The sequence below is a fragment of the Culex quinquefasciatus genome, chromosome 2 (assembly GCF_015732765.1).
Source record: "Culex quinquefasciatus strain JHB chromosome 2, VPISU_Cqui_1.0_pri_paternal, whole genome shotgun sequence".
Classification (NCBI taxonomy): domain Eukaryota; kingdom Metazoa; phylum Arthropoda; class Insecta; order Diptera; family Culicidae; genus Culex; species Culex quinquefasciatus.
Genome location: NC_051862.1, coordinates 44054959 through 44195329, shown reverse-complemented (window position 1 = coordinate 44195329; position 140371 = coordinate 44054959). Strand labels below are relative to the sequence as shown.

Genomic DNA, 140371 nt, shown 5'->3' with positions numbered 1-140371 from the left:
AAGTGCTCAGTCGGGGCCAATTTTCCCGTCGTTAAAACACCAGGTGTTAAAAGTTTGCCCAACCTTGCGCTGGCATCGAGAGCTTTTCATTTTGCGTCCGTACTCCTCGGCCTGAGACTTGCTGCGGCGAAGCTGAAATTTTTTTTTTAAAATTAAAATAGTTTAAATATACTTTCACTGGTGTAGAAAAACACTTAAAACGACTAGAAATGCATTTTCCGGCGTTGATTGTCATATTTAGCAAATACTCAAAAAATTCCACAAGAATCTTCTCCCAACAAACCGCTTCTACGTTTAAGAGCTGTCGATTCTCGGAACCGTTTTAGTTCCCATTCCCGCCTCTGCTAACGAATACTCTGAAGTTTGCTCCCGCAGAGAGCAAAGGCAATTTGAATGTTTAATAAATGAAAACGACATACTAAATAAACCAATTCTATCCGGGGCCAGATTTGTGGAAAGCTTTTCTTTTTTTTCGCCCTCTTCATTTTTAGTCTGCACCGTTCGGAATTAGAAAACCTGCAACGGACGTCCAGACCAGGTGGTTGCGCCACTTGTGGCCTCGCAGAATCCGGTCACGGCGAGCGAAAGCAAGGCCTGCAGCACTGACTGGGAATTTCGCTATGCATTAAGATTTTAATAATTGATACATCAATCAGTGGCGGAAAAAATGGAATATTTTTTTTAGTGCGCGGCGGCGACTGAATCCAATCAGCGGCCAAACGAAACAAACGGAAATAAAGCAGCAGAAGTTGTGTTTTTTTTGTCAGAATAATCGTCGCAATAGACTGGAAACGAATCGTCACACTTGTTCACCGGTCGGTTGCGTTCCTTGTTTGCTTTTAATTAACTTCAGAGGACAAATTTTGCGATTCATTGCACAGAAATCTGAAGAACGAAATACCGACCAATGCAAAAGATGAACCTGAAACCCAAGCTTCCCATGCGCCAGTAGGGTAGAGGACCCAGAAATCGCCCACTTTATAGTGGCAATCTAGGAAATTTGATGAGTATTTAATGACAATTTATGGTATTTGGTTCTATATGTTGTAGAACGTTGATAAACTATTTGATTTTAAGTTTCCACAAAGTTTTCATCATTTACATGTTCATTTTTGATAAAATTTTGCGTTTTAATAAAGTGCTGTGAAGAGCCTATTTTCGCCCCCCTGAATCCAATTTTCGCCCATCCTTGGAACCAGTTTTCGCCCACGACAAAAATCAAGAAACAATATGAAATTATGACACAAAGCTAAGCAAATATGGTCTCCTATTGATACACAACATGTTCCCGAAGCTCAATTTCATTGATTTGCACATATTTTGTCGTAAAATAAATTGAAGTTCAAAAAACCCTAGGAGCTTTTTTACAGATGTCCTACTATTTTTTAGGTTCTTTGTATATTCTAACTAAAACCAAAACATGTTCTCACTCTCACTAAAAAAATATGACTAAATCAAAATTTGTGATAGAACTCATGTGTCCCTATTCACCCAAGATAAGAGCACACAGTTACAATTAGCTCCATGGTGTTGTTGATTTTGTTAGGGGAGCTTTAACTCTATGGGCCATTCGCTCCCGAATTGACTCAATATAAAACTTCGAGTACCTCTTAATAAAAATATTAAAGAACATGTGTAACTACTTTCCCATCCTCTGCTTAATTTGTTTTCCTCTGTACCAGTAAACTTTTACTACATTTGAACTAGGTGTACCATATCTTAGCTTAGGTAAATTTTTGAACTGATGTTTATACCAAAACTCCCGTAATGAATGAAACTAATTAAAATGATTATTTAACCTATAAAAATAATCTAGAATGTTCCAAATATATTTTCAAGCACATTTCACTGCGATTAGATAAGTTTTTATGGCAAACGAAAACTGGTTCTAGATAAAATCTGAAAACACAATAATAGATTTCGCCCTGGACGAAAATTGGATCGCATGTTTTTTCATGACCCCAGAAATCGCCCACTTTATTTTATTGATATAACCTTTGGAAAACGTTTAAAACAGGTAAATCACTAGATTTTCATGAAATTCAGACATACAGTGAACTAATGAATTATTCATTTACATAATTTTCGAACAAAATGAGTTGTTTTCCCTCATTAACATTATTACCCACTGTAGTCTAAATTGACAAAAATATGGCGGCTGCAGTAAGGCTTTTTTTTTGAAAAGCTTATAAAAACTTAATAAACAATAGAAATTCATTAGAAAAGTTTCAATTAGTACTAGAAATGAATGAATATGTACACCTGCATAGTAAATTCAACCAAAAAATGGTATAAGTTTGCTAAATACAGATTAAATCCAGTAGGTGGGCCAAAACTGGAGCAGGGCGAAAACTGGGTCCTCTACCCTACCAACGCACACCGCGGGTTTGGTTTGCTAGCTTCGTTACGTGCCTGAACCCATTTGTGTATTGGTATCTTGGTACATCGTACCAGCGCACCACGACACTCTCGGCTCGCCCCATCGGTTTTGTGTCTGGCACTCACCCATGGCATGAACCCAGCGTGCCGTGGTACGCGCCGTGGTATTGAACCCGTTTTGTACCGCCAGCGCGTACCACGGCACGTACCTTGGCTTGTAACGAGTGAAGCACCTTGGCTCATATACCGGGTTCATGCCATGGGTGAGTGCCAGACACAAAACCGATGGGGCGAACCGAGAGTGTCGTGGTGCGCTGGTACGATGAACCAAAATACCCTCGGTTCGTGTGAGTCGGGTACGGGTGTAAACCGAACAAAGCAGGCGCAAAGCAAACCCGAGGGACAAGTGAGCCGCGTGTACCGCACGGCAGACATGCAACAGCTCTAACTCCTCTTTTAGAAGAACTTGTTTGACATTTCACGTAGAAGATACCCAGCATGTTGTGCCAGTGATTAGAATACGCTAATTACTCTTGTCTTTTAGGCTCCCGAAGACCCTGAGAGATTATTTTAAAACCCAACTGAGATATAGGTTAAGAACTCTTAATTGCACTCAAAGAGCTTTTAAGAAGTTCTTCTTGAGGGCTTAAGAGAACATTTACATGAAAATATAGCTAAAATCGGGTTTTCCAATGAACCAATGTTTTCTACACATTATTCAAGCCAAAAACAAGAGATTTTTACCTAGCAACAAGCATAACATTGCTTTAAACGAAAATGCCATCTAGAACAAGCTGAGTGCCGTTAAAAAGAGCTCATAGTGCCGATGCATGTCTGCCGCACGGTGCATGGAAGCTTGCTGAAACCGTTTTTGAAGATTTTTAGCAACTAAACCTGAAATTTGTTTGAGTTTTCCGACTTTAGCGTAAGCTAGGGAGTTATGTTACAGGCATGACCAGTATGACGAAGAACACGATTAGATAAAGAATTGAAAAAAAATAAGCTTAGAAAACCCTCCAAGTTCTTAATCCCTTCCCGCCCAGAGCAAAATCGAGATTTTTTTCGTTTTTATACATTACTCGTAACTGGATCGACCAAATTGGATGAAATTTTAATGGTTATATGAAAACATTCTATATAAACCAATGCAGGTTGAACGAATTTGACTTTATAGTTGTCGGCCACCATTGCTAGTACCAACCACTAGTGTCTTTATCTACAAGGACTTCGCCACCCTGGGCTCCTAAGTGTACGAGAGTATGGCACGGAGCGACGGCGCCGAATACCCATATTTACACAAAGAATTTTAGATGACATGTCAATGCAGGTTGAACCGGTTTGAATAAATGCATGATTGCAGAGAAATTTAATTTTGAAGGCAAAAATAAGTGGTGCTCTGGAGTAACCATGGGCGTTAGAGGGTTAACTGTAACACTATACGTTGCGTTAATGTCCAACTTTCAGAATATCCCGAAGAGTTCGCGGCAAATCTTGGTTCTAACCAATTCTCTCGAAATCTTTAAAAGGACAGGACTAAGGACAGTGGAGATTTTTATGTAAAATTGTCAAGAGATTCGATTCCTGCGATCGGCTTTTCAAAAAGACGTTTACATTTTTTTTTATCAACATCCCACCACACACACAGACATTTGCTCAGATTTTGGTCCTGAGTAAATTTGTATATACGAGCAATTCCAGCCCAAAACAGGATTTTTTTAGGTACTTTTTTCTCGACCCTCTCCGATTTCAATGAAACTTTGTAGACATGTTATCTTAGGCATATATAAACCATTTTTGTATATATGGTGCCAGTAACACTCGATAATGACATTTGAGAAGGGCGTACGTGTTTTCAATATGTTTGTATTTCGTAATTTAAATATTGCTGTATCTCGAAGCCGTTGCATCGTATCAAAAAGTGGTCAAAGACAAACTTGTAGGAAATTTGAAAAAAAATACACTGAAAGAAAAAAAAACACTCCACTTTTATGAGATTTTTTGATTTTTAAGTTTAAAATTTAAATTTGAAGGTGAGCCCACGATTTTTTTTTCGCTCAAATTTTTTGTGAAAATAGCCTAAGATGTTACAAAAAGACTCACAAAAAATGCAGGATGGTATGTCTCTTCTAAAAAAATACAAAAATCATTTACTAAAACTGTTTTTTTGAAAAGTGGTCTAAACGTCAAAATTTTCAAAAGCCGAATACGGGAATCGATTCTCCAGACAATTTTACATAAATGTCTCCATATTGACCGTTGTCCTAAGTCCAATCCTTATGAAGTTACAGCGGTTTTAAAAATAAAAATGTTGAAAAAATAGGTTTTTTGATGGTTTTTGACAATTTCTATAATACGGACTTGATTGCTCCATCCTGTGGGCCGGGACCGTGGTGTAGGAATAAGCGTGATTGCCTCTCACCCAGTCGGCCTGGGTTCGATCCCAGACGGTCCCGGTGGCATTTTTCGAGACGAGATTTGTCTGATCACGCCTTCCGTCGGAAGGGAAGTAAATGTTGGTCCCGGACTAACCTTAAAAAGGTTAGGTCGTTAGCTCAGTCCAGGTGTAGGAGTCGTCTCCCTGGGTCCTGCCTCGGTGGAGTCGCTTGTAGGCAGTTGGACTAACAGTCCAAAGGTCGTCTGTTCGAATCCCGGGGTGGATGGAAGCTAAGGTGTAAAAAGAGGTTTGCAATTGCCTCAACAATCAAGCCTTCGAACACCTAGTTTCGAGTAGGAATCTCGCAATCGAGAACGCCAAGGCAATGCTGTAGAGCGAATAATTTGATTGTCAAAAAGTCGGGAATTCCAAGCTAACTCTTGAAATATTTTAGAATATTTTGTACAATTTTCAAATAAAATTCATTCATTTCTGCTTTAGTGCATAATTTACTTTAAGTTTTAAGGTTCTTTTCACTATTTCAATATATTTGAGAATGAAAAGGTTATTAACACTCTACAACCTAACCCCGCATTTAGACGGGCTTCGATCTGAAAAATCGCCAAAAATCCATTTTCAACCAATTTTTGATCTTTATGAATCATAGGAAAGAAGAATTCTTAAATTTTTAGAAAATGTTAGGGTTGGAAGTTTGACTTGTTTTATGTGACTTTGACAATGTATTTAAAAATGTAATTTGTTGTAATATGTCTGTATTTTTTACTAACATTTCCTATATTTTAATTAAAAAGAAGTATGCAGTTTGCGCATTTTGTTTTACAACTAAAATGATAATGGTGCCATTCTACAGCAGATAATGTGAAAAACAAGCAAAAAAATTAATAAGTTGCTGTAAAAACATGAAAAAAGGTAAGCATAAAGTTATAATGGCAGGTGGTAGAAGAGGCCAAAAACAATTTAAAAAAAAATTAAAATTAAAATACAAAAAATAAAACAAGAAAAACATAAAACAAGAGAAGTAAAGTTTTTCCTACAACAAAAGTTGCTCAAAATGACCTCCTGAACACGGGAAAATAAATATTTTCGAATTAAAAAATAGGGCAGTGAAGGGTTAAAGAAATTAAAATCTTAATAAATATTGGATGTCTTTGACATAGATTCTCATAATATATTTTTATGAATCAAATAATCTTCATTAATTTTTGTTTATCAATCAAGAGTTTAAAGTTAGTGAAAAACTAATATAAAAATAGATCCTAATTTTAAAGATGGCCAGCGTAGAGTAATGATTTTTATTCATTTTGTCGAATTAGTTGAATATTTGATAAAAGATTTCAACATTAGTTTGGTAGTGTTTTTTTTTTTGTAAATATTTTTAATTGTTTCAAGTAAATTCAAGTATTTTTTTTCCAAATGTTGAACTTGAACTTTTTTTGTATATGGGTAAATTACGTTTGGCAGGTTAAGAACTCGGTCCTTATTCCGTCTAACTTGCAGTTTCTTAGTATTTAATCAAATTTACTTGCAAATGTTTTGATAGAAAATTGCTTCGTCACTTCCTTTTTCGCTACTTATTGCTTGATATGGGTTTAAAGCAGTTTTTAGAAGCTGAAATCGAACGCCAAAGTGCTGATATGCCAACATTAGGTGTACGATGGAAATACATGCCGTTCCCCTACTATAGATTAAGCTTGATTTTTAGTCATCGGGAAACTGAAAAATATAGAATAAAATCCTATCGTTGTTCGTTCTAAATGAAATAATTGAAAAACTTTTCTACGTTTTGAAAACATAAAAAAATACTGAAGTGCAACATAAGTGGCAAAACATGGAAACTTATCAAACTGATTTTTTAAATAAAAAAAATAAAACATTTAAATACTGACACCTAGATAAATCAACATTGATTCCAAAATTGAATATCAAAATTCACAAATTAAAATGGGAACTTGGTAAAAAGATTTCTTTTTGCGAATCTCTAGATATATAAGGAATAAGAGTTTAAGCATTCGGCCATTTCGAGTTAAAACGAAGTATCAAAAAAGTATACGTTTGCCAAATTAAAAAATAAACATTGAAATTGGAAGTATTGTTGAGCTTTCGATGATTTTTCAAAGACTAATTTGTAATTTGTAATTTATTGGAAACGATAGCCTGTTAGTATAACACTTTTTATCAGGTTAAGGAAGGACGTTGTGATGATTACTTTAGATCCAAAATAAACGAAACAAATTAACACCTAGATCTAGTTTTGTAAATGACTTCTCAAAGAACTTTTGAATGCTGAATTGAATTTTGAATTGTCTTCCCTGGATCAAAATAATGAGCTTCATTTTGTTTAGCTTGATTTTTAAAATCTACATTTTTTTTTTCGAAGAATAGGCAATATCTACGATTTTTCTTATCAAGAGTTTTTTGTTTGAAATCATTCTTTAGATAACAAATACGTATTTTTTGAAAAGGTAGGGAATTTTAAATTGTTTTTGAGTGGTCACCCTGGACTATAGAGTATTGCCGGCCTTATTGTTTTTGGCCAAATTATATATATTTTTTACAAAGTGTTTTTGGAAAATATTGAAAATGCACAAATCAAAATTTTCAAGTAATCTTATTAGATATCGGATTGAATTTTTAATCAAAAAATACTTTTCTAAACTAAATTTTCAATCGATGATATCTTTTTGATGATCTTTTTGACAATTTCTATATGACAGACTTGAATTTTCAGTCTCGTAAATATTTGTACGGGAAAGCTCGTGCAATTTCCCATAAGAAGGTCTTTGATCACTTTTCGAAATAACTCGTGTTTTTTAAGTTTCATTGAAATCGGAGAGGGTCAAGAAAAAAGTACCTAAAAATCCTGTTTTGGGCTGGAATTGCTCTATAAAATCTTTCAAAAAACCCCTTCCGCAGCCGCTATTCAAAAATTGCAGGGATTTAAAAAAATCAGTTATTACACATTGCGAAAAAAAATAAAACTCGTAAAAGAATTATTTTGTCCTATTTCGAAAATTTCAAAAGGTAAAAAATATTACCAAATTAATGAAATTTGAAAAAAAAACCTTGCAAAAATAGAAACTTTGGAAAAAAATAATTTGTTAACAATGAAATTATTAAAAATGTTTGGGGGCATAAATAAAACCATAAAAAAAAACAACATAATTCTGATGAAAGGTAAGTTATTTTTTAAATTAATGAAAAAGCATTTGTTGTTTCTTCCACCCAAAAGCGGATCATTTCAATAAAAAGGTCTCTCAGTGATTAGTTTCCCGTTTCCAATTTCCTCAAAACTAGTGTCAGCACAAAACGATACCAGTCATTTCCGTCTCCGGCGAAAACACAGTTTATTGAAGCCCGATGTAATCCTTAATTACAGTCAACGTTATTTACGTGCAACGTCCAAAATCCCTTCTATTGAAAACTTTCTCTCTTTACTCTGCCCGAAACTCTTCCCACTCACTCACTCATCCCCCTCCCCGGACGAGTTATCGCTGTCCGAGTAAGCGCCCAGCAGTCCCAACCCACTGACCGGCGTCACAACTGCTGGTGCTGTTGAATCTGTTGCTCGACTTGTGGCCGACTCAGTCACAACCACCGCCGCTGCCGGCACTGGTTTCGGCAGGATTTCCTTGGGCTTTTCCCCCTCCACCGTGGCCGCCACCGGCTTCTTCTTCACGACCAAGTTGCTGAGTGAGCTTTTCCGCACCCCGATGCTGAAGGCAGAGTCCAACTTTTTCACCTTGTTCGGGACGGCAAAGCTTGTGGAGGGTGGAGCAGCAGCAGCAGCAGCTGTCGAAGCGTTACCTCCCGGTACTCCCGGTGGCCGGCCGTCACCGGTCATTGACGAGGAGGACGGTTCCTCTTCTTGCTTGATCTCCTCGATGATTTCCTCGGTGGCGACGCGCTTCAGGCCAACGCCACTGCTTCCACCGGTCGCCGTCGTCGAACGGGATTGGAATTTAATCGTTCTGGAAAGGGAAAAAGAAAAATAATTTAGAAAAAAGAAGCAGCAGTTATGTGGACATGGGAGGGTAACATAAATCAACTTGAGCATGTGGGATGGGAGATGGGTGAGAAGGATGAAAGAATGTTTGCTTTCTAATATCGCGTGTTATCCGGTGGTGGTGGCTTGTAGCGATCAACTATTTCACCAACCAGTAACATGACTTTGTTTGTACGCTGTGGACAGTGAAAGGGAAGGGGGTGTTGGGTTGTTCTGGAATCTTTTCTAGCAGATTGCTGCCGTTCTACGCATAATTGTCCCATGTTCAAAAAAGTGCAACTGAGAAAAACGCGATTGAAATTTTTCGACCGATTTCTGTGTTTCTACGCATAATTGTCTCGTGGGTTTCTATTCGCCCTATGTGTCCCTAATCGCCCCAGTTATCAGTTTATCACCTTTATTTGTGATTATCTTGCTATACAACATGTAAACAAGACATAATTCTTTGTAAAAATCATGATTTCGTGATAGAAAATACTTGGTGGGACAATTATGCGTAGAAGTTTAACGATGGGACAAACAGACTTGGTGTTGTTTTTTTTTTTTTTTTTTTGGGAGGGTGATCCAGCCGCACATCGTTGATGTCGAAACCTCTAAACTGGGCCCTCGTCCTGTCACGTCCGTCAGTAGTCATGTCGTACATTACAACTAGAATCAGATCTGCCAATGAATTAGTACACTTCGACCAAATAAACACTGACGCTGTATGGATCTGACTCTAGAATAAATGCACAGTTGTGTGTTATTCATAAGTCCAAAATGTTCAATTATTCATATAAGTCCAAATATTCATTTGCGGATAACTACCTTACTTGAATTGAATACAAGATTTAAAGCAACCTATCCGAAAGCTACTCTTATCTCAAATCCCCGACATTTTAATTATTAACCAAAAAAAAACGTTTCTTTTAAAACCTGTCTGGCTTCTTTTAAAAAAACAAAAAAAAAATAACTGTTGATATTTTACAAGTCGTGAATTGAAAAAGAGACGACCATTTGTTCGTCAGAATTCCAGTAGATCCTCGATTCGCAACAATGGTCGATACAATCATAATCCGACAACCGTTAGTTCAACAGATCAACGAATTTAGTCCGATATCATTTCACTATTGATTGATCGAGACTCTATGGAAATTTTGACAAATCAGAATGGTTTTTATGCTACTTGAATGAAAATCACCGATTCTGATAGAATTACTAAATTCACTGTTACTAATTTTGTCCCTAAATAACTAAAGGCAAAGTATAAAAAGTTGATATTTATAGTTAAAATCCTAAATTCTACAAACACTATTTTTTAAACCCGCATCCTAACCTGACACCCACATTAAGATAGGGAAAAATCACATATGTAGCGGTTCATTGTACAAATGTGATATTTCCACTATCAGAGAACCTCCTTGTCTCGATGACAGCTTACCGGCCATCGATTAAGCCCTGAGCCTACGCCAAAGTGGGTTCTCGCAGCATGAAGTGGTGTCCATGTGTAAAAATGGAAGCTTCAGCAATATACTGAACACTTCGATTTTAATTCCACATCGAATCAAATCATCCTCTTTGCCAAACAAGCATCAAACCTATGACACTCATTATGACAAAGCCCAGGGACAAACAGACTTGGTGTTGTTTTTAATGAGTTTCCGAACAAAGTACCAGATTTTATGTGTTTTTCTCAAAGTACACATCAAACTAAACTTAAAAATGTCATAAAGTCAAAATCGTCCAAAACTGACATGGGACAATTATGCGTAGAACGGCAGATTGTGCAAGCAAGGATAACATTCCTTTGGGAAATATTAATCGTTAAACATTGCTGAAGCGCAGGATTCCTGGAATGCTTTCTAGTTTCATTAGCTTAGAGTAAGTCGAACTGATTTTGAAAGTGAGCAACTCTCTACGAAATCGGCCGATTTTTTTATATTTTTTGATTTGGCTCAAACTTTGTGGGGGCCTTCCCTATTAGAGATCCTAAATAGGGAGACTGGTCGAAGTGAATTTGACGTACCCAAACAGACACGAGTTTGACGTATCCAAACGAGCATTTGCCTTTACGCCCAGCAAAAATTATCAGTGATGCCAAGCTCAAAACATACGTTGCCAGATCGATTTAGCCAGCTTAGACTATTTAGGGTCTCTATTCCCTATGACTAAGGCTACCAACTGTACGGATTTTTTCCTTACCGTACGGATTTTCGACCCTTTTCGCGGATTTTTAGCAGGCCGGAATTTTAGTACGCAAAATACGAATTTCAATAACCGTAAAAAAAATTAATTGTTTTTTATTTATTTGGCCAAAGCTTTTGCATTTTTATTACGCTGTCAAATCGAATTTAAAGGGATAACTTGGTTAGTTCGCAATTCGCAATTTCGCAATTTTCAGTGTAAGAACGGGCCTTGACCGATCTTATGCACCAGGTTCCCGACGAACACGCACTGCCCTTACACCTACATCTCACCCTTGCTCTGAGTCAGTACGAGCAGCACGCTAGAACACGCTTTGAGTGTTCGTGCCAGGCATGCACACCTTCTTTTCGGTTACGCATTTTAACTCGGCCGGGGGTGGTACATTACGTAGGGTTTGATGTAAGTATAAGCGCCTAACCATTTATAGTGTGCCTATCAACTTTCATTAAAGCAAAAACTGTTTTATTTTAGTTTGAATTCAAAAACTTATTGTTATTTACTGTGTATTGTTTTCTCCTGAAATCTTCCCTATTGTTGAGTCTGTTTATCTGTTGCTATTTCTTTTGTCGCGGTGTTTTGTTACAATTTTTGGTCCTAAGCATGTTATTAAAGTTTACCAAAAATACAATAGTAAAATTTGTGTTAATCCTTTAACCATTCCATAAATTGAGTAAGGGCTCAAACCTCACTTGTTTGAAAAAAAAGGGTGAAGATTGAAAACAATAGACAGTAAAAGGGAATTTATTTTATAAAAATCAAGTGTCAATAGTAAGAGAATGATGAGCGTATTTTGAGAAGCTAGATGTATTAGATGTAAAATTAGACAATAGTTAATAAATAGAGGTACAAAACTAGCTTACATTATAGTAATGATAATTTATAGGGCAGATAAAGATTTATTCAAATAAATAAATTCGCAATAAAATCAAAAAAGATTAGGCGAATGATAAATAGACTTGATATTACTAATACATTAAGAATAAGAATATGTTTAAGGAAAAAAAAAACAAAGCAAAGTTTGTTACAGCAGTATCAATTGATAAAAAAGAGTGGAAAAGCTTTGAGAGATAAGAGAATTAAAAGTTAGTAAAATTAAAATCAAATGTTGGATATTAAATAGAAGAATCAGTGAAGAATTGGGAATCAGTAGAGCAAAATTAAAATAGGAGATAGGTGGTAGCTGAGAATGAAGAGAAACCCCGTTGTGCGATGTTTCAGGTACATCCACAGCAGTTGACTCAACATACTGCGAATCAAAACAATACCGTCTACAATCACAAATTACTTCCCTTTCCCACATTGTCGCGCCCCTTTCTTTTAGCCGTCTCGACTCTGACCCGCGGTGGTCAAAGGTTTACGTTTCCACAGGCCACCAGCTAGGTCATCATGAAAACCAAGCCAACGTGGAGGTAAGAAAATAGGACACTCGCAAGGAACCAGAGCTATACTGTTCTGATCAAGATAATTCGGATGATCTAACAGAACTACGGATGTAGTTAGTTACGCTCCTTCCAGGATGTTCCTTACGTGGACGTCAACCGAAGAGCACGCATAAAGGTCAGTGCCATTGCATGCTCTTAGGTATCAATCCTTGGCCTGCAAAAAAAAAAAAGGGATAACTTGGTTAGTTTTCCAGAAATTCCTTATTTCAGAGTGGATTATCAATAATTGTTCTTTCCAAATTCTTTACAAAACGTAATTATTCAATAAAAGAACCAAAGGCTTTCTAAAGCAAATTATCAAATGTAAAGTTTTTTAACGCTCCTGTAAGCTATTGTGTTGCACAGGTTAATTGGACCTTTTCAATAAAAAATCTAAAAACGTTTTCGTGAAAACACTGAGAATGATATCATTCGTAAAAACCAACTTGACATTCCGTGAACTATTAAAAGTTTAGCAAAAAAAATTGAAGATTTGATTCAGCAAATCACGGTTTATTTTGTGAATATTTTTAAACGTGCAAGTCATGAGCACTCTGATAGCAAAGTGGAATTTGTAAGCTACAAAAACGATACAGTTTTATATTTTTAATTCCCAAATTCTTTATCTTATACCATGGTGTCAAATCGGAAAAATGTAAGGACTTTTGCTCAGCAAGAGTTGGTAGCCGCCTTACCTATAGGGACGTGGCGTTACATCGTGCTGCCATCTGGTTTTTTTAAGTGCAAGAGTGGAAAAGTGCTGAGTCATCGTCTAAAAATAGACGGCGTCCTATCTCGCCCAGCAAAATGAAGTCGATAAAGTAGTCGGTTTCGATGAGAAAAAGTGGAAAACGTGGTCTAAAATTAGCGACGCCATCCCCCTATGACCAAATAAGCTATTTTGTATCATTGGTTCACCCATACAAGCCTCCATACAATTTTGGCAGCTGTTCATACAAAAATGGTATGTAAATATTCAAACAGCTGTAACTTTTGAATGAATTTTCTGATCAATTTGGTGTCTTGAGCAAAGTTGTAGGTATTGATGAGGATTACTGAGAAAAAAATATATACACGGAAAAAATTGATAATTTTTTCATTAACTTTTCAGTTAAAGTTTCCCAAGATACGCAACTTTTGAGCCATAGAGAAATATGGTCAAAAAATCTGAAGTTTTTGAAAAAGGAGCGGTCGTGGCTGACTGGTCACGGTGTTCGCTTTGTAAGCGAATGATCCTGGGTTCGATTCCCATCTGCTCCCAACGAGAAAGTAAAGGAAATATAAATCTTGAAACTCTGAACATGAACGAAAAATCAAAGTCGCTCGAGTCGGAGTTCGATCCCCCGTCCTTTGGATTGGAAGGCAAAAATGCTAACCACTATGCCTTCGCGACTTGGTGAGCTATGACTGGAATTAGGAATACTGTTACTATCAACTATAACTATAAAGCAATGGTGACCGTCCCGACCACCAAGGGAAAGCAGGAGATGGTTGTTGCATCTGCTTACTTTCCTGGTGACCAGGACGATGTTCCACCGCCAGAAGTGGCCGCACTTGTGCGATACTGTAGGGCTATCAATAAACCGTTCCTCATCGGTTGTGACGCGAATGCCCACCATACGATATGGGGAAGCACGGATGTTAACGATAGAGGTGAGCGCCTTCTTGAATACTTGACGTCTAACAACGTCAATGTATGCAATAAGGGCAATGAACCTACTTTTGTTACTGTCGCAAGACAGGAGGTCTTGGACCTCACTCTGTGTAGTGCTGCTTTTGCAGACAAAATAAAAACTGGCATGTCTCTGAAGAAGCTAGTCTATCTGATCACAGACAGATTGTCTTTGACATTGAAGCCAGTCAACTGAAAAGGGAAACGTTTCGTGACCCAAATGACACGGACTGGAACGCCTTTCGAGGTCACCTTTGCCGGTCCAAACAAGACGCTCCTTCACGAATACGAACCCCGAAGAATTGGATACTGCAGCGAATACTCTTCAACGCAGGATCACGGCAGCCTACCAGGCAAGCTGCCCTAAGAAGGTGAGGGAAATCTGTCGGGACGTACCGTGGTGGAGCGAAAGCCTGAGCAGTCTCCGCAAGGAGGCTAGAAGGCTTTTCAACAGAGCTAAGCTCACTTCCGAATGGGATGCCTACAAAGCAGCCCTAACGAAGTATAACGCGGAGTTGAGGAGAGCCAAAAACTAGCCTGGCTAATTTCTGTGAGGACATAAGCTCGATGTCTGAAGCAACCCGACTCCAAAGGCGTTGTCAAAAGACCATTCCAACGGTCTAGGACAGGTGAGAGACGAGCAAGGCACTCTCACTGTCACAAACAAGGAAACACTGCAAGTACTCATGAGTACGCACTTTCCAGAATCAACTGAAAGAGAGGAGGATGCAGCTAGTACCCGGACTGCAGATGGCGTATGGTGTCGACCATCAAGAGAGTCAGTCCACCTAGCCCGTCGAATGTTCAACCAGTCTTCAATCAGATGGGCCCTCGGCACATTTGAACCACTGAAGGCTGCAGGACCCGACGGCATCCTTCCAATCTTTCTCCAAAAAGCAGCCGACACCATAATGGCTGAGTTGATCAACTTACTTCGAGCCAGCTTCACCCTGGGCTACATCCCTCGAAGCTGGCGTAAAGTTATGGTGATCTTCATACCTAAGGCCGGCAAAAGTGACCCCACGATGCCAAAAGCCTTCAGACCCATAAGTCTGACAGTGACGCTGCTCAAGCTTATGGAGAAAATCACGGATAACCACATCCGGGCGGAGTTCTTGAAGGACTTCCCTTTGCATAAACACCAATATGCATACCAAGCGGGCAAATCGACCGAAACTGCCCTACACACGCTAGTGTCACGTATCGAGAACGCACTGAAATATAAAGAATCTGCACTTTGTGCTTTTCTTGATATTCAGGGTGCCTTCGATAACACTTCGTACACAGCCATCAATGAAGCGCTCCGGTCGAGGAACGTCGATGGAACAACTGCGAGCTGGATTCATGCTATGCTTACGAGCAGAGAGATTTCAGCATCGCTAGGAGACACATCTATCACAATAACAGCAGCCAAAGGCTGTCCGCAAGGGAGTACTCTCTCCTTTGCTTTGGCTGCTGGTGGTAGATAGTCTTCTAAGAAAACTTACACTACTCGGCTACGAAGTCATTGGATATGCTGACGACGTAGTCTTAATCATCCGGGGGAAGTACGACGGAACGTTATCGGACCGTCTACAGTCAGCTCTAAACTGCACCATGTCGTGGTGTGAGCAGGAAGGGCTGACAATAAACCCCAACAAAACCGTGATAATCCCGTTTACTAACAGGAGGAAACACGACCTTAGGCCGCCTACCTTGAAAGGAACCCAAATGACCTTCAGTTCTGAGGTCAAATATTTAGGAGTAATCCTTGACAAAAAGCTGAACTGGAATGCACATCTGGACTATGCGGTAAAGAAGGCAACTACTGCTATCTGGGCGTGCAACAAAATGCTCGGCAAAACCTGGGGCCTTAAACCGAAACTTGCATTCTGGTCTTACACCACCATCGCTCGACCTAGGGTAACCTATGCGTCGACCGTTTGGTGGCCGAAGACTGAACAGAAGACATGTCAGTCGAAGCTGACCAAGCTCCAACGACTGGCATGTCTCTCTGTAACGAGTGCAATGAAAACAACCCCTACCGCGGCCATGGAAGCCATGCTATGCATTCTGCCTTTACATTTACATGTGAAGCAGGAGACAGCGCTTGGCGCTCTACGACTACAACGGTGTAACAACTGGGTGGAAGGAGATGGAACGGGTCACTCGCGGATCGTGAAGGCTTTTGACATTTCCCCCCTTGCAACTTCAGTCTCGGACTGCATGGAGGTGAGGCCCAACATGGACATTCCATATGAGGTGATTGAAACATATCGCCAAATGTGGAGTAATGGAGGACCTACACTTTCAGAAGGAACTATTCGTTTCTTTACGGATGGTTCAAAAATGGGCATTTCTACTGGAGCTGGAGTCTTCGGTCCTCGAACCAGGGAAACCATATCTATGGGAAAGTGGCCTACCGTTTTTCAAGCAGAAGTGTATGCCATACACATCTGTGCGAGGACGTGTATTATGAGAAATTATAGACACGCAAAAATCGGTATTTTCTCGGATAGCCAAGCTGCACTATTGGCATTAAAATCCTCTAAATGCGAATCCAAACTTGTTTGGGAGTGCGTCGCTTCCCTAAGGGAACTTGCTTCTCGGCATAACAGAGTGATGCTGTTTTGGGTCCCAGGGCACTGCGGCATTGAAGGCAACGAAATGGCTGATGAACTTGCCAGACAAGGCTCATCAAACATCTTCGTGGGTCCCGAGCCGTTCCTTGGAATCTCAAAATGTGCCGTGAAGCAAGAAATAACTAATTGGGGACAATCGCAAATCGCTTCAATCTGGGGCGAGATGCGAGGATTGAGACAAGCTAAAACTTTTATCACTCCAAGTCCTTCAATTGCCAGGAAACTTCTTGGCTTAAACCGTAGGGAACTACGAATACTCGCAGGGCTTCTAACAGGACATTGTCCTGCCAGATATCACCTGCACAAAATCGGCAGGTGGCCTAACAACCTCTGTCGTTTTTGTTTAACTGAGCTGGAAAGCTCGGCACATTTACTCTGCTTCTGCGGAGCACTTGTGTCTCGAAGGCTGCGGTTCTTTGGATCGCACCTTCTTACGCCGTACGATGTATGGTACCAAGAAGGTCATACAGTTCATCGACTGTATTGCGCCGGATTGGGATAAACCATGTCTGCAAAATAACCCCTCGTCTTCCGTTCCAATGGATACGAGTAATTTGTAGTATGGACAGTAACCAGGGTACATCACAAAAGATAGCCTTCTCAGGTGGTCGCAGTGAACTTAACCCAATGCCCATTGGGCAACAAAAAAAACTATAAACGCGCTGGGTCCTTGTCCATTTGACAAGGGTTCGGAAGTTCTAAATAACGTTTGAATCCTATTGGTCCAAACGTTCTTCAGGGCGGGGCTTGTCGATAAAGCTGAAGTACCTCGCGCTCGGCTAGCCAGCGTAGAAATGGGTCACCGAAGCTCGGCAGAGCTAACACCTTACAAATAGGGAGATGGCGTCGCTATTTTTAGACCACGTTTTCCACTTTTTCTCATCGAAACCGACTACTTTATCGACTTCATTTTGCTGGGCGAGATAGGACGCCGTCTATTTTTAGACGATGACTCAGCACTTTTCCACTCTTGCGCTTTAAAAAACCAGATGGCAGCACGATGTAACGCCACGTCCCTATGCCTATGCGAGTTATTTGCATGTATAGAATGTAGATCAAAAAATACATGGAAACAACTCAATTTGTAAAAAGCGACCGCGTGGTCCCGTTTGGTTGATTACACACACACACACACACACACACACACACACACACACACAAAATCTGAAGTTTTTGAAAAAAACAGTGGTTTTTGGAAAGAATCGAAATTTTATACAAACAAAATTTGCCATAGTTTTTTATTTAAAATTGAATTTGCAATCAAAAAGTACTAGACAGATGTTTTGGGGCTCCGTTTTCAAAATATAGCAACTGAAAGTTTGATTTTAGCGAAATATTTGCAGGTTTTCGATTTTTAAAAATAGTGACCATGAGTGACCATATTTGAAAATATTTTTTAAGCTTATACAAAAAGAAACAGAAAAATTGATGCTTTTTGCAAGCTTTTTTAAATTTTTTGGAGTTTTTTTAAATACTGAAATTTTCACAAAATACCGTGTGTTTCGAAAATACTCTAATTTTCAAAATTTACAACATGGCTATCAAACAAAACTAAACTCAAATTGTGTATGCTTTAAATCATACAACATTTTGCGTCAATTGTTGCCCATATAACATATTGCATATTTAAAAAAAAAAAAACATTTTTTTTACTGTTACGTCAGGAAACAGCATTGTAGCAAATTTTTCAAAAAAAATCAAAATTTTAATAAAAATGATAGTCTTACCAACTGAAAACATGTCTGGGATCCATAAAAAATGTTTAAAATTTTTGTGAAATCCCATTGTACAGCACCGCAAAATGTTTTTTTTCGGTGAAAAAAAAATTTCTTCTCTGCTTGGATATTTCAAAAATTAATGATTGCACAGCAACTGTGCAAGTGTAAAATGCATTTTAAAACACTTGTTTCATTCAAATGTTAATACCATGGCCTGTAATCAAATTTTTTTTTATTACTAACAAATCAATGTTATTTTCGAAAAGATCGGAAAATTTCCCGAATGTTTCATATCTTAACATTGAAAATCGGACCATTGGTTGATGAGATATCGACATTAGAAAATGGAGAGTTGCTTGGGTGAGACTTGAAAAAAAAATCAATTTTCCTGTAACTTTTTCTGTTATACGCTGTACCTCAGCTACCAGTGGTACAATTTTCAATATTTCTTAAACGGAGTTGTAGAAAATTTTTTTTTATGTTAAAGTCCAAATATTTTTTTCGACTTTTTTCAACGTTTTTCAAAAAAAAAAATTTTTCAAGTTGGCTGCCAAATAAATTTTGAGCAACTTTTGTGTTATAGCTGAAAAGATGGCGTTTGTTGATATTTGTCCACAAATTCGAATTTTCAAAAATAATTGTTACGCGCAATTCTTTTATTTTTTTTGGTGATTTTTTAATTTTTTCAAGCTACCAAATTTCTATGGATAATTATATGGACAAACTAATGATGCAAAATCGCTTCTTTGGGCATACCGAAGGCACCAAAAAAGTTTCAGCCGATTTCAAAAAATACAAAAATTAAAATTAATTAAAAAAAGACCGATTTCTTAGAGAACTGCTCTACTGTTAAACGCATGTAAACGAACAGAATTCTAATCAATCCTTAATTAATGGATCATTCAAAGAGATTTTTGTCTGTTTATCTGTGCTTCCATGCTTATTCAGACGTTCCTTTCGATGGACGTCCTAACCTAACTGATGTCCAATGTTCACATCGAAAGCAACAGTTACGATTTTATTTTTCTCTTTCACGTTAAAATGCAGTGCAGCAAAACCCAGAAGCAAAAGCATTATGCATATTTAACAAAACTCGTAGGCAGCTGCAGAGGCAAACCGGCAAAGCACGATTCCGTAATATTTCGTTCGATTTGCTTGCTGCTTGCGAACAACAAAAGCAGTAGGTAGGAACCGTATCGGTTTGCTGGAGAGGGGTGTTTCTCCGGGGGGGTGGGGGCGAAATTTGTTACACCAGGAAGTGGAAGAAAATTAAATTTCTAACGTCTGCAGACGGCATTGCCGGTAATGTGCGGGAACATAACCTGAATGAATATATGCAACAGACGGATTTTATGATGCTTTTGAAGCCGTTGTGGAATAGGAATTGAAGTTGTGAACAGCACGATAATAGTTGGAAAAGAATCGTTCAAACATAGTTTGCATTACTTAAGGGAAAAACATCTCTGGAAATATATTTGGTGAGTTAAAATTCTACCGAAAAAAACTATAAAAAAAAATAGCGATCGAGGAACAACATTTAACGAACCAATCACTATAAAGTCCGCAGTAGAAAATGAAAGTGCTTAGTATTTACAAAGGCTTTATATTTGTTTTTGTAGAATGTTATAATGTCCAGCCTTTTTTGTTAAATGTTGACTCAGAATTGTTCAAACTTGTTTATATTTTTTTCATTTTATTTGCCAAATTTAGTCAACCATTTACAATTATTCCGATAATTTAACTGCACATGCGCTAAAAATTCGAGCAAATGCAATCGATAAGGTAGAATTTACCTGCGTGCAACAGGTGACTGCTCGAAATAAAAAACAATATTCTTCGTAGCCGAGTGGGCTAAGGCCGCATATCATTTAGTGCAGGTTGAATTAAACTCTGAGTTCAAATCCCAATGCTAACTGTTTTTTTTTTGCTTGCTTTCAAAAGCATAAATCAATGTTGTTTTCTAAATTAATAACAATCAATTTTAGGTTTTCATCACCAATTGAAAAGCTCAAGTTGATTTCAACGATCATACCATTCCGAAAACCCCAGAAAATCATCACTCACTTGATATACTCCTCATCCTGCCTCTCCAGCCGCTCCTCTCGCTCCCGAATCGACTCGCTCGGATCGTACTGCTGCAGCATGGTGTCATAGTCCACGTCCTGCTGGCGCCGGTTCAAATCCCGCAGCTCCTCCAGCGACTCCAGCAGCTCGATCTCGTTCCGCGACTGCTGCGTCCGGTTTTCCAGCAGCTTCATCGGGTTGGTGGCCTCCTCCTCGCGGGCTTCCTCCTCCTCCCGTCGGGCCTGCTCCTCCGCCAGCTTCAGCGCCATAAAGTTGCGAGTCGCGCCGGCTTCGATCTCGTAGTCGGTGTTGCGCGGGTCTGTTTTGAAGGAAATCTCCTGCAAGCAGCGCGTACACTTGATGTAGAACCGGTAGATCCGGATGCCGAGGTAGTCCTCGTTCTCGACGTCCTCCTTGCGGGCGTTGAACTTTTTGCCCTTGTAGATGTACTCGCCGCACGTTACGCACCGCATGTTGAACGGGGCCATCAGCCGGACCGTGTACTGGCGATTCTTCGGTAGCTTGACCCGCGGGATCTTGGACGGATCGAAATCCGGCGGGTAGTATTTCTACAAGGGATTTGACGGAATTAGAACAATAAACTCTATAAGGATGAAGCTGTTTCGACTACTTACGTTTAAAACTTTACGTTCAGACATTTTATTGGCTTATTTTCTGCAAAAATTGCCTAGATTCTAATGAAGACTTGTTGACCAACACTCAAAACGATTCAAAATCTGATTATTTTGGAGCGGAGAGCAAAACAAAACAAACCTCTGTCAAACTCGTCAAAATCTGGGACGGGACGGCTGGATAGAGTCTTCTTATTGAGTGTTTACGTTTGTATTCTTCTTCTGTTTTTTGCAAGAAAATTCGTGTTCGAAAACAAATATCAAGCAATCTGTGATTCAGATAGCTTGACAATTCAAATTTTCTTGATGATGTTTTTCAACTCAGTGCTCAAGCACGCGGATGACTTTTTCTTTGGTTGAAATGTTGTTTAGTTTTTCCTCGCAGATTTTTTTGAATTTGGCTGTTAAAATTTGCGGTTAGACGTGGGTGGAGAATCCTAAGTTTATGTTCCATTATTTTACGGTGGATCCGTTCATAAGGAGCTGCCGGATACAAATCACTAGAAATGGTTGGCAAATCAAAGATGACTCGAGGTAAATGATAAGATACGCTCACGACGAGTCAAAAAATGTTCACTTCTTCAACTTTTAATGTGTTTTTTGTATGAATGGTTTTAAATTATCATTTGGATTTGAAAAATGCAATATGATTTAAATGCGTTTTCTTACTTCAATCTAAAAAAATCCTAAAAAGCCTGCAAGTCTTTTTTTAAATGGGACGCAAAGAAAGTAAATAAATCTTTCCCAGTTCCCCAAAGAGGAGCACACTTGAAGAGCATCGGGGCCGACATTTACAAAGCGAATTCAGCGGCAATTTTTACTCAACTATTGTTGTTAGTGCGAAAGTTAACATTCCATAGGTCGCACGACCTAAGGCGTCAGAATCGAAAGAAATGACTGGCAAAAATTCAAATTTGTAGCAATTCGTTCACTTCAAAGAGCAAAAGTTTGTTTTTCAATTTGTGGAAACGTGTTGAAATGAAAAAGTGCGAAAAAATCAAATAGGCTAAACTGCGGCCATTTTTTTGTTTGCTTTATAAATTCAGTTCTACGATGTTGTTCGGTCACGCCACATTTTAATTTCACGGGAAGCACGGGTTTAATATTGTTCAATCTAGATGACATTTTTATGTAACGCGCAAAAAAATAACAATAAAATGGGCAAAAGAATCGTCAGTTCATGAAATGTATAATAATTGTTTTTTTTTTTAAATAAAAGGCTGATAAGTCAACATTCGGTGTACGATACAAATAAATGCCTTTCAATTGAAAATATTTTAATCAGTCTATTAATGCAATCTACAATTATTATCCGCGCACCACCAAACCGAAGTGCGCATCTCTTCTGTTGCGCAAAAAATCTGTTGCGCCTTACAACAATTGAGTGGTTTGCCGTAAGCGTGTACATCAGCCCGTGGCGCAACAGGCTTTGACAGGTTGCGCTCGTATTTTGATTTTTGTCTGCCTTCACAATATTTGTGAAATTGATTTGAAATTGTTTTATTTTTTTCAACTCAAATTACAATACTTCTCATTTTCTCCTCATAAGAAAGGGCTGGTTTAGGTTGACAGAAGCGGCCATGTTGAAAGTGGTTTAGTTTGACAATAGGTTTTTTTCTCTTTGTTTATCCCATCCCAGGTCAAAATATTGACTGCTCGAATTCTGGCTGCGTACTTACTACCCAGTCGTGACGACGCAACAAAAATCAGGCTAAAGTCGGGCAGATATTTCTGTTCCATTTTGACAGAATGGTTCTGAGATGTTTTTTAAAGCTTGCCTGCACTGAAAACCCAACCATGGTAGTTGCTACCATATTGTAGGGTTAAATTGAGAACACGCACCGACGTATTTTTGCTAAAAACATTCTGTGCTTGGATTGACTGATTAACCAGTCAGTTTTACTATGTCGAGAGCGGTATGGTAATTTTAACCCAGGGTGGCCACCAGATTTCGATTTTCAATTTCCCGGTTTTTTCCCGGTTTTCTCCCGAGCCCAGAAGGAATTTTCCAAAATGTTTTTAAACCAAATTACAATGTTTTTTATGCTAACGTTACTACCAACATACTTTTTGAACGCATACATTTGGTTCAAAGTTTGAATTCCTCAAGAAATTGAAAGCTTTCTTGAGTAAAAAGTAAGTAAGTTGTAAACGAAGCCGTTTTTATCTGTTTCCAATCCAAACATCTAATTTCCATAATGATTGGGATTTTTCATCATCATACATGTAGATTTTAAAAACTCAAAATAAAAAATCGTTTAATTTTTTAAAATGAGATCGATTATTACTACAATTTATTAATTTTGTAGAAAAGATCTGCAAAAATAAATTGTTATCAACATTTTTGTAAATGCTCGTGAATTCGTTAGTTGCCACGAAAAATCAGGGAGCAAAAAAATATTTTTTCAAAAAACATTAAAATTTCAATTGAAATTTAAGTGCAATCAGCTGAAATCAATATAAAATCCCTTGCGTTTAGAATCATTTTTAAGCATGTTTGGGTTGATTTAATAATCTTTTAATTTTTAAAATTTTACACCCTTAGTTTTTTTTTTTTTTTTTGAAATTTTTGTTACCGTCAAATCTTACATTTTTTGAAGAATTTTGAATGGTTGCAAAACAAATAAACTCATTTTACACTAGTTTAATTGTTTTGCAACCATTAGATTTAAATTTTGTAAATAGTTTTTTTTAAGTTGTAGCTATTTTCAATTGAAAAATTATCTATTAAATGGTTGAGAAATTTTTTTTCTGCTTTCTTTTTTGAATATTTTTGATCCATTCTTTTGTTGCTGAGATACAAGCCAAGAAAAATATTTAAAATAGTGTATTTTGTGTGACAATTTGAAAGAAATGTCTGATCTTTGAATGTTGAGAGATATTTACTGTAATGTTGTTTTCGTACCATGAGATCCATAATTTCCACTTACAAAAAATCCTAATTTTTATTTGGTTCTATCCCATTCCCCAGAATCCCATTCCCCAGAATTCCATTCCCCACAATGCCATTCCCCAGAATGACCCATTCCCCAGAATCCCACTCCCCAGAATGATCCATTCCCTAGAATGATCCATTTCCCAGAAATATTTAGGACCTTATTATAATGCCATTTAGTATAGCGCCGTTTGGCATAAGCCTTCTCGACTTGTGAGAACTGCTGACACTATTTTTTTATTTTCATTCTTTAAGAAGGGAAAATTCTCTTTACTAGGGATAACTGCTAAAGGAAATTCAACTTGTGTCAGCATTCCGCAGTTATCACAAGTCAACAGAGTTTTCCCTTTTTTAAAGAAGGGAAAATTCTACTTCAAAGGGAAAATAAAACTTTTGGCAGACAGTCAAGAGAATTGTCCCCTCTTTAAAGAAGGCAAAATTTTACTTTAAAGGGAAAATTAAACTTTTGTCAGCAATACTGAAAGGTAAGTGAGTTTTCCCTTCTTTAAAAAAGGGAAAATTCAACTTTTAAGACATATCAAGAGAGTTTTCCTTTTTTTAAAAAAGGAAAAATTTAACTTTTGTCAGCAGTTATCACAATAAAGGCGAAATCTAAATACTTCACACTAGAGCGTCCAATTTCCCGTCCCGGGAAAAAAAATCTCGAGAATTCCCGGGATTTCCCGTAAAAATTTATTTCCCGTTTCCCGGGAAATTTATAAATTTCCCGGGAATTCCCGAAATTCAAGCGGAAGTATACATTTTCTTATTTTTTGGATATATATATTTTTTAAATGCTCAAGAAAAAATTAAGAAACTCAATTTAATACCAAGATTTATTTCTGATATTAGTATTAGTTTCTGAAGCAACTGCAAATAGACCTTGCTTAATGAAAATAAACTTTTACAATTCAGGTAAACTTTTTAAAAAATAATTGGATACAGAATAAAGAATGCGAATAGTTTACGTTTTTGTTTACTTCAATTCGTTCAAAAAAAAAAAGACAATTTAAAGTAAAAGAATTATGGAGCATGGGTGCAAGAAAGGGTGTTAGAAGGTTTAACATGAAAAAAAATCGAAGAGCGGTAGTGGGATGATGAAAATTTATCGTATAATTTAAATCATGTTTTCATTCCATTAAAAAACTTTCAACAGAAGTCATTTATAAACCTGAAAACCAAGTGGAACAAAAAACCTTAAAAAATCATTGAAAAACTACTTTGTATTGTTTAAGAGGTGCCCGAAAAATGCAAATATGGTTTAAAAACTTGCTTCAAATATTTGAAAACATGAGTTGTTTGAAGTAAAACAAACACGAGAAGTTTGATTTTTAAAGAAAAACTTAAAAGCTTAAACCATTTTGTTTCAAGAGCTGAAATCAGTATAACTTAGGTTAGAAAATTTATTTTTTAAGGAAATAAAAATTCTGAATGATTTTATTCGTTTCAACTTAATGTGTCAAACCCTCGTCAAACCATACTCTCTCAAACTACATAGGCAAGTTATAAAGAAATTTCAAGATTGTGGAGTATGGATTCATTTTATTTACTGTCCAAACACTTTGATGAAAAAATACTTTTCAACTAAAAATACAAAAGATCATTTTTTGATTTATTGTACGATTTGAGCTTATAAAATTAGAAAAATATACATTTTCTTGTAGTTGTATGAATTTTTGCATGCAGTCAAGCTATTAGTTGATCATTATACTTATTTTAACCATCAAAGTCGCTGTCCTATTCCATTTTGATGCAAAATATGATTCAGAATAAAGATTAGAGCGTTTTTCAATGAATTTAAAATTTCCCGGGAATTCCCTGGATTTCCCGGGAAATTGGTTGAAAACTTCCCGTTTCCCGGGAAATTGGTAACCCCGGGAAATTGGACACTCTTTAATTCAAATACATAAAATTTCTAAAGGAATGCAAATTATAGATTTATCATTCAAATATTTTTTAAACATTTTCTGATTGGTCAAAAACAATTCGCCCGTAATTCATTGCACCTTAAGCATGGTTGTTATTTTTTTGCTTCAAAGCAATTTGTTAATTTTTTTTCTCTCAAATATTTTGCTTGGGACAAATTGCCGCCATTGCGGGATTGTCCTCGGGACTCCCTGAGACCGCTCGTGGTACCCCCAGGTGTACATGTCCCCAGGTTGAGAATCGCTGGTAGAGGAAACATTTCGTTTTATTAAAAAAAAAATTGCCAATTAAAAATACAATAGGATACAACAGAAAAAAACATCCATAACCAAGAAGAATAAGTCTATTACACAAATTCAAACATAGTTTTCGCGAATTCTTCCTTTAGAATAACAGGAATAATATTCTAATTGAGAAAAGAACATATTGAACTCATTAAAGAGGCTTTTGTAAAATTTTTACTAAACTTAAAATATTTTCCCGGTTTGTCAGTCGAATTCCCGAGTTTTTCCCGGTTTTCTCCCGGTGAATAAAAATCCCGGTTTTTTCCCGGTTTTTTCCCGAGGTGGCCACCCTGTAACCCTCGATTATGGAGAGAATGATAATGATTTCGTATTAGCTACCATGCAATTTTGTGGAAGCATGGTACATTTTACCATATTTGCGTTTACTTTCACCAAAAAGCCACAGTTATTTTAATAAGCAGCCTTTTTAGCAAATTTTCTTAAAACTACCATGGTCGGGCTTTCAGTGTGAGATCAGATCCCCATTGTTTAACTGATTTCGGTAGATGCGTGGTAGATTTTCTAAAAAAATATTATGAATTATATTTCGTTAGCATTCGTCAAAATTCTACCAAATCATTGAACACACAAAAACATAATATGTATTTTTTTCACAGTTCGACAAGGATTCGGAATAGCCCGGATAGTTCAATGCCTCTGTGCATTGAAGCATTGAAGCTTGCTGGTTTTCCTATCTAGTTAGAATTTCCTTTCAGGATATCTCAACGAAAAAACACAACGCGTGTTACGAGAATTCAACTTTATTTCCCACAGTAATCACCCTTATTCTCGACCACCTTCTGCCACCGGTTGAACAGCATTCGAATGCCGCGCAGATAAAACGGCGCCGTCTGTTCCTTGCACACTTTTGCCACCCACTCGTACACCTGGCCCGGGCTCGCAAAGTACAGATTCTGGAAGCCATACAGCAACGACTGGAACAGGTGATAATCGGTAGGGTCGATGTCGGGCGAGTGGTCCGGATGGCGCAACAGTTCCCAGCCGATACCGGAGAGGATGGCTTTGAGTTGCTGGCGCGCAGTTGGTTCCGTTATGCCGTACTGGAAAATTACCTGGTTGGGGACCTTTTGCCGTGCCGATTGCATCGCTTTGGTGAAGCGAGAGAATTGGGCTTGGTATCGATCCGGAACGGCGGCTTGCTGCGGCTCAAGTAGTTCATGGAAGATTAGACCGCGTTGGTCCCACCACACGCACAGAAGGGCCTTTTTTGGTTCTGGCAGTACTTTGGTTTCCTCGGCGTGTTGGCCGGGGGCCCCATTGCCGTAATAAACCCACCGTTCGCTGCACATAATCATGCTACTAAAAGAACTGCTGTTCTTGTACCGCGCCAACAGTGCGCGACAGAAATTGAAACGATTCTTCAACATCGAGGTGGGCAATTCTTGCGGAACCCATCTCCCATATTTCAGCATCAATCCCATCAAGCCGGTTCGCAGCCGAACGGAATCGAAATGAACGCCGACCTGTTCCGAAAGCTCCTGAACGCTGATGGTTGCATTCTCGTCTATCAAATTCTTGATGCTGGCTTGAACCGAATCACTGCACGCCACGTCCCCTTGCACAAACTGAGCGTACCACGTGGCCACCATGACCTGCGTCAAACCGGTATGTTCGCCAAACTTGTTCCGTAGCAACCAATACGCTTTTTTCGGGTGATGCTTCTGTCGGAAGAATAGCAGCGCACATTGCTTCAGGTGAGTCTCCTCCGGATTTTGCGGAAGGTTCTCACCACACAGCAGCAGTTGGTGAAGGTCAAACAGAATCCCTGGAACGGCTTCTCCGCAAACTTCACACTTTTTGCCCCGTCGTGGTGTGTTGTGAGCCAACTCCACGTGGGTTACCAAATCATCTTCGGACTGAAAGGTTTCGTTGCACTGTGTGCAAGTGTTCACCGGATAGTTACAGTTGTCCTGCCTCTGGTGATGCACCAGTGACGACTCCGTTAGGAACTGCCTGTTGCAAGGGCCGCACGTGTATGTATCAGGAACAGTCTTAAATAAAAGAACGTTTTTCAAACAAATGAATCTTCAGTCACAGCCAAAATCCTACCTTATTCGGCGTAAACTTCTTGTTTAGTATCCGTGGACTTAGTGTGCCGGAGATGCCCTCGCATCTGTCACATTTTACCTCTTGTCTCATTTGGGACATAATCGGGGCCCGACAGCTTACGCACTTATTCAGGACCTTTTCGTGCGCAACTTCCTGCAAATGCAGGTTCAGCTCAAACTGACTCTGGAAGAAAGCTTTACACATGAGACAACCGTACTTGAACTGAATCCGTTGCTTTTTGGCTGCCGGTAGCAGTTCCACTTCTTCGGAGGGTTCCTTTTTGACGTTTACTGAAAGTATTAACTCTACCGCTGGCACATCTTCGTCGTCAGGAACTTCCTGTTTGATTTTCACTGGCATTTCCTCTAAATTTGGTTCTATCTTAATCTTCACCTCTGGCTCAACATCCTCGTCGTCCACCTCAATCGTTTCAAATTCGTTCTCTTCGACCTCGCAACCTGAGTGACCCTTCTCTGCCACCACCTCAGCTATGGGGATACCAACATCAGCGTCTAAAACGCATGTTTCCTGCTCATCCTGCGGTTCTTCCTTGATAACGACCTGCTCCGCACTAAACAGACCACTATCAAACGCAGGAGGAGACTCAACAGCCGTCGGTTCCGGTTCCGGTGGTGCGCACTGCTCGAAAATCACCACCGTCTTGGACATCTTACGCAGCATCCGTTCGTACGCCCGGGAATTCTCGTTGATTTGCTCGCAAAACCGGTGCGTAATGTCGAGCTGGACGACGCACGCCTCGCAAAAGTAACTCTCCTGGGTGGAGGATTTGATGAACTGGCGCACGCGGAAGTACTTGTACGCCAGGGACTGCAGCGTCAGTGTCTGCTCCAGGCAGTACTTCCGGTTGAACATGCTCTCGACCGGTTTGTACTGGAGGCACAGCTGGCAGCAGGACACTTCGGTCCAGGTGTAATCGCTGGAAGAAATGATGTTTTTTTTAAACATACTGATTAATTTAATCTAATCTAATCTAATCGAACACAAGCGCAGCAACAAAGTCAATTAAGATATTGCATTGATTTTTTTTAGTGGAATACGCATTTCATAAGAAGAGGGTCAAGAAAAGTTTCAAATGGTATGCATCGGGAACTAAAAAATCAAACGGAGATCGAAAATACAAAATTCTTAAATTCTTTAATTTTTAAATTCTTAAATTATTTAATTCTTAAATTTTAATCATAAAATCCTGAAATTCTGAAATTTTTAAAATCTAAAATTCTTAAATTCCTTAATTTTTAAAATCATAAATTCTTAAATACCTAAATTCCTGAATTCTTAAATTCTAAAATTCCTAAATTCGTAAATTCTTAAATTTTTAAATTCTGAAATTCTTTAATTCTTAATTTCTCAATTCTTAAATTCTTACATTTTGAAATTCTCTAATTCTTCAATTATTCAATTCTTTAAATCTTAAAATCTTAATTTCTTTCACATTTCAAAAAATAACTGTCATAGTTCAAGTTGTTTTTATGAGATAGTAAACCTTTCTAAAAACAAAGCTCTCGGTACATTTTATTGTGTTGATTAAGGTAAAACGAGACGCTAGTTTGAATAAGAATTCTATTGTAATTGTAATTGATTGTTTATTTGTGACGAGAGCCTGTTCGTTTACAACTTTTTATCAGGTTAAGGAGGTAACTTTAACCCCTTCCCGCCCAGACCAAAATCAAGATTTTTTACGTTTTTTCCACATTACTCGTAATTGGATCAACCAAATCGGACGAAATTTTAATGGTTTTTAGTTAACATTCTATATTAACTAATGCAGGTTGAAGCAGCTTGAAAAAATGAATGGTTGCAGAGAAATTTAATTTTGAATCCAAAAATTAGTGGTGCTCTGGAGTAACCATGGGCGTTAGAGGGTTAAGATAAACAACGGAAAAAATAAACCAACCAAATAGTATTGTATTGTATACTAATTATTTTTCTAATGCAACAACTGGTTCCGCGTTCGAACCGGTTGTTTCGTTTGGAACGTAATTAATATACAATGCAAATCGAATTCATGTTCAGAATTCGACTTGAACCAACTAGGTCATAGCTGGAGATTGCAGTTCCGCGAGCTGTGGCTGGATTTCTGGCAACGGTGACAATACGCTTTGTTCCTCTGGTGTTAACAGTGAAAAGGTCCCGGATTATTACGGTGCCTCGATCGAAGTACAACAGGTACAGCGTGTGCGTAGACACTCCGCGACTTACACGAGATACAGCGTCGGTTCGCGGTACATGCTGCCCCGGCCGGGCTGCTGGTGCGGCGGAAAGTGCAGATTGCAAACGTGCTTCCCGTTGATCGCAACATCCGACAGTTGCTGGCCGGTTCCGCCGAAAATCGCCGCGCGCCAGCTTGCCCGCAGCTGGGAATCGTCGGGGACGCAAGCCCCCATCCGAACCGTCCGGTTAGTGCACCCGGGCACCACGCAACCGACCATGGCTTCTCACGGAACTTGGGATTGATCGGGAAAATTCACTGCCGTTCGCGATGGCAACAAAACAAACACAGAACGAAGCTGTCAAAAGTTTTGATGGTTTTGATTCGAAGGTGGAATTTTTCGAGCAGCGAGTACGCAGCCAAACTGCTCGAATGCATGGTCAAAAGCCATTTTGAAAAACTACCTCCCCTTTTGAAGCGTAAACAAATCAATGAAAAGTGCAAGTGACAGCAAAATAAAAACAATGTGAAAGTTTGGGAGTAAAATTACTTATTTTTTCGTGTTATACCTCTAAAAAAATGCCCTTTTGCGTGGTGGAAACGAAAGCCGGCGACGACCAGGACACGGTGCGCATCGTTCCGTCTGGGTGGACCGTGGATAACTTTGTTTACTGGCCACCGGCGGACGGGTATCGGTTGTCAACAAACGAAAGCTTAGTTCCGGATCGAAACCGGTGGCGCAAATTGGAGTGTAAAATAGTCTGCCGCGCGCCGACCTACGACGCGGCCCGATCGGTGGGCCAAGCGTTTGGACTGGATCTTAGCAATGGGAACTTAGCTGAGGATCGTAACTGGAAGGAGCCGGAGGTGAAATTTGGATTGTATTGCATACAAAATCTTTGTTTACTGAATAATCTTCCTCCAACAGCTCAACGACCCTCTTCAGCAGTTGGCTATGCCAACCGTCCGCGCAGGCATCAAATTCGAGCGCGAGTGCATGCTGGACGACGTCCCGGTGGTACCCGCCGCCGGCGACCTACTTCTTGATCCCGGCCAGGCGTCCATCTTTATCACCCGCGAAGAATTCAACGCCCTCCAGACCCGTCTCGATTCGATCGAAGCAAAACTGGACCGCCAAAGCGTGCTTCTGGAGCGCGTCCTAACGCACGTAACCAGCAGCACCATCGCTACGGAAAGAACCGGCGCCTTATCCCTCCACCCTCGACAAGAACCGCCCCCGCTGCAGCTGGAGGACTTTACCGAGTTCGAACAGATGGGCCGCATCGGCACGGACGAGCAGCTGCGGGAACTCGAACGGAAGCTCGCCGACAAGGCCTACGAGGCAAAGTTCATCCGCTACTGCCGGACCATCTACCACCTCACCGGCAAGCGCGAAGGCTACCCCTTCTTCAAGACGCTGCTCCGCGAAATGCTAAACCCGACGATCCTGTCCACCTACTCGTGGAAGGGCAACAGCCGCAACGCGGTCAACGAGAGTTTCAGCGAAAGCTTTCCGAACTTTATACGCTTCGTTTGGCGCGTCACGCTCGCGGCCGATTATCAGTTTACCAGCGAGGACAACGCGCGCTCGTTTAGCTCCTTCCTGCGCATGAAAAATACCGAAATCAAGCGATTTTCCGATGTTGACCGGGCACGACGGGCGAGCTTCACCAGGAAGAAGCGCAGGAGAAAGAACAATGACAGTGGCGGGCGCACGCCGGAAGCAATGGACGCTGAGGAAGGGGGCCGGGAGCGGAATTTGCCGCCCAACTCGGTTGATTCCGGCGAGGAAGACGCGTTCGAGTTTGTGAGCAGCAACCGGGAGGCGGCGGAGTACTCGGATGAGTAGCGGTGGAAGGAGTGGTCTCGATTTGGTTGAATGTAAGTTATTTGAATAAACCGTACAAACATTTTAAAGATAAATTATAGATTGCGAGAGAAGCTATATATAGAGAAACGTCCTTTGTTGAAAATTACCCATCTTTCATCAAGATAACGCCAAAATTTTTAATGGAGCACCGGATTCGAGTGGTAGAAATGACAGTTCTCCCATAAGAAATACATTTTAGAAAAAAAAACAAGAAGTGTTCGAATGGAATTGCTCCATTGCTGATTTACTTGCGCAATTCTTATTCATCTGCTCATAGAACCAAATAATTCGGATTGGTATATTAGGTTCTAATCAAGTCTTAGAAATACTTGTTCTGCAAACAAAGTAATGAGTACATGAGTCTACATTTTATTTTATTTTTAAATTTTGTAAATTTTGAATTGTATGAAACTTTTCCATGCATTTCCTATGTCAAAAGAAGCATTAGAACTTTTTCGAAAAAAAGCATAGATGCATGGATTTTTTTTAATTTGGCTTTTTATCACTAAAAGTTGAATTCCCAAATACGTCTTTTTTATTTTTGAATTAGAATTTATCGGTCATTAAAGACATCTTTTGCGCTAGAGTTAAAGATGGTGCCGGAGTAATGAATTTTTGAAAAAATATAAAAATATTGCCAAACAAAAAATTTTAAATCATTATGAACATAATAACGAAATATAAAAATTTGGCCCAACATTTGAAAATATTCAAAAATACGTGTACCTTTTATGTTACCCTTAATTCTGAAAAATCAAAATATTTTTTAATGGAAAGAGCAGAAAATATTCGGAACACCCACAAACTCGAAACACTTTTGTGATAATTTGTCGACAGCATACCAAATGCATCTTTTCTGTCGACCCCACTAATTTTAGGATATTTATTTAGTCATTGCTTGCTTGCTATTTCACAAGTGAAAGAAAAACTTTTTTAAACAAAAAAACTGCTTTTTATCCAGAGCAGCAAAACACTGCAGAGCAGTTCTCTAGGATTTCGGTCATTCGATTTTTTTTGTATTTTTTAATCCGACTGAAACTTTTTTGGTGCCTTCGGTATGCCCAAAGAAGCCATTTTGCATCATTAGTTTGTCCATATAATTTTCCATACAAATTTGGCAGCTGTCCATACAAAAATGATGTATGAAAATTCAATCTTTTGAAGGAATTTTTTGATCGATTTGGTGTCTTCGGCAAAGTTGTAGGTATGGATACGGACTACACTAGAAAAAAATAATACACGGTAAAAAAAATTTGGTGATTTTTTTATTTAACTTTTTGTCACTAAAACTTGATTTACAAAAAAACACTATTTTTAATTTTTTTTATTTTTTGATATGTTTTAGAGGACATAAAATGCCAACTTTTCAGAAATTTCAGGTTGTGCAAAAATCATTGACCGAGTTATGAATTTTTAATCAATACTGATTTTTCAAAAATCGAAATTTTGGTCGTAAAATTTTCAACTTCATTTTCGATGTAAAATTAAATTTGCAATCAAAAGTACTTTAGTGAAATTTTGATAAAGTGCACCGTTTTCAAGTTATAGCCATATTTAAGTGACTTTTTTGAAAATAGTCGCAGTTTTCATTTTTAAAATTAGTGCACATGTTTGCCCAGTTTTGAAAAAATATTTTGAAAAGCTGAGAAAATTCTCTATATTTTGCTTATTCGGACTTTGTTGATACGACCTTTAGTTGCTGAGATATTGCAATGCAAAGGTTTAAAAACAGGAAAATTGATGATTTCTAAGTCTCACCCAAACAACCCACCATTTTCTATCGTCAATATCTTAGCAACTAATGGTCCGATTTTCAATGTTAATATATGAAACATTTGTAAAATTTTCCGATCTTTTCGAAAAAAATATTTTCAAAATTTTCAAATCAAGACTAACATTTCAAAAAGGCCAAACATTCAATATTACGCCCTTTTAAAATGTTAGTCTTGATTTGAAAATTTTGAAAATATTTTTTCGAAAATATCGGAAAATTTCACAATTGTTTCATATATTAACATTGAAAATCGGACCATTAGTTGCTGAGATATTGACGATAGAAAATGGGTTGTTTGGGTGAAACTTAGCATCAATTTTCCTGTTTTTAAACTTTTGCATTGCAATATCTCAGCAACTAAATCGTATCAACAAAGTCCGAATAAGCAAAATATAGAGAATTTTCTCAGCTTTTCAAAAATATTTTTCAAAACTGGGCAAACATGCACTAATTTAAAAATAAAAACTGCGACTATTTTCAAAAAAGTCTTAAATATGGCTATTTGAAAACGTGCACTTTACTAAAATCACTGTACATTGCAAATTTGATTTTACATCGAAAAATGAAGTTGAAAAATTTACGACCAAAATTTCGATTTTGAAAAATCAGTATTGATTAAAAATTCATAACTCGGTCAATGATTTTTGCACAACCTGAAATTTCTGAAAAGTTGGCATTTTATGTCCTCTAAAACTATCAAAAAAAAAATTAAAAATAGTGTTTTTTTAAATCAAGTTTTAGTGATAAAAGTTAAATAAAAAATCACCAAATTTTTTATGTATTATTTTTCCAGTGTAGTCATATCCTACAACTCCGAAGACACCAAATCGATCAAAAATTCCTTCAAATACAGATTTTAATTTTCATACATCATTTTTGTATGGACAGCTGCCAAATTTGTATGGAAAATTATATGGACAAACTAATGATGCAAAATGGCTTCTTTGGGCATACCGAAGGCACCAAAAAAGTTTCAGTCGGATTAAAAAATACAAAAATTAAAATTGAAGAAAAAAGACCGATTTCGTAGAGAATTGCTCTGCATCCATTTTGCATGTTCCATGATGGAGCACCCGCAGTCGAGCAGTTTTTGACAGTTCGCTCCACAAGAAATACATTGTAGAAAAAAGCAAAATCTGCTCGAATGGAAATGCTCCATTGTGGTACATGAAATATATTCTAAATAGATTGTGAAAGATTTGACATGTTTTTGAATGACAAATTGATTAACTTAGAAAATTGTTTGGGTTATAACAAATATGTTGAAAGAATGTTTGTCTAATAACGTTCGTATAAAATAAGTGGTAAAATATAAAGTGTTTTTTCAAACTGGATTTTCATAAAAAAAATTGACAACTCGATAGTGGGGCATTTCCATTCGAGCAGTTTTTGCTTTTTTCTACAATGTATTTCTTGTGGAGCAAACTGTCAAAAACTGCTCGACTGCGGGGGCTCCATTCGCGATTGATTAAAAAATTATATCAAAATTTACAAAATTTTAAAGGATGCTTAATAAAACATCATCTCAATGAATTCATAGATATTTTTAAATTAATTGAAAGAATAAAAACTGTAGTCATGTGAAAAGAGTTCTTTGATAATCATATAATCATGAAAAATACAATTTAAAATTTTGTTGTCATAACCTTTTGTCATCACCAGGCCAAGGATTGATACCTAAGAGCATGCAATGGTACTGATCTTGTTGCGTGCTATTCGGTTGACGTCCAGGTAAGGAACATCCTGGAAGAAGCGCAACTAACTACATCCGTAGTTCTGTTAGATCATCCGAATTATCTTGATCAGAACAGTATAGCTCTGGTTCCTTGCGAGTGTCCTATTTTCTTACCTCCACGTTGGCTTGGTTTTCATGATGACCTAGCTGGTGGCCTGTGGAAACGGATAGTAAACCTTTGACCACCGCGGGTCAGAGTCGAGACGGCTAAAAGAAAGGGGCACGAAAATGTGGGAAAGGGAAGTAATTTGTAATTGTAGACGGTATTGTTTCGATTCGCAGTATGTTGAGTCAACTGCTGTGGATGTACCTGAAACATAGCACAACGGGTTTTCTCTTGTCTTCATTCTCAGCTACCAACTATTTCCTGTTTTTATTTTGCTCTATTAATTCTCACTTCTTCACTGATTCTTCTATTTAATATCAATCATTTGATTTTGATTTTACTAACTTTTGATTCTCTTTTCTCTCAAAGCTTTTCCACTCTTTTTTACCAATTGATACTGCTGTAACAAACTTTGTTTTTTTTTTTCCTTAAAAATATACTCATGTCTATAATGGACTACTAGTAGAACAATATGTAAGTAATTTGAGATCAAAATAATCTGTTGTGTAAATTTTATGAGACTTCTCCCTTAGGGTGGCCGTCTTACCCCCATCTCCCCTATCAGCAAATTGGACGTAGTTAGGAGCGAGTTCCCTTTATAGAGTTATCTAAGCCCAAACTCACGCACACTAGCACCCCATTTGTTTTTGCTGGCGGGTACAAAATTTAACCTCAATCTTTTCGTGTACGTACACACAATACATGTGCACGTAGATAACTCTATGGCATTCATACATAAGCAAATTTTACAAATCATCTCAATTTCTCATTTTGAAAGTTCATTAGGTACCGTAAACCGGGGTGACTTTGATAGGATTTCAATTTGTTTTTAGAATATTTTCCAACTGGAAAGATTTTTCTCAAGATTATTATTTTTAAAACATGTACTGGGGTAGGCCACACAAAGTCCATGCACTATTTCGGAAAAAAAGTTTTTTCAATAATGTTTAGAAAAATAGTTACGTTAAAAATTCTTAGTTTGAATTCCGGGGTGACTTTGATAGTCATAGTTTTTCTTGTTAAAATCATATTTAAGATGTTCAAACTTTATTTGTACGTTAAATGTACCATCACTAAAGTAGCTGATATAGTATTTAAGAAAAAAATCAATGTCTATATTTAGTTAACTAAGTGTATAAGCTTTTAAGCAAAATACATATAAATTTTAGGTAAAATTGTTAAAAAGTTTGAATTTTGCCTGAAATTTGTTAAAACTAGTTTTGTTTATAAAATTATCGATTGATATTGCATTTTATACTGAATTCGAAGCACGAATCACAAGTTTTCACATTTTACATGAAATATGTTAAACTGAAATTGCCTATAAATTTGGAGAGTTTTTATAATTGTTTTTCAAAAACACATATTATTTATTTTTTACAAACTTTTTTAATCTTCTCCTAGTGGAAAATTGTCCAAAGAATCCGAAAATGCATTCCGTTTTCCGATTAGAAATCATGTTCATTGAGAAAATCATGACACTTTGAGAAATTTAAGATAATGACTTTCATCAACATTTTTTAACTATAGTTAACTAACTTTTAAAACTTTTCAAAAATTTATGAAAAGTTCTTCTTGAGGTACTTTGAACACTTCTCTACCACGGTCAGTATGTTTCTCAACCATTCCTTATGTATTTCAATTGTACTCGTCATTTTGCGGAAAAATCGCAAACCTATCAAAGTCACCCCGTTTTACGGTACTTATCTTTGAGGGACGGGTGCAGTAGAAAAAAGTAAGCATTCAGTAGTATATATTTCATACATTTATGCAGGGTTGTTACGGAAAAGTCGAAAAAAAATCCGCGCCAGATCCGCGCCGACCCTAAAACCCAATCCGCGCGAAATCCGCGCCATATAAAAAAAATCGCGACAAACAGAAGAGAGTAACATAATGAATGAAATTTCAAACGAATAAAGAATAATACAGAAAGCATTTGGATCAATACCGTTGATCAGTTGTGGATTCATATCCCACCTGCACCAAGTGGAACCTTTTTTGCCAGTTCTGAAACAATACACTCAAACCCCGATGGTTTGACACCAACTGTTGTCAAACGAACGGGGTCACTTTTTAGTTTGACACCCCTTTTACACGGAGTTCACACACACTACCAAACGTTTGTTTTGATAGTGTGCGTGAGCGCCGTGTAAAAAGTGAAACTTTTTAGTTTGACTTTGACCAACCAACGGGGTACAAACTAAAAAAGTGTCCAACGAAAAAGTTACCAACCACCTGGGGTTGAGTGTATTAGCATTTTTTGTAACACTTAAAGTATCGTTGCTTTAAAAACAAATTCAGGAAAAAAATTAAATTCAAACATTTAAAAAATTTAAAACCATAAAATAAATTACCAAATAATAAAATCAAGGGATTTTGTACTTGATAATTCTCGCCAAAATTTAACTCTGGAAAATCGAAACACGAAATTTTTATTATTTTTATTTATTTTAATAATTTAATATTTTAAGAATTTAATAATTTAATAATTTAATAATATGATAATTTAATAATTAAATAATTAAATAATTAAATAATTTAATAATTTAATAATTTAATAATTTAATAATTTAATAATTTAATAATTTAATAATTTAATAATTTAATAATTTAATAATTTAATAATTCAATAATTCAATAATTCAATAATTTAATAATTAAATAATTTTATAATTTTATAATTTAATAATTTAATAATTTAATAATTTAATAATTTAATAATTTAATAATTTAATAATTTAATAATTTAATAATTTAATAATTTAATAATTTAATAATTTAATAATTTAATAATTTAATAATTTAATAATTTAATAATTTAATAATTTAATAATTTAATAATTTAATAATTTAATAATTTAATAATTTAATAATTTAATAATTTAATAATTTAATAATTTAATAATTTAATAATTTAATAATTTAATAATTTAATAATTTAATAATTTAATAATTTAATAATTTAATAATTTAATAATTTAATAATTTAATAATTTAATAATTTAATAATTTAATAATTTAATAATTTAATAATTTAATAATTTAATAATTTAATAATTTAATAATTTAATAATTTAATAATTTAATAATTTAATAATTTAATAATTTAATAATTTAATAATTTAATAATTTAATAATTTAATAATTTAATAATTTAATAATTTAATAATTTAATAATTTAATAATTTAATAATTTAATAATTTAATAATTTAATAATTTAATAATTTAATAATTTAATAATTTAATAATTTAATAATTTAATAATTTAATAATTTAATAATTTAATAATTTAATAATTTAATAATTTAATAATTTAATAATTTAATAATTTAATAATTTTATAATTTTATAATTTAATAATTTTATAATTTAATAATTTAATAATTTAATAATTTAATGATTTAATAATTTAATAATTTAATAATTAAATCATTAAATAATTAAATAATTAAATAATTTAATAATTTAATAATTTAATAATTCAATAATTTAATAATTTTATAATTTAATAATTTAATAATTTAATTATTTAATAATTTAATAATTTAATAATTTAATAATTTAATAATTTAATAATTTAATAATTTAATAATTTAATAATTTAATAATTTAATAATTTAATAATTTAATAATTTATTAATTTATTAATATAATAATTTAATAATTTATTAATTTAATAATTTATTAATTTATTAATTTAATAATTTAACAATTAAATAACTTAAGAACTTTCTTAAAAAATAAAAATCAATTGTAATATTTTCGTAATTTTTCAATTTAATAATTCGTACTCTGTTACGTTTTTTGAGCCTGTAAGTTTTGGCAAATTTAAATAATAAATTCTATTTTTTTATTATTTGAATATGTAAATTCTGAAATTTTAAAGCAAGGGTCCTGATTGCTCAAAATCAACTACTCCATTCGCGAACACAAATAGCAGACGACGCAATACTGCCCTGATGAATTCCTACCGTTTGTCACTTTCACACCATTCGCTTCCGAACACTCTCTATTCTACTCTCCTTCTCTCTCTGATCGGCTCAGTCTCCGAACGGCTCCGGCAGGCCGATCGTCTCCGATCACTCTTAACTGAAAACATTTTTTCTCTGATGCAATGCGTTATACTCATTGATTTGGGTTGCTTAAAATCAATGTTATCAATTAAATTTTGCATTTATTTTGATTTAATAACATTATAGACACCATTCAAAGAAATTTCCACCAAGAAAAAATGGAATTGGTGGCAAACTGAGGGCGTGGAGACAAAAAGACTGCCGCTCTGGCATTTTGTGAGAATGGCTCTTCGCTGAGAATGGTAGTGTGTAAGTGTCCTCGACCGACGGAGTAGGCAAATATTTTCACGATGTATTTGTTCGCTGAGTGAACAGTTCGGGCCACTCACTGGCTGTTTGCGAGTATCATTCGCTCATGAATGCTAGCGGGTTGGAATAGGCGACGAATGGATAGGCAATGAGTGAGTGGTTTCTGTTCATTGAACCGAAAATCAGGACCCTTGTTTCAAAGTGTTGAATTCTAGATTTTCTATTTTTTTAATTTTGAAATTACATTTCGCTTTTAGACTGAGATTTCAACAGATTGCTAAGTGGATTTCGTCATGTTGTGATAATTGGGAGTAGAATCAATTCTACCTGAATCAGAGTGGCAACAGAATTTTTCATTTTTTCAATAAACCAAAAATTTGAAAATTTAAATTTTTATATTGAAAAAACTTAGAAAATCTTAAAAGTTTCATAGCTTCAATTTTTTTAAATTATGTAATTTTCGAATTTTGTTATTTTGATTTTAATAAAAAATTTATTAATACGAGTTGTTAAGCAGATGTTTTAAAAATAATAAGTTTTAACGTTATGTTTAATTTATATCACAAATCTCAATGCATTTAAAAAAATCGCTCCTTGAAGATTATTTCGAAGTTTCATATTAAGAAAAAAAAATCAATAATTTTTAGAAGAAAATTTTCTTCATTAACAACTTCTTAGAAATTGATGTTTTTGCACTCAACGAAAAAGATTGAACTTATTTAATTCTTAATAATATTTTCCTTTGTAATTTGAAAGAAATTCTATCGTTCTCAATTATTTTTTTAAATCAAAATTGCTATCCGCGCGAAATCCGCGCCTGAGCAAAATTAGCCAGCAAATCCGCGCCAGATCCGCGCAATTCGCGCCATCCGCGCCATCCGCGCGATTCGCGCCCTCCGTAACAACCCTGTTTATGGCACATCACTCTATATTCTACAAAATTCCGTCGGCCGCGTTCCCCACCAGTAGATGCGCGTGCCACTGCTGCACGTGCTGCTTCAGCGTGGAGTACTTTGCAAAGCGCTTGTGGCAGGTAAAGCACTGGTGCGTTGGTTTGGGGCTACCTTCCTCGTTACTCTTTTTCCGTGGGGGAGGAGGAGGAGGAGGTGCAGGAGATGATCCGGCTTCTTGATCCGTAGCGTGCGCTATCCGGTAATGGCGCACGAGCTTGTAACTGAAATGGTGGTGGAGGTGACGTTAGTTTTTTTTTTAATTTGTGAAGATTCGTCATTTTACTAACAGTTTTGTGAATGGTTTTGCACAAATGTTGCAATTGTAGATTTGCTTGTCCGATTCGTTGGCCGTTGGGTTAGGATCGTATGATGGCGTTGTAGCTTTATCTTGGTTATCCGTGTTCGGATTGTTCGCAAGCTCTGCAGAATGCAGCGATCGGCAATGTTTCTTCAGGTCATATCTAGAAAATAATTTAAGATATAAGTAGTAGAAGATGTGATTTTTTGAGTTTCACTTACGCCCGCGCAAATTTGCTTCCACAGTACTCGCAGTGGTGCTTTTTCTCTCCGTGAACACTGTTCATGTGACTCCTGAGGGTTCGCTTGTTGGCTAGCTTAGCGTTACACAACGAACAAATCTGCCATTGTCCCGCATTTGATTGTCCATTGTTTGTCTCTGATTGAGGCTTGCAAATCTGACTGTGAACATCCAAGTCTTGTTTGCTGGCGAAACAACGATTGCATGTCTCGCATCTATTTATGTCCACAAGACTTGCAGTTGATTCCACTACTTCCTGATCAACATCGTCAAACACCTCGATCTTGAAGTCTCCAACAGATATCTGCGTAATCAACCCTTCGCTAACATCAACTTGATCAACCAGCGATTCATCTTCCTCCTCCGAAATCGTCTCCGCTTGCATCTGATCCTCACCACTAAGTTCCTCCCCCTCAATCACCAGCACATGATCCCGAATGCTCGACCGCAAATTCTCGATAATCAGACCAGTCTCTTCGTAGAACCATTCATCGCTGGCCTTTATCCCTCGACCTCCATGCCCCCGCCCAATCCAGTCCTGGGCCTTGCAGCAGCACAGTCTAAAGTCCACCATCAGCTGGATCATCTTCCAGCAGGGCGTGCAGATATCAAAGTCGTCCTCCACGTTCAACTCAACGCCGGCAACGCTCTGCATCGTTTGTTGGAACTCCACTGCGTTGGCGCCTGCACTGCTGTAATGGTAGAACTGGCCACCCGGTGGGCGTTCGCGCAGGCAGAGGGCACAGTACGGCGGGTCGACTGCTTCGACCAGCACCGGGCCATCTGGAAGGTTAATCTGGGTTGACGACGGGTTTCCGTCCGGAATGTATACAAGGGGTGGGTTCATCGCTTGTGGCTATGAAATCTTGAATAAGAACTTCTACTTCAGTTTACAATTTCAATTAAATGAATGATTATGAACTTTTACCTTTAAGTTCAGATCATCTGAGAATTACGTTAAGAATCTCACTTGTTTCAGCACAGAACTTGGTTCATCATCTCGTAAACAAAATTAAAATTCACTCACAATTCTGTTTTGACACAAAAAAGCTTGGTGAAAGTTATGCACCGATAGGAGACAAAATCAACAAAACATGGTTCAGTGTTGCCAAAATGGCGTAAACTGTTAGCCCGATCTCACGCACACTAGCGTGCTATATAGAACATGCTGCCCGGTACAAAATTCTGGATTTTTTTTTTTTGAAAGGTCCAAAAAACCAAATTTTCAGTTTTTGCTTTTTGGGTGTTTTTGAAACCGCCTTGAGTCAGAGATATTAAAAAAAAACACCCAAAAAGCAAAAACTGAAAATTTGGTTTATTGGACCTTTATGCCCGGTATCATCACCAATTGGGTACTACCCTATGTCAATTTTTATGTACAACGGTTAAAAAACACGATTAAAAACCATTTCTGGTCACTTTTTTCCATTTTCATGCAAAAAAAAAAAATTAACAAGACAACATTTTTTCGATGGATTAACTATGGTCCCCTTGGAACGAGGTTAATTTTTCAAAATTGATTGAAAAATCCATTTTAAACTCTTTGTGGTCGTACAAAAGGTTATTGTACTCAGAAAAAAAAGCTTTATCGCTGTAAACAATAATAACAGCAATCTAAGCTTCATTTTGGGACCCAATTCTAAAATATGATCATCAATCATCAAATAAACTCTTCTTTTGTTTTAATTTAAAATAAATCAAAAATTAATCCTGGGCTTCAACTTGAAAACGATGCACTTTATCAAAATTTCACAAAAGCTAAGTGCAAATCATCAGATCAAAAATTGGATTTTTTTATAAGGAAAAGATAGACTAAATTTGATACAAATCCAAAAATGCCATTAAAAGTCAAATTTGAAATCGTGGAAAATTGCTCACATATTTTTATACAGATTTGCAAAATAATTATTGTGACTCATGTTTGGGTGTACCAATTTCATCCAATAAATTAAAAAAAAAATAATTGTAGGTATTAAAAAAGTAGGTTCACCCATACAAGTCACCATACAATTTTGGCATCTGTCCATACAAAAATGGCTCCCAAGTATTCCAAAATCTGTAACATTTCAAGGAATTTACTGATCTTTGGCAAAGTTGTAGGTATGGATGAACCCTGTTAAAAAAATAGGCACAAAGAAAAAAAATCTTGCCGAATTTTTGATTACCTTTTTTCACAAAAAATCAATTCACCAAAATGGGTATATTTGATTTCACCCACATTTTAGGACGTGCGACAAAAGGTCGAAATACATAAGGTCAAATGGACAAAAGGTCGAATGCCAAAAGGTCGAAAGACAAGGTCGAATAGACAAAAGGTCGAAAGTGGACAAAAGGTCGAATGGACAAAAGATCAAATGTGAAAAAAAATTAAACAAATAGTTATAATGATAAACTTCTATATAAATCTTGTTGAATTTTTTTCTTACAAACAAATCTGACCAGGCTTCACTGAACACCAAGATCAGGTGCGCCGTGGTGCGGTTTTCGTGTCACTCTAGAACCCAAACCGAGCTGTTTATTGTCACACCATAGCAACTGTACCGAAAGCACCTTGGTACACCACCGGTGCACCCAACTGTATACCAAGATGCAACTCAACAGAATAGGGACGTGGCGTTACATCGTGCTGCCACCTGTTTTTTTTAAGCGCAAGTGTGGAAAAGTGCTGAGTCATCGTCTAAAAATAGACGGCGTCCTATCTCGCCCAGCAAAATGAAGTCGATAAAGTAGTCGGTTTCGATGAGAAAAAGTGGAAAACGTGGTCTAAAAATAGCGACGCCATCCCCCTATAGGGGGATGGCGTCGCTATTTTTAGACCACGTTTTCCACGACGCCATCCCCCTATAGCGACGTCGCTATTTTTAGACCACGTTTTCCACTTTTTCTCATCGAAACCGACTACTTTATCGACTTCATTTTGCTGGGCGAGATAGGACGCCGTCTATTTTTAGACGATGACTCAGCACTTTTCCACTCTTGCGCTTAAAAAAACCAGGTGGCAGCACGATGTAACGCCACGTCCCTATGGTTGATCCAAGTAAACCGGAGGCGACATTGTTTTGATTGAGGTTTGTTAGCCATCATTCACATCTTCGGGGTGGCCTGGCGGTTGTGATCTCCGTCTTTTAATCACGAGGTTCCTGGTTCAATCCTGACATAAATATTTTAGAGGTTTTTTTTCTTCAATTTTTATTATCAAAATTAGTGATTACATACATTTAAAAAAACTTCTTCGAACCTGCGACGCTCTAGTCAAAGGGTTAAAAAATTGAATGGATTTTTGTAGTGGAATAGAGAAAACGTTCTGTATTATGCAGGCAGAAAATGCCTATTTCAGGATTATATGCACTAGAAGTTAGAGTTTATATTTCATGACACTACGATATTCTATTCCTAAAGAATTATTCTGAATAAATAAAAACATTCAAAAAATATAATAATAACTGTCGAGATTCGAACCAAGAACCTTTAAAATACTAATGCAGTGCCTTTGACAACCACACCATTAAGAAGTGTTGATTTCAGCTGGCTTGCTAGGCATCAAGAGTTCTAAACTTCTCCCGTGTGGTAGGCGCAGAAACCAAGTCAGTTTTGTGTACCCGATCCACACCGCCGTCACACCAAACTTTGGTTTCGGTGCACCGATCAAGCTACCGAGCTGTGTCGGGTTTTTTTCGTGACGAGAAATGGTGCGCATAGAAAAACCGGTATCATAGCAAACCGTTGTCGCACCCGTCAAAAGGAAAGTCTGAATCTGACTTTCTTTCTGTGAGGTTATCCTTGGTTTATCCATCCATTCAGTAACGATCTTTTTTTAAATAAACAGAATAACTTCCGAACCAGTTTTTGAGAAGATTTCCATTCTTTCAAACATGAGCTGTTCTTTTAAAAAAGTTCGACTTCTAAAATATTTTGTAAGTTTATTTTTATTTAAAAAAACAATCTATTCTTGACTTTTTTTTAAGGTGAGGAAGGCAAAACAACCTTTTCTTATTTGTCGTAATATTTTTGTGAGTTTTTTCAATTTTTTCAAACATTAGCAGTTCTTTGAAAAAAAGTTCGACTTCTGAAATGTTTTGGCAGTTTGCTTTTGTTTAAAAAAAAAAACAACATACAACTTTCCATAGCTGCTTTTTAATATTTGCGTATTCAGACTTACATTATTAGTTTTGTAATATTTTTTTTATTTCGACCATATGTCTTTCGACCTTTTTCTTACATTTTCATTGGGTCATATACAAATTCTGAAATTTGTATGACCCTATCTCACCCCCAGACCCAATGTCACCCCTGATGACGGTACCATTTTTTTTTGGTATGAAAAGATGCCAAAATTGTATGGAGATTAGTATGGGTGAACCAATGATGGCTTCTTTGGTCATAGGAAAGGCACCCACAAAGTTTGAGCCAAATCAACAAATACAAAAAATAAAAATGGCCGAAATCTGCCGTTCACTTATAAAAAATGTTAGAAATTGAAATTATAAATGGAAATAAACATTTATTATTCAGGTTTGGATCAGAATTTATCTTTTTTAACTATTCAAAGAAAATAATATTGTATGTTTTTTTAATATATATTTAAGTTTAACACAAAAAGATTGTTTTTTTTCCATATTATTTTTAATCTTTGAAAAAAAATTACCAGATCCTAGCTCTCTTCCAAATCACTTCAAAACGAATGACCAAACGAAGCATGACGACCGTAAAAAAAATGCAGCAAATTTTTAATGGAGTTCATGGAAATTGTTTTATTATTATCATTACATTTATCTAAGTAGGCGGAGGTCAAATATTGGTGAAATATCTGTTACAGTCTGTTAAGGCATATTCAGAAGAAATTTTATGAATATCAACATTTTCAACAAATTTTCTCAAAAATTCTGCAAAATCGAAAAAAACATCGTCAAAAAAAAGTTGCTCTTGACCCACCGACAGAATATTTGGGTTCACCCTGCAAATGGTCCTGAAAGAGTCCGCATTTTATGGTGCCAAACGTCAGACTTGTCGATTTGTTTTATCTCTATGTTTTCGTAAAAACACCGTATTAATCCAACGAAATATTTGAGGCAAATTTCTTTTCTCTGTCAATAATTATGTACGTCCATAATATTATCTGGAGTTTTTTTTTAAGGACCAATAAACCAAATTTTCAGTTTTTCTTTTAGGGTGTTTTTAATACCCCTGACTCAAGGCGGTTTAAAAAAACTCAAAGAGCAAAAAAAATAAAATTTGGTTTATTGGACCTGTTTTCAAAAAAATACCGTATATTTTCATTTTATTTTTATTAGTTTTGTTTTACAAGAACATTTTTATCATTTATCGCTTTAAGCATCTTCTAAAATTCAATCTGCAAAAAAATAAAATTAAGGGGAAAAATCAAGAAACGTTTTACAACTACAATGTAAAAATAATGAAATCGCAGTTTGAATTGTAAAAAAAAATCACCAAGAATCAATTCTGCACCGGATGCATTCGCCGCTTATGGTACTGCATCAACGGTCGGTGCGTGAAAGTTTTCCCGCATTCGTCACACTTGAACTGCGAGTCGGATTCCGCGGTGGTAACCACCTGCTTTGCGGAACAACTTGCCACCGGCAGGTTCTGTGCCGTTTTGAGGATCGATGCACCGTGAAGCTTAACACGATGCTGCGTCAACCAAGACCCCCGCCGAAACCGCATTCCACACTCGCCGCAGGCATGTTTGGCCTCTCCGTGGACCGCTATCATGTGGTCCGCCAGGGCTCGCTTACTCTTCAGGTCGTAGTTGCATATGGGACACTTTTGCGGTTCCTTGGCGCACTGCATCTCGTGGATGTACCGGTTGACGTTTCCGACGAAGCTCCGGTTGCACCGTTTGCGGCATTTGTATGGGGATTTGCCTGGAAATTACGAGTTTTTCAAAAGTGATTCTCGATTTTTTTTTTATTTGCACTTACCGTCATGTTTGTTCATGTGAGTTTTAAGCAGGGCAGGATATCTGAACGAAACTGAGCAAATAGGGCACTTGTGTTTAAAGTGAACTGCATCGTCCTCTCCTCTGCACTGAACAAAGTGCGTTTTCATCCCTTGCACGCTGTCGAATGTCCGGTTACACTTGCTGCACTCGGAGATTTCGAACGGAAAATCATTCGTATCAACCGAGCCCTCAGCTTCGTCGGATGATCTAATCTAAGTACTGAAGTCTATTTCGTCGTCGTCATCCTCCTCGATCAGAATTTCACCTTCAACCATGTCGGAAACCATTTCCTGCGTGAAATCCAGATATTCCGGTTCGGCCTCTCCATCCGATGTTTCGATTTTAACATCGATGTATTGCGAGGGAAATTCATCCAAGCTTGCATCAGACTCCTCCAGATGATCCACGGCCTCCACCTTGACAGCCACCGACAGGTTCCTGATCAGCTCCGCGTGAGTCGCCACGGCAACGCGGACATTCTCAATCACCTGGGCGGTCCGTCCGGCGAGCCACTTGTCGTCGCTTTTAACTCCCTGTCCGAACTGCCTCAGCTTCACGTTGGCCTCCAAACAGCACGCCCGAAAGTCCTGCAGCAACTGGACCAACTTGAGGCATGACTTGCACGTGTAGAAATCATCCAGTTCAAGCTGGACCCCGAGAACGGCATTCATTGTATTGCGAAACTTGGAGTTGGTCCCGATGTTGTACCCGAAAAAGCTGCCATCTGAAGGGCTCCGGCGAAGACACAGGGCGCAGAACGTCGAGTTGTCCATTGCAGAACTTCACTAAAATAACAAAAGACATTAGTTAAAACGTGAATAGCATGAATTACTACGTTACCTTGGTTAAAATAAATCGAAAAATATAGTTATTACGAAATTGAACAAAATTTATAATCAAAACAATCAAATAATCCACATGTGTTCACGGGAAATGTTTCATAATTAATAATGTGCACTAGTATGACCGCGCCTTCGGTGTTACGCACACCACCAACGACGTTGCTTTTAACGTAAATCGTACACTCTTGCCAGAAAGTATTCACGTTTGGGGAGTGTGTTCGACAAACATTTACTCAGTTCTAGCACAGAGTGTATTGTGGTATAATGTAAAGTCATATTTCAGCTCTCTTTCTGATTCTGAGGTAAAAATGATAGCGAGTGCTCGTGGATTTCAGTTTAAAAATCAAAAATAAAATTACAGTAGTTTTTCGGTAACTGGGCGTTGTTTAACTGGGTGCTCGATAACTGGGCCGTAGCCCAGTTAAAAAGCAGACAATCGTCAAAAAACAAAAACAATCCGAAATGACCAAGGGGTTAATGGATGCAAAATCATGTTTTATAAATAATAAAAAAACAATCTTTTTTTTTAATTTTAAGTCAAAATTTAAGAAATATGAAAAGTATGCATTGTAAATAAGTTTGAGTAACTTTTATTTTTATATTTCATCAACCCAGTTAACGAGCAGCATTCGGTGAATGGGCTACATTCTCAGCCCAGTTACCGAACAAGTACTGACTCCACCGAGGCAGGACCCAGGGAGACGACTCCTACAACTGGATTGAGCCATCTACCTAACCCTTTAGGTTATACCGGGGCCAACATTTACTTCCCCATCCGACGGAAGGCGTGGTCAGACAAATCTCATCTCGAAAAATGCCACCGGGGCCGTGTCTGTGATCGAACCCAAGCCGACTGGGTGATAGGCAACCACGGTTACCCCTACACCACGGTCCCGGATTTCAGTTGAGTTAAATTATTTTTATCAAAACATAATTCTTATCTTTGAAAGAAAATCATGTCAATGATTTTTTGTTTCGCCATTAGGTTAACCTACACCGTGCCAGGGTGGTCCCAAAAATGGTTATATTCGTTATAAGTTCAAAAACATAACTTCGAACCATTTCAACCGATTTTTGCTGTCTTGGACGCAAATGAAAGGTATTGGCTGGACCAAAGAGCCTATGTCTGAAAATATTTTTATCGGATTTCTTGGACTTGGACTTGGACACGGCGCGCAAAAACGAGAAAATGACGAAAACGAAAAAAACAACTTTTTCCCCTAAAACAGAGAAAATGTGATTTACGAAATGTGGTTTTTGAGCAAATTTACATAAATAGCCATTTTTGCAACCACCCTAGCACGGTGTAGGTAACCCTAATGGCCAAACAGAAAAATATGAGTTAAATTATTTTAGCCAAGGAACCTCCATAAAAGTTTGAGCGCGATCGGAGATCTTTTATTTCGGTTTATGCTCTTTTCAAATGGAATTGCTTGTGTCCCAGAACTCAAATTTGACTTGACCCTTTCAGGCCTGAATTTACAAAAAAATATTTCTAAGCTAATGATGGGAGAATGGTCCAGAGTTCCATACGAAAAGAGAGAATGCTTTAGAGCAATAAAGCATTTAATTTATTTTATTCATACAGTTTACCTACTTTCCAAATAATAAATTAAAATGCTAGGCAAATTCAGAACTGTTTTTTTTTTACATTTTTTATTACAATATTCTTCGATGCACCGATAATGGAATACCCGATTCGAGTGGTAGTTTGACAGTTCGCTCCATAAGAAACACATTGCTTACTACCAATCGCGTCGGGTACTCCATTGATTGCAAATTTCCAGCAAAATTTCTTGAATCCACAAAATTCTAAAAGAATGTTGAAGCCAAAGTTAAAGAACGTTATGCAAAACTACAGTGAATAGAAAAAGTTTTAAAATGATCTTAATTATTTTTTAATCCTTGTGTAGGGAATGAGCAGTGTTAATGTGAAATAAAGGAAGCCGAAAATGATTAGGAAATGGTAAATGCTAAATAATTAAATAAAGTTCGACTTTTTGTTTGGTCAAACCTTCTTTACTCAAATTTGGGTAGAATGCCTAGAAGAATGAGTTGCGTTTCAAAAGAATTACATTAAACTTTTGAATAAGTTGTCGCGTTTCAGCGTGCATGGTTGAATTTTGACAGCTGCTTGCTCGAGAATGACAGTCATTTGACGAACGCGAAAAGAGTAGGATGTGCGCGAGAATTCGAGGTGGATTTTGAAAAAAAAATTGTTTTGTTTTGTTCCGTCACCACATGGCGCAGTTCGGCAGGTTCAGTGTAGTGTAGGAAAAATAATAGAATTGGCGATTTCATCACAAGGACGGCAGATGGAAATCTAGAAGGTGGTATATATGTGTTTTTGTGTCTTCTTGATTGCACCAAAGAAGGTAAGAGAAACGATGGCCAACTGGTTGTAGCATCAGATAAAAAAAAAACAAGCGTTTGGGGTGCCAGAAGATTTTTCAAAGTCTGTAAGGATTAGAGAAAAGTCTGTAAAAAAAATCTTCGCGCTCAAACCGGCGCAGAAGGTTTGAGCGCGAAGAATTGAATTCATTTAAATAAGTCGAGGGAGTCCTGAGATGCTCGGTGCAAACTTTAACTTTACTTGTACACACAATATAAAGCTCTAGAAAAATCAATTTTGATAGTGTGTGGTTCTTAGAAGGAACATAACTGTAATTTTAATGGTTTGTTTATACTAACCGACGTAAAAAAATAAAATAAAAAAAGATGAAAACTGTTAATTATTTTGAAAAAAGAAAAATAAAGAAAAGGGCAATGAATCCATGGCGCAGAAGTGATATGAAAAAAAAAAAAAACAAAGCAAGATCGATGGAATCAGGCAAAGAAGTGATTCGATGAAGCAAACAGTTTTACAAATGAAAACTAGCCAAAAAAAAAAGGGCAAGAACACAAGAAATTACAAGCCAAAAAAGAAACGGCGATTTACTCAAGAAAAACTAGCCAAAAAAGAAAGGGCAAGAACACAAGAAATACAAGCCAAAAAAGAAACGGCAGTTTACTCAAGAAAAACAAGCCAAAAAAGAAAGGGCTATCAAAGAAGAGATTGAATAAAGTGAAGAACAAAGTTACAGAGTAAAGATCAAATCTAAAGTGATTTTATTATAAACACATATGCGCCATGGGTTTTATGACTCTATAAATAATTAGTTATTGAAAAAAGGTAAAGAAGTGTTAAAAAAAAAAAATAAAAAAAAAATAAAAGCAATAGAAGAGGCCTCATATTTGTGCTTATGATTTGTGTTGATGATTGTAATTTCTTGGGAATCTGATTAAATGTGTAAAATTAGTAAAAGTAGTTCAAGAATGGGAATTTTAAAAAGAAATTTCAGTCTATTTCAAGAGCAATGAGTTGAGATGTAATTGGCTTGATACCGTATTGCCTCATATTCGTGCTTATGATTGAGTTTCTAGGAAATCTGAGAAATGTGTGAATTTAATATCAGTATCGCAAAAGTGTAAAGAAAACTATGAAACACGTAGGAAAACAATGAATTTTTATACAATTTATGATAATTAGCATATTTGAAATAATAACAGCTGATTTTTTTTTGTCTTATTTTATTTGAGCGTTACAACACAACAAAACAAAAGAGAAAAAAACATATTAAAGAAATTAAAAAGAGTAGTGGCATGAGGGAGAGGGGGGAATGAGCAGTGTTAATGTGAAATAAAGGAAGCCGAAAATGATTAGGAAATGGTAAATGCTAAATAATTAAATAAAGTTCGACTTTTTGTTTGGTCAAACCTTCTTTACTCAAATTTGGGTAGAATGCCTAGAAGAATGAGTTGCGTTTCAAAAGAATTACATTAAACTTTTGAATGAGTTGTCGCGTTTCAGCGTGCATGGTTGAATTTTGACAGCTGCTTGCTCGAGAATGACAGTCATTTGACGAACGCGAAAAGAGTAGGATGTGCGCGAGAATTCGAGGTGGATTTTGAAAAAAAAAATTGTTTTGTTTTGTTCCGTCACCACACCTTGTAAAATAATTAAAATGTGGATGAAGAAGTTGCATATAACGTGAGATAAAAGAGAAAAAGATTTTGTATATTTTGATTATAAATTAAGTTTTTTCTTCCATTGGTTTCAAACACATTACTGGTTGGAATAAAATTTACTTAGCATTTTCTATGGTTTCATAATTTTCTGGAATTATTGGAAACATCTGTTTCAATTCCGTTGTGAAATTGCTTTTTTCCCTGTCTTTCTCGATCGACGACATCTTTCTCTACCAAAAATTAAAAAAATCGAATAGAAATACTGTTCGATACAAGTGCTACTCTTTAGCATTGGAAAAGTTGAACTTTTAAGTAATTGTAGCGAAATAGTAATTTATGGAACAGTGCTAAAAAAACTAAGTTTGGCAACCGGTTGTTTACAACATCTTTCGCATTTCTAAGAATCACCCTATGAATGGAATTTTTAGTAAAATTGCCATTTGTTTAGGCCAATTCAAATATTTTTCAAAGTTTTTGTTCAAGAGGGGAGGAGGTCAAAAAAATAAAAAAAAAATCTATAAAAATTTAAACAACAAGCTATAGTCTCAACATTTGAAAGAAAAATTGATTTAATAGTAGTTGCAAAAAGAGATTTTTTTCAGTACGAGTCGAGTGGATAAATACGAAGAGTGCTGAAAAAATCAAGTTTTGCATCGAGTTCCATATAACATTTTTTGCAATTCCGAAAAACACCCATTGAGTGAAATTTTAAGTCAAATTTTCTTGTATTTGGCAATAAATCGTTTAAATCAAAAAAATGTTGAAAAGTGTTACATTTCGAAACAAGTGCTAAAAAGTTCAACTTTTCAGCACCCAATTCAGTGCTGTAAAGTGGAACTTTTCAGCATTTATTTTGAAAAGTGTTGCTATTCGATTCTGTTATTTTTGGTACAGAAAAGTAGGCTATTTCGTCGTTCAAGAATGACAGGAAAAGTAAGTAGTTTCACGACGGAATTGCAAAAAATACATTTTACACTAGTTCATTGGTTTTCAATCATTCATAAAAAAAGTTAGATTTGACAAAAAAAAACATTTTAAATAAATCTTTCCCAGTTCCTGAGGGGAACACCCTTGAAGATTAATAGGGCCGGCATTTACAAAGCGGATTCAGTGGCAGTTTCTAACTCAACTATTGTTAACGCACTACCTTCCCTTTACCAAGCAATCGAATCCAGAAGAGAAACAATCACCAGTTGAATTGGTCCGAACCGGGATTTGAACCCCGATCTACCGCTTGCGAGGCGGAAGCGTTACGCTACGTGATTTGGTCACACATTTTAGAGAAAAAAAAGTTGCGGCACTGTACATCGAAAATTGTACTTGAGTTTTCATTGAAATAATTTAGTTTGGTGAAAAAAAAACATTCAAAACTATATTGAAAAGTATTACAACGCCTACTCAGGGAATTGGATCCTAAAATGAAGCTTAGATTGCTGATATTATTGTTTACAGCGATAAAGCTTATTTTTCTGAGTACAATGAACCTTTGTACGACCACAAAGAGTTTAAAATGGATTTTTAAATCAATTTTGAAAAATTAACCTCGCGGTCCTTCTTGACAGAAAAGTTCCTACTTGACAGCTCGTTCCAAGGGGACCATAGTTGATCCATCGAAAAAATGTTGTCTAGTCAAAAAAAAATTTTTGCATTAAAATGAAAAAAAAAGTGATCAGATATTGTTTTTAATCGTGTTATTTACCGTTGTACATAAAAATTGCGTAGGGCTTTAGTACCCAATTGCCATGTTGAAAACATTTCGTAAAAACATGCAAACATGGGAATTAAATCGCTCTTTATTCAACAATATTGGGCACAATTTTGCTTATATGTAATCAAAACAGATATTGGTGGAATGTGCAATATGCTGTCTTTCTACTCATAAAAATGTTGATGGAAATCTATATTAATCCATCGATTTTTAGCGACTTTTCAGAAGAAATATCCTTTAACTCATAAAACTTTGCCAGACAAGATTTTGAAAATACTTATAACCGGCTATAACTCGTCCGTGCGATTGGGGTATTAGATTGCATGTTATAAGATCACTTTGGAGCATTAGAAGATTGATACTTGAACTTATGAACTTATAATTTGTATTCTGTTGTGCCTGCTTTAATTCAGTTCTAAATTTTTCAATATTTCACAGTTGACAAGTTGATCATAAGCATTTATCCAGATTACTAAGCAGCAGCCTTAGAATCATCTTCCAATAATCGAGTCTGTTACTAATTTGTCAGAATGTCTTAAATTACTGTTTGCTTCAATATCATAATTTCTTGCCTAAAAAAATAGAGATTCGATCAAAAAGCCTGATACATATGATCAAACGGATCCTTAGAAGCCAACTTCAAATAAAAATTAGTGTTGGTTTGCCTCCAACTGTTCTAACCATCCATGTATTTTCATTATAACAGTTTTCCCACTGTTCAACTACATACACATTTTACAAATGTGCTTGTGTGTTGCCCCTAGCTGGCACAGGTAGTGCAATTTACTGCTGCCTTGCATTAGTGTTAATGCTTGCGATGCACAAAAGTTTGAAGTTTTTAAAAGCCTGTCATTTGGGACCAAAACAGAGATCGGATTGTTTACACGCAGGCGGCATCTTAATTCATTAAAAATTTAGTCAATAGGTTTAAATATAAGTTCAAAGTGTATAGTGCTAAGTATCGCGCAGCGATGGCAATCCTTATAAAGCAAGAGTTGATCATCAACGCCGAGGAGGAGCACGCTCCCGCGCTGGAACCGACCGCCATCAGCGATTCAGCCGCCACCTTTTGCGCCCTCTGCATCCGGGAAGTGCCCACAAATGGAAACTTTTTCGAGTTCACGCACCAAAACTCGACCGAGTTCCGCGATCTGCTCGGGGAGCTGTTTGGCATCGACCTTCACCTGCAGCACTTTATCGTGTGCCGAACCTGCTGGAAGATGCTGCAGATGGTGGGCGACTTTCGGGAGTGCTGCCTCAAGGGACAGAGCTGGATGGAGCGGTTCGTGGGCGGCATCCGGAGTGACGACGATTGGCTTTCGGACGAGATGACGCAGATGATCGACTGCCTGCAGGCGGCCATTGAGGACCACATGGAGCAGATCGAGCAGAACGATGCCATCGACGAGGGGGGATATTCGGTGGGGAAGGTTCAAGCTGGCGAAACGCTCGAGTCGCTGGAGGTTAATGGATCGTACGGGGGTGACGGGCATGAAGAGTACGACGAGGCAGAGCAGAATTCGCTGAGCTTGGTCATTGCTGAGGCACAGTTGAGTGAAGTAGGAGGGTTGAACACATCAAAAGGGGATATAATGTGCAGAATATGTAATGTTCCATTGAAAAAGTTAGTTGAAGGGGCACTAGGTTAGGATTATAACTTCTAATATTAACCATACGATTTTAGGGACAGCCTTGTGAAACACAAGCGATCGAAGCGGCACAGACTTCAAGTCAAAGTACATAAACGGACACAACTGAATCATGTTGGGATTACTGTAGAAACGGAACCATCGCTGGAATCGGATCAATCCGATTGGTACGAGGACTTGAACGAATCTAATGCCGCAAATGTCGAAGTTGTCCAGGAAAAAGCAAGTGACGATCAAAAAGAAGTGGAGTGTAAAATTTGTAACATGAAGTTTTCTAGAGGGTAAGTTGGATTGTTAAGCTGTTCTCTAGCTTTTCGCAAAAAAGAGATGTTTTGTTTTTCTTTTAAAACATTTTGCGTCATTGGCTCCTGTAAACAAGATTGCATAAAAGAATTTACGGGTGCCACATATAAAGGCTTTAGAAATATTCGGAAATTATCGTAGGGAAGAAATTTTCTGATTGTTTTGTTGTCTGTAGCTTATTATGAAAAGTGTTTCATAAAGTTTTTTTTTTTTAATTTGATGATATTATTTTTTGCATCACCTCGATGAGCAATTCCCTGAGAAATCGGTCATTCGAGTTTTTTTTTGTATTTTTTAATCCGGCTGAAACATTTTTGGTGCCTTCGGTATGCCCAAAGAAGCCATCATTAGTTGGTCCATATAATTTTCCATACAAATTTGGCAGCTGTCCGTGCAAAAATGATAATTAAAAAATCGGTATCTTTTGAAGGATTTTTTTGATTGATTGGCAATATCTCTGCAACTAAGGTTCGTATCATAAAAGTTCCAAATAAGAAATATAGAGAATTTTCTTAGCATTCCAAAAAAAAAATTAAGGTAGGCAAACATGTGCTCCAATTTAAAAAAATTAAAAAGTGCGACTATTTGCAAAAAAGTTACCTAAAAACTGCCTTAACTAGAAAGCGGTGCATTTTATCAAAATGTCACTAAAGTCTTTTTGATCAAATTCAATTTTACATCGAAAAATGAAGTTGAAAAATTTGTGCGACCGGTATTTCGATTTTTTGAAAAAATCAGTATTGATTCAAAAATTCATAACTCGGTAAAAGATTTTTTACCCGCTCTGGAAATATCCGAAAAGTTGGCGTTTGAAAATAAAACTAAAATAGTAGTTCATGCAAAAAGTTGCAAAAAGATTATTTTTTCAGCACGAGTCGTACATTTATACAACGAGGTTCACCGTGCTGAAAAAATCAAGTTTTGCAACGAGTTCCATACAACATTTTTTTGCAATTCCAAAAAACACACACTGAGTGAAATTTTATGTCAAATTTTCATGTATTTTATCAATAAATCGTTTAAATCAAAAAAATGTTGAAAACTTTTCGAAACAAGTGCTGAAAAGTTCAACTTTTCAGCAACCATTTGAGTGCTGAAAAGTAGAACTTTTCAGCATTTTTTTTGAAAAGTGTTGCTATTCGATTCTGTTATTTTTGGTACAGAAAAGTAGGCTATTTCGTCGTTCAAGAATGACAGGAAAAGTAAGTAGTTTCACGACGGAATTGCAAAAATAGTGTTTTTTGGAAATCAAGTTCTAGTGACAAAAAGTGAGTTTAAAAACCACCAAAATGTGTAGGTATTGTTGAGGACTATTGAGAAAAAATAGGTACACGGAAAAATGCCGATTTTTATTTAACATTTTTTTCACAAAAGCTCAATTTCTCAAAATATGTATTTTTTTATTTTTCAGATTTTTTGGTATGTTTTAGGGGACAACCCGCAACCTTTGATCCATAGAGAAGCATGGTCAAAAAATCTGCCGCCATGTTATGAATTTATGAAAAAATCGAAATTTTACATAAAAAAATTGACCACAATTTTTTATGTAAAATTTAATTTGCAATCGAAAAGTACAGTCATCCCACATATTCGGAACACCCACAAATTCGGAACACTTTTGTGATAATTTGTCTATAGCATGCCAAATGAATCTTTTCTGGCGACCCTTCTATTTTTAGGACCTTTATTTGGACATTCTCTTGCTATTTCACTAGCAAAAGGACATCTTTTTGAATAAAAAACTGCATTTCGAGACTGTTTTGTTCAGAGCTGCAAAACACTGCCTCCAAATTGCCTGTTCCATAATTGTGGGATGTTATTGTGCCTCCCACAATTGTGAAACACCTGAATTTAACAGATATTTTCACAAAAAAAACGTTATCAGACCATTTATAAAACATTATTAAGCTTTAGTTTCATTGTTTCCAGTGTGTGAAGTCATTATTTTGTAGAAAATATGTACTCCTGGAGAGAATCAAAGTTTGTTTACATCCGTAAGAAAAAAGTGTTCCGAATTTGTAGATTTCAAGGGTCAAAGTTTTTCGTCAAAAACTTGATATAAAAGTCAAAATTTGCAGTTGTTCAATACAGCATTCGAAAGATCGCAAGAAAAGCTTTCAAATGAAGGTAAAAGCGAATCATTAAGTTCAATTATCGATTTTCTATGATTTTTTGAACATTGGCCGATCTGTAAACTGTTCCGAATATGAGGGATGGCTGTACTCACCAGATTTTTTGAATAAAGGGCTCCGTTTTCAAGATATAGCCACCGAAAGTTTGATTTAAACGAAATATTTGCAATTTTTCGATTTAAAAAAAAAGTTACCATGAGTAACCGTTTCTATTTTTTTTTAATCAGGACTAATATTCGGGAAGGCCCCCACAAAGTTTTAGCCAAATCAAAAAATACAAATAAAATCAATTTCCGGTTTTAGTAGAGAGTTGCTCTGATTCAAAATGGCTTCTTTGGGCATACCGAAGGCACCAAAAAAGTTTCAGACGGATTAAATAATACAAAAATTAAAATTGCAAAAAGACCGATTTCGTAGGGAATTGCTTTGATCATTTTGCATTGTTATTGTTTTTTTTTTTTTGGCATTTGGCCTATAGTTAAACAACACTCAGTTAACGAACAAATACTGTAGTTCTATGCAGATTTGTATCAAAATGATAAGTTTACCGTTTGGGGTGTAGTTTGACAAAATTACCGCTATTGACAGTACAAAACCTTCATCAATTGCAGGGACTGGTCGGATTAGGAATGAAAAGTCGTTTGTATGATGTTCCAAAAGGAAGCTTTTTTTTTCTTTTTTTAAATTCTTTATTATAGAGTTTTGCAGCCGAAGACACTCAAAAGGAATCTAGGGAGGCCAGCTATTGTTTAACACTTTGGGTTTTTTGGAAAAGTTAACTGCTGTCTTGGGATTTGCAAGATTAAAAATCCAGCTGTCAAAATGCATATCCGCTCTTTCCTCACCGAGGGATAGGACAGAAAATAACTTATAAATATCAATATAATTTTTTTACGAAACGAAATTTAAGCGTCAAAAAGTCATTCTCAAAATTTTCGAATATTTTCAATGCGAAGATTATTTTTGAATTTTTTTTGCCTTCCCAGTCCAATTCGTTCTCCCCCCATTTCGAACAAATCAGCTGTTGAAAGGTAGTCCATATCTCAGCTCATAATAACATCTGCACCAATGTAATTGTTGAAGCAACCTAATAAAATGAATATTTTCAATGCACTTTTTTATGGACAGCACCCAAATTTTTAACGGAGTTTTGTATGGTCGAATCAATAACGCAAAATGTACTTTTTGGACATAACAAACGGAATGGACGATGCTAAATTTAAATTTAAAACAGCCAAACAAAATTCGATTTGCGAAATTGTAGAGAAGTGCTCTATTAAAACTTCAATGATTGTAACTTTGCTCTCTGGTGTAATCCCAGAGCAAATTTCGACAGACACAGACTGACTAAGCAGCATCAGCTGCAAGCCAAAGAAGCTGGCTACGAAGAGGAACTTGGACTGGCTCTCGTGGGAACCACCTGTACCGTTTGTAATCTTACTTTCGGAAGAAAGTCAGTTGAATTGTATGGTGTTTTTTTGCAATCGTATATAATTGGTCAAATTTTAGTGATTACTTCCAAAAACATTTGATGACAAAGAGGCACCTGATGCTGGTCGATAAACAAAGCGGAACTGACGGAGCTGACATTTATATTCTACCCGAGAATGAAATTACCCCTGAACATGAAGTTAACCAAATCAGTCCACATCCGATTGTGACTGAAAAAATTCAACAGAATAACGGCGAGGAGGGTATTGTCTCAACAGAGGTAAAATATGTCTCTGGAGGATCATGAAATTCTGTTCCTAACCATTGTTTTACTATTTTCAGCACAAGTGCCGATTTTGCCAGTGCCTTTACGCGAACGCGTACCAGCTGGAGAAACACATTCACAACATACACTTTGACAACATGCTCCAGTGTCGCGTGATGTGCAAGAAGCGATTCCTGAGCAAGAAAAATCTCATCCTCCACGAGAAAATCTGCCGGGACAAGTCGCTCACCTGTTCGTTTTGCAAGATCAAGTGCGGCTCGCGGAAAGCCCTGCTCGCGCACGAGCGCAACTTCCACAACGGAACGGTGTGGAAGTGCAAGTACTGCGATAGGAAGTACAAGAAGCGGTAACTGGTTACATTAATTTTATTATAAAAGTTTAAATTTCAAAGAAACACATTCTTGTAGATCGGACCTGAAACATCACCATCTGGTCAAACACGGAAAGGATGCGGGCAAACATTGCTGTCAGCTGTGTGGAAAGTTCTTCAACACGGCAAAATCGCTGGAATATCATCAGTTTACCCACACCGGGACGCGACCGTACTCGTGCGAGCACTGTGGAAAAGGCTTCATCTACTACACCGGGATGAACAGACACATTCGCGATGTACATAAAATATACACATGAACTGATGATTTTTTCTTTTGAATGTTGGACTGAGTTTAATAAACGACAAAATATATGTTTGGTTTGCAAAAATTAAATTTGAGTATCATTTTAAAAAGAAATCTTGTACCAGCAACAGTGCCATTGAAAATACGGTTTCCGCGATTCGTGGGTGCGATTGCTACCCCAGAAGGTAACGGGAACTGCGAGCTCTCATCAATACCAGCGAGGTGTTGGATTTGGACCAAGGATCGATTGCTAAAGAAATTCATCAAGGTTTGCAGCAGCACATCGACACCCCAGCAGTATCCGCTCAGGCGAGATCTGTTTCTATGCTGGAAGCTGGAAGACGCGTGGCGAATCGGTCGGAATGGACCAACAACTGAAGTTTTTCTTATTTGGTGAGATCTTTCCTATATAAATATCAAAATACTCTTTCACTTATACTAACATTCATTCAGATCAATAAAGACAAACCATGCACGCCAATTTAAATTTATACGTGTCGGTCGCTGTGTGTTGTGGATTGCTTGCTTCTCTAATGAAAGTTCGGCTAAGGGGGCATGCTTATTAATTTCTCGTCGCTCCATACCCTCAGTGACGTGATGGGAGCAAGGGCGTCTATGCAAAGTGTCCCTACACCCGCTACAAATATCCGGTGCTTGGGGAGGGAGAGAAGAGGGAAACCATTTTGTTTTATGCGCCGGTATTTGTAGCATTAAAATTCGTGCAAAAAAAAAACTTATGCACGCGGGTGTTCAGATTATGGAGTAAAAGATGATCGAATTGTTCACCCTCACAGAAAAAAATGGGTAAATTTACATCATTTATGATGTACCAAAAGTGCAAGTCATTAATGATGTGAATTTACATCAAATTCAATTGAAATTTACATGCCATCCGATGTAAACGCGCCGAATAAACCGCGCTTCGAAAAATTTAAATGTCCGATGAAAACTACGTAAATTTACCCAAACTGAGATTTTTTTTAATCCGTTGAATCTCGAATCCGATGTAATTTTAATAAGCTTTAAATGTTTTTGCCTTCCTCACCTTACTGAGGGACGGCTATAAAATCACTCGAAAAATGAACTTTTTAGTTAGACCTCCTAGACCTACCTTCATTTGTACACATCGACTCAGAATCACCAGCTGAGCAAATGTCTGAATCTAGAATGGTTCTGAAATGACCTTTCTTGTGGATTAAAAATTTTCAAGATCTGACTTACCTATCTAAAATTACGAGCAGTTAAAAAAATGGTCTGAATTTACATAACCTCAAATGGTCGGGTCTGATCGCCATGAAAAAGCTTTGAAGAGGGATTCCTCAAAGGCGGTGTCTGTATAATCTTGACAAAAAATTCTGTAGAGCAATTCTCTACCTAAACCGGAAATGGTTTTTTTGTATTTTTTGATTTGGCTCAAACTTTGTGGGGGCCTTCTCTATGACCAAATATGCTATTTTGTGTCATTGGTTCACCCATACAAGTCTCCATACAATTTTGGCAGCTGTTCATACAAAAATGGTATGTAAATATTCAAACAGCTGTAACTTTTGAGTGAATTTTCTGATCAATTTGGTGTCTTCGGCAAAGTTGTAGGTATTGTTGAGGACTTTTAAGAAAAAATAGGTACACGGAAAAAAATTTTGCAGATTTTTTTATCAACTTTTTTTTTCACTAAAACTCAATTTCCCAAAATACGTATTTTTTGATTTTCGAGATTTTTTGATATGTTTTAGGGGACAAAAATCCGCATCTTTTGAGCCATAGAGAAACATGGTCAAAAAATCTGCCGCCGAATTATGATTTTTTGAAAAAATAGTGATTTTTGGAAAAAATCGAAGTTTCATGCAAAAACAAGTTTGACATTACTTTTTAATGCAAAATTGAATTTGCAATCGAAAAGTACAATACAGATTTTTTGATAAAGGGCTCCGTTTTCAAGATATAGCCACCGAAAGTTTGATTTTAGCGAAATATTTGCAGTTTTTCAATTTTTAAAAATAGTGACCATGAGTGACCATTTCTAAATTTTTTTTTTTTTTAAAGTTCAGAAAATTTGCTATAAAATTGTCTAAGAGACATTGAAGATTGGACCTCTGGTTGCTGAAATACAGCGGCTCAAAGAAAAAGAAACACGAAAATTGAAGTTTTCTAAGTCTCACCCAATCAGCCCACCATTTTCTAATGACGATATCTTAGCAATTAATGGTCCGATTTTCAATGTATGACATGAAACATTTGTGAAATTTTCCGATCTTTTCGAAAAAAATATTTTGAAAATTTTCAAATCAAGACTAGCATCTTAAATGGGCGTAATATTCAATATTTGGCCCTTTTAAAATGTTAGTCTTGATTTGAAAATTTTCAAAATATTTTTTTCGAAAAGATCGGAAAATTTCACGAAAGTTTCATATATTAACATTGAAAATCGGACCATTAAATGCTGAGATATCGTCATTAGAAAAAGATGGGTTGTTTTGGTGAGATTTAGAAAACTTCAATTTTCGTGTTTCTTTTTCTTAAAGCGACTCTATCTCAGCAACCCGAGGTCCAATCTTCAATGTCTCTTTGACAATTTTATAGCAAATTTTCTGAACCTTTCAAAAAAAAAAATTAGAAATGGTCAATCATGATCACTATTTTTAAAAATTGAAAAACTGCAAATATTTCGCTAAAATCAAACTTTTGGTAGCTATATCTTGAAAACGGAGACCTTTATCAAAAAATCTGTGAAGTACTTTTGGATTGCAAATTCAATTTTGCATTAAAAAGTAATGTCAAACTTGTTTTTGCATGAAACTTCAATTTTTTCCAAAAATTGCTATTTTTTCAAAAATTCATAACTCGGTGGCAGATTTTTTGACCATGTTTCTCTATGGCTCAAAAGTTGCGGATTTTTGTCCCCTAAAACATATCAAAAAATCTCGAAAATCAAAAAATACGTATTTTGGGAAATTGAGTTTTAGTAAAAAAAATGTTGATAAAAAAATCTGCAAAAGGTAAAGCGTTGAACTCCTATGTAGGTTTTATAAATAGGCCGTGACAACCTTTTGCGGAGGTCCTATTGGGTTTTAACAGTGGTTTATCGGGGTTCTGGGGAGGTTGTTACGGCTTAGTGGTTTTAATGTTGGTTTTGGCTGATAGGTTTTATAGCGGTTGTGACAGCTTTGATAAAGCCTTAAATGTTACTTGAGATGTTTTCCCCAGATTTTAATTAAATTGCGAACAAATTCTCCAACATTATCTACGCTCGACCCATAAGCCGTCACAATGGAATATGTGCAAAAATAGTGTAAAATATAAAGTATAATTTACCTTGCGTTTCCAAAGTATTGTAGAAAAATGTTATTCAGTGGAGACGCATGGTGTTTCAAGTTATAAAGGTTCGTTGGGTTCTTTATATGTATTTTGAAGGAAAATCCCAACATGTTATGTTGAATACAATCTGTAATATTAAATCTTTAAATATTGAAGAATAAAATAGCCGAATAACTTTCTATCGTTAAACATGTTTAAAATTTATCTACTTCTCTCTCAGCGCAAAAAGTAAGATAGTCCTGACTTGGCTCAGTTCAACAAATACAACCATATCATCGGTTCTTGTGATACAGGTAACTGTTATACACATACGAGGTACCAATAAAAACATACTATTTCTCGCATTGAATCCTACGGTCATAACAGTCCCAAGTGTAGCATGTAGCTAGTTGGATAGTGGTAATTCCTATTCGTCACATCTTTCACTCACCCCGCTCCACCAATCAAATTTTTCAAAACATCAAACTTAGTGTCGGTGCCGAGAATAGTAACTCTCGTGCGATTCGCGATAAGATAAGTCAGTGGCCCTCCTTCTACGCAGTGTGACGTTCTACTTAGCTGTGATATCATAGGCCCAAGTCGTCGGGCTAAGCTGATGTTCAGAAGGTCGCGCAACGATGCAGCCAACAACAGTCGAGGTGACCGACGTAGATCGGATCAATTTGGGTAAAATTCCGGTCAGTGTCTTGCGGCAGGCCACTTTCAAACTGCTGGCCGTGCTGCTCAACAAGAAGAAGATATTCAAGTCCGAGGACGGGTACTACCGCGACTGGCGGGGGCTGTTTCAGGCGATCCCGCTGGAGAATCACTACATAGCGGAGGTTGAGGCAGATGCGGATCCGTGTAAGAAGATTTTCGAGCTTTGGAAGATTAAGGCGACGAAGGAGGGCAAAGCTCCCAGTTTGCTGGAGTTGCAGAACATTCTCGGGATCATCGATCGGTGGGACGTTGTCGACGACAGCAACAAGTTGTTTCGTGAGTGGACTAAATTTTGTATCAAGGTCAGACTAATAAGAAATTTATTGTTGCAGGTGAAGATGCCGAGCAGTATTTGACTGAGAAGCAAAGAGTTCACCTACCGATTAGTGCAAATCAACTGATAGAAACGGAACAGTTGTCCAACAATCAACAGGTTGCTGACGACGATATTATCACTAAAGATGACACCATCTATAAAAAGCAGATTTACGACGCGTTCGTACTGTTCGCTGATGCCGACATCGAATTTGCGTCCAAAATTGTCCACAAAATGGAAGAGAGGAATCTTAAGCTGTGCCTTAAAGATCGTGACGTCCTTGCGGGAATATCCTTCGAGCACAACGTGCTAGTCAAACTCATCTCGGAACGTTGCAATCGCTTAATAGTGGTGTTTTCAAAAGAATTCCTCAAAAGTCCCCTGAACGAATTCGTAGTCACGTACGCACAAGCGATGCAAATTGAGCAAAAGCTGCGCAAGATATTGCCCTGCGTTTACGAACGAATCGAGTTGCCACCGGCGCTAAAGTACACGACCATCCTGGACTACAAGCGCTCCGAGCACCTGTTCAACTACTGGGACAAGCTGGAAAGCTCCATCAAAGTGAGGAAAGATCCGCCGAAGCCGGTGGAAGTCAAGTAAGTGTTTTGAAACAAATTTCAATCTCATGAAGCTCACTTACATTTGCCTCTCTTCCAGAACCCCATCCGCCCCAGCGATGTCCGTCCCAGAAATCAAAGTCGACCCCATTGACGAACCGGTTGCCCCAAAACGCAAACCCCAACCACAAACCCAACCCCAGTTACCTACGACGACGGTGGCCCTAACACCGCCCAGTGAACCGACGCTCAAAACCAAGTCCGTCTCGCTGCGGGACATCAGCGCCACGATGAATCGACTGCTGAACAGCAAATCGGCGGAAACGTCGGCCAGCACGTCGGAACTGTGCGTGAAACCGGAGAAAAAGGAACGCAAGCTGCTGGACCGGCTCAAGATTGGCCGCCTGATGCCGAAAAAGTCTGGCGAGAGTAAATCCAAGAAGAAAAAGCTGGCGGAAGCCAGCTAGTACACTGGTGGTGCCTTGAGTGTTTGACGAACGGAAAATGTCAATTGCGCAATTAAATCAAATATAATTGATTAATATATTTGGACAGATTTACGCATCTAAGCTTCCAGTTGTTGATATGCTGTTTTAAATTTTACTTATAAAATAAAAAAAACTTAAAAAAAAACTATTTTTAATTAGAATACTTTAATAGGTGTATTTGAAAAAGAAACGGAAAACAGGAAAAAGTCGAATTTTTTTTACAGGGAAAAACAAGGGAATTTGACTAACAAGCCGGAACAACTTTTTTTTATTTTGAAAACGTATTGCAGTAATAATTTTTATTTTTTTGTTTATTATCATTCAACTTTTACAACAAAACATTTATTGAAAAAAAAAAAACACATTGAAAAAAAGTACATGTAAATCGACAAAAAAGGTTGGACAAAGAGGTTAGTGTTAGCACACACTTGATTTTTTTTTTTAATTTGTTATCAGGACATTAAAATATATTTTTTTATCTGCTATCAAAACAAATTTGAAGACATTTGGTTGTACCATTGCCGAGATATAGCTTTTAAAATTTAGCAGTTTAATAAACGGGTGTCATATCTAAATCGGCTAAAATTTTGGTGAAGACTCGTTAAACCGGTCCTGTGTGCATGACGAAGGTCGATTTTCAAAAAGCTTGTTTTAAAAAAAGATGAAAATATTTTGGTGTATTTCTTATAAAAAGTCGTCAGTTTTTAATTTTTGTAAATTTTTAAAATGCATATTTTAAAATCGGGCTCCGTCATGCACACGGGATATGTCTTGAGAGTCTTTACCCCAAATTTTAGTCATATTAGCCCACCCCATCTCGTGATATCGTGGCACCCGTAAATCAACTCGGTGTTTCGAGAAAAACGCTCAGAAAGTTTGACAGTCCGCTTTGCGCACGGCAAAATGATGAGCTTAAAATCGTCTCTAACTCAGTTTTATCATGTAATATCTTTATGAAACTTTTAGGACAGATTGAAAATCTTCTTTTAAGTGGATTCAATAAAAAAATTTATCCATCAGATTTGATTTTTTTTTACAATTTAATTTATGAATTATTTGATATGAAAATTCAGGGTGGTCACTAAATCCCATTTTTAAATTCTCGACTTTTCAAGAACACATTCCTGAAGATCGGTCTGCCTGTGTGGATCAATCGGACCGCGTACTGGACTCACAATCCAGAGGTCGCCGGTTCGATGTAGACGCAAAAATTCTAATTGTTAATATAGATATTCGGTGCCCTCTCCCCGTGCCATACTTTCACACTTAGGAGACCCGGGAGGCGGAGCCTTGTCGCAAAAAGAACGATACACGCATGTGGATTCGTTGACGAAACCGCATGGTTTAAGGAGGCCACATTATAAGGTGTTACGTCGATTCCTTTTTTTCCTGAAGAATGATAGCAAATCAAAAACTTTTTTATAAAAATATTATAAATTATGAAAAAGTTAATATAACTGATCGGACAAAACTTCTTAATAAATTCATGAAAAAAATCTTGGTTAAGTTAGAAATCCAAACAAAAAAAATCTAAAAAGAATAAAAAATGAATGTTCTCACTAGGGTGGCTCGAGTTGGTCGATTTTTTGAACAAGGTTGGTTCAAACCAAAACAATAGCGCTAAACTTCACTTAAACTTTCCCTAAGAAAGTGTAGTAATAGGGTAGAGGACCCAGTTTTCGCCCTGCTTCAGTTTTCGCCCACCTACTAGATTTAATCTGTATTTAGCCAACTTATACCATTTTTTGGTTGAATTTACTATGCAGGTTTACATATTCATTCATTTCTAGTACTAATTGAAACTTTTCTAATGAATTTCTATTGTTTATTAAGTTTTTATAAGCTTTTCAAAAAAAAGCCTTACTGCAGCCGCCATATTTTTGTCAATTTAGACTACAGCGGGTAATAATGTTAATGAGGGAAAACAACTCATTTTGTCCGAAAATTATGTAAATGAATAATTCATTAGTTCACTGTATGTCTGAACTTCATGAAAATCTAGTGATTTACCTGTTTTAAACGTTTTCCAAAGGTTATATCAATAAAATAAAGTTTCTGGGGTCATGAAAAAACATGCGATCCAATTTTCGTCCAGGGCGAAATCTATTATTGTGTTTTCAGATTTTATCTAGAACCAGTTTTCGTTTACCATAAAAACTTATCTAATCGCAGCGAAATGTGCTTGAAAATATAATTGGAACATTCTAGATTATTTTTATAGGTTAAATAATCATTTTGATTAGTTTCATTCATTAGGGGGTTTTGGTATAAACATCAGTTCAAAAATTGACCTAAGCTAAGATATGGGACAACTAGTTCAAATGTAGTAAAAGTTTACTGGTACAGAGGAAAACAAATTAAGCAGAGGATGGGAAAGTAGTTACACATGTGCTTTAATATTTTTATTAGGAGGTACTCGAAGTTTTATATTGAGTCAATTCGGGAGCGAATGGCCCATAGAGTTAAAGCTCCCCTAACAAAATCAAGAACAACATGGAGCTAATTGTAACTGTGTGCTCTTATCTTGGGTGAATAGGGACACATGAGTTCTATCACAAATTTTGATTTAGTCATATTTTTTTAGTGAGAGTGAGAACATGTTTTGGTTTTAGTTAGAATATACAAAGAACCTAAAAAATAGTAGGACATCTGTAAAGAAAGCTCCTAGGGTTTTTTGAACTTCAATTTATTTTACGACAAAATATGTGCAAATCAATGAAATTGAGCTTCGGGAACATGTTGTGTATCAATAGGAGACCATATTTGCTTAGCTTTGTGTCATAATTTCATATGGTTTCTTGATTTTTGTCGTGGGCGAAAACTGGTTCCAAGGATGGGCGAAAATTGGATTTAGGGGGGTGAAAATAGGCTCTTCAGAGCACTTTATTAAAACGCAAAATTTTATCAAAAATGAACATGTAAATGATGAAAAATTTGTGGAAACTTAAAATCAAATAGTTTATCAATGTTCAATGTTAAATACTCATCAAATTTCCTAGATTGCCACTATAAAGTGGGCGATTTCTGGGTCCTCTACCCTATATTGTTTTGAAAATTTAATATAGATTTCTTCGGATAATCAAATCACGACTTTTTTTTCGCTGTCTTATTTTTGATTGTTGAGCTTTAGTATGACCTCTAACTACTTTTAAGTGATTTTTTAAATCCAAGATGACGGCCAAAACGGTGGTGATGAAATATTGAAAAATGCATTTTTCAATTTTACTGGCAATCAACCATTTAAATTTGAATACAATGGGGTCGCAGAACTCGAATTTGATGTTAAAAGTAGTAAATTTTAAAAACACTTTTTTTTATCAACGATTTTTTTCATTCGTCATTCGATTATTCGAAGTCCTATCCAGGGTTTTAAGCAAAGATGGCGTTGGAATGGTGAACGTCCGAAAAGTCAAAATCGCGCAGTAGCACCAACATTAGAAAAAAAAATGTGGCTGTAATGCCATGGCACTCTTTTTTCGTGATGTTGGTACCACTACGTGATTTTGACATTTCGGGCGTTCACCTTTCGAACGCCATTTTCGCTTAAAAACCTGGATACAAACCTTCGGATAACACTGACCTACAAAAATTGACAAAAAATGACTGCACAGGCTCAGCTAGAGAGGAAGCATAAACTTTGGAGTCCCCAGAAACACGTGCATTTTGAATTTTTCAAAAATATTTAGTCATGGCCGAATGGTTTTTCTCCACAGTATGTATGGAGAATTAGGGCGGTTCATCGCTGTTGCATACAATCCAAAAATTGCATGCATAATGTAGGAGAAGCGAACCGCACTAATTTTCCATGCATACTTTGGAGAAAAACCATTCGGCCCTGACAAAATATTTTTGAAAAATTCAAAATGCACGTGTTTCTGGGGACCTTAAAGTTCATGCTTCCACTCGAGTTGAGCCTGCGTAGAAATTTTGTTGATCGGTGAAATTGAACTTCGGATAATCGAGTCTGGATCGTGTCGAACTTCGGATAATCGGTCCGGATTTTGATTCAAGCCGGTAGAACACAACTTTCTACGTGTAAATCTACGATTGCGTATCTTGGTTTATAATCTTTTGCTCCAGCCACGCCGTGTGCTGCAAATAATTTTTAAAAGTCATTGTCTCCCTCCGTCCCTTGGGTTTATGTAATCATTTATTCAATTTGATTTAAAAATATTTTTAATTTACAGACTATAAATAGCACGATAACGTAAATATGTTTTACAGGTCGAGATTTCAGCCCTATTTTCATTAAATTTACAGTTTCTCACTATTTTAATAAATTATTTTGCAAAACTTATGCTTGAAACTTGTTTGCTCACTTCTTTTAAGTATACGTATACGAAGACAAATATTTTGTAGAATCTGCCTTCGAAAAAGTAGCTTAGACGTACGTTTAGCATTCATTCAACAAAAAATTTGATTTTCAAATCAAATCAAGTCAAATCAAAATCAAATCAGCTTTTCATTACTAGGTTCCCCTAACACCAAACTCTTACCATTTAAGTGAAAATAAAATTGCTACCAAATTCTGCAAACTGGGCCTCTGTTTAGACATGCAAAATGTATTCTTTGATCTTTAGAAATTGAGGGACAACGTTTCGTTTTTAAGAATTACCAAAGATTTTTTGTTTTATTCAAGAAAACTATAAAACTACTCAACAAGGCGGTGGAGTTGGAGTCGTAGCCGGAATCGGTGGAGTAGATTTTTTTTGGGAGCGCTGAAGTCGGAGTTGGAGTCTCTGAACCGTCAGCAGACAAAGTCGGGATCGGAGTCGCTATCTGCCCGATTCCGTTGTTTGTGACACTTTTTGATGTGCGCGTTCAACTGGTTTTTGATATGATACCCCTTATCACACTGGCCGCACTCGTAGGGCCGATATCCCCTGTGGGACGTCATGTGTCCCATTAGTTTAGTTTCCTCCCAGTAGCGGTTGCCGCACACGGGACAGACGAAATCTCGGGTAACCACGTGTTGCACGAAAATATGCCTTTTCAGGGCGGATCTGAAAGTGTTGGTGTTGAATTGTTATAAAAGCGTTTTTTTTTTAATTTAGAGATGGCTGATGCAAACTTTTTCTTAAACTTTCCATCGCAAATGTCGCACACGAATCTTTTATCGGTGTGAACAAATCTCATGTGTGCTTGGAGAGATTGCTGCGACGCCAATTTGGCACCACACTTTGGGCACTTGTGTTTGCGATTCAAAGGCTGTTTCCGTTTGGCCTTTGGTTGTTCCAGGTCCTCCATCCTGCAAGCAATGGATTAGTTTGTGCAATAAACTTTCTCGCGATTTAATAACTATACCTTCTTTTGATATCGTTAATTACTACGCTAGTTTCCTTATTGTAAATTTTGACTGCTAGCTGATGCTTCAAGGACAGTTTATGAATTCTAAGATGGGTGCTAAAAATGTATAAAAATTATAATAAAGCATTAAAAAAATAATTGAAAAATTGTATACTCTGATCGGAATGTACAATCGCATTGTTCACACTTCAATGGATTTTTGTCCACTTTATTGAGCTCGACTTTCTCTACGGATTGTACCACGAGCAGATTGTCATCTGGTATGATAAGTTCGGTCTTGTCATTGTTGCAGCCAGACTTGCTTTTTGATGAAGCAGATTTGAGTTTAGCTTGCAGCTTGACTCGTTGTTTATGTATCAGTCTTGACTGATGGAGTTTTAAATGGCCTCTGAAAATATTCAAAATATTAGGAATGATTGCTGATGTCTTAATTCACCTTTATCTTACATTCTTGAAAATCCAATATCACATAGCTCGCAGAAGAACTTTTTTTCTTCGCACTTTTTACTTCTCCAATCTTTAGGAGGTTTTTCCATAAGCAGATCGTCAACTTGTGCAACCTGTTTGTACATTTCTTCCCTGCAATCAATATCTTCCTCCAACAGTTGTTCCTTTGGTTCAGTTTCCTCAGCTTCATACGGTTGAACCTTAATGTGGTCAACGGACATCATTGTAACAAGCTCATTTTCAGCCGGTTCTGTCTCTTCAATTCGCTGCGTTTGGTCCACGATCAGCGTTTGCAGATGGTCGATGGTTTGAACCATTTCTTCGGAAATCCAATCGTCCCCAGCTGCAAGTCCAGCTTCATCCGTTCTTTCCAACCAACGCTGCGCTTTAAGGCAGCACTTCCGGAAGTCGCCGATCATCTTAACTATCTTCCAGCAAGTTTTACAAACGTTGAAACTTTGCTCTCGAAATTCAATCTCGACAATGTCCCTCAGCATGTCACGGAAATCGGCCGAGTTGTCGCAATTAAATTCGAAGAACTCGCTGCTTTGTGGACATTCCCGAATGCAAAGTGCGCAGAATGGAACCGGTTCCGGATGTGGAGCGAAATTACCTAAGTCGTCCGGTTCTGGCACCGGAATTGAGACTAGCGGCAGGTCGATGTCGAGCGCAGGCTCTTCTTTAATGTAGATTGACATTTTAAGCGCTTTAAATTAAATTTATTTCAAAATAAACGCTATGCTTTCACTATTGAACTGACTGACTTGTAAACAGAAGATGTAATGAAAATGCAATCACTCATACCAACAGCATTCTGGTAGAGTTACGTGTACATTGCGTGTAGGTACACGAAACAAGTATTGAAGTTAAATTTTGTATCGGCCAGTAAAAAAATAGCACTGGTGTGCGTGAGATCTTATTTATACAAATCTTTGTTTTTAGCAGTACATTGTATTTGTAGGTAGATGATATTTTGGTTTGCCTCTGATATTTCATATACATGGAGACTTAGTGAGATTCAGCCCTACAATGTTTTTTAACCAGATAGGTAATTGCAAATTTTATTTCAAGTTGTTGTCCCCCGTTCCCCTTTAAAAATTCCCAAAAAATCTGGCAAAAATATTTATTACTAATGCTACTAACTCATGCTAAGCAAAAATCCGTACACTTGGCCGATTTAACCCCAGGGTCTGTAATAAATTATTTGGAAAAAATGGAATATAAGCCATAAAAAGATTAAACTGAGTGGTATCCTCAGCTTAAAAATGTCAATTTGAAGCTTATGACTTACACGTTTTAAAAATATTTTAAAAATAAATCGTAACTTGGAGCCAGTGTTGCGTTCCTCACGCGCTCACGCGCTCGTGAGCGCTCACTTTTCGCTCATTCGTGAGGAGGAGCGCTGCGCGAGCTAGCTCACGTTTGCCCGCGCTCACGTTTGCTCCGATTTTTTCAGCTCACGTTTGCTCCACGCTCGCGCTCACGCTCATATTTCGCTCACGGAGCGCTCATTTTGGACGTGTCGCTAATCATTTAACGTTTTTGATATAGTTTTTTTTCAATTCTAGATGGATTTTTTGCGTCAGGTGCAGTAGGGCTGTGGAAATATGACTTTGAGAAACAAATTTTATGATATATGAATTGGAATATCTTGATTTCATCAATCATGTTTTTAAATAAAAGGTTGGATTCGCAAGGGTCAAATAATTTTTTAGACATACAGTTGAATGTATAAATATTTTAGAATTCAAAGGCCTTATTGTAGCAGAGAGGGGCGGAGGGGTATAGACGCCTAAATAAAAGGGTCTGTAAACCTTAGAAAAACTAACAAAACAATGAATTGATTCAAGAGGATTTATGCTTCGGTAAGCTCGATTCAAGATTAAATGCTTGTTTGATTAAAATATAACATTAAACTGTTTTTATGTACCTAATCAGTGTTTTGACTACATTTCCAGATTGCGGGACAGAATGAGCTACCATTAAAAAAAAATATTCCGTTTATTAAATCTTTCAGTCATTCAGTGATTAGAAACGGCGAATCATTTTTATAAGGTTAGGTTATTTGGCAAACATTTTAGAAAATAGGGTAACATTTTTGAAACAGTTCTATTTTAAATATATGCCTCAAAATTCCTAAGGGTTGAAATAACCCTTTTGACTCAAATCAAATAAATTGTCAATATTTTTCACCACGAAAAGGTTGGCTCTTCTTCCAACAAGTGGATTTTATTCAACACTTTCGCAACCAAACCTCTGAAAATGTTCAATTACAAGTTATATATGATTTTTTGAACAAGAATGATTGTAACTGTTTAAAAGATTATTTAAAAATAAATAAAATATACATAACTTGTCAATATTTTTGTACATAACAACAATACAATATGGTCCAATATGGATTTGATTTGTGAACAAACAGTGCATCTCTTCACGTCAATGAATGTTTACATTATGAAATTAGTTTTTGTTCCTTGTTCGAAAAATGTCTAGATTTTAAATAGAACGTAAATTTCGGTTCGCTGATCAAATCCATTTCATTGCCTACTTTTGTTTGTTCGACCACTTTCTTGTTTGTTTTTGCTGCCTGTGCTGAGATAGTTCTAGAAACTTCGTTTCAAACAGGCAGATGCTTCAACAGGAAAAAACAACTACCTACTTTGGCTCACCAGCTCACGTGAGCGCAAAACGCTCCGGTGAGCGTGAGCGAGCACGAGCTACCTGATAAAAACTCACGCTCCAGCTGGAGCGAGCAAGCCTTTCGTGAGCGCTCGCTCATTCGCAACCCTGCTTGGAGCACTAAAACTTTGTTTTTGCAATTCCGTCGTGAAACTACTTACTTTTCCTGTCATTCTTGAACGACGAATTAGCCTACTTTTCTGTACCAAAAATAACAGAATCGAATAGCAACACTTTTCAAAATAAATGCTGAAAAGTTCTACTTTTCAGCACTGAAATGGGTGCTGAAAAGTTGAACTTTTTAGCACTTGTTTCGAAAAGTAACACTTTTCAACATTTTATTGATTTAAACGATTTATTGACAAAATACATGAAAATTCGACATAAAATTTCACTCAGTGGGTGTTTTTTGAAATTGCAAAAAATGTTGTATGGAACTCGTTGCAAAACTTGATTTTTTCAGCACTCGTCGTATTTATCCAACTCGGTGAACCTCGTTGGATAAATGTACGACTCGTGCTGAAAAAATCCTCTTTTTGCAACTTGTTGCATAAACTACTATTTCCTAATTGTTAAAAGTTTTAAAGTTCATGAATTGTAAAAAAATGTACGGGTTACTGCGCTGAAATTTGTTATTTCACAGGTTTTCATTAGCTTTTGAAAGATCTTGGATATTTTATTGGATAAAGAATAAGGCTGGTACAAATTTTGTATAAATTTTTGACAACCTCAAATAAGGTGGCAAAAACAATATTTTTTTCAAAAAACTTAAAAATTTCAATGAAATTTTAGGTGGAATCAGTTGAAATCATTTCAAAATGCATTCCCTTGCGTTCAATATCATTAGAATCATGTTTGTTTTTTTTTTCGCCAAAATTTTTGTTTTCGTCAAATTTTACATTTTTTGAAAACTTATGATTGCAAAACAACTGAATTAGTGTAGTGTAATAAAACATGTTTTGCATTCAAATATTGAGACTATGGCTTGTTATTTAAATTTCTATATATTTTTATTTTTAAAATATTTTATTTATATATTTTAAATTTTATTATGCATTGAGTTCGACATCTGGAATCAGCCATGGCCTCTAGCCAGGGATTGAATAATCGCAAAAAAAAATCGAAAAGCGAAAGAGAGAAGAGGCAAATTACGCAAAAAAAAATCGCTTCCGAACTTCTCCAAGAAAATCAATCTTGTGATGATTTTGTGCGAATTCCCTTGTCAGCACCACTTAAAAATATTTATTTCACTTTGTTTACACACATTGCCCATCTACAAAATGTGACAGGACATTTTTCGACGTGTGACATTACACTTGCAAGTGTAGCAGTGACAAAGATGTTCCGCCGAATAATCAAGATGACGATTTTTTTTAGATTCCTTTTACTGATCATTCGTGCGCGAGAGAGGATAGCCTTGCTCCCTTCGGATTTTTTTTCTCTTTATGAACGCTCAATGATTTTCTTTTAATGATGATTATTCCATCGCTGCCTCTAGCATTTTATTAACAAAACAGCATTTCTTTTTGCCTTCCTCACCTCAATGAAGAAAGGCTATGAAATCACTCGAAAAATGAACTTCTTTATTCCACCTCGTAGACCCACCTTCACGTATACCTATCGACTCAGAAACAAATTTGGTCCGTTTTGGTCTCATTCGATCCGTCTTGGGGTCCCACAAAACCCTAGTTAATATTATGAAGTTTAGAAAAGTACTTCAAAAGCTATGCTAATTTTTTTTTTTAACTAAACTTCCGAAGATTGTAAAAAGGGTGGTTTTTGTAAGAAAACCCGCCATGCTATACATTTTTAGAAAGGTATTTAACAGACCTTTCTAACGCGATTGAAGATTTGACAAACCTATCAAAAGTTATGAGCACTTAAGTGTTATTTATACACTTTTTGAGGCCGGATCTCAAATATTTTAATGAAAAAGCGGCCCATCATTGGATAGGTAATCAAAAGACCTTTCCAACAAGATTGAAAATCTGACAACCCTATCAAAAGTTATAAGTACTTTAATGTTTTTAATAAACTTTTTTTAGACCGGATCTCAGATATTTTGATAAAAAAAATGCGAGGAAGGCACCAACCACCTAACGGTGGATAAAGTAAAGTTTTTAATAAACTATCCAATCATTTTATGACTACAGTAAGTTTAAAGTTCTTTTCTAAAATAAAACCAGGAATTGCTAAATTTCGAGCAAAATTAACGGGGTCCAATATAGGACAGCGAACATCCTTGCTTTTCCAATAGTGACCCCCTATTTATTTAACTTACAAAAATTAAGAAAACTGTGTCTTTGAGCAATACTATTTCATAAAAATACAATAAATGCTTGTTTTAATTAACTTAATTGCATATTTTTTTCAATCATGAGTATAAATATAAATACTTTTATGTTAAAGTTGCTGAAACCGAAATTTTTCGATATACTGTATCGCAAAAGGTATTTCTCGCTAAAGTTTATCTTTTTTTGTCAAATCTTACTTTTTTTTAAATTTATGATTGCAAAACAACTGAACTAGTGTAAAAAGCATGTTAAAACACTTTTTTATTCAAATGTTGAGCCTATGGCTTGTTATTTAAATTTTTATTATTTTTTCAATCATTTATTTGATTTTTCAAATATTTTTTTCAAGCAAATCATTTTTAAAGTTGATGTTCTGGAGGAGGATACAAATTCCGCGAAGGAATGTCGCTATGTTTCTTCCGATGGTGCCGCAGAAGGTTGGTTCTAGAATCAAAAGAATACTAAAAAAAAAGATTTGGGTTTATAAAAATATCTACAACAAACCTTTGCTTGAATCTCTTATCACAAAATTTACACTGCTGAGTGGGTTCCCCATGAATGAACAAATGTTCCTTCAAATTAAACTTGCTGGACAATATGGCACCGCAAATGACACATTTACATGTTGTATAAGAGCGTTTTCGTACTTTCATTCGTTCTTGAGAGATCATCACTGGCGCGATTGAGTTGGACGATTCCGATTCCATGTAATATATGTCCTCTGAGTTGTCCATTCCGATTGCGATCCCGTAGGGAAATTCCGTCGGCTCAGGCTCATTTTTGGCAGTGCCTAATTCAGTTTCATCCTCATCGTCACTGTTTATGGAAATGACATCCTGATCAACGTGTTCACCACCCAAATATCCCCGTGCTTGAATGCCGCTTTCAGCTGGCTCCAGTAGCTTCGAATGGATTCGAATAGTTTCGTCAATCCTTTCAATCGTTTGATAAGTCTCCTCAGTAAACCACTCGTCCTCACATTTCAACCCGTCTCCAACTCGGTCCATCCAACCTCGGGCCTTGAGGCAGCACTGCTTGAAACTGTCCACCATCTCAACCATCTTACAGCATGGCATACACACGTACAAATGGTGGATATTCAGCTCTAATCCGAGCAAATCTCGAATATATTCGCAAAACGTGGAACAATCCTCGCTCTGGTACTCGTAGAATTTACTGCTTGAGGTGCGCTGGCGTAGACAAAGAGCGCAGAATAAATCGGGATTATGGGACTCATCTTCTGGTTGATGCTTCAATGACTGCAGATTGAACATTTTGTCGTAATCGTAATCATCGTCGTCCTCGACAATGATTGGTTCATTCTTAACTGTGAAGGACATGGCTAAAATGAGGTTTTTGTTAGTTTAACTTATATTTTGAGTTGATAATTTACCCAATAAACGAGTGTAATTGTAACACACCTACCTTTCCGTTACTTTTAGCAAGTCAAGTTTCTGATTGAATATGTTGCAAAATGCAGAACTTATTGAAATATGCCAACAAAATGTTTAACAACAAACAGGATTCTGATGGACAAAATCTGACATGCGGTCCGTGCGATCGTTTTTTCATTCGTACAAACACAGCTGCAATCGATCGCACTCCTTGAATGTTTTGGTAGTATTTTAATGGTGCTCAAATTTCGTTAAATACATGGTGCAGTACATCTGTTTTAGGTAGATGCAATAAAAAAAACTGTCAAAGGAATAGATCAACTTTGGCATGGGTGTTCATGTAATGTATTAGGATGGAATAGATAAAAATACAGCAACGATTTTTTAAATTCTTCTGGGAGCATTCAAAGTTCAAATTCAAACTACATTTTTTTTGCTTTTTAAAGATTTTCGAATGTCTTTTACGAAATGCACTCAAAAAGCAATAAAAATGGTTTATTGGACCTTTTGAAACAAATTCCAGATTCATTAGTGCTAAAAATTGGAAAGTAAACAAAAACTTTTATTCATTCTAGTTTAGTGACTGATTTATTTTGAACATTTGGCAACCTTGTTTCGAGATAAGGCCACTTAAATGCTATTTAGTGCTTTTTTTAGGCCAAATCTCAGTAATTTTGGTGAAAATGCTGTCGGACACAATCATGCGATCCGTCGTTGAATTAAACATTTATTAGGCTGGTACAATTTTTCAAAAGTTTTGTCTCCCCACCCCTTCAAAGTTGGCCCAAAAAATCAAGGGGCAAAAACAATATTTTTTCAAAAAACTTCAATATTTCAAAGAAAATCAGTTCAAATCAATTTAAAATGCCTTCCACTGCGTTTAAAATCATTGTGACCATGTTTGAGTTGATTTAAAAATCTTTTGAATTTTTGAAAAAAATGATTATCGCAAAAAGTTTTTTTCCGCATTTTTTTTTTTGTTTTCGTCAAGAAGAATTGGCAAAATTTGTATGGGGGCTGGTCCAAGGATGTACACAAACCGAACCATTTTTTTCGAAAGATCTCACCGAGACATGAAAAAAAGCATTTCGGATAGAAATGTGCAAAAAATCGTATTATTGCTATTTCTATTTCTATCATTTATAAAATCTCTGTTTTATTATGGATTCCGATCATTCGACGCGTATCACCAAAAACTATGAGTTCTGATATGTCGTAGCCTGATTGAAACATTTAGTATCCTTATTTCAAGTTTTAGCTCGAACTTGAATTTATGTATTTGTTAAGATGGTTCTCTTGAAATTTAATATAAATATTCGATGACATTGTTATTTAATGGAGCACTTCCATTCGAGCAGTTTTTGTTTTTTTCTACAATGTATTTCTTATGGAGCGAACTGTCAAAAACTGCTCGACTGCGGGTGCTCCATTGCCTCATGTCTTATGGATTACGTTAGATTTTAATTTTGATAAATTGTGCATCTAACTCTTTTTTGTAAAAGATCAGCAAATTAAAACATTGAACTTTTTCAATCTTCGGTTGCTGGAACAAGACATCACAATGATTATAAATTAAAAATACGAGCTTTTTAAGTGATCACTACTGAGGGCCTATACGCACTTCCCACGAAAAGGGGTCAATAAATGGCTTTACGAACAGCAGATCAAAGGAGAGAGAACGATTTCTTGGGGCTTTTCTTCGCCCTCTCTGGCTTGCTTTCGCTGCCGCTGCTGCCCATTTGATTTTTTTTTCGTGACCGATTCCTTCCGAAGTGCTTAATATTCATTTTCCAATTGACGTTATATTTTTTTGTAATTTTATGATTTGTGAACTTTTTAAGTGTCCACAGTCCATAAAAAGCATTTTTATGTTTTATTGCACTACAGTACTGAAAGCGAATTATGCCTTTTCTGGCAATCTTTGCCAGATATATTTCATTCTTTGCGTATGCCTCGACGTCACACATACCACTGTAACGATGTCTACCCTTCAAGTGATGATCGATTCATAACAAGCTTTGTTTGTTGGAGGTGAGGCAGGCTCTCGTAAGTCTGACCAAAAATTATTATTGAATCATTTTTATTAAATGATACCTGAACCACCGTAGACCCAATCAACCATGAGCAACCCACACCAGGATCTCGTCTCGGAGATGACCATCGAAGAAATCAAAATCGAACCCGAGGACGAGGAGCAACCGGATGGCGAAGATGAACAGCAGCAGCAGCAGCAGCAGGAGGAGGATGAGGAGCAGCTTTTGGAAGCGGCGAATTCCGCCTTCGGCGTTACAAAGTGCGACAAGTGCCACCGATTCTTCGACTGCATACGGGGCATCAAAAATCACGTGTTACGTTGTAAGGGTGTCGACCCGGACGCCAAGCCGGAGTATCAGTGCGAAATTTGTTCCGTGTCGTTCAAATTCAGAAATGCGCTGGTTGCCCATCGGAACAAACATGAAGGTATGGATTGAGTTTAGATCTGGAAACGTTTATCAAAAATCAACTTATTTCAGGGATCAAACCGTTCAAGTGTCAGGAAAAATGTGATAAGTACTTTCATAGCGCTTCTCTGAGAACTACGCACGAGAAAAAATGTCGTAAAGGAGAACAGCAGATTTGTCCATTTTGCAACGCAAAGCTGTCCAACGCAAACACGCTGGCAAGACATATGAGCTCCGAGCATTCTGATGCGAAGCATGAGTGTAACATCTGTGGGAAGATTTTCGCTAAAAAGTAGGTGATTTGCTGCTATTTATTCAATTAGATATTGATCAATTTCTTTCAGCTACAAGATGTTGTTACACCAACGAACGATGCACTCAAATGACGAGCCCAAATATTTCTGCGAGGTGTGTGGCAAGGGCTTCAAGGTGGCCCGAGTTTTGCGGCAACACATGGGCCGTCACATGGAGGAAAAGCCCTTCCGGTGTGAACTGTGTAACGCCGGATTGTCCAGCAAACTTTCTCTCAATAGCCATATGAAATTCACCCATGGGAAAGCCACGCTGCAGTGCCAAACCTGCGGAAGTGAGTTCAAGACAAACTACTCCCTTTCTGTGCACCGTCGAACGGTACACAATGAGGTTATCCCTAAGGGCAAAAAGATCGAGGAACCGGTGATGGTCGATATCAAGAAAGAAGTTGGCGAAGAGGACAGCAAGGATTCCAAAGAAATGTTCCTGGCGGTTACCGAGTGTGAAACGTGCCATCGGTTCTTCGATAGCAAGGAGGGCATCGTCAGTCACGTACTTTCGTGCAACGAGCTGAACGAGACTCCTGATTCGTTGTACATGTGCCACATCTGTACGGTAGCGTTCAGAACTCCACTCCTGTTGGCAGCTCATCTCCAGGAGCACAAAGGTGACTTACAATAAAGCAACGAAACAAACCTAGAACTACAAACCTCAATACCTTTCAGACGAAAAACTGCTCAAATGTCGAGTCGTGTGTGAAAAGTGGTTCTACGACCGCGAGAAGCGGGACAACCACGAGAAGGTTTGTCGCCGGGACAAGTATTCCTGCCTGGTGTGCGATTCAAGGCTGACCAACCACCGCGCACTGTGGAAGCACATGAACACGGTGCACGCGGAAGCTCGGCACGAGTGCGAAACGTGCGGGAAGAAGTTCAATAGAAGGTCTAGAAAAAAAGTACATTTGTTTAAGTTGACAAAACTTATAAATTGTGATACTTTCAGGACCAACATGCTTGCTCATCAGCGTCTGATGCACTCGGAAAATGCACCGACATTTCCCTGTCAGGTGTGCGAGAGGGTTTTCACCCAAGCGCGGAAGCTTCGGAAGCACATGGAAAAGCACGTGAAACCGGAAACGAGTTAGGTTTATCTAACACAACATGAATATTTGAAATCAAATGTTATAGTCTGAAAATATAATAAAATATCCTACAGTTTGTTAATTTTAAACTGTCATAAGTCAGAAGAAAAAGATTGTTGCAGGATTGGGTCCGTAAGTTTGGGTCTTAAAATTAAACTTAAATTTGTAATATTACTGTTCACAACGATAATGCTTATTTTACCGAGTAAAATGTCCCTTTGACCGACCGCAAAGGATTTAAAATGGATTTTAAATTCAATTTTTAAAAATAAACTTCACGGCCCTTCTTGACAGAAAAGGTCCTACTTGACAGCTTGTTCCAAGGGTGCCGTAGTTGATCCATCGAAAAAAAATGTTGCCTTGTCAATAATTTTTTAAGCATTAAAATGAAAAACAGTGATCAGAACTGTTTTTTAGAAGTTTTTAATCGTTTTTTACCGATGTATGTAAAAATTAACACAGTTGAGACATTTTTTTTCCTTGGTTGATGTGCACCAAGGTATAATATTTTTTGGCACAATAAACTGAGCAACATAATCAACATACTTTTGCTGCTTTTCACCTTGAATAATGGGGGAGCTGTGGAGAGATTTTCATGTTAAAATGGATGCCTATAGTCTATTAAAAATTCCAGAAAAAATAATTGTTGTAAAAAATGTTATGATATTTTTAAATCGCATTCATTTTGCATTATTTAACAGTCAAAAATCAAAATATGTCATATTACGGGAAATTTGATGTTCTTTTTGAATCTACAAGAACCCAGAGAGGTTATTTTTCATTGTGAAAAACACTTAAAAATTACATGCTTTTTCGTAACTTCGCATGGTTATGATGTTCAGATCCATTTTAAAGTTTGAAATCTGATAATTTTATCTAATGTTATAAAGCCTGGATGTTATCATTTTGTGGAAGACCACAATAACCTAAAGATGCATTAATAACTTGATTAATGATGGTCCGATCGATCTGAACATTTAGTTCGATACTTCATATACAGTAGTTGTTCGGTAACTAGGCTGAAAACGTAGCCCAGTCACCGAATCTTGCTCGTTAACTGGGCTGAACAAAAAATAACGAAGGCAGTGTCTTGCGAACCTTCGTGGTGAACGGACACTAGAGCTGCGGTATTTTTTTACTACCTAAGCTCAGAGTTATTTCAAAACAAAATTCACAGTCTTTTTAAAGACTACCTGAGTTATTTTCCAAAATTCTAAACAGTCTTTTCAAGACTAACCCCGCCTGAAATTTTGTTGTATTTTACAAACGAAGCCATCTTTTCAAGAGAACTTTGCTTGCAAAATGCGTCAAAACAAAGATAAACGCAAATCTTCTGAAGATTTGGTCGTTACGTCGGTGAAGCGTTTGAACGCTAAACCGACTAACGGAAACAGAAAAAGAAAACAGCCTCTTCTGAGGTCTGATTCTGATTCTGAATGTGAGGTCAATCCTCCAATTCCATTGACAAACAGTTTCGGTGTTTTATCCGAAACTGATGACAAGGAACCTTCTCCTCGTACTGAGCCTTCTGCCGTCGAGAAACGAGTAAAGGCTCCGCCAATTGTTGTGACTTCCGTCTCCGATTTGGCCAGCTTTCGAACGCAACTGAAGAATTGCAAGGAAACTTGCAATTTGAAGGTTTCGTTCCAGCTTGGTCGAAGAGGAGAATGTCGCTTGTTGACGGAATCTTTACAAGATCACCAAACTTTTGTTGGTTATTTGAAAAACCACAAACACAATTTCTACACGTATGAGACAAAGAATGCTCGGCCATTCAAGGCGGTCTTGAAAGGTCTCTCCAACGACTTGTCGGTGGATGAGATCAAAAACGAACTTAAGGTGTTGCTTGGCTTTGCCCCATCCCAAGTAATACACTCAACCCCCGGTGGTTGGTCACTTTTTCGTTTGACACTTTTTTAGTTTGTACCCCGTTGGTTGGTCAAAGTCAAACTAAAAAGTGACGAACTGTCACTTTTTACACGGCCCTCACGCACACTATCAAAACAAACGTTTGGTAGTGTGTGTGAACTCCGTGTAAAAGGGGTGTCAAACTAAAAAGTGACCCCGTTCGTTTGACAACAGTTGGTGTCAAACCATCGGGGTTTGAGTGTACCAATGAAGAAAAAATCAAACGGGAATATTTCTCGCTTTGGTTTGACTTCACAATTTTATCTGATTCATTTCAACAGAAATGAAATCAACAATTTGAAACTTTTGGACAAAGTTCAGTTTTTGTTCCATGTACGGGTAAAGTGGGAGCATTTTAAGAAACATGGCGGTAATGGCCAGAATCTGACCCAGTGCCGGCGTTGCCAGGCATTCGGTCACGGTACTGATCATTGCGCCATGGTTCCAAAATGCATGGTTTGCGGGGATTCTTCTCACGACAAGGACAATTGTCCCGTGAAAGAAGTCACCCAATTTAAATGTGCAAATTGTGGTGGAAATCACAAATCAAATTTTGGGATTGCCCCATCAGAAAAAGGTTTTGGATTCTCGTGCTAAGCATCAGCCGAAATCCAAACCGAAATTTTCTCAAAGTCAGGTTGTACCTGCATCTTTAAATCAAACGTTCGTGCTGTCTCACTCGAACAATGCTAGAAATACCCCTACCGTGGAAAAGTTAGGTAACAACAATGGCATTTCTTATGCTAACGTCGTTTCGGGTTCATCCACGAATTTTAAATCCTCTACCAATCTTTCTGAAATTGGGCAGGTACCTCAAATCTCATTTGAAAATTTTTCTGCTGGCAACGCTTTGGGATCTTCTGATCTCGGCGATGTTACGTTTGAAAAATGACTTTTTGCAAAACTCACTGTTTGGTTTGATTCAAACAATGAGTAATGCTACATCCATGATGGAAGCAATCCAGATTGGATTAAAATTTGCGAATGATGTTGTTCTTACCCTGAAGTTTAATCATGGATCTAAGTAATTCCATCAATATTATGAATTTTAATGCTCGCTGTTTAAAAACGAAAGAAAATGAATTTTTCAACTTTTTACGAGTTCATAACGTGCATGTTGCTGTTATAACCGAAACATTCTTAAAAACTGGCACTTAGTTGAAAAGTGATCCAGATTATAAAGTTATAACTAATAACCGAATGAATCGAAATGGCGGTGGAGTTGCAATAGTTATCCACTGTAGTATGACTTATAGCACGTTACGTGACTTTAAGTTAAAAGTTATTGAAAGTTTGGGCATTGAACTTGAAACTTCTTTTGGGAAAATTATGATTGCAGCTGCATATTTGCCATTCCAATGCACTGGGGAAAATAAAAATTATTTCAAAGGGGATTTGAATAAACTTACTCGGCATAGATCTCGATTTTTGATCATCGGTGATTTTAATGCCAAACACCAATCTTGGAATAATTCAAAAGTAAATTCCAATGGTAAAATTCTGTTCAGAGATTGCACTTCTGGTCTTTATTCGGTTTTATACCCGAATGGGCCAACTTGCTTTTCTTCTGTTAGAAATCCATCAACTATTGATTTGGTTTTGACAAATCAAAGTCAGTATTGTGGTCCTTTAGTGACTCATGCTGATTTTGATTCTGATCACCTTCCAGTAACTTTTTCACTTTCTCATGAAGCAGTTACCAGACCCAATAGTTCTGTGTTTAATTACCACAAAGCTAATTGGGACAGGTATCAGCATCATATTGAGAATAATTTGAATCATGATTTTGTTTTAGAAACCAAAGCTGATATTGATTCAGCCTTGGAATCTTTAACTAATGCAATTTTGGATGCTAGGAATATTGCTATTCCAAAAGTCCAAGTCAAATTTGATTCTCCCATTATTGATGACGATCTTCAGCTTTTGATTCGTCTGAAAATGTTCGCCGAAGACAGTATCAACGTTCTCGTGATCCTGCACTGAAGCGAATTCAAAAGATTTGCAAAAGGTTATTGACCACAGATTCACTCTCCTGCGAAATGAAAAGTTCGCAAGAGATGTCGAACAAATTAAACCTTATTCCAAACCTTTTGGAAACTTTCAAAGGTTCTTAAGAAACCTCAAAACCCATCCCTTCTTTAAAAGATGGTGATAATATTCTATTAACTAATGGGGAAAAAGCTCAAAACTTGCTCAGCAGTTTGAGAGTGCTCATAATTTCAACTTGAATGTTTTGAGTCCTATTGAAGATCAAATTTCAATAGAATTTCAGAATATTGTTGAACAAGAATTTTCATCAGATGAAGTTTTTAATACGGATCTGAATGAAATAAAATCTATTATCAAAAAATTGAAAAATATGAAAGCCCCTGGTGAGGATGGCATTTTTTACATTTTAATTAAAAAATTACCAGAAGCAACTTTAAGTTGCTTGGTCAAAATTTTCAACAAATGTTTTGATTTGGCATATTTTCCCAGTAGTTGGAAAAATGCCAAAGTAGTTCCAATTTTGAAACCGGACAAAAATCCTGCCGAAGCTTCAAGCTATCGGCCCATTAGTTTGCTTTCATCTATTAGTAAATTATTCGAAAGAATAATTCTTAATAGAATGATGACGCACATTAATGAAAATTCAATTTTCGCTGATGAGCAGTTTGGATTTCGCCTTGGGCATTCAACTACTCATCAGTTGTTGAGAGTTTCAAATTTAATTCGAAGCAACAAATCTGAGGGCTATTCTACTGGCGCTGCTCTTCTAGACATAGAAAAAGCATTTGACAGTGTTTGGCATAAAGGTTTGATTGCGAAATTGAAAAGGTTTAATTTTCCGATTTATATCGTGAAAATTATTCAAAATTATTTGACGGATCGTACTCTGCAGGTATGTTATCAGAATAGCAAATCTGATCAACTACCTGTACGTGCTGGCGTCCCTCAAGGAAGCATTTTGGGTCCAATTTTATACAATATTTTTACTTCTGACTTGCCTGATTTGCCCCCAGGATGTCAGAAATCACTTTTTGCTGATGACACAAGCATCTCCGCCAAAGGCAGAAGCCTTCGTGTCATCACAAGAAGATTACAAAAGCTTGGATATTTTCAATTCTTATTTGAAAGAATGGAAAATTACTCCAAATGCTGCAAAACTCAACTTATTATTTTCCCTCACAAACCAAGGGCTGATTTTCTTAAACCAAAAAGTCATCACATTATAAAGATGAATGAGGTAAATTTAAAGTGGGAGGATCAAGTGAAATATCTTGGACTTGGTTTTGACAAAACCTTACTTACAAGGATCACATTGAAAGTATCCAGGTTAAATGTAACAAATATATTAAATGTTTGTATCCACTTATAAACAGGAATTCTAGACTTTGTCTCAAGAATAAACTGTTAATTTATAAACAAATTTTCAGACCTGCCATGCTTTATGCTGTGCCGATCTGGACAAGCTGTTGCTTAACCAGGAAGAAAAACTTCAGAGGATTCAGAACAAAATTCTGAAAATGATTCTGAAACTTCCTCCCTGGTTCAGCACCAGTGAACTTCATCAATTAGCCGAAGTTGACACTTTGGATGTTATGTCCAATAAGATAATTGATGCATTTCGACAAAAATCATTGCAGTCTTCAGCTGCATTGATCCGCTCTTTATATAGTTTATAAGTTAGTTTTAAGGTATCCCTTTTCCCTTTTGTACATGTAGGACCTCCTACATTTGAAATCACTGAATAGCGAAAGCTACAATATTTCATGAATAAATGAAAGTTGCTAGTATTTAAAATTGAGGTGAAAAGTCATCGTTTGTGATTGGACACTCAATAATATTTTAACTGTACATGGAAAAGAAATTTGAATAAATATATATTAAAAAAAAAAAAAAAAAAAAAACGAGGGGACCACCGATGCATAATATTTTCCAGATGAATTATAAAAATTAGAGAGCCTATATGGAGAGGCGAAAGGTCACTCTCCGGGTTCCAATCGAACTGTCAAATCGGGGTTCCAATCGAGTAACAAGATCATGCAAGAACAAGGTTGGAATGAATTTAAAATAATGTTGGCAAAAAACGAGACTTAAAACAATTACAAGTATTGTAAAACTGTTGTTGATAATAATCTGGTAGTTTTTGTTATATTTGTGCTTGTTCGGTACAAGAAAAGTGCCAGCACCAAAGAAAAACTACAAGTTTTTCAACCTTATATTTGAATGACTTTGGGTGTTTGAAATTTCTCCCAGAACATTTCATTTCCCTATGTAGGTCCCTAATAAAACTAAATTTTACTCAAATTTATGTACAATGCTTACTTTTCATATTTCTTTAATTGTAACTTGAAATTAAACAAAAGTTTGAATTTTTTTTCCAAAAACTTCTAAATTTCAATGGAAATTTAAATGCAATCACCTGAAATCAATTTAAAATGCATTCCCCTGCGTTTAAAATCAATTCTAGCATGTTTGGGTTCATTTAATAATATTTTGAATTTTTGAAAAAAATGTTTTTATCGCTAAAAGTTTTTTTGCTAAAATTTTTGTTTTCGTCAAATCTTACATTTTTTGAAAACTAATGATTGCAAAACAACTGAACTAGTGTAAAATGCGTTTCAAAACACTTTTTCCATGCAAATGTTGAAAACATGGCTTGTTATTTCAATATTAATATTTTTTTATTTATTTGCCCCCCTCCCCCCTCGACCACGGCTAGAGCCGAGGGACAAGTTTGAAAAATATTTACATCGGCCTAAGATCCGTATTTTATTGGCTACCATTTTTCGTCGATTTTCGCGAAAACTAAATTTTTCAGAAAATCATATCTCCGGAACGGCTGAATTTAAAAAAAAGGTAATTAGTTGAACTTATAAGGAAAAATATGGTGAGGTCCTAAAAAAATAAGCTAAATATTTTAAAAGGTCCATTGAAAGTTTTATTAGCTGATTTGAAGGTCTCGGGACCAAAGAGCTCATATCTGAAAATATTTTTCCTTGATTCTTTGTAATATTTTACATAACATAACCAATATTACAAGGAATCAGGGGAAAATATGTTAAAGGGTCGCTTTTTATCATTAAAGTTTATGTGGAGAAAATCGCTAAAATGTATTGGGAAAAACATCGCTTCAGAATTTGGCAGCAGGGGGCGCAGGTCTCACCTAAATTTGTTCAAGTAAGAGATTCTTGTAGGAAATTCAATTCCCTACAACTTTGCCCAAGGGTGCAAAACGTCCGAGTTGATTCTGATTTTTTGTGACTTTTTTTGTGAAAAGTATTTTCTTATACGTCTTATATACTCCTTATATAACTACTGTTAAGTATATAAGCCAATTTATTTTCATCGCATTGCTAATAACTCATCAGGATCAACTCGGATCTTCTTGCACCCTTCGACAAAGTTGAGAATTGAATTTCCTACAAGAATCTCACACTTGAACAAATTTAGGTGAGACCTGCGCCACCTGCTGCCAAAATTCAGAAGCGAATTTTTTCCCCAATACATTTTAGCGATTTTCCCCATATACACTTTAATGATAAAAAGCGACCCTTTAACCTTAACCGATTTGGCTCAACATTGGCTCAATTACATATTATTGCCTAAAGAATCGAGCCAGGGGGTATCTCTTGATATTTTCAAAAATTTTCAATTTTTCTTGTCACCCTATTGTTCAGCCGTTCAAGAGATATATTTTTTTGAATAATGTGGTTTTAGCAAAAATCGAAGAAAAACGCATTTTTGTGGACCACTCTATTTTGGATAGGAGCACACTAATCGCCAAAACGGGTCTAATTATTTGGCCAAAAAACTTCCATGCCAAATTTGAGCCTGTTTGGCGTGGAATTGCTGTATATGGAAAAATATTCTATGAAAATCGAAATTTTCGAGCAGAATTTAGGAAATAGGATTAAAAAAAATGTTTGCGATTGTTAAATTTTATTCATTGAGTTGTATATATTTTTTGAATCGAGGTGTTTTGCCGGCATTTTATGCATTCATTTTAAAAGAAAATGATGCATAAAATATATGATTTGATAACGTCACAAAGAACTGTAAATATCAGTTCACACACTTTTTTGAACATTGCTTGCCGTTTTTGAAGTGAGCGGGATTATTCCCCGTTCATGATTTTTCAGGTGTACATTAAACGAAAATTTACGCCTGAACTCTCTACCACAAAGCTTGCACCGGTATTTCGGCGGATTGTGAATTTCTCTGCGATGGGACATCATGATTCTCCTGAAATAACGTTGACATTAGAAAAAAAAATAATAAAATTTGTCACGAAGATTACGAACTCTTTGCAAAACAATTTGCCGCATATGTCGCACTCAAATTTATTTTTATTTGTCCCTGGTGCCGGTTTTGGTTTAGGTTTCTTGCTACTTGGAACGGCTTTTGTTGCAGTTTGAGGGACGCCGCGATTCCACCGGGGATCTCCCGGGCATGATCTTTCGTGTATGTATCTTAGTTCGACGCCGTAGAATTTTTCGTCGCATTTGATGCGGCATTTGTAAGGCTTTTTGTCTGAAATTGAAGAAACTTGAAGATTGTTGAATAAAAACATTTAAAAATCTGTACCTTTGTGCCAGTTGAGATGTGATTCTAGCAAATATGGACGATTGAACCTTTCATGGCAGAGGTGGCAAGTATGCACGTAAAGTGCTTCCTCTATTGGCTTTCTCGGCCCACGGCAACGTGACAGATGATACTCGATCTGAGCAGTGGTCATGAACCAGTTGAGACACTTTTCGCACTCGATTATGTTGCACGACTGTTCGTCTGGTACTTCCTTGGAATTTTGAACCAGATCCTGCCTTGCTACGTTATTCACAACTTGAGCTTCATCAATGGTCTCATTCTGTTCAACCACATCCTCGACCTGCTCTTCATCGACATACCGGTAATCTTCTATCCTCTCCAGGTGATTCTGGATTGCCGCTCGAACATTGTAAATTGCTCGCATGTTCCCCTCGGAGAACCATTCGTCCTCGTACTTCAACCCCCGGCTTATTTCCCTTCCCAGCTCGTTCACCTGTATACAGCAAGTCCGGAAATCGTCCACCGTCTGGACCAAACTCCAGCACGGCGTACAAACGGTAAAATCGGCGGCGTCAAACTCGAACCCAAATATGCCGGTCATTATGGTGCGGATGCTGGACGAGTTTGTCACGGTGAACAGGTGAAATTTGCCCACTGGGGGACGCTCCCGCAGGCAGAAGGCGCAATGCGGTGCTGCATCCGGATTTGGTGCTACGGTGGTCGGTGTTCCGTTTATGGTCAACATATTTGCACACTCTTAATAACTGTGATAAATATCCTTTAAAACTAATTTTGAGATTCCAGCAGAATTCTACAACAAATATTTTTCAATTTAAAAAAACTATTTTATTTAGAAACGCTTAACTTACAAGCTTATTTTAGTTATTGTATGAAACACCGCTTGTTAGTTATAAACTTGTTGACAAACATTTATTTTTTTGTTTACGATGCTTGTCAAAACAACCATTATTTACCTCCTCGTTCACCTCACATCTTTTTTACCAAGCAAAGGTAGCCGTTAAACTGGGCTTATTTGTATTGGTAAAAGGTTGTTCTCTTAAAATTTCGTATTGGATTTTCAACATTTATATTTTTATCTATCTTTATTTGATTACAGTTATTTATAAAATTTTATTTAAGCTTACTTTTTTCATTTCACCATGTTTGGTCAACGACTGTCTCTTTCAAAAGTACATTTTCAGTGAAGTTAGTTTGAGGTTCGCGATTTGATTATTTTTTGCCATAGAGTTATCTACGTGCGTATGTATTGCGTGTTTGTACACGAAGGGTTTTTAGGTTAAAATTTGTACCCGCCAGCAAAAACAAATGGTAAGCTAGTGTGCGTGAGATCGGGCTTAGATAACTCTATAGTTCGTCCAATATTTGAAGAACAATGGCTTGCAATAATTTACAGTACCTATGCATACAGCAATTCCATTGAAAAAAGCCTAAACCGAAAACAAGTTCTCCGATCGGGCTCAAAATTTGTCTGGGGGTTCCTTGGCCAAAATAATTAGACCCGTATTTTTTTGTTTGACCATTAGAGTGACCTACATCGTGCTAGGGTGGTTCAAAAATGGCAATTTTCGTATTTTTTTGCAAAAACCCCTTTTTTCAAAAAATCATATCTCCGCGTCATTTCATCTGATTTTTGCTGAGCAGTTCTCTCAGATTTCGGTCATTCGTTTTTTTTGTATTTTTTAATCCGACTGAAACTTTTTTGGTGCCTTCGGTATGCCCAAAGAAGCTATTTTGCATCATTAGTTTGTCCATATAATTTTCCATACAAATTTGGCAGCTGGCCATACAAAAATGATGTATGAAAATTCAAAAATCTGTATTTTTTGAAAGAATTTGTCTTCGGCAAAGTTGTAGGTATGGATATGGACTACACTGGAAAAAAATGATACACGGTAAAAAAAATTTGGTGATTTTTTATTCAACTTTTTGTCACTAAAACTTGATTTGCAAAAAACAACTATTTTTTTTTTATTTTTTTTTAATATGTTTTAGAGGACATCAAATGTCAACTTTTCAGAAATTTCCAGGTTGTGCAAAAAATCTTTGAGCGTGTTATGAATTTTTGAATCAATACTGATTTTTTCAAAAAATCGAAATATTGGTCGCAAAAATTTTTCAACTTCATTTTTCGATGTAAAATCAAATTTGCAATTAAATAGTACTTAAGTGAAATTTTGATAAAGTGCACCGTTTTCAAGTTAAATCCATTTTTAGGTGGCAAAACGTGCCAGTGCTGGTAATCGATACACAATCGGTAAGGATTGGGCAAAATGTAAAATTTTGCTTTGGATTATTTCGGCACTGGCTCAACTTATTTTGTCTGTTTTGGTCTCATTCGATTCATCTTGGGGTGCTATAAGTCGCTTTAGAATAATATAGAGTTTAGTAAAGTACTTCAAAAGTTATGTTAAAAAAACGATTTCAGCAAAAGTCCGAAAGATTGTAAAAGGGTAGTTTTTGTGAGAAACCCCATCATGTTATACATTTTCAGAAAGGTATTTCAAAGACCTTTCTAACGAGCTCAAACCATTGAAGATCTGTTATTTATGCACTTTTTCGAGGGCGGATCTCAGATATTTTGATGAAAACGTTGTCCGTATCTATCATGCGACCTATCGTTGTACAGGTAGTCAAAAGACCTTCGCAACGAGTTCAAAAGATTAAAGATCTGATAACCCTATCAAAAGTTGTAAGCACATACGATAACTGGATTATAAAGATCTGCTGGTATGAATAAAGAGTCAAATTGATAGAACACTGAAAGGTTCGCCCTATTGTGTCTATTTTGGATAGCATTACGGCATTAGGCACGAGTTAACTAAGGGTGGATTAAGTAACGTTTTTTACATGAAGTAGGACGATTACATTTTTCAGATCAAAGAATCTATTTCTACGGGTACATTTTTTTCAGACACACAACACAACAGGAGCTTGAACCTTTTGTAGCAATTCCACCGGTCGACTCACATCGTATCAACTTGCAATTCAAATGCAGAATCTTGTAACTGCTCCCAATGTTTTTCTTCAATATGTTTTTTGAAGGTAGCTCTGAAAATATTACCAAGAATGTTGAAATCCATCAAGTTGCAGAACGTTTGAACTTACCGAACCAAGTACTTTTTACGACAAAACGGGCATGTTATTTTGCCTTCTCTCACATTCGCACAGTTCAACTTGGCATGTATTTCCATGGCCTGTTTGCTGGAGAACCTCTTTTCGCAGGTTGGGCACGGATACGGGCGAACGGGCAGATGTACATTCATGTGCCTTTTAAGGTTAGTTGTACTTCCGAATGTTTTATCGCATTTCGCGCAAGGAAATTTCTTTTTTGCTTTGCTGTGTGTTATTTGATGTTTAACGGCGATCTCCCTGAAGTTGAAAAAAAACACCTTTTAGGCAACTGAAAGCAAAGGTTTGCGCTGCGCACGAATTGATCCAAACCAACTTACTTGCGTTTAAACTTCTTTTCACAAAAATTGCAATCATATTTTGGCTCGTCGTGGTACAATTCTTTGTGAGTCTTCAAATGCGAAGGAGTTTGTAGCTTAGCATCGCACTCATTACAGTCGAAAGTGAAACGCTCTCTACATTCTTTCACGTGTAAGTTTCCTTCGTGAGCGGTCTTGGACACGTGAATATTGCATCGTCGACAGGGAATACCTCCCGCTCTTTCCTTATGCATTTTTGAACTGTGCCTCCTGAGTGCAACCCTGAAATAGTCACAAAAAAAACCAAAATAATACTTGATAAATAACACAGCAGAAAATCCTCACCTGTGCGGAAATCTGATGTCGCATATTCCACAGGTAAATGTAATTTTTCCATGAGCTGATTTGATGTGTGCAAAAAGTAGCTCCTTTTCCACGAAGGAGCGGTCACAAACGCTGCAACTGATGTCTGCATTGCATTTTTCTTCGTGTTTCAAGCGCCCTTTCAGTCCGAAGAAATGTTTTTTACACTGTAATCGGCATTTGTATTGTTTGTGATCTGAAACAAGAAAGATGTTACTTTTAAACAATAGTCACGCTAGCTTAGCTAATTTATCATATTTATTTTACTATCCAATGATGCCAATGACATTAAAATAGTTTAAAAATTGGTAGAGGCACAGTCTGGGACGTATTAGTGAAATACAAAGCCAAAGTTGACCCCAGAAAAAAGATACATTTTTAAAAACATTGGAAAACCAAGTTATTGCCGAAGTTTTAGATTGCGTTGGTTGCGGAGGGTTGAAATTTTCAAATTTAAAATTGCTGGTTTTCTGAATCTATTTTTTAGTTTGCTTTCGAATTTTTGAATCCTTTTTTTGTACTTTCAGAATTTTAGTTTTTTTCTGAAATTCTGATTTTGGAATATTGTGATATTCGGACTTTTTACTGTTTATACTTTTATTTTTTTTATTTAAAATTGTCAGGATTATTTTTTAAATGCCAGACTGTCAAAATTTTAAAAATGATATAGAAATATTTGAGACCATCCATAATCCACGTGGACACTTTAGGGGGTATTGCGATTGTCCATGATCCATACAAATAAGTTTTTTTGTATGGACCATTGACCACGAAGGGGGTAAAAATTCCCAAAATAGTGTCCACGTGGTTTGTGGATGGTCCCTTTGTGATATTTTTGAAGCGTAGTCTCCTGAAATCGACGCTAACTTTGCAAATAACACCATGAACAAAGGCTTTGCATGAGATGGAATCTTTGAATTTTCTCATCAATTCTAAAAAGTTTGAATTCGGAAAATGAAGCACTTTTTGGTCGTTTGTATCAGTTACATTCAAAAAAAATCAGAGAATCAAAAATATTGAAATGTTGGGCATGTGCCTTGTTTTGCCCCTGGCAGCTGTCCATACAAAAATTATGCATGAAAATTCAAAAATCTAAATCTTTTTAATGATTTTGGTCGGTTTGGTGTCTTCGGCAAAGTTGTAGTTGTAAAAATTATACACGGTTAAAAAAAATGGTGATTTAAAATTTTAACTTAACTTGGTTTGCAAAAATATACAATTTAGTTTTTATTTTTTTTATATGTTTTAGGGGACTTTAAATGCCAAATTTTCTGAAATTTCCAGGTTGTGCAAAAAATCTTTGCCCAAATTATGAATTTTGGAATCAAAACTGATTTTTTCAAAAAATCAAAATATTGATCGCAAAAAATTTTCAACTTCAATTTTAGATGTAAAATCACATTTGCAATCAAAAAGTTATTGTGAAATTTTGATAAATTGCACCGTAACTTTTATGAAACAGTCGCAGTTTTTTTTTTCAAATTGGTGCACATGTTTGCCCACTTTTGAAAGAAATATTTTTTAAAAGCTGAGAAAATTGTCTATATTTAACTTTTTTGAACTTTGTTGATATGACTCTTAGTTGCTGAGATATTGCCTTGCAAAAGTTTAAAAACAGGAAAATTTATGTCTAAGTCTTACAACCCGGTCAAAGATTATTTGCACAACCTGGAAATTTCTAAAAAGTTGGCTTTTTATGTCACATAAAAAAATAAAAATAAATTGAAAATGTTTTTTTTTGCAAATCAAGTTTTAGTGACAAAAAGTTAAATTAAAAATCACACTTTTTTACCTTGTATCATTATTTCAGTGTACTCCTTATCCATACCTACAACGTTGCCGAAGACACCCAGATCAAAAAATTTCTTCAAAAGAAACAGATTTTTAATTTTTATAAATCATTTTGTTTGTTGCCAAATTTGTATGGAAAATTATATGGACAAACTAACGATGCAAAATGGCTTCTTTGGGAATATCGAAGGCACCATAAAAGTTTCAGGTGGATTAAAAAATACAAAAATTAAAAAAAAAACGATTTAGGGGAAATTCTCGTATGTTTGGCAGGTTAAGCACTCGCTCCTAACTCCATCCAATCTGCTGATTTTCACTATTCAAACAACTTATTTTGCAAAACTTTTGATAGAAACTTGCTTGTTCACTTCTTATTGAGCTATTTAGCACTCGATTTCAGTTGAAAACGCTTTTATTTAGCTTTAATTGAATGTCAAAGTTCTGACCTGCCAACATTAGAGGAACGCTGGAATTAGGTGCTGTTCCCCTAGTAGAGAATTGTTCAGTAGTGCCAAATTAAAAATAATAACTATTCATTTCGGTGTTGCCCAAAACATCAAAAATATGCCAAATATCAGAGCATTTGGTTGAGAATTGGCCTGTCCTCAGCGGTTCAAAGTTTAGGTGCATGGAAACTATCATGCGATTTTTTGATTTTCGTTCAATCGATCCTACAGGTCAGGGGAGCAACATGAATACACCCCAAATAAATACAGCTTTGTAGGGGATGGTCCAAAGAATACATTCCAGATGGATAGTATTCATACATGAAGAAATGACACAAATCTATCATTTATGTATAATAAAATGAGCATTCTTACCAATGTGTTGATTGATATGCGCCTTAAAGTTTGTCCTCGATCGATACGATGCCCAGCAGATCTGGCAGGTGTACATCACGTCGGGTCCGACGGCAGTTTGATCTTTGCAGTTTTTAAGATGGATAATAACCCCTCGCTTGAACTTGAAAGAAGTGCCACATCTTCCACATTGTAAAACCCGTGCGTTCAGCAAGTTGGCGATCTTTTCCCTAACTTCATCTTTTTCAATCTTGATGTTTTCAACGGAAATCTCCGTGAACAGGTTATCGGGCTCCGCTTCTTCGTGGACTGCTCGTTCGTGGTCTTCTGGTGTGGTAGTCTGATTGCCATATTCAGCATCCATGCTCTCTTCGGGCAGCACCACTTCAGACTTGATATTGTGTATTAAGATTTGTGGAAGTATACTTGCCTCGTCGGTAGGTTCTGCTTTAACAATGTTGTCTGGACGATCAAGGAGAGGCGATCGCTGCGCTTCGATTGCCAACTGCATGGAGTTTTCCTCGCTAACATTATCTTCAGGTTCAACCTTTATACTGAACGGCGGAACTTCCGGTGGCGTATTAGGTCCAGCGTCCTCCATATCGCTATCAGGGTCAGGTTGTTGCTCTTCTGGTATCTGATCCACATTGGGTGTGCTCGTTTCGATAATACTATTCTCTGTTTCCGCTTGCGTTTCAATGGCATCTTCAGTTTGATCTTCCAACGGCTGATCATCAATCACAAGATTTGTGCTATCCCGTTCATCATCACTATCATCTATTGTTATCACATTGTTATTTGAGTTTGGTTCATGGATCGCTTCGGCAACACTCGTCTTGATTTGCTCGATCTGATCCCGTACCGCAGAATGCATGGCTTCGATCATTTTCACCGTATCCTGCGTGAACCAGTCGTCCTCGCTCTTGAGCCCGCTCTTGATCCGTTCTGCGCGGCTGTTTGCCTCGAAGCAACATGTCCTGAAATCATCCATCAGCTGAATCATGTTCCAGCAAGGAGTACAAATCGAGAACTTTTCCAGCTTGAATTTGGGCCCGAAAATCTCCTCCATGGTTTCGCGAAGAATGGGATGAGAGTTTTCGATGTTATACCCGTAGTAGGCACCGTCTAAGGGACGCTCCCGAAGGCAGAACGAGCAGAAGGTTTTTGGGACGACTGTAACCACTGGCACTGGTAGCAGAGTTATCAACAACCGAGGTTCTTCCTCGGTGGTATAATCTAATGCTGCTATTTGTAAGTTGATGTCCATGATGGGAAATTGACTAAAATTGGAAAGATTCTAAGCAGGGAATTAAAACTAATACGTCAATTTCTTCATACCTAGCAGGACGAGTTGAGATTGTAGAATAGATTAAGTGATGAAATTGTTAAACCCTCGCTAGAGAGCATTCATTTTACTCACAAATTTGCGACACATGAAGTCAAAAGGACCACTTTCTATAAAACATAAACAAACCAAGGTAGAATTCGACAGATGCATGACAACAAAGAATAATCGATGAACAAGTTCACAAATACATGTTTGCAAACCGCGTTTTGCGGCTGTACCTGAAAATATTTCTTGTGGATACTTCTTCGTGAGGATTTGCTGGCAGCACTGCAAAATATTCCGAATACATAACGACTTTTCCAACGTTTTTGAACGCTTAACGTTTGTATGTTTGAAAAAAACGTCCTAATATTATTAAATACATTTTTTAGATTTTGTTATATAAATTTAATACGTCATTCAACTAACTTAATTTGTGTTTTTTGTTGTTGTTTGGTTGAGCGTTTAAGTAGAATACATTACATTGAATACATATTGTGAAAGCAGACAAAAAAAAAAAAACAAAATAATAGCGCAACCTGTCAAAGCTGTTGTGCCACAGGCTGATTTACACGCTAATGACAAACCACTACATTTTTGTTCGGCGTCGTAAAAATATTATTTTTCTTGAAAAAAGTTTCATTTTTAACCACATGATCCCCCCTAATTCTGGCTCGATGCTGCCATTACGCGACCGCGTGCTCCGTTTGTTTGTCAACAAAGCTGCAGCTGCATGGTGAGACGAAGTGAGAGGGGGAGAGGTTTTGACATTTGTATGGACATTTTGTTACGAGGGGGGGGGGTCTAAAAATCCGAGTTTTTGCGTTACGTGATAAAAGAACGCTCAAAAGCGACAGGAGTGGGCAAAACTCAATTTTTCAACCAATTTTAGATCTTAAAAAAGCATTGGAAAGAAGAACTCTTAAAATTTAAGATAATTTTAGGGTTGGAAGTTTTACTTGCTTTATGTGACTTTGCCAATGTTTTTAAAAAGGTCTTTTTAGGGGTCAACCTTGGCTGTGTTTTTACTATAGTTATAACATTTCCAATATTTTGCGCAAAAAAAGTGTGCAGTAATTTTTGTAGTCTCCCAGACTATGTCTCTACGCATTTTTATACAATTTTAATGATTGAAAAAGTGACTGTCAAAACATGAAAAAATAAGATAGGCAAAATGATAGGAGATGGTAGAATAGATCAAATACTATCAAAAAAAAAAAAAAAAACAAGAAGTCAACAAGATAAATGCAAATAAAAATACAAAAAAAATGAAACAAGAAATACATAAAACGAGAGAAGTAAAAATTTTCGTAGAACAAAAGTTGCTCAAAATGAGTTCCTGAACACGCGAAAAATAGATGTCTTCGAAAAAAAATTGGGCAGTAGAGGGTTAAACTGATTTTGATCAATCGCGGTACATTTTATTGTTTTTAATTATATAAGATTTGGGATTTTCGACCTTGTTCGTTACGAGTTTGTAACTGATGAGCAATCACCCAAGTAGCACTCATAACTTGTCGTCTGTTGAATAAAAGTTAGACAGCTGTTTTTGATCAACATACGAGAAAAAATTTCAACGTTGGTTAAATAACAGTTTGTTTCACTACTTGTATAACTGACTTATGTAACTCTTGAGATTTGTGCCACACAAGTATTAAAACACAGTCAACTTCACTCTTTTCCAACTTTAACACACAACATAGGGAATATGCACTCGCTCCTAACTCCATCCAATTTGCTAATTTTCACTATTTAAACAATTTATTTTGGAACAATTTTGATAGAAACTTGCTTGCTCACTTCCTATTGGGCTATTTATCACTTTATTTCACTTGAAAACACTTTTTATGAGCTGTAATTGAACGTCAAAGTGCTGATATGCCAAGATGCTGTTCCCTCATCTGCAAAATTTTACTCGAAAACAGTTTGTTGAATAAAAACAATATTGCACCGTTTGCTTCACTGCTTATCTAACAATGCCATGTGATGGCATCTTCTAAAAAATGGGCGTGGCCAACCATTCTATAAATAACCTTAGGTTTTCTCACTTTGTTACACAAATGTTATCGGAGAATAGATTATATAACTAATGCTCAACATACATATTCAACTTGACATTGCGTGTTGTTAGGTGGTGTGAATTTGTACATGAGGAATTTAGAGTTTCAAAAATGTTTATGTATTGAAAATTGCAATAGTTTTGATTGTTGACCGATTCATTTGTGGTAAAAGCTACAAAAATTATCAGCTTATAGAGTTTATGATAGAGAAAACAACAAATCAAAATCATACCGATTTTCAATATTACTCCGTGGTACGGTAATCGAAATGACAGTTGAAACGGTTTGTTATAACAAAGCTATATAATGGAGTTATAAAAACTGATTTGAAACAACTTTATATAACTTCAATTCCAATGACAGCCTTCGTTGGAGTTAAGTTCTTTAGCTAACCAAACAGACAGCAGCCTTCTTATTGACGCTTGGGCCAGCTTGTTTACTATGAAGCCTCGTGGAGAGATGTGGAAGCGCGCCGGGACCTGCCATGGAGATAACAACAAATCGTCGAAGTCATCGGATCGAATCTTGGGACAGAGGTAGTTCATCAAAAAAGGAAAATCTAAAAGTTCGCCATGCAGGGAATTTCACACTAATCACATGCGCGCCATGATTGTTTTTCTTTTTTTTTCAATTTCGAATGATTTTAAATAAATCTTGCAGAAACAAGCGAACTTTTTTTATTAGCTTCGTCTTTGATTGAAATTCTAATAGGAAACGTTTGTTTACATGTAAGTTAGTCGACGGTTAGATAGCTGTTTTCAATCTAACTTTCCTTTCCAGTGTGCGCTTTGATTTGACAGCACAGCCGTTAACCACGCCCCCTTTTATCGCTGAATCTCTTGTTAGATAGCACAGTGTTGTCAAATACATTTGTATAACTTACTCTGATAACTTGCATCTTTTTTTTGGCAAGTTATACAACAAAAAAAGTGCGCTTTTTCCAGTTCACAGGAGTTGTAGAACAAGTTGTGGTAACGAGGCGGATTGGTTATACAACCAGTTAGGAAATACGATTATCTGACAAAGTGTGTTGCTTGGGCACCAACCCCCTTTGTAACGTGTAATGCAAGTTCTTTTTCTCAAGTATACATGAGCGCTTTTACGATAGTTTTGTACAAAAAACTGTTTAGTCCAGATTTGATTATCCGAAGGCCTCGAAAAAAAATCACCGGGCTTGATCCTAGCTATCCCGCCTCAATCCGCAAAAAAAAAACATCAAATCTTCTGATCAAATCTATGAAATTTGCTGTTGTCTCGTTTTTATTATTGAGCTTAAGAATGACCCAAAACTACTCTAAAATGATTTAGAATTTTAAAATCCATCATGGCGGCCAAAATGGCGGATAATCGAACTTGGGATGTATGTATGTGTGTATTGTATTGTATTTTATATCGCTTATTAAATTGAAATTTTTAAGCGGTGGATAGTAACTTAATTTTTTTGTTGTTGTTTTTACTTACTTTAAACAAATATTTATAACGGCCAAAAAGGTCACAGAAAACATTTATTATTCTACCATGGCTATGATAATGAAGGATGGAATAAAACACTTAATCGCTAATTTAATTTTAAAAAGTACTTGATATTTTTGTAACACTAAGGCCGATGCAAATATTTAAAAAAGTTTTTGTCCCTCGGCCCTGGCCGAGGTCAAGGGGGGAGCGGGGAGCAAAAAAATAAAAAAAATATAAAAATTTAAATAACAAGCCATAATCTTCACATTTAAATGAAAAAAGTGTTTTAAAATGCATTTTACACTAGTTCAGTTGTTTTGCGATCATTAGTTTTCAAAAAATCTAAGATCTGACAAAAACAAAAATTGTATCGAAAAAAAAGATTTTGCATCAAAAATTTTCAAAAAATCTTAAGATTTTTTAGTAAACTCAAACATGGTAAAAATGATTTTAAACGCAGGAGAATGTATTTTAATTTGATTTCAGCTGGTTGCCCTTGAATTTTCATTGAAATTTTGAAGTTTAGCAGCCATTTAAAAAAATCAAAATTCAAATTATATTGAAAATGGACTGAAAATATTTCTAACTATAATTTCCTGCTTTCTTTTTTTTAGTATCCATAAATTGCCTGTTATTTGATTTTAAAATTTTTTGAACACTAGCAAAATTAAAATACATAAATAAATAAAAATCTGGTTTATGGTCAATACATTTTATATGAAAACAATAAATCTCACAACAATGTTGGCGATTTTTTTTATTTTGCACGAATCTGGCTCTGATTTATTTTCGGTTTTCCGTTACAACCCTGCATTGCAAATATGCGTCGGGACCACTGACCTTGTAGATGCTGCGGTATTTTCTTTCTTTAAAAATAATACACTGGTTAGTAGGTTTTTAGCAGATTTTTATTGAATAAATATCATTTTTGTTTTTTTTTTTACATTACGAGACGTAATAAGTTACCTAACTTAGCGCAATTATATATAGATTATTAATTAGCAAAATTACAGTAATGATGATAGCAAAATGTGATGCAAAGAAACAATTCTTCGCAGTTTTTGTTGTTGTTTTGATCTCAGATTAATTGTATAAAAAAGTATCTAACCGCCTACCACAGGTTCCTCATAAAAACTAGGAGTAGCATTTTTTCGGTCGTTTTAAACTTTCTTTAATATCTTTCGCTATCTAGCACTAGCATTTTATATGTTGTCAGTGTGTATTGTTTGATGTAGAACACGTTTGTGTCGTTGATTCCGCTGCGCGTGTATGTGCGTGTGTACGTGTGAGATGTTTTTTTAAAGTAATAAATTAACTTAGATTTTTTGTCGCGTTACTCAATCCATTCACTAGCTTGCTGTTAAAATTCACATCGGCTAAGCTGGTATTCTCGCATGTATTCGTGTTTGTCAATGCTTCATCTAGTAAATAAAGTAAACAATTAAAGTAAAATTTTGAAAACTAACCGTACCTTAACGAGTTCGTGTTAAAAGTGGATTTTTGGGTATGTCTCACAATAGATTTGCTTCTCTAATGTTATGTTAAGTTTTCTCGTAAGCAAACACCACTAAGCCGCTTTCTCTCAATTTCTACGCAGTAAGTTGTAAGGAAAGTAAAATATTTAAACAGTTTATGTGTGTAAGGTTCGGCTTTGTTTGAATGTACATGAGTTGAGATGAGTTTTGCACAGTTTTTGGATCTTGTTCTTTCTGGTGATCGCAGGGTTTGGAACCCTTCGCCCTGGTCGTTCGCAATAGCCTACATTACTAGATGCTTTGGACTGCTCATTTGCTCATCTGTTTAAAGGTTCAAAATTTTGAAGTTTCCTGTTGAATTTGATTGTTCATTTTTTTTTTGTTGAGCAGCAAAGCCCTCATACTAACATCTTACACTTCTGGTTGATTTGTCAGAGACTTTGAACTACGGTAAGCAACGAAATGTGAACGATTTTTTGACGGATTCGTGGACAGCGGGAAATGTTTAGCAGAATAAAAGGGTTCGTCTCTCCACTGTCGTTGTCGTCGTCGCGCGTGGAAAGCTTTGAAAAATACATTTAGGCTTTTCTTTCTCTGGTAATTGTAACGAATATAAAAAAGAGTTTGTAATAATAAAGTAAAATAAAACCAGGATTGCTGTAAGGGGTTTTTAAGGGGGAGGATATGGTTGGGCAGCTTAGGTCATCGTGAGCGCTCCGGCGCCGATGCCGAAGCCGACGCCACGTGGGCCGTAGTTCCGGCCGTAGCAGCCTCTGCAGTAGATCTCTCCGTTCGGGGCGTCGTTCAGGTTGGTCGAGTCGAGCGACTTGTGGCAGTCGAAACAGCTGAAGCACCGCTTGTGCCACACCAGGTTCTTGCTCAGCATCTTTTCGGCCTCGTACACGGCGTAACCGCAGCGGCGGCAACCCTTGCCGTCCTTGGCCTTGGGGCCGCTCATCGGCTTAACGTCGGTTCTGCACGCAGGGTGTAACGTGGGAAAGGTGGATAGGAAGATGAGAATAAAAGCGGTTGATTAGAACGTGGGTTTCAATGTAGCATGTGGTATCATATTTTTTTTCCAATTGATTTAACTAAGATTAATCTTAGGATAGCTGAACAAATGAATATGATTAGATATTATGCCAAACATCTAATGAATTCTTGAATGAAATTTATCAAATTTTGTACACTTAAAAGATTTTTACAATGATGGAAATATGATATGGTCAATTCTTAGAATCAAATTTTATCTCGCTCATTCGACTTCAAGTCTTGATTTCTCTAAAAATTAGTATGAACAGTAAAAAATATGAATTGAATACCAAGTGTAGTGTTGACTTTTTTTATTTCCCTAGAAAAGGTACTTTAGTAAGTTAAGTTAGGCCGTTGCAAATATTTTTCAAAGTTTATGTCAAAGTTGTCCTGAATAATCAGGGGGCAAAAAATATATTTTTTCGAAAAACTTCAAAATTTTAATGAAAATTAAAGTTTACTCAACTGAAAACCAGTTAAAATGCATTTTCCCGCGTTTGTAATCATATTCAGCATGTTTGAACTCCTTTGAAAACATTTTAAATTTTCATGAAATACCAATGTACAGTCCCACGAAAAGTTTTTTTTTTGCGAAAAAAATCCGTCAATACCTAGGTATTTTCAAAACTAATGATTGAAAAGCAACTGTACACCTGTAGAATGCATTTTAAAACACTTTTTTCATCCAAATCTTGAAACCTAGGCTTGTCATTTCAATTTTTATATTTTTTATTTTTTTTTGTATGGACAGCTGCAAAATTTGTATGGAAAATTTTATGGACAAACTAATGATGCAAAATGGCTTCTTTGGGCCCCCGATAGCACCAAAAAAGTTTCAGGCGGATTTAAAAATACAAAAAAAAATCGAATGATCGAAATCTCAGACAATTGCTCAGTAACAGTCGTTCGACGAGTGCTGAAAAAGTCATTTGTTGCAACGAGTTGAATACAACGTTTTTTTGCAATTCCAGAAAACACTCCTTGAATTTGACTTTTTTCAGTGAAACTTCGGTTTCCACGCTTGAATGTTATTTGCCGTCAGGATAAGTGTCAAACTACGAAACCGTCTCGAAACGTGTTACTTTTCGATTCAAGTGCTGAAAAGATGACCTTTTCAGCACCCAAATGGATGTTGGAAAGGGCTTTTCAATATGTTTTTTTTTGGGTATCAACGGAATAGCAAAAATAGAAGTATAAATTAAACAAAACCTTCTTAAATAAATAGATATAAACTTTTCAGGTTTGAAATCAAGTTTTGTGGATCTGTAAAAGCCAAAAGATGAGACATTTAAAGCTGTACAAAATGACGTTCGTGTGATGAAAGGGGAGGATGTAGCGTTGTGTTGTTTTACACCTCGACCCGAGTTTTTCGTATCGATGAATGAAAATATTTACAAATGCAAAATATGGTCATTCTAAACTGCATAATCTCACGCAGATCATCATGTGGCTTACCCTTCCATAGCCTGAGCCAAAGCATCGGCAATCAACGGCGAAAATTCATTTCTGATGTAGCGAGCAACAATTAGATGGGAGGGGGACGAGAACATAATAGGGTTGGGGGTTAGTTTTCAAATTTTGAATTTGGAATTTCGGCATGGAATTGTAAACTTTTTTCAAGCTGTCCAAGATTGAGATACTTACAGCACCGGGGCGGACTGCGCATCGGTCGACACCAGCGTCGGCGTGTGGCCAAAGCCGAAGCCCTTCGGTCCGAACAGCTTGCCGTAGCAGGCGCGGCAGTGGATCTCCTTGTCCGGGCCGTCGCACGCGATCATCGAATCCAGCGGCCGGTGGCACTCGGCACAGTTGAAGCACTTCTTGTGCCACATGGTGCCCTTGGCCAGCTGCTGCTCGGCGGCAAACACCATTCCACCGCACCTCGGACAACCCTGGCCGGCGGGCGCTTTGATGCTGGTCGTGTCGTTGATCACCATCGGCTTCTGGGAGGCCATCTGTTCCTCGCTGGGAAAGGAAGGAGGTTAGTTGAGAAGGTCACGTAAAGTGCGCGCGCAAGTCGGACTCACGTCATGCAGTCGGTCTGCAGGAAGCCGGAGCCGCAGGCGAATCCGTATCCGTGCGGGCCCCACTTTTTGCCGTAGCAGGTCTTGCAGTACACGTCGTTATCCGGACCGTCGCAAGCGATGATCGAGTCCAGCGTCTTGGTACAGTCGCGGCACTTGTAGCACTTGCGATGCCACTCGCGGCCCTTGGACAGAACCTGTTCGGCGGCGAACACGACTCCACCGCAGCGCGGGCAGCCCTGGCCCGGGGAAGCCTTGATGGCACCCGTGTCGATGGCCGACGGCTTGATCGAAAATTCGCTGCCGAGAGAGAATGAGGGAATTGGATTAGGTTCAGGGAGATTTTTAGGTTATGACGCAGGTCAACGCGTGACAGTCACTAACTGAACCAAGTGTGGAATCGGTTGTACCTTTGCAGATCTAAATCCCTAGCGTCGCACATCAGACCCAGGAAGGATATGCCCGAGTGGCCGTACCCTCGGGAACCGAATCTACTGGCATAGCATCCTGCGGAGAGGACAATTCAAATCAAGTCTTGGTAAGATCCACATTTCACATACAGACACGGACACGGTTCTCACAGGTTACAGTTAGTGACAGTACCACGGGTAGAGTGAAAAGACCAAGAGTTATCCAAACGAAACCTACCTGATAATGTCAGTGCTATCGGTTTGCAAGGCTCCACCGCCTTGACCGTAGCCGTATCCCTTCGGGCCAAACTTTTTACCGTAGCACACTGCGAAAGACACAGAGTCGACATTCAACATACAAGAGAGACCATCAAGTCAGAGCCCGAGCCAGATCGTATACCAACCTCGGCAGTAGATTTCACGATCCGGACCCTCGCAGCAGTTCACCGAGTCCAGATTCTTCTTGCACTCGCCACACTTGAAGCATCCCTTATGGTAGGCCTGCGGGAGGAACATTCAACGGACAAAGAAACAGATAAAGTTACAGGTACTTGGACACGTCCGATTAGTGAGACATTAGTCGCTGCTACTTGAACAGATAGCGCTTGGCGCGCGGTAAGCTTATTTACAACTATACATCTACGTCTGAGAACCAAGGAAACATTTAGTATTCCTCCCACAAAGATCTAACTAATCTACCTCGGCAGTAGATTTCTTTGTCCGGACCATCGCAGTGGATCGTCGAGTCCAGGGTGCGGTTGCAGACTAGGCACTTAAAGCAGCGTCGGTGGTAGCCCTGCGGATATTTTTGGTTAGTTAGGGAAGCGAAGCGAAAAAAATAAAATGAGGCAAGATTAGTATCAAGAAAGCATTGAGCAAGATATATATTGCAAGATCTGCTTGTTTTGCGAAATTTGATTTAAAAATCGATTATTTGATGCCCACATAGCAATAATGTTGAGTTTTTTTTTTTGTCAAAATCGAAGTTTTGAGAATTTTTTTAGTGTTTTCAAAAAAGTATTTTTTTTGTCTAAATGTATGAAAAATTCCCAATCATTTGATACCCATACTGAAAAAACTCAAAATTTAATTATTTTTTTCACAAATGCAAATGCTTTGTGAAAATTATGGAGCATTTTCAAAAAATGTACAGTTGACTCTCTGGTTGTCAATATCTAAGGGACCTTCGAGGAAGAGAAGCATCAGTTTACAGAACGAAGCAAAATGAAGACTCGATTGAAATTAGTTTTTTCTTGATAACCAGCTATGGGAGAGAATCATAGCAACGTCCAGCAAACAAAAACAAAGAAATGTCAAACACCCTTCAAAGATTCGTTTCTCAAAGAAAAATGTATATGCAAGCCATGAGAAAGTGAGATTATTGACAACCGGAATAGATATTTAAAGCAAAAAGAATCCAAGGGACCATCAAGGAAGAGATCCTTCGAGCAAGAAAAAATATCGAGGATAAAGACAATCGAAGTATGCAGTTTGAAGAGACTGAAGAATTCATCGGTACATGGAGAAATATTGATAACGAAGAGATCGGCAGCCAGAGAATCGACAAGCTGTCGATCTTCTCGATATCAATATTGCTCCAGCTGCCAAAAACATTTTAAGTTTCTCAAGAAGTATGCTTGATTTTATGTTCTATAATTTGAAACCTCCCACTCTCGACAGTCCCTTCAATATCGACAGCGAGCGAGTCCACTGTATAGTTATTTAAAATTTCAAAACCTTTGGTACACACATTGCAATAACCAGAATTTAGAGTTTTTTTTAAAGAAAATACATAGTTTTGTGAATATTTTTGATTGTTTTTAATAATCATGATAATTTGTAAAATTTATGCGAACTTGAAAATTTAAAATTGATTTTTTTTCTCTAAAACAAATCGGTTTACAGATGAGTTCTTCAATCCCTTAAAACTGCATAGGTACTTTGATTATCTTCTTTCCTCGATATTTTCTCTTGCTTTAAGGATATTGACATTTGTTTGATTTTGTTTGGTGAACGTTGCTATGATTCTCTCCCATAGTAGGGTATTGTACCTTATTTTCAATCGAATCTTCATCTCACCGGATAGTCAACTGTATCATATCGAGAAATTAAAAGTGAGAGTGTGTGCGTGCAACATGGAGTTAAACTTTTCAAAGTGCTATGGTAATCTTCACAGCAACTTCACAGAAAGTTTAACTCCATGTTGCACACACTCTTACTTTTAATTTCTCGATTGTTCAGTAATCAGCATTTAAAGGACGTGCAGAAGAAGAATCTTAGCATTTTTGAAGTTGTGAATACGACCTGGAGCCACTATTCAGACTGTATAATACGAAACTATTAATTATGTGTTTTTTGTAGATTGATTATCTGAATTTCGTTCGAACATCTTTAGATAGTAAAAATTCTAGATTATTAAGTCTGCAAGTAAAAAAATATTTATTTTCCTAAAACTGATAAATTTTAGGTCGCGTACAACTAAAAAGCATCAAATTTGATATCAGCGAATCAAAATTAATGATTGCTTGGCGTCAAATTTCAAAACAGTTTTTGTATTTAATTACAAATCAAACGAACATTAACATATTTTGAGAAAATTTTCATGAAAATATGATAAAATAACATAGTCGCAAAACAAATTGTTTTGTTGTACAGAGCGGATTCGCATATTTAAACGGAATCTGAATTCGCAAATTGGAACGACTAACAACTGTCAACGGTTTAAATCATGTGCACGGAAATCATCGAACAATGGGTTTTCAAAATGTCAACATCAGTTTGACAACTGGTTAAACCGCTCTTTACTTAAAAATGATAGTTCAACATTCTTTAGTACACTCAAACCCCGATGGCTTGACACCAACTGTTGTCAAACGAATGGGGCCACTTTTTAGTTTAACACCCTTTTTAAATGGAGTTCACACACACTACCAAACGTTTGTTTCGATAGTTGGCGTGAGCGCCGGGTAAAAAGTGATAGTTCATCACTTTTTAGTTTTACTTTGTCAATCCAACGGGGTACAAACTAAAAAGTGTCAAACGAAAAAGTGACCAACCACCGGGGGTTGAGTTGATGAAATAAAAAAAAGTCCGACAATTGCAAACAAAGAAAAACCAAAGCATTAAAAAGCAGCATTTTCGAGCATCAAAAGCGAAAAAAAAGTAAAAACAACACAAACAATAGGACATAAAAATAAAAAAAAGAAACTCACTCTTCCACGTGCCAACATTTGCTCGGCCATGTAAACAAATCCACCACAACGAGGGCAACCTTCTCCTTCGGGTGCTTTCGATATCGGTTTCGGCTCAGTGTGCCCGTTAGTTCTGTATGTATGCGATTTTGTGTGTGTGTTTTTTTTGTTGGGGGTGGCGAATGATCAGGTGGTATATATGTGTGACGGTTGTTTGTATTGGTGGTGAACAATGGCGGAAGAGAATGGATGAGAAAACGAAAAAGAGAAAAAAAAAGACAGAATTAGTGGATTTTTGTTTCTACTTCTTTCGACGTACACCTGGTTGGGTGTACTTATAATGTATGATAAATTGGATTATTTTGAAAAAGAAAACACAGAGAAGAAATTAGGTACAACAGATAGACATTTCTCACAGTACTCGGTTGAGTGTACTTAATTTAATCTCGGGACAAGGTCAAGTCCCCCGTTTTTATTTTCCTTTCAGTCATGTGTCCGACTTTACTTCGCTAATGTCTCAATTCACATCTCATAAGTTTTAGACAACAATTTTATTCAGTGACAATTTGCAACTCCAGGGCACTTTCCTTATCCTTTTTTGAAAGAGGTACGGAAATATATTAAAGAAATAGTTTGTTTGCGAAAATTTAAACAATTTTACAAGATCCAAGAAGGCCGGATAGTCGATGGGATAGAATAAGTAAAGAAAGATAGTATGAACATGTTAGTATGGTAAACCGGTGTATGTATTTGTGTGTTATGATCTGATTAAGGCAAGAGGGTGATACATGCAGTATTTATAAAAGAGTGTGAGTGAGTGTGAATGTGTATGTGAGAGGGTGTGACAAAAGCACAAGCAAAATACAACATTGCGCTGGTGAGACACAAAAACAAACAAAAACACAAACTCGGAAGATCATCGTTTCCAACGGTTTGAGCTGTCAAAATAACTGTTACACAAAATGGATAGTGGAAAGGGTAGAGACGCTACACAAACAAAAGAGAGTCAAACAAAACTTGGAGGAAACATTAGGGGTTACAACAATAACACGACAAAAAACAACAGATAACAAAGTGGCTCACCGATCAAATGTCAAAATACACGTACAAGAGAGGCGACACGCCAGACGTTTCAGGTTGTGGCTTTGTTTTGGATTTATGTTTGGCTTTACACGGGGGTTTGCTTTGTATGTATTGTTTCAGGGACAGTTCGAGATACGCAACAAATACATCAGACACGGTCCAATAGACGGTTGATATGCATGGGACACACACACATGTAAAGTGGAACAATGGACAAAACAGGGAGGGCATTTTCTCCGCCTACTATCAAAAGTGGAGATATGAGACTGACCGAGGGGGACATACAGTGTGGTTGTATGTATGCGACGGGTCACTTGGATGACGTTTCGAGAAAGGTTTTTGAATGTTTCTGTGTTTTCGAGTATGTTGATGGGCTTTGTTCAAGCGTGTGTACATTTGGGCACTGCACTTTTGTTTACGGTGTAATTTACATTTATTTTTCAATGGTGCGACGTGAGTTTTGTGTGTATTGGTGATTTTAGTTTTATTTACCAAGCATGTGCTATCAACATTGAAAGTTTTCGAAATCACATAATAATCAAAATCCTTAGTTCGCGCGTGACAATATATAAAACATAATGAAATTAGTCACAGGTGATTTATTCAAAATCAATTTATTTCATTTAATTGTTTTACATTTTACGAAGTGGCCAAAAATCAGTAAAAATTTCACAATTCAAGAAGCTTCCTACAAACTAAACTTGGGTTAAATATTTGACTCCGTTGGTATGCTGCATTTACTTGTGTTTTTTTTTCTCATGGTTGCATAACAGAACACATTATCTTTACTTTGATTAACAAAAATACTTATTTTGTTTGAACACTCTACAATCATTTAAAACGAAACAAAACCCGAAACTATCGTCGTTCATATGTATTACTCAACTTTACTTAGATATTCATATCTGTGTATGTGTGTTTATGTTTTAATGATATAGAATACAAGGAAGAATTATTTATAGTATGCCTGGCAAATACGATGTTTTTTCAAAGTACAAAATTGTTAGATTTAGTTTATATTCTCCTCAATATTACGACGTTTGTTGTGTGTGCGCGCGTTAAATGACTTTCTCATGGTGCCAAAATTTGAGGAAAAAACTTTTGCTCGTTGTGTTGAAGTTTTGTGAAGTTTTCTTCATTGTTTATTTTTTAAAATAATCTGCTTACTCTCTCTTTCTCTCTCTTACTCTCTCCTAAACGGGATTTTTTTAAAAGATCTTATCGTTCAACTGGTGCCGGTTGGGACTTGTATTACGACACTGGCAGAGTTTACTTGCTGGAATGACAGTGGTTGATTGTTTGGTTGTAGTGGTGGTTTGGTGATAGTCAGTGGATGTTAAAATATATATAGTAGCATTTGCGGTGGTGGTTGGTGGTTTTTGGTGGTTGTGGTGGTGGTAGTTGCAGGTGGTGTCGCATTTTTATATATATTTTTATGAAACAAGAGAAATGAAGAACAGAAAATGAAGTAAATCAGCATGCATCGAAGGGTTTACATATGTATATCGTAATCAACAAAATTGAATTTAATAATTGCTTGATAAGAAATAAATTAAAAATTGAATTTGTCGTTAGTTTCAAGCAATTTTTTAAAATTCAATGGACAGGTTTACAAAAAAGTTCTAGAAAACTAACAAAAAAAAAAAACTTATCATTTCATCAACACGGGAGAAAAGGGGTGAACTAAACATTTGAAAACACTCCGGGTAAGTTTGGGTACACGGAGAAAAAATAGTTCCCAAAATCGTGGAAATCGAACCATGAAATTTGAACACTTTGTTCAAACAATCGTGAACGTTTGTTCACAATTTTGGGAACTCATTTTTCTCCGTGTACGTAGAGAATGTTAAGAGTTTCCGTTTAAGTTTTTTTTTGTACAACAATGTCCTAAATGTTCTACATGGATGCTCTTAACGTAGAAATCATTAAATCAACCTTTTAGCGAAACCGAAATGTCAAAAAACAAAATGGAAAAAGGCCCTTATGAAATTGTCTTGGATTTAAGATATGGAATCTGATTAGTCGAATGTTTACTGATCAATGTAGATGATACTGTAAGGCAAAAGTCTAAGGAAAGGCCTGTCTACACCAAACTCAAGTGCTCCTTGTAGAGATTGTGAATTGATTTATCGTTATTCAATTCACGTAAATCAATTCTCAATGTTTGAACTGAAAATAAAACCGGTTGGACTCCCTCATACCAATAAAGGGGACTATTTTTTAACCAATTTAGACTTGAAAGTGTGCGTTTATCAAAACTACTCTTGAATTGGGAGTTACGACACGGAGACACACACTCATTTTTATGCGAAGGAGAAACCAATTAGAGGGGGACACTTACCCTTCGGTCTGGAATTGGGCACCGGAGTCCATCGACAGGCAGCCGGCACCGCCACCGAATCCGTAACCCTTGGGTCCGTACTTGCGGCCGTGGCAATTTTTGCAGTACAGCTCGTTCTCGTGCTCGGCGCAGTTGGTCGAGTCGAGCATCTTGCCGCACATTCCTAGGGGAGGAGAATGAAACAAATAGTGTTATTAGAAGGTTATACTGGTATTTTTTTTAAATCAGACATAAATTCTTTAAAAAATAGGTTTGAGATTTTGGGTGTGAAGAAATCTACTGACTTAATGTGGTTTTTGTGATTAATATAAAACAATAATTTTGTGATTGGTGAGAAGACAATATAGGATGTTTAAATTTGTTCATCTTGATAGAAAATGAATTATGGAAAACAAGTTCAGCTAAAAGTTGAAGATATTGATTAGAAATCCAAAATCGAGACATACTTCTGATTAACCAAGCATCTCCATTAAACTAATCATGAAGTTGTATTTTAATGGAGTATTCAGTTTTTGGTCAAGTTAGTGTTAGATCTTATGTTTATCGTTCCCTTTTTTATTGTGAACATGTTAACATGTCAATTTACCCCGTTTCTGATTTATATTTGATAAAAAAAAATGTACTTTGGACTTATGGAATCCACCTCTGTGGAAAAAGTCGATCCTAATTGGTTTAGTTTTGCATATTTCTTTTATATTTTAAACGATAAATTATATTTCAGATTTTTTCAAAAGTAATTACAATTTAATTTTGTCCTGTTTCTGCTCCATTTAGAAGATCAATCAATCAAAAAGTTAAATGTAGCAAATCAATCCGCCGAAAAAAACGCGCTAACAAACCGCTAAATTTAGATAACTAACTAGGCGCCTGGTGCGCCACACATGCGTTCACTCTAGAGGGGTGGTTTCGTGTGCAATTTTCACCACAATCTCGGGGCCATAAACATTGTGGCACTATGTGTAAACTGCCGACATCCGGGCCCGCTCCGGCTCCGGAAAAGTCAAAAATTAAAAATAAATTGCTTTCCAATTTTCACGAGAATTTGTGGTTAAACTGCCTTCTGGAATGGCCAAATGTCACGTCTCATTAAGAAGGGGACGATGAAAAGTTATCCCATCAAGTTTTGCACTATGGAATACAAAGAAGTATTTTTTTCTTTAATTTTTTTATTTAAATTTTGGAACATGACACGAAATTGTCTGGATATTATTTTAAAGTAATCCCAAAATTTTGAAAAAAGCCCCCTTTCGAGCCGAGTCTACTGGCCTGGCTTGGGGTCATTTGTCGTGACCGAAGTGCATTCGTGGAGCCGCACGGTTGCCAAATAAATAACTCTAATTGAAAAATTCTTGGCAACGTGCCGCAGCCGACAAGTTTCGACAGGCGACGGAGACGGGTGACCTCGTTTTTGGGGGTGCGTTGGATGCCGGCGGCGACCGACGACGAAATGTTAATTAAGAGTGTGCGGAGTTGGCCACTGCAGAAGCAGCTGTTTGGCTCGTTATGCTAGGGCCGTGGGCGCCATTTTGCGTAAGCGTCGAATGAAATGTCAATTTAAATTAAGGACAAGGTAGGGGAAATATACCCATTTTAATCACACTAAGCCATTCGACCAATTCTCATCACTTTTGCCGTTTTCCGCTATTAAATCGACATTTTCAGATGTATCAACAATGAAGAGTTGCTTGCTCACTTAGATTTGAGCTATTTATTACTTTGGAACAGTCGAAAACACTTTATTTAAGCTGTAATTCATGATCAAAGTGCTGATAGGCCGATAATAGAAATAGGCTGAGAGAGGGTATAGTTCCCCTATTTAGATTTTTTTTGCTATAGAAAAAATCGATAGAGTAAAGGTACAAACGATATTTCCTATAATCAGTTTATTTCAACAACTTTGAAGAAAAACAAACAAAACCAAGGCAGTATAACCCACGAGTCTTAGCGGTTTTTATTGCAAGATTTCAATTCGCAAAATAAGGCTTGGCCTGGTACATTTTTGTCTGTACCAACACCAAGAAGATGACTCCTACAATGGAGCACTTCCATTCGAGCAGTTTTTGCTTTTTTCTACAATGTATTTCTTATGGAGCGAACTGTCAAAAACTGCTCGACTGCGGGTGCTCCATTGGAATGATCTAACGTCTTAACTTAACAGTCTTACTTTGATTGGCATTGGTGGCCAAAGTGCCTCAAAAATTGACATTTTTCAAAAAATCTTTTTTACGGGTTAAATTCCATTTAAAATTCAAGGGCGGAGCGCCAGCTGCTGTTACGTCCAATCAAGCTCATATTTGGGATTTAGACTCAGTACTCCCACCGGAACCAGCCCCTGAATGCCCGCCAAAAAGTCATTTTTGTTACATCCCAATGGGTACGCGTTGTCATATTGAAAGAGCTGATGTTTTACTTGTATTTAAGGCTGTTGCAAATATATTTCAAAGTTTATGTTGCCCTTCAAAATCGGTTCAAAAAATATTTTTCAAAAATCTTCAAAATTTTAACGGAACTGTGAGTGAAATCACCTTTAAATATTTTAGAATGCATTCCCCTGTGTTTATAAACATTTTTAACAGGTTCAAGTTTGTTTAAAAATATTTTAAATTTTTGTGAAATTCCGTTGTACAGCGCAGCAAAAAGGTTTTTTTTTCGGCTAGAAAATAATTTCATCAATACTTAGATATTTTGAAAACTATGTTTGCAAAACATTAGGGCAAGTGTAAACAGTAGTTTATGCAACAAGTTGCAAATAGAAGATTTTTTTCAGCACGAGTTGAACCTTTATCCAACGAGGTTTACCGAGTTGGATAAATACGATGAGTGCTGAAAAAATAAAGTTTTGCAACGAGTTGCTAACAACATTTTTTTCAATTCCGAAAAACGCTTCTTGAATGAAATTTTATGTCAAACATTCATGGGTTTAGGAAATTCACCGTTCAAAACACAAAAAAAAAACATTTTTTTTCACTTTTCGATACTAGTGTTCAAAAGTTCAATAGAACTTTTCAGCACTGGTATTGAAAGGTATTAATTTTCCATTCTGTTATTTTTGATAGGGAAAAGTAGGCCATTTCAGTTCTCCAGAAGAACAGGAAAAGTCGGCAGTTTCACAGCGGAGTTGCAAAATAGTAGTTTATGCAACATGTTGCAAAAAGAGGATTTTTTCAGCACGAGTCGTACATTTATCCAACGAGGTTCACCGAGTTGGATAAATACGAAGAGTGCTGAAAAAATCAAGTTTTGCAACGAGTTCCATACAACATTGAGTGAAATTTTATGTCAAACTGAGTGAAATTTTATGTCAAATTTTTATGTATTTTGTCAATAAATCGTTTAAATCAAAAAAATGTTGAAAAGTGTTACTTTTCGAAACAAGTGCTGAAAAGTTCAACTTTTCAGCAACCATTTGAGTGCTGAAAAGTAAAACTTTTCAGCATTTATTTTGAAAAGTGTTGCTATTCGATTCTGTTATTTTTGGTACAGAAAAGTAGGCTATTTCGTCGTTCAAGAATGACAGGAAAAGTAAGTAGTTTCACGACGGAATTGAAATATGTATTTTAAAACACTTCTCATTCAAATGTTAGTACCAGGCTTGAAGACTATGGCTTGTTATTTAAATTTTTGTATTTTTTAATTTTTTTATTTTAAAGCCCAACCCACTTTTTTAGATTGACAATAGGTACCTAAAGCTCTACGTAATTTTTTAATTTAAGTGTAAAAAATACGATTAAAAACCAGTTCAAATATTTTTTTTTTATTTTCATGCAAAAAAAATAAATAAATTGACAAGACTAGATTTTTCCCCCCTTGGAACGAGCTCTCAATTAGGACCTTTTCTACCAAGAATTCGAAGTTATTTATCCTTTGCGGTCGTACAAAGGGTCATAGTACTCAGAAAATTTAGCATTATCGTTGTGAACAATAATATCTTAAATTTAATTTTTGTTTTAGGACCCAATTTAAATTATAAAAATATTCATTTAGTTCAGTTAATTTTTACCGACACCATCTAAAAACAGCGCACTCGTTCGTTAAATCATTTCCCACCGCCTAACAACGCAACAGCTGTCAACGCGAATAAAAATCTACGTCACTCGCTCGAGAATGGTTATTTTTATTTTTATGGCTTCCCCATTTTAAAGTGTAAAGAAGCAAAGAAATAAGAAACACTTCTAACAAGCCGGTCATTTCGGAGGACGCACAACAACACCCAACACTCTTCTCACGAGACCGATCGTCGGCAAATGTGTCAACAAAGGAACACTTCGCGCGTTTACGTCGGTCGTGACGAGCATTCACGATCGTGATCGTGCGTTCTGTGAGTTTGTGTGCGTTTAACGAGTTTTTGAACGGTTACGGGGGGGAAGAAAACGTTGCGTAACTTCAGTTTTTTTTTTTTTTGCTTTTTTCTCTTGTACTTACCGCACTTGAAGCATCCTTTGTGCCATTTGTGTCCACCGGCGACTCGTTCCTCGGCGGCGTAGACCGACTTGCCGCACTTGGGGCACTTGGGGTTCTCAGCTGGCTTGAACGGCATCTTGGCTGGTTCTCGGTTCTGGATCTAGTTTCACAAGGTGTAGAAATTCGGACCTCAAAGGGGCTTTTGCACACTAACACGCACGCACACTCGGAACTTTTTCGTCGTTTAGTCGATGTGAAAGATTCTTATTCTCCGGCCTAGATTCCGTGATGATTTTTTTTTCGGGAGTTATACACATACACACGAACGCAGTTGGTTACGTAGTCGTTTTTTATGTGGATTTTTGCGGAAAAGAAGGAAGAGATTATACATGAATCTTATGTGAAAATTATCGCGGAAACACTGGGCACACTTCAAGTCACAACAAGTCCTAAGCCTTGGCTATTTGCAAAAACTATTCTTCTGGAGAAACGCGCGATTAATCTTTTTGCGAGGATCGTCTACTGGTGGTGGCAGCTACTGAGGGATCTCTTTTTACATGTGTGTTTGTGGAACTTGTGGAGGTTCGGTTGAAAGGTAGAGGACCGTATTTTACATTGCACAACCGCCGGAGGACACCACGAAGAACGTACTGCAGGCGGTTCACGACGAATCGGGTTAGTGAAGAGCCGTGCGATCACGTCGGTTCACGATCGTGCATTGGTCGATTAGATAACAGCCATACACTGTATACTATAGTAGGCTTGGACGATGGACCGTTGAACGTCGTTGGTTCGACCGCGAATGATCTAGTAGTCCTGTTGGGCAGGTTTTGCTAAACAAAATACCTGCTTCAATCAATGTCTTTAACTGACACAAAGGCTAAAGTTGTCTACGCAACTTAGATGAGAGCACATTGAATTAAGAATTCCAGTTCAGCATGTCCCAAATATGGAGATGTAATGTGGAGAGTTAACAAGTGCAATGTGTTGTTCAACTCATACATATTGCAACCTTCTTGAAACATCTATGCAACTTACTGAATGTTGTTCTTGCAACCTGGATCTTATAAACCGTATGTCGAATGACCGCGGTCCTACGACACCCGGGAGCGCCGTGGCTACTGTCAACAACCGAACACTCTCCGCTGTGTTGGTGCACTCTGTGTGCGTTTGTGCACAAGTGCAGTGCAGTGTGCGGCGATGCAACTTTGCAACGCAATCGCGCGCTAAAAATAAGCCAACAGTCTGAACAGCAGACGTTCAGCGGCGCCGATGTTGTCGCCGTGCGGCGAGTTCTGTTTACGTTACGTCGTAGGTCGGGCCTGTGGTCGCGCAATCCAAGTCACGCGTTGCGGCATCAACTAGCGAAGAAGCAGCAGCAGCTGCAACAGTGTTGCAGTTGCGTGCGAGGGATTCGCGGTTTGACGGAAATCTAGTAGGCGAGATGTTGTTTCGGCGATGGGAGGGAGAGGTTTGCGCTAATTTTGGTTCCTTGCCACCTGTTCGACGCGGGTCTTCTTCACGCGATGATGGTTGCTTTGATCGGATGCGTGCAGTTTTGAGGTTTGCTAGCAGATCTTGTGGGAAGGGGTCGAGCTAATGGAGCTTGTCGTTATGGGTTTGAGGCAGCTGTAGGGGATCTTGAGATGTCAGAAAACGACTAACTTTCGTCAATTTTTACCTTATTACTGATAAAATAGAATTTACCTTCAAGCTCATGAAAATGCTTTTATGCCACCAAGACTCGAGCCGGAGCCACTTTGCTTCTGAGTCAAAATGATAGTTTAGATCTCTCCGTTAACGTTTTATCGGTGACATGAGCGGTCCTGTGTATTTTTAAATCAGAAACTGTTGTTTTTTTTCAATTTTTAGGTATTTAGGCATAATTAATTAAAAAATGTAAATGATGTATAGTTAGACCTGTCAAGTTGGACAAAGTTGGTGTTAAAAGAACGGTGTCACACAAAAAAACAAGACACGTTGTTCAAAAAATAAGAAAATAAAAATATCTACATCATACCAAGTAAAATTTCAAAGATTGATTAGTGTCAGTAGCCACACGACACGACAGCTTGTGACTCAAAATTTAATTTCACATCCAATTTTTTCTTCATCTTGTCACTTTCAGCTAAATAATTGCGTTCTTGTGCCGCTGAGTTATGCAAGTGTTTTCACTCGTACAAATTGGTGAAATAATTATGTTCACCCATCATTCCACAGTCAGCAAAGCATTACTTCCCACTCTCAAGAGTATAAAAAATCCTCAATCTTAATTACCTTCTCGTGCTGGCACATCGTCAGATAAATTGCCTGAATCCAACGGGCAACATTCCACGCGTGTTTTTCACTCTCTCTTGTTGCTTTTTTTTTGCTGTGTGTCAAGAATCAACTCACGAGATTCACACCCACGCACAGTAGAAGTGTGTTTCTCCCACCCACGCCAGCCGTGTGGCACACGCACTTTTCCTCGCCCGATTTCGCTGTGGTGCAGTGGGCAAAAAACGCATCCGTTCCACTTCAGCGAGTTTCCCTCTTCCTTTTAGTAAAAATAAAGACAAGTCGGTGAAAAACAAATTCCGCCAGGTGTTTTTTTGCTTTTAAAAGGGTAAAGAAACAATTTTTGGTTAAGATTTCTTTATTTTTTCCTAATATAGCATTAAACACACTTTAATAAAGTTCATAAGATTGTTGTTTAGGAAATTCAAAATAAAAATTTTAAAATTTGAAACAAATCACCGCATTTACTCTATCTGAAATAAAGAGCAACAAAACGCTCTTTTGGCAAGGAGCCATGTTGAACCGGTCGTCGGAAAACTAGTCCACGACGGTTTATAAATACTTTTTGTTGCATTTTGGATACCGGTATAGGAAGGCAGAAGGAAGGTGGTAGGGTCACTTTCTACAGCTGGACATTTTCATATTTTGCGTTTTTGCGGTCCGATTTTGTCTAATTCTGTTTGATTTTTTAGAATATCTGGAGTATTCATCAAATCAAGATTGTTATTTCTAGGACCTTGTAGCACGACATTTATCAAGTATCATGCGGCTCCACCAAAACATTTGAACTATTTTTGTTCTGTGGAGTTGCATGGCTGATCATGATTCTCCATTAATATTTTGCAAATGAATTGGTTCGGTGTTGCTTTTTGTACGCTAACTTGGAATAATATATCTTTTCTTTTATAATATAAGCTTCCTAATTGGTTGTATTTGAATGATATTTTTTTTTTATTTGATAATGATTTGCATTTCAATTCGATTCAACATATCTTTTACTTTTTTAAACAGTGCAGATTCTGAAATGTTGACCGTTTAAGGAGTTTTTAGACTATGCCAAACAAACTCGCACTTTTTGACAGTTTGTCTGCTTTGTTTGTTTGTCTGTATTTGTAAGCAGAAGCGTCAGCCTGCATACATTTGGCTTTGTTTGGAGTTTGCCGCAAATAAGTTTGCGAGTTTGGCAAACAATCAAGTAGGAATAAGTGCAATTGTCATAGTTCAATACCTCCTTTGAATTACGTTTATTAGATATTTTTGATTTTTTCAATGATTCAGAATGGAAACATTTAGATCATGAACAATGATACCAAAATTTTCAATAATATCTTAAAATATCATTAATTTTTTGTTGTAACTTTTGTCATTTATTGTGATCAGAAGCTTATACTAAAGAAAATGAGTTGATGAAAAATGACACAAATTATTTAAAAATGTAGCATTTTTTATCTGAAAATATTGTGTTTTGTTTACAGTTATTTATTTCTGCATTATTTTGAATACTTTGAAAATGATTAGGTTTAACATTTAAAATTTTTCGATCAGCAGTTTAAACTATATAAAATAAGCTGCTGAAATTGATTTTGGTTAATCATAAAATAATCATGGCAGAACATATTTAATGTTTTCACTAACAATATATAGTTAAGTTTACAGTTTTTTTTACCTTTTGTTTTTATTTGGAATGTTTTAAAAAGATGATGTTAAAACAGTGTTTCTCAACCGGTGAGGAATTCCCCCCTGGGAGGGAATTTGACCATTCTTGGGGGGGGAATGAGGATGCAATATAATGTTTTTGTTTTGAATGTTTTTGCTGAAAACTAAAAAAAATCTAGGGCATTTTCAACAAAATGTAATGCTTATAATTATTTTCAAATTGCTTGTGAAATGCGTGAATTTCTCTGCCATTTTTGGTCGTTTTTTTTTAAAGTGTCTTAAATACGATTATTTAAAAAATACGATTATAACCTAAAAAATATGAATGTTTTTTCGGAGGAATAAATTTCTCTGAAGTTTCATTTTGTTTGAAACATGAAGAGTTCTCGAATATCTTAGTTCTAGTTTTCAAAAAATATCTGTACTATATGTCTGTGAATCTGTGATACAGAATTCATGTCAATTATTTCAAATATGAGCAGTGCATCATTTTTTATAATTTCCTCGATTTCTGTTTTTTCGGTTATGAGCTAATCTTTATCTTAATTTTTCTTTAGACATTTGCATTCCATTGACCATGAGCAGCAAAAAATGACAAAACAAATCGCTGATTGCAAGAGTAGAAAAATATTTCGTAATTTTAGCCAAAATTATGATTGTTGTGAATTGATACTTAATTTATAATTGAAGGGGGGAATGGAGGAGTTGAAAATAATCCTATTTCTCAAATTCATACTATTTTGCGGCCGATTAAACAACAATTTCCTAAACTTATCTGATTTTGAATGTATGTTGCAAAATAAACAGTTCAAAACAAAAAATAAAATAAATAATTTGAGTGCTGAAAAGATGAACTTTTCGAAGTTGAAACTTTTCCTACGACTTGTGCAAAAAATACATACAAATGCATAAATCAATATTTTTGATAATCTGATTTACATTTTCAAGGAAACAGTGATGTGTTTTAATTTAAAGAAAAAAAAAATCTTTTTCTCAAGGAAAAAAAAATGCAATCAAAACGCCACAAATCACCTCCACAATTTTCCAACTTGCCAGCTCATCAGCATTTTGGCTGCAGCAAAACCCACGATCAAGCGCCTAAAAATAGCAATTTTCTCCGGGCAATGCATTTCGCCGCACAAACACTCACACACACACTCACAGGCACCACCTTCCATGGGGATGGGGCGTGAAAATTCCATTCCGACAATTGGGATTGCATAATTTTCGTGGCAAAATTGCAGTACGACTCCGTGAGGCGGTTTCTTCGAGAAAATACGGTCCTCAAATGTAGCGAGTTTTCGTCGCCCAAAAATAGCTGTAGCCACAATTAGCAGATCATCGTCATTCTGGACACTGGTTTATTTTTCTCTCGCGGACGAGGTTGAGTTTATTTTTCGCACATCACTTCTCAAATTTTGTGTCACTTTGCCATGAACTGGTTTGACTGGTCACTTATTTTAAGTCGCCGTCGTCACTTTGAGTTGTTTTTTGGTTCAAGGATTTTTTTTTTCACTTTTCGTTCTCCAGAAGAATAGTTGTTCACGTATAGTTGAAGTTTTTCCCAAATGTTGCACTTTTCACAGTCCATTGAGTGTCCTTTAGATATGTCTTGCTTTTAGTTCCAATAACCTTCACACTGTTCTATTCGACACTGGGGCTTTAAAATCAGCGGAGCACACTGCACTTTTCGATGGTATCGAGCCGAGCGATCCTTGCAGACTGATCGTGCAGGTTCTGGTCCCACCGGCAGCCAGCAGCAGTTGCCTCGCGGAACGTGTCGCACCGAGACGAGCAAAAAAAATCTAGGACGCGTGTGCCCAGGTAAACGGGAGGTCGTCCAGTAGAGACCTCCTCGTCGTCGAAGAATAAAAAAATCTCACTTTGCTCACCCACAAACTCCACGCGGCGGAATATCTCTGACACTATCAACCGTCGTAATTCGAATGATTGAATGGGGTGGCGTGCACTCGGTAGTCTATGTATCGAACTGCACACGGCACGCCACTTCTTTAAACGGCCAAAAAGTGCCATCGGGCACAAACACAGAGACAAACACGCGCACACACGTACAAAACTTGGTGGCGGAAAATTCTTTCAGCTAGCTTGTGGAAATATGAACACCGCAGTCGTACCTTTCGAGAGACGTGCGCGGAGGATTTTCGCGCGCACGCTACCCGAGATCAAGGCACAGATATTCACACGTTATTTGGGAGATTTGCGGAAGATTAAGGTAGCACGACTAATGTGATCAGAGCTTATTCCTTTGAAAACAAAACTGATCAAAGTGGAATAAATTTTGATGGAAAAAGGCTCAATATAATGTTACGGACTGGTCATAAAAATGGACATGTGAATACAGTCAAGACTCGATTATCCGAAGGCCTCGGAAAAAAAAAATCACTTCGGATAATCGAATCCAGCTGGGGGAATGCGCCCAGCAGCACAAAGCGCGCGTCAAGTGCGCGAACAGTGGCGGAAACCGCACGGTGAATTTCCGTGGCTGTGCCGCGCGGGAAAAAGTACCTCGAGGAGCAGGACGAGAAGAAGAAAGCGCCCCGTCCCGCCAACTTCCGAAGACATCGAGCTCGACCGCTAGAGTGGCCGCATCTGGGAGCAGTACTCCACCGAGACAAGCAGACGTTACCGGAGATCTTCACGCTTCCTGAGTTTTTCGCATGTTCGCATTAATGTCCCATATGCAAAAACAGCAAACTGAGAAAAACGCAAGACAAGTTTGTCCCACTAGGGCAGGGGTGACCAAAGTATGGCCCGCGGGCCAAACGTGGCCCGCGAAGTGATTTTTTGTGGCCCGCGGACCAATTTTGAATGATCATGTAAAATGGCCCGTTAATTGAAAATAAACCGTAATGGTATACTTCTCAAAATCAAGGGTTATTTTTAACTTATGTTTTTTTTAAATTTTATATTATTGTTAATTTTCATGAATCTTTCTAGTTTAAAACAATTTCACACGTTACAATATGAATAAAATTAGTAAATATCAAAGTTTTCAATATTTTTTTTTTGGAAATGTATATGAAATGTTTAAATTTGACTGAAGTAAAAAAAATGTAATCATGGTTAAAAAATAAGTATTACATATTAATTAAGCAGTCTTAATGACCCTTTTTATGGATTGAGCCATTAACTTATTTAGCACTAAGAAATCTTCCATCTCGGGGTTTGAACTACTGATAGTTGGATAACGAATCTGATTGACTACCATCTCATTCAGGCAGACTAAATGTTAAAATCAGAGGAATAAGACTGTTGCAAAAAAATTTCAAAGCCTTTTTCAATCCAACTATTCCCTGGCTCGAAAAATCAGAGACAAAAATATTTTTTCAGGCAAACTTACAAATTTCAATTAAAAATAATGTGCAATCAGCTGAAATCAATTTAAAATTCATACCTCTGCGTTCAATTTGAGCATGTTCGGGCTTACTCAAAAATATCTAGAAATCTAGAGCGAAAGAAAATTCGCTTAAATTTTTATTTTCGTCCAATCTTACACTTTTTGAAAATAATACATTTTCTATTTTTTTTTCATTGCAAAGTTGTTTAGGTATTTGAAAAATACAAAAAAAGCAATAAAACTGATGGAAAACTGTCTTTTATTTATTAAATAACGAAAATCTAGAGTTTTTTTTTGAAAAGGTCCTATAAGCTATTGTGTTTCATATGTTTATAAGACCTAATAAAAAAAAAAAAAAGTCTGGAAATGTTCAAAAAGTAACAGCAAATTCTCAAAACTTCAATTAATAGATGTAGTTTTTTGCCTTTTAAATTAAAATGAAGTTATTTATTTTTCTAAATTACCTTTTTTATACATTTGGCCCGCAAGCTCATTTGAGCATAAAATTTGGCCCGGCATCCAAAAACTTTGAGCACCCCTGCACTAGGGTGTAATATAGTTGTATGGTAAAAAATAAATGCTTTGGAAGGTGGTAAAAAATAAATGCTTTGGAAGGTGCTTTACAACTTTCCCCAAGAGAATATGGTGCTAACTTGTTCCTATAAAAAGATACAACGTGTTCAAAACTCGTCTAAAACGTGTTTTTTGCTCGAAAAACACTTTTTAGACGAGTTTTGAAAACGGTGTATCTTCTTACAGGAGCAAGTTAACACAATACTCTTTTTGGGAAAGTTGTAGAGCACCTTCCAGAGCATCCAAATATGAGTCCGGTTTTGATATAGCGTGAAACGTGGATTTTTAAAATACATATCAAAATAAAAAAAAAAAGATTTTTCCAATACAAATTTATATGGAAAATTGAACCACAGAGTAATCCAGAGGACGCAGTCCCTACAAAAGTCATCGAATTTTGTGGCTGCGTTACGTTTGTTGTTGTTGGATTTTCCTAAGGGTAGCAGGCGATTTTTCCATCAGCTGTCAGTCGAACAATCTGCAGGGGTTGCTTTGTTCAATGGTCGATGACTGGCAGGCTATGATGACAGGCGCAGAATTTTGCGTTTGCGTCAAGGCCTGACGGACAATCTTGTTCTTAGCTTAACGCCTGTGAAAATCCAGTGAACTAAGATAGCAAAAAATAACTTCTCATGCTTAGTTTTTCCTGAAGGGGTGATGCACCACGATGTACCGCGTAACGCAACCATAAATTAAATGCCAGTGCTCCCTCTGGATTACTCTGTAATTGAACAGCTTTGCGCAAAGTGAGAACTGCACGAATAGTTCTCAAACTTTGGGGAGTTGTTTAGGACCCCAAAAGGAACTGAAAAATTGCTGTGCTGGAAAATCGATTTTGTTATTACACCCTATTGTCCCACACATAGGCTAGGTGTTAAGTTTTCACGAAAAAACTGGATTTCCTCCTAAATTTTAGAACAAGGTACTGGATGTTTTAGGTGTTTTTGAAAGAGCACAAGATTTTGAGCCAATAACTCAAAAGTAATGAAAATGTATATGGGACATTTATGCGATCAAAGGCAGATTAGGTGATAAGAACTACGCTATTGTGAATTGATTATTTAATGATAATAAAAACTAATTGCATTGGATAATCGAATCTGCGGATAATAAAATCACGATTTTTTTAATTGTCTTATTTTTGATGGTCGGCCAAGATGGCGGTCAAAATGGCGGTGATAACAAATTGAAAAAATGTATTTTTTAATTTAAGAGCAAGTCCACGAACAGGGCATGAGACGTCGTTTGGACCTCACCAATCTGCCTGAAATTTTCAGGGATTGTTTGTACAAATAAAACTAGCACCTGGCCAAAATATGAGCACTCTAGATCAACGAGAAGTGGGCCAAATCGGGACAGAAAGATGGAAGGTTTAAAATCGTCAAATCTTTAAAAGGCTATAGCTTTGGTTAAATTTAAATCTAAAGAAAGTTTTTGGTATTTGAGTGAAAAAACAGCACAATTTTCAAACTCAAATAAAATAGTGTTCCATGCAAATATCGGCGTTAGTTAGATAACACCGACCAACACAATTTCTTTGCAGACTCAACTCGAGGGGAAGCATAATGTTTGGGGTCCCCAGAAACACGTGCACTTTGATTTTTTTCAGAAATATTTAGTCAGGGCCGAATGGATTTTCTCCAAAGTTTGTATGGAGAATTAGTGCTGATCATTAGCGACGAACCGCCCTAATTCTGCATACAAATTCTTAAGAAAAACCATTCGGCCCTGTCTAAATATTTTTGAAAAATTATAAATGCCCTTGTTTCTGGAGACCCCAAACTTTATGCTTCCCCTCGAGTTGAGCATGCGCAGTCATTTTTGTCAATTTTTGTAGGTCAGTGGTATCAATGTTGACTGATTTTGCACATATTTGACCCAGAGTCCTAAAATAGCTCAAGGAACAATAATTTAAAAACTTCTAAATTTAAAATGAAATAGAAGTTAAATGAACTGCAAAAAAAATTATGTGCATTTTCCTGCGATTGAAATTTTACTAAGCATGTCTGAGATAGATCAAAACTATTTTAAATTTTAGTGAAATTCCGTTGTACAGAACTGTAATTTCAATTTTTATTTTTATTTTTACCATATGCAATAATATATATTTTCGTTGAAAATTGTTATTTTTGTCTATGATTGTTACTGGGTTTCTTATACTACTAAGTTAATTAACTTAAAATACAAATTTTATTGAATAAAGGTTACAAGCTTAATCAAAATTCAATATATTTTTATTTCGGAGAAATATCAATTTCTGTTGCCGTGAACCAATTTTTGTAGATTTTTTTTTTCTAATTTACATCAAAAATTGATCTACTGAAAATGCCTATAAAAAAGAAGACATTTTTGATTTCTGTTTCAATAAAGCTTAAACTTTTAACTTGGAAATTAATTTCAGCTTTTCTTAATGTAAAATTGTCCGATTTTCCGATTCGAACTCATTTTCATCTACAAAATTATTACACTTTGAGAGTATTAATTTTTAATTCTTTTCATCAATATTTTCTTAATTAAAGATAAGGCCGATGCAAATATTTAAAAAAGTTTTTGTCCCTCGGCCCTGGCCGAGGTCAAGGGGGGGGGGCAAAAAAATAAAAAAATATAAAAATTTAAATAACAAGCCATAGTCTTCACATTTAAATGAAAAAAGTGTTTTAAAATGCATTTTACACTAGTTCAGTTGTTTTGCAATCATTAGTTTTCAAAAATCTAAGATCTGACAAAAACAAAAATTGTATCGAAAAAAAAGATTTTGCATCGAAAATTTTCAAAAAATCTTAAGATTTTTTAATAAACCCAAACATGCTAAAAATGATTTTAAACGCAGGAGAATGTATTTTAATTTGATTTCAGTTGGTTGCACTTGAATTTTCATTGAAATTTTGAAGTTTATTGTAAAAATATTTTTTTTGCCCCATGATTTTTCGGACCAATTTTGAAGGGGGGGGGGGGGGTGTCAAAAACTTTTAAAAATATTTGTACCAGCCTAACTAACTTTTGAAACATTTAAAAATTTGATAACAACTTTTTCATGAGGCAATTTAAAAACTAATGGCTTAGATTCTAAGCCTTAGAATAACGCCATGCCATTCTGTTTGTATTTATTTATTCTTATTTTTTCATTTTACAAAGCAATCTTCAACCTTTCAATATCTATCAGGTTTATGGTATAGATAACATATTTTTATTTTGAAAAAAAAAAATAGGAGAGGTTATAATACTTTCAACAAAAAAGTTAAATAGTTATGATCAGTCGCAAATTTGCAATCGGAAATGATCAATTTTTGTTAAAGTGCACTGTTTCAAAGTTTGAACATCCAATCATCTTGCTCACAAAACATCAGCGCACCTTTTCCTTCGTTTGACTCACAGAGCTTCCAACACATGCATCGCGCGAGAAGAGCAAAGTAAAGGTGAGTTCACACTAGGAATGGTTCTGTGTGTTGTTGGCTGTTTCGAACCATAATTTGTGACCAGACTTTCCCATCCCAACACACGCGTGTGGGCGTCCCACGGGGCCTTTTCTCGGTGGTTGTGAAATTTTGCCTATGAAACCACCACGATCGTGAAGTTTTTCCTCCTCAACTTTCCACCGTATGCATAAAGGCATCCCGCTGGGTTGTGTGACCTATGGATGTGGTGCAGAAATTAGAGACAAACACAACTTTTTCTCCCCCCTCCCCCCCGTTGAACGGATCCTACATAGTCCAAGTCTAGTCATATCGCGGTGGCGGTTAATCTTCACGTCAAACTTGAGAAGGTGTTTTCCTAGATTAAATCCAACCACGATCACACTCAGACATGACAGGGTTTGTGCTATGTAGTGGAGATTTTTTCGTTTTCTCGCTTTTGGTTTTGAAAATTCAAATAAAAAAAAATAAAAAAAAATCCTCGTGAGTAATTTGGGTAAATTTGAGCTGAGACGTGTCGATATGTAAACAACCCCGGCTTTGGGAAGATAGTCTGGTCTAATTCCTGCGGGCCGTCGTCGCCGGTAGTGGGAACATCTTCTGCATATCTTCCCACCCATGGATTAATAGTAAACACGGGCGCACTTTGAGGAAGAAAAATCGCTTGGATTAATCTTTAGTCCGTCAGGGTTTATAGTTGAGCGATGGCGGGCATGCAAATGGCCGTTGGCTACCTTCCCGGTCGGGTCAGAATTAGTTACCACCCACGGAGGAAAAATTCGCCTTCTTTTTTTTTCGAAATACTAAGATGGTGGTGCACATAGCTGAAGAGGAAAGTTGCTGGAGCTGTTCATGCAAATTGAAAATAGTTGCAAAATCCTGCAAAGTTATTTATAAGTTATAGTAAAGTATAGATTTTTGAGTTTTGAAGGCAACTATGAAACCTGATATTTTTTAAATATAAATTCTACTAATTATATTTTCATTAACATCAATTGATTTAACAGAATAAATGTGGAATGTTTTATTTTATTTGTGCTCTGTGCACTCTTGTACTAGGCTTTCTGTATTTCCTTCTTAGAATAAATTTTAAAGATATCAATAATGAGAAATTATCATTTCAAACATTTATTTTTTGCAATTCCGTCGTGAAACTACTTACTTTTCCTGTCATTCTTGAACGACGAAATAGCCTACTTTTCTGTACCAAAAATAACAGAATCGAATAGAAACACATTTCAAAACAAATGCTGAAAAGTTCTACTTTTCAGCACTCAAATGGGTGCTGAAAAGTTGAACTTTTCAGCACTTGTTTCGAAAAGCTTTCAACATTTTTTTGATTTAAACGATTTATTGACAAAATACATGAAAATTTGACATAAAATTTCACAGTTTGTGTTTTTTGGAATTGCAAAAAATGTTGTATGGAACTCATTGCAAAACTTGATTTTTTTCAGCACTCTTCGTATTTATCCAACTCGGTGAACCTCGTTGGATAAATGTACGACTCGTGCTGAAAAAATCCTCTTTTTGCAACTTGTTGCATAAACTACTATTAAACAATCATTCATTTATCTAATTTTGCTTGGTAAAAATGAATTGGAATTGAGTATTTTGGTTTACAAAATATATTTTCAAAGTAATATAAACTTCTTTGTTTTGAAAAGTTTTCAAAGTCTACTTTAATGAACTAAAATTTTTATTTAGCACTATAAGACAAAAGTGTGATGTATGCAAATCCATCAAGTGATAGATTCGTCGTGACTCTAAGTCTGTTATTTAAACACTTTGAAAAGTGAGTACTACTCATTTTAGCTTCATACAATGTATTTTTACTCCGCATAAAATGTTGGTCATTCAAACCGCACCTAAACCGTGCTAAAAGTGCAGCCAGAGCCGCACACCTTTGCTCATATCGTGCCAAAGCAAGGAAAATGCACGTTTTTTCTCGTGCTTGTGCGAAAATCTCCCAACTTTATTTTTAGAAGCCACTCCACACCGTTTTTCCTTTCGATGCTGAACATTTCGCTGCACAAATATATGATTGGTCCAAAAGGTACGTAAGTTTGAGAAGGGTTTTTTTTTCTCTCTACACTTTCCTCTCGACACTTTGCATTCCAAATTCATCAGTTTTTGAACGCTGAACGTTTTTGCCGGACTGCTGCTGCTGCATTAATTTGCATTCCAAAGCATCAACTCTAGAAAACAACATGCCAAGTAACATGCCGCCGGTCCTGCGAGTGGGCGCAACCTAGAGATTGCTGGCTGGGGCCATAAATCAACGAACTTTGAAATGTACTAAGTAGAGTGAAGCACGCTTGACAGGTCTAAGAATAAACCAATTTATACTAACTAATTATTGTAAAAATCAGCTATAAAATTAACTGTGCATTTAAATATAATCGCTTTGAAACAGACACACCATTTCCACAGGTGATTTATCCAGCCCATGACGAGAATTGCATCATTTCATCGGGCTAAAAATAGCGATTTCTCACGAGCCGGACTGTGAAGCTTACCTGACGGGGTTTGGTCTAAATTTAGATTAACTTGTTTAAAATCACCTTTCCAGAGAGGAGAGAATGTGCGATTTCTTAGTTTGACTGGAAAGTGAAATTTGTGTTGTACTTTAGAACTGGCGTAAAAGTGAAATTTATGGGTCCTGCTGAAATGAAAATGACGCTGGTGCTGTCACATTTGGCAGTTGAGTGTGTGACCCAGGAAGGTTGAATCATCGAATTTATTACCTGTTGACCGGAGGTGTGATTTCATTTGTCCCGTTGAAAAGAAGAAAATTACTTAACAATTTTTGTATAGGCAAAACATTGTAATAGGGCCGAAGCCGAAGTGTAAAGAAAGAGTCTATCCTGCTTACATCAGTTGATGTTTACATTAAGAACGAGCAGGATAGACGCTTTGTTTACACTTCGGCTTCGGCCCTATTACAATGTTTTGCTAGATTTATGTAATGAAATACCATGAAAAAAATTTCATTACAACCTAACCAGACTGTGATGGCCAAGCTACTGGCATTTGTCATCACTGGTTTGTCCATATAAACCTCCAAATAAAGTTTGCAAATATTCAAAAATATGTATCACGGAAAGACATTTCCTTATCGATGTGGTGTCTTGGGCAATGTTGTAGGTATTGATTAGGGTTACAGTGCCATCCCATTTTTGGCAACACGACTTTTCGACACATTTCTGATGAATGAGACTAACTTAATTTTTCTTCTAAATTGTTCATCAAAACCAATCTTAAACTTTACACAATAACGATCAATTTAAAAAATGATGTTGATTTTTTGTACTAAAAAAAAAGCGATCCGTTTTTTACCTGTGGAGGTCGCAATTCGTCGCCGTTTTGCTAACTTGTCGTATGTGCATTTTGGGCCAAATTGAGTAGGGTAGAGTAGTCATCAATGAGACACGGGGAACAATGATAAAATGGCTCTCACAAGTCGTAGTTTTAACCAATTAGGCTCATATTTGGGGGAAAGATGTATCTACTGGATACACGTCTACTATAATAGTGGCTTTGGTTAAGGACGCTCCCTTGAAAAGTTATTCATAAATGTTTGATTCTGGGGTGTAAAAGTAAATTATGGACAAAAAATACTTTTTCGCTCGTAGGTTGCCATTTACACCAAAACTAATATTTCTTCAAATTTCTTTCGACGTTCCATAGGGATTGAGTTGGGCTACAATGTCCTTTCAGTAGGTTTGACCAAAATTTAGAATATACCCAGAATCCAGGGCTGTCTCATTGTTCCCCACTCATTTTAGCCCATGGGTAACAATGAGACACTTTGATTTTTCTTCATTAAACGTTTCAAAATCCATGTAAATCTTTCAAAACATGAATTGGATGTGATTTTTGGCATATTTATAGAGTTTTAACTTCATTTAACCAAACATACAAAGTTATTTGGTATAAATATATGAATTTAAAAAAAATTAAATACTTTTTAGTATAACTTTTGTTAATTAAAGTTTCATGTTGGCAAAATTGCTCAAAAATGTTCAAGGCAAGTCACCTGCAAAGGAACAATACAAAAACATGATGTTTTACTAGAAAAAAAATTATTTTCGTAGAATGTCTCATTGTTCCCCAGCTGTCTCATTTTCCTGCCAAGTGCGTCTACAATGAGACAGTTGAATAACTCTGGCTGTAGATGTCGGATCGATCTCATATTTTGGTCAATGTTTGAACACACTTAAAAAAAAAGAAAATGCAAAAAAAAGCTCATTAAAACATGCTGATGAAAAAATAGAAAAATCGTTGAAAGTTGAAAACCAAAAGTGTCTCATTGATGACTACCCTACCCTAAAGAACGTCATTTTGTGCAGTTCATCTTCATAGATCCCCAAAATTCGATTTCAATCCTGAGACATTCAATTAAAACCGGAAAAACTCCGTGCATTTTTGTCATTTTTTTTCATATGAAAGAAATTTCAATTTCGTCATGCTATCTTGACACACCCTAAAAATTGATGTTAGTGCGACAACTGGCCAAAGGGATTTCAGGTCAGAACTCGTTTGACACACGTACATGCCGGACTACCGTAAACATTAGTAATTATAACTCGGGACTCCAGCAACCATATACAAATCATGCCAGATATGAGCCCTCTACGACAAAGGGAAGTGAGGTACAACGGGCTTTGAAGTTTAAGGTCGAAAAACATAAAACATCTTAAAATTGCTCGCATTTCCGTAAAACTTCATCAATTTCAACTCTCTTAGATGCATTCAGAAGGTCTTTTGAAGCACTTCAAAATGTGCCTTAGACATCCTGGATTGGTTTAACTTTTTCTCATAGCTTTTGCAAATTACTGTTAAAAAATGTTAACAATTTTTTTTAAAACCTTAATATCTGTTTTCAACAGCCTCCAACACCCATACTCCCATAGGTCAAAAGATACGTAATTTTATGGACTATAAGCCTGCGGAATTTTGGTCAATCGCAGTTTTTCTCATAGATTTACGATTTTTCTATAACAAACTTTTTACAGCGTTAACTTTTGCCCTATAGCCCAAGTCACGTAGTCCAGTGGTAACGCTTCCGCCTCATAAATGGTAGATCGGGGTTCAAATCCCGGCTCGGACCAACACAACTGGTGATCTTTTCCATTCTGGATTCGATTGCTTAGTAAAAGGAAGATAGTGTATCGTCACAAACTGGACCTTATCAAGACACCTTAGGAAGACAACCTTTGGAATGTTTACATAAACCTCAACATGTTGATTAATAAACTGTCACTGAATTCGCTTTGTAAATGCCGGCCCCGATACTCTTTACGGGTGTTCCGCTCAGGAACAGGGAAAGATTTATTTTTTACTGTAGCCCAAGAAGATGGCACTTTATGAGCTAAATTTTTACATATTCGGAATCCTGTCCGCTTAGTAAGCGGAAGATCATGGGTTCGATTCCTATCTGCTCCAGCCTTCCATCGGATGGGGAAGTAAAACGTCGGTCCCAGCCTGGGATGTTGTTAGGCTGTTAAGTCATTCCAAGTGTTGCAATCCAAAGATCGTCAGTTCGAACCCTGGAGTGGAAGGTTCCGTGGAGTAAAAATAGGTTTCGGTGCTCTCGCCATTCAAGCCTTTGGACTCCTTGGTTCGAGCAGAAACTTCCAATAGAGACCGCAAAAGACCTGGGGGTTGTGAAAGTGGATGGTTTGTTTTGTCATCAATCATGGACTGTTACCCAGGTTCGCCAGCTCCCGGTTGTTAATCTGGCCAGATGGTTTCGATTTTTCTAGAGAAGTTACATGGTGAAGTCAAAGTCATACAACAAAACAATAGATTTTAGGTTTGTTTAAAAATATATATTTCAAATTTCACGTACAACACTCGCAATAATTTAGTCTCTTCCGCGGCCCCTGGACGCGGAACGCACGCGTCGTGCCGACCTGGATCGGGACCGGGATCTCGCCGCCGGGTGTCGATTGGCCCGTCCACCGATGGCACCAGTCCGACGCTGCCGTCCCGGACGCCGTCCTTCGACAATGGTGTCCTCGTGGACCACAAACCTTGGCGGCACCGTCCGCACCCGGGTCGAAGCCCTACGTACCTCCGGAACGGGTCGGGTTGGGGTCACCACCACATTGCGATCCACGGGCGGTTCCATGAAGTCCGCCGTTACGATTTCCGGCTGGGACGGCGGCGTGGTCACTTCCGGGGTGGATGTTTCCGGGGAGTCCGGGAGTCGAGGACTGGACTCGCAAGACGCGGGACGGAGCTTCACGATGTCGTCTTTGAACTCGACGAGGCCCTGCCTGGCAGCCTTTTCTAGTTCCTGCCGGACCATTTCCGGGAGGGAATCCGCATCAAACTGCGAGCCTTCCGGAGTGGTTCGGATTTTCGTCACTAGGGTTGTGAACGGAACACCGGCTAGAGGGGGAACCGAGGGAAAGTTAAGATTTCAAGACTACAAGTTTACAAAAGTTAGGTTTTTACCTTCCTGGTCAGATTCCTTCTTTAAAATTTTCACGATTGTCGGAAACATGATTTTTGCTGGATGTCTTGATGCGGGCTCGTGACAAACGTCGATATATTATGAAGTCAAAGCAAAGTTTAAAGCAAAGGTTGCTTCAATCGGAATATATTTTGAAAATGAAAAATTTTGGACAATTTCAAAACAGCAGCGAATTTCAAAGGATTTGATGTGGCAAAGCAAATATTTAAAAATATTAAATAAATATTTTAATCGAGTTTTATAATTGCTTACATATTTTATTGATCACTTTAAGAATTTTAACATTTGGTATTGATATTTTCTTATGAAAACTACATTGTAAAGAAAAGATGGAATTGCCGTGAATTGAAAACCGCCAGCGTTTTAATTTTTTCGGAAGCTGCTTTGGAGTGAATATTTCTAAAAATACCCTCACTTGCTAATATTTTCCACACGCTTTCCGACAGCATAGGTGAAGTTAGGTGTGCCACAGCTCTACTCTTGTTGCCTTGAGCGGAACATCTCGTCTAATGGTCAGCCAGCATTTTCCCACCAAAGATGTTGTGGGGTGCGGCCGGTTTATGAGTCATGGTCGAAACAAAATAGACATCGGGCCGACCGCAGGTAACGAGCTTGAAGATTATTTTTGTCTGATATGAGAGGTAAATTCTATTTAGGGGAATAAGGAAATGTCACAAACTTGACCGTCAAAAGGTTTTCCTCATTGTGAACAACATTGTAGATCTGTCTTGGTGTAATCTGGAGTTTTTTTTGAAAAGGTCCTATAAACCAAATTTTATTTTTTTGCTTTTTAGGTGTTTTTGAATACCCCTGACTCAAAGCGGTTCTAAAAACACCCAAAAAGCAAAAATTTCAAATTTGGTTTATAGGACCTTTTCAATAAAAACTCCAGAAATATTCTTTAGACTTCAGAATGGAAAGAAGATATCATTACGGTTAGAAGAGAAATTTAAATCCATATAGGTGTATAATAAGTAATTAAAACAAACATGACGCCCATGATTTCCATTTTCCGAGTCATTGTATGCATAAAAGATTGTAATTTACTCTTATTTTTATCTATGAGGCAGACGTTTTAAAACTATTGTGGTATTTTTATGAAATAAAGAATTTTGGAAAATTTTATTACATACGCCATCAAATCGGACGTCCAATTTCACATAAAAATCCCTTTGACACCAAATTTCCAAATGTTCACCATTTCAGGCTGAAAGTAAAACAAAAACACTAATTTTTCGAATGCTAATCACGAATGGGGGTTTACCGCCCCTCCATCATTGGATAACAAAAAAATGACATCGGATTCATGATCAGAAACCAATTTTTTTTTTCTTAGGGCATAGATTCACGAAAATCGAAGAGAAGTCGGGCCTATGTATGTGTCTAATGTTTTTATTATTTGTAAAGTCATCTCAGCAACCACTACTTAGCACTTTTTTAAGGAACAGCTTCCAAGTTTGTATAGAGACTAGTATGGAGAATACAACTAGGGGAACAGCATCTAATTCCAGCGTGCCTCTAATGTTGCCATATCAGCACTTTGACATTCAATTACAGCTCATTAAAAGTGTTTTCAACTGGAATCGAGTGATAAATAGCTCAATAAAAAGTGAGCAAGTAAGTTTCTATTAAAAGTTTTTCTAAATTAGTTGTTTAAATATTGAAAATGAACAAATTGGACGGAATTAGGAGCAAATGCTTAACCTGCCAAACATACGAGAATTTCCCCTATGCAAAATATTTTTTTTATGTAATGATAATTAGCGCTAAAATGTCTGTCCTTGGTCATTCTCCGCTATCTCACACAGCAGTAGCCCCGACCACTCTTCGATTTGCGTGAAACATTGTCCTAATGGGTAACTTTTGTCCCTGATCACGAATCTGAGGTCCGTTTTTTTTATATCTCGTGACGGAGGGGCTGTAAGACCACTTTCATTTTTGAACATGCGAAAAAAGAGATAGAAATTTGGTGTCAAAGGGACGTTTATGTAAAATTGGACGCCCGATTCGATGGCGTACTCAGAATTCCGAAAAAACGTATTTTTCATAAAAAAAACACAAAAAAAGTTTTAAAAACTCTCCCATTTTCCGTTACTTGACTGTAAATTTTTTGGAACATGTCATTTTATGGGAAATTTAATGTACTTTTCGAATCTACATTGACCCAGACAGGTCAGTTTTTCATTAAGAACAGACATTTTAATTTTAAAATTTTGTATTTTTTCTACTTTGTACGGTTATTCTTAAGAGTGTAACAATGTTCTACAAAGTTGTAGAGCAGTCAATTACAAAAAATTGGATATCTCAACATAAGTTAATTGCTTAAAAACGAGTTATCGCGATTTTAAGAAAAAAAAGTTTTGAAAAAGTAACTTTTTGTGTTGCTCTTTGTTTCGTGATGTTTATAAGCAAACCCCTTATGTTTATGAGCGAGTCCACGAACAGGGCATAAACCCTTTGTATGGGACGTCGTTTGGACCTCACCACAAAACAAACAAACCATCCACATTAACGACCCCCGGGTCTTTTGTGGTCTCTATTGCAAGTTTCTGCTCGAACCTAGGAGTCTGAAGGCTTGAATGGGGAGAGCACCCACACCTCTTTTTACTCCAAGGAACCTTCCACCTCAGTGTTTGAACTGACGACCTTTGGATTGCGAGTCCAACCGCCGCCAGCGATTCCACCGGAGTAGGCTTGGTTTGGTGTGTTGTTTGTACTTATGGCATGGAGACAACTCCTACACCTGGAATGACTTAACGGCCTAACAACCAAGGCCGGGATCGACATTTTACTTCCTCATCCGATGGAAGGTTGCAGCAGATGGGAATCGAACCCAGAATCATCCGCTTACAAAGCGGACAGCGTAACCATTCGGCCACGCACTGCCACGGCCGCGGACCTCACCAATCTGCCTCAAATTTTCAGGGGTTGTTTATACATATGAAACTAACATCTGGCCAAAATATTAGCATTCTAGGTCAACGGGAAGTGGGGCAAATCGGGACACAATGTTTACAGGTTCAAAAATGTCAAACAATTTGAAAAGGCTATAACTTGAACAAAATTCAATTAAACATCAAAATTCAAAATGCATCTGAAAGAGCTTACAAAATGCAACCAAATGCAGGGAGAAGCATCCCAATTGGTTAAATCTAAACGGAGTTGTTGGCATTTTGGTGAAAAAATAGCACAATTCTCAAACTTAAATTAAAAATTGTTCCATCCAGATATCAACTCGGTTCGACCTGCAGCTTGTAGGGGACTTTTGGGACTATTATCTGAGACTGAGAACGCTTTGGATAAGGCAGTTTAGCATATTAAATATACACTAAGTCTTTTATTTATAGTGAATTTTTTAGTTGTAAATTTTTGCTCGGGGACCCCTTAGATCGCATTTTTGGTGATAATTTTATCATATTCGTGTTACTGAGACATTTTCAAAATAGAAACATGCACAATAATGCTTATAACCCTTTAAAATATGAAAGTTAAAAAAAATTAAGAAGCTCCTTTTTCTGGTGGCATCTAGTACCTATACTTTTTTTTCATTTTCGAAATAAAAACATGCGCAATAATATATATATTTTTTATAATTATCTGCTCTACATATAATACAAATTATTCTTGCCTGAATTCTCAAGAAAATCGGTTGCCCTTGTTTGGATTTTGAATGAACTATTATATATTCTTCAGAGAACAGAATTACAAACATGATTTTATGAAATATTTGGATTTTTTGTTATTTTTATAGGTTAAGCTTCTACGAAATTAAGATGTTCAAAGTGGTTCTTTTTTCCATTTTTAAAATAGCCTAAATCCCTATTAATCATTGCAGCACAAAATTTATGACATAACGATGTGTTATAACCACGAACGCTACCCAGCGCCAGCTGTATCCAATGAGTGAATTCTTCCTTTGAAAATTGAACGAAAACAACCCAACCCTGACGCTGTTTATATCATCCCAAACAACAAAAGTTCACCATTTTGGTTTTTATTAGCACTCGCGGATGAATCACGCTTGTATTTTCTCGAATGGGACGCTTATATTTTACAAATAGATTGGGAAAACTTCTACGTCAGTGTGTTTTCTTTGTTTTATATTATTTTTCTGCTTAAAGTCGGTGCGGTGTACGACAAAGACGTTCTAGACAATTCGGCTTTTTTTTGGCACCAGATGTAATTTTTACTTTTTAAAAATATTTCCCATTATGTACGACTTTCACAAACCGCATAGCTCTTGCTGTCAGCTATCGTGTTTCAAAAATGTCAACATTTTTGAAGACGTGCCCATCGATGAAGCATCACTGCCTTGGTGGAAATTTTCCCGTTTTTCACAGTTTTCCCATCATTTGGGGGAGGAACAAAACGACAAACACGCAAAAGCGCGTGAGTGTCTGCTGTCGTATACGAAAGAAGGGGAAAATATTATAATGATGATGTTTTGAATAGGTGGTCACCTTTCCCGATGGGGCAGCTTCGTCATCCCACTAATGGAAGGGGAAGGAAGGGCTCCTCTTCTCACTCTCTCGCGGGGGTCCCACAGAGCACAACACTTCAGGTCGACGTCGACAGATCCAAAGTGTCGTGTGCTATTTTGAGACGGTCAAAAAATGACGATATGGACCAAAAATAGACCTTTCGCCCTGTGCCACAAATACACACGAGTCTCACCGTTGGGTTGTTTATTTTCAAAATAAATACATTTATTCCGTTGGTAAAGGTGGGTAATTTTATTCGCGATGAATAATTTTCTCGTTTGAATAACCGCCACAGCCACCGCAAAAAAAAAAACATACGGTTCTGGCAAATTACGTAAAAGCAATTTAAATGAGTAGAAACGGATTGTGAGCCCGAGCAAGGCGTGGCAAGGAACATTACTGCATCGGTCAAGTGTCAGCAAATTAAGGAACACTCATCGTTCGGTG

At 36.8% G+C, this 140371-nt stretch overlaps 15 protein-coding genes across 26 annotated transcripts; 4 read left to right on the top strand and 11 right to left on the bottom strand.

The window, feature by feature from the left end:
* Positions 1-8090: 8090 nt before the first annotated feature.
* Positions 8091-21250, bottom strand: LOC6052333 (splicing factor YJU2). The gene is made up of 3 exons (XM_001868581.2): positions 21093-21250; positions 20458-21026; positions 8091-8742 (listed from the first exon to the last, which is right to left on the bottom strand). The coding sequence occupies exons 1-3, from the start codon at positions 21114-21116 to the stop codon at positions 8235-8237; spliced, it is 1101 nt and encodes a 366-aa protein (XP_001868616.2). The 5' UTR covers positions 21117-21250; the 3' UTR covers positions 8091-8234.
* A 5729-nt stretch (positions 21251-26979) lies between these two features.
* Positions 26980-30834, bottom strand: LOC119766918. The gene is made up of 3 exons (XM_038253394.1): positions 30525-30834; positions 28305-29241; positions 26980-28246 (listed from the first exon to the last, which is right to left on the bottom strand). The coding sequence occupies exons 1-3, from the start codon at positions 30752-30754 to the stop codon at positions 26996-26998; spliced, it is 2418 nt and encodes an 805-aa protein (XP_038109322.1). The 5' UTR covers positions 30755-30834; the 3' UTR covers positions 26980-26995.
* Positions 30835-30946: 112 nt separating this feature from the next.
* LOC6052334 lies at positions 30947-32402 on the top strand. Its single transcript, XM_001868582.2, has 2 exons — positions 30947-31341; positions 31403-32402. The coding sequence occupies exons 1-2, from the start codon at positions 31054-31056 to the stop codon at positions 32321-32323; spliced, it is 1209 nt and encodes a 402-aa protein (XP_001868617.2). The 5' UTR covers positions 30947-31053; the 3' UTR covers positions 32324-32402.
* Positions 32403-37695: 5293 nt separating this feature from the next.
* On the bottom strand, positions 37696-42858 carry LOC6040968 (PR domain zinc finger protein 5). The gene is made up of 5 exons (XM_038253395.1): positions 42702-42858; positions 41755-42639; positions 41523-41696; positions 41199-41456; positions 37696-37730 (listed from the first exon to the last, which is right to left on the bottom strand). The coding sequence occupies exons 2-4, from the start codon at positions 42618-42620 to the stop codon at positions 41216-41218; spliced, it is 1281 nt and encodes a 426-aa protein (XP_038109323.1). The 5' UTR covers positions 42621-42639; positions 42702-42858; the 3' UTR covers positions 37696-37730; positions 41199-41215.
* Positions 42859-47227: 4369 nt separating this feature from the next.
* LOC6040967 (zinc finger protein 90) lies at positions 47228-47728 on the bottom strand. Its single transcript, XM_001850236.2, has 2 exons — positions 47713-47728; positions 47228-47655 (listed from the first exon to the last, which is right to left on the bottom strand). Exons 1-2 carry the CDS (start codon positions 47726-47728, stop codon positions 47228-47230), a joined length of 444 nt encoding a protein of 147 aa, XP_001850288.2.
* Positions 47513-48730, bottom strand: LOC119765019. Its single transcript, XM_038257900.1, has 3 exons — positions 48573-48730; positions 47713-48517; positions 47513-47655 (listed from the first exon to the last, which is right to left on the bottom strand). The coding sequence occupies exon 2, from the start codon at positions 48503-48505 to the stop codon at positions 47945-47947; it is 561 nt and encodes a 186-aa protein (XP_038113828.1). The 5' UTR covers positions 48506-48517; positions 48573-48730; the 3' UTR covers positions 47513-47655; positions 47713-47944.
* A 6398-nt stretch (positions 48731-55128) lies between these two features.
* LOC6052328 (zinc finger protein 649) lies at positions 55129-60798 on the top strand. 2 transcript variants are annotated; one of them, XM_038256369.1, is made up of 6 exons: positions 55130-55914; positions 55975-56220; positions 59696-59827; positions 59884-60085; positions 60148-60437; positions 60499-60793. In XM_038256369.1, the coding sequence occupies exons 1-6, from the start codon at positions 55262-55264 to the stop codon at positions 60719-60721; spliced, it is 1746 nt and encodes a 581-aa protein (XP_038112297.1). In that variant the 5' UTR covers positions 55130-55261; the 3' UTR covers positions 60722-60793. The 2 variants fall into 2 exon arrangements, with proteins under 2 accessions (XP_038112298.1, XP_038112297.1); XM_038256370.1 differs by lacking the exon at positions 59696-59827 and having other exon boundaries at positions 55129-55914; positions 60499-60798.
* A 3525-nt stretch (positions 60799-64323) lies between these two features.
* On the top strand, positions 64324-66201 carry LOC6040965 (myeloid differentiation primary response protein MyD88). The gene is made up of 3 exons (XM_001850234.2): positions 64324-64998; positions 65055-65637; positions 65699-66201. The coding sequence occupies exons 1-3, from the start codon at positions 64641-64643 to the stop codon at positions 66063-66065; spliced, it is 1308 nt and encodes a 435-aa protein (XP_001850286.2). The 5' UTR covers positions 64324-64640; the 3' UTR covers positions 66066-66201.
* A 4481-nt stretch (positions 66202-70682) lies between these two features.
* LOC119767875 (zinc finger protein 366-like) lies at positions 70683-72630 on the bottom strand. The gene is made up of 5 exons (XM_038257641.1): positions 71841-72630; positions 71548-71781; positions 71391-71489; positions 71158-71334; positions 70683-71089 (listed from the first exon to the last, which is right to left on the bottom strand). The coding sequence occupies exons 1-5, from the start codon at positions 72536-72538 to the stop codon at positions 70834-70836; spliced, it is 1464 nt and encodes a 487-aa protein (XP_038113569.1). The 5' UTR covers positions 72539-72630; the 3' UTR covers positions 70683-70833.
* A 4519-nt stretch (positions 72631-77149) lies between these two features.
* Positions 77150-78389, bottom strand: LOC6040964. Its single transcript, XM_001850233.2, has 3 exons — positions 78239-78389; positions 77318-78155; positions 77150-77257 (listed from the first exon to the last, which is right to left on the bottom strand). The coding sequence occupies exons 2-3, from the start codon at positions 78151-78153 to the stop codon at positions 77173-77175; spliced, it is 921 nt and encodes a 306-aa protein (XP_001850285.2). The 5' UTR covers positions 78154-78155; positions 78239-78389; the 3' UTR covers positions 77150-77172.
* Positions 78390-80149: 1760 nt separating this feature from the next.
* Positions 80150-82123, top strand: LOC6040963 (zinc finger protein 62). 2 transcript variants are annotated; one of them, XM_001850232.2, is made up of 6 exons: positions 80150-80253; positions 80316-80667; positions 80721-80940; positions 80993-81567; positions 81626-81842; positions 81903-82123. In XM_001850232.2, the coding sequence occupies exons 2-6, from the start codon at positions 80328-80330 to the stop codon at positions 82042-82044; spliced, it is 1494 nt and encodes a 497-aa protein (XP_001850284.2). In that variant the 5' UTR covers positions 80150-80253; positions 80316-80327; the 3' UTR covers positions 82045-82123. The 2 variants fall into 2 exon arrangements, with proteins under 2 accessions (XP_001850284.2, XP_038113164.1); XM_038257236.1 differs by having other exon boundaries at positions 80186-80238.
* Positions 82124-89876: 7753 nt separating this feature from the next.
* LOC6040962 (zinc finger protein 2 homolog) lies at positions 89877-92020 on the bottom strand. The gene is made up of 4 exons (XM_038257867.1): positions 91350-92020; positions 90520-91291; positions 90237-90465; positions 89877-90177 (listed from the first exon to the last, which is right to left on the bottom strand). Exons 2-4 carry the CDS (start codon positions 91223-91225, stop codon positions 90003-90005), a joined length of 1110 nt encoding a protein of 369 aa, XP_038113795.1. The 5' UTR covers positions 91226-91291; positions 91350-92020; the 3' UTR covers positions 89877-90002.
* Positions 92021-93367: 1347 nt separating this feature from the next.
* Positions 93368-98367, bottom strand: LOC6040956 (telomere zinc finger-associated protein). 2 transcript variants are annotated; one of them, XM_001850230.2, is made up of 6 exons: positions 98222-98367; positions 96905-98163; positions 94275-94488; positions 93951-94211; positions 93607-93870; positions 93368-93549 (listed from the first exon to the last, which is right to left on the bottom strand). In XM_001850230.2, the coding sequence occupies exons 2-6, from the start codon at positions 98148-98150 to the stop codon at positions 93465-93467; spliced, it is 2070 nt and encodes a 689-aa protein (XP_001850282.2). In that variant the 5' UTR covers positions 98151-98163; positions 98222-98367; the 3' UTR covers positions 93368-93464. The 2 variants fall into 2 exon arrangements, with proteins under 2 accessions (XP_001850282.2, XP_038112994.1); XM_038257066.1 differs by having other exon boundaries at positions 96905-98180; positions 98222-98362.
* A 4248-nt stretch (positions 98368-102615) lies between these two features.
* Positions 102616-123628, bottom strand: LOC6040955 (muscle LIM protein 1). 9 transcript variants are annotated; one of them, XM_038252217.1, is made up of 10 exons: positions 123508-123628; positions 117704-117958; positions 113282-113444; positions 109879-109990; positions 107366-107462; positions 106905-106992; positions 106260-106556; positions 105877-106197; positions 105688-105738; positions 102616-104174 (listed from the first exon to the last, which is right to left on the bottom strand). In XM_038252217.1, exons 2-10 carry the CDS (start codon positions 117816-117818, stop codon positions 103898-103900), a joined length of 1521 nt encoding a protein of 506 aa, XP_038108145.1. In that variant the 5' UTR covers positions 117819-117958; positions 123508-123628; the 3' UTR covers positions 102616-103897. The 9 variants fall into 9 exon arrangements, 8 of the variants coding, with proteins under 8 accessions (XP_038108145.1, XP_038108140.1, XP_038108144.1 ...); XM_038252212.1 differs by lacking the exon at positions 106905-106992 and adding an exon at positions 106667-106763; XM_038252216.1 differs by lacking the exon at positions 107366-107462 and adding an exon at positions 107071-107167.
* An 11161-nt stretch (positions 123629-134789) lies between these two features.
* LOC119767569 lies at positions 134790-135552 on the bottom strand. The gene is made up of 2 exons (XM_038256444.1): positions 135425-135552; positions 134790-135358 (listed from the first exon to the last, which is right to left on the bottom strand). Exons 1-2 carry the CDS (start codon positions 135471-135473, stop codon positions 134829-134831), a joined length of 579 nt encoding a protein of 192 aa, XP_038112372.1. The 5' UTR covers positions 135474-135552; the 3' UTR covers positions 134790-134828.
* Between the last annotated feature and the right edge of the window lie 4819 nt (positions 135553-140371).

Excerpts from the sequence above, each read along its gene's own strand:
- LOC119765019 (XM_038257900.1), bottom strand. The coding sequence starts at position 48,505 with ATGGACAACTCGACGTTCTGCGCCCTGTGTCTTCGCCGGAGCCCTTCA.
- LOC6040963 (XM_001850232.2), top strand. The coding sequence starts at position 80,328 with ATGAGCAACCCACACCAGGATCTCGTCTCGGAGATGACCATCGAAGAA. Across the intron at positions 81,568-81,625 it reads TCATCTCCAGGAGCACAAAG|ACGAAAAACTGCTCAAATGT; the intron begins GTGACTTACAAT and ends AATACCTTTCAG. Across the intron at positions 81,843-81,902 it reads GGGAAGAAGTTCAATAGAAG|GACCAACATGCTTGCTCATC; the intron begins GTCTAGAAAAAA and ends TGATACTTTCAG.
- LOC119767875 (XM_038257641.1), bottom strand. The coding sequence starts at position 72,538 with ATGTCAATCTACATTAAAGAAGAGCCTGCGCTCGACATCGACCTGCCG. Across the intron at positions 71,490-71,547 it reads GATTGTACATTCCGATCAGA|CACCCATCTTAGAATTCATA; the intron begins GTATACAATTTT and ends ATACATTTTTAG. Across the intron at positions 71,090-71,157 it reads GATGGAAAGTTTAAGAAAAA|ATCCGCCCTGAAAAGGCATA; the intron begins GTTTGCATCAGC and ends CAACACTTTCAG.
- LOC6052333 (XM_001868581.2), bottom strand. The coding sequence starts at position 21,116 with ATGTCTGAACGTAAAGTTTTAAAC. Across the intron at positions 21,027-21,092 it reads CTGAACGTAAAGTTTTAAAC|AAATACTACCCGCCGGATTT; the intron begins GTAAGTAGTCGA and ends AATCCCTTGTAG. Across the intron at positions 8,743-20,457 it reads CAGGATGAGGAGTATATCAA|AACGATTAAATTCCAATCCC; the intron begins GTGAGTGATGAT and ends TTCCCTTTCCAG.
- LOC6040968 (XM_038253395.1), bottom strand. The coding sequence starts at position 42,620 with ATGAACCCACCCCTTGTATACATTCCGGACGGAAACCCGTCGTCAACC. Across the intron at positions 41,697-41,754 it reads GGAAGCAAATTTGCGCGGGC|ATATGACCTGAAGAAACATT; the intron begins GTAAGTGAAACT and ends ATTATTTTCTAG. Across the intron at positions 41,457-41,522 it reads GCAAAACCATTCACAAAACT|TTACAAGCTCGTGCGCCATT; the intron begins GTTAGTAAAATG and ends CCACCATTTCAG.
- LOC6040965 (XM_001850234.2), top strand. The coding sequence starts at position 64,641 with ATGCAGCCAACAACAGTCGAGGTGACCGACGTAGATCGGATCAATTTG. Across the intron at positions 64,999-65,054 it reads CGACAGCAACAAGTTGTTTC|GTGAAGATGCCGAGCAGTAT; the intron begins GTGAGTGGACTA and ends TTATTGTTGCAG. Across the intron at positions 65,638-65,698 it reads CCGAAGCCGGTGGAAGTCAA|AACCCCATCCGCCCCAGCGA; the intron begins GTAAGTGTTTTG and ends CCTCTCTTCCAG.
- LOC119766918 (XM_038253394.1), bottom strand. The coding sequence starts at position 30,754 with ATGGTCGGTTGCGTGGTGCCCGGGTGCACTAACCGGACGGTTCGGATG. Across the intron at positions 29,242-30,524 it reads GAACCGACGCTGTATCTCGT|CGATTACACCTGGACCGAAG; the intron begins GTAAGTCGCGGA and ends CATTTCTTCCAG. Across the intron at positions 28,247-28,304 it reads AGAAGTTTACGCCGAATAAG|ACTGTTCCTGATACATACAC; the intron begins GTAGGATTTTGG and ends CTTTTATTTAAG.
- LOC6040964 (XM_001850233.2), bottom strand. The coding sequence starts at position 78,153 with ATGTCCTTCACAGTTAAGAATGAACCAATCATTGTCGAGGACGACGAT. Across the intron at positions 77,258-77,317 it reads GATAAGAGATTCAAGCAAAG|AACCAACCTTCTGCGGCACC; the intron begins GTTTGTTGTAGA and ends TTTTGATTCTAG.
- LOC6040955 (XM_038252212.1), bottom strand. The coding sequence starts at position 117,818 with ATGCCGTTCAAGCCAGCTGAGAACCCCAAGTGCCCCAAGTGCGGCAAG. Across the intron at positions 107,463-109,878 it reads AAATGTTGGCACGTGGAAGA|GGCTACCACCGACGCTGCTT; the intron begins GTGAGTTTCTTT and ends AAATATCCGCAG. Across the intron at positions 105,739-105,876 it reads GCGCAGTCCGCCCCGGTGCT|AAATGAATTTTCGCCGTTGA; the intron begins GTAAGTATCTCA and ends TCGCTACATCAG.
- LOC6052328 (XM_038256369.1), top strand. The coding sequence starts at position 55,262 with ATGGCAATCCTTATAAAGCAAGAGTTGATCATCAACGCCGAGGAGGAG. Across the intron at positions 55,915-55,974 it reads TGTAATGTTCCATTGAAAAA|GGACAGCCTTGTGAAACACA; the intron begins GTTAGTTGAAGG and ends ATACGATTTTAG. Across the intron at positions 59,828-59,883 it reads AATCTTACTTTCGGAAGAAA|TGATTACTTCCAAAAACATT; the intron begins GTCAGTTGAATT and ends GTCAAATTTTAG.
- LOC6040962 (XM_038257867.1), bottom strand. The coding sequence starts at position 91,225 with ATGTTGACCATAAACGGAACACCGACCACCGTAGCACCAAATCCGGAT. Across the intron at positions 90,466-90,519 it reads ACATCTCAACTGGCACAAAG|ACAAAAAGCCTTACAAATGC; the intron begins GTACAGATTTTT and ends CTTCAATTTCAG. Across the intron at positions 90,178-90,236 it reads GGCAAATTGTTTTGCAAAGA|GAGAATCATGATGTCCCATC; the intron begins GTTCGTAATCTT and ends ACGTTATTTCAG.
- LOC6040956 (XM_001850230.2), bottom strand. The coding sequence starts at position 98,150 with ATGGACATCAACTTACAAATAGCAGCATTAGATTATACCACCGAGGAA. Across the intron at positions 94,212-94,274 it reads GACATCAGATTTCCGCACAG|GGTTGCACTCAGGAGGCACA; the intron begins GTGAGGATTTTC and ends TGACTATTTCAG. Across the intron at positions 93,550-93,606 it reads CGTAAAAAGTACTTGGTTCG|AGCTACCTTCAAAAAACATA; the intron begins GTAAGTTCAAAC and ends TAATATTTTCAG.
- LOC119767569 (XM_038256444.1), bottom strand. The coding sequence starts at position 135,473 with ATGTTTCCGACAATCGTGAAAATTTTAAAGAAGGAATCTGACCAGGAA. Across the intron at positions 135,359-135,424 it reads GAAGGAATCTGACCAGGAAG|CCGGTGTTCCGTTCACAACC; the intron begins GTAAAAACCTAA and ends TTCCCCCTCTAG.
- LOC6052334 (XM_001868582.2), top strand. The coding sequence starts at position 31,054 with ATGCCCTTTTGCGTGGTGGAAACGAAAGCCGGCGACGACCAGGACACG. Across the intron at positions 31,342-31,402 it reads GTAACTGGAAGGAGCCGGAG|CTCAACGACCCTCTTCAGCA; the intron begins GTGAAATTTGGA and ends TTCCTCCAACAG.